The 144,179-nt window shown below is 40.9% G+C and overlaps 1 protein-coding gene across 2 annotated transcripts; it reads left to right on the forward strand.

The window, feature by feature from the left end:
• Positions 1–17,194: 17,194 nt before the first annotated feature.
• MPPED2 (metallophosphoesterase domain containing 2) lies at positions 17,195–118,623 on the forward strand. Of its 2 annotated transcripts, none has more exons than XM_058847556.1 (7): positions 17,195–17,514; positions 22,366–22,608; positions 53,435–53,616; positions 73,490–73,715; positions 112,938–113,053; positions 115,682–115,795; positions 118,419–118,623. In XM_058847556.1, exons 2-7 carry the CDS (start codon positions 22,481–22,483, stop codon positions 118,535–118,537), a joined length of 885 nt encoding a protein of 294 aa, XP_058703539.1. In that variant the 5' UTR covers positions 17,195–17,514; positions 22,366–22,480; the 3' UTR covers positions 118,538–118,623. The 2 variants fall into 2 exon arrangements, with proteins under 2 accessions (XP_058703539.1, XP_058703549.1); XM_058847566.1 differs by lacking the exon at positions 17,195–17,514 and adding an exon at positions 18,586–18,674.
• Positions 118,624–144,179: the final 25,556 nt, after the last annotated feature.

Genomic DNA, 144,179 nt, shown 5'->3' on the forward strand with positions numbered 1-144,179 from the left:
TGTTTCTGTTACTCCAAGTGGCTCTGCTGAGCTGAAAAAGAAAAACCCAAAACATTTGCAATAAGGTTTCTTTAGAAAGGACTTCATATCAAAAAGGCATTGAAGCAGCAATTGTCCTGATGTTACATTGCTTATAAACCCAGAATTTAGCCTTATTTATTTTCATGTTCAGGCACAGTGTTAAGCCATTTCTTTCTCAAGTGCAGAATGGCCTGTTAAGACATCAAATGCTTGCTACTTGTCCAGGAGAAAAAGGGCTACAGCACATACATTAATGTATGTCCTGGGATTCTCCATACTTTGATTACATTACTCCTTCAGTTTCCTAGCAGAAAGTAAGAGTCATTCTGGATATATCACCGTACTTATCTTTGCCAAAACCACCTTAAACGTTTGTTAGTGATAGAGAAAAAGTGATATTGGAAAAAAAATTCTCCCAAAAGAAAATAATTTTCCTTTCTGAAGCTGGCCATTGAAAACATTTCTAAGTCAGATTGCATTATTAACCCATATCAGGGTGGACTGACAGCAAAATGTGGAAAAAGAATATTATGTTGCTAATAGAAAAAAAACCAGCTAGGAAGTCTGAAGCAGTGAATTTCGTGTAGCTTGTGTTCCTTAGCACCACATCTCTGGCAGAAACAATATAGGGTAGAGCAAAGTGAGAGGAAATGAACATAAAAAAGTGTTGATTGTAAAATACTAGTGAGTGTATTCATGTGTGTTTGGGGAGGAGATAACTGTGCAGTTCACTCCTAACCTCATCTGACTAAATGCACCACGCAGTTATTTGAAAAACCTTACAAAAAAGATAAAATCCTAAGTGCAAGGAGCCTAAAAACACATCCATATTGAGAAACTGAAGCCAATTGATTATTCAGCTGGCAAAATGGGAATTTCAAGTTGCACAGACAGCTAATTGTGGCCTGCCTGTGGAATGACAGGTCTATAATTTTTAGTTTTGTGCACATTCAAAGCCAGTCACCTTGACACTTAACAGTCCATTATCTGCCGGCCACCGACCATATGATGATATTCAAAGAGTGACAGGTCTTTTCCATTACAGAATGATAAAATGCACTATGCTTTATTTGGATAAAGCTGTCTTCAGAGACAGCACAAACCAAATGCTTATCTGATCCTTGCATGCAACAATGACACCAAGACACCTTTTACTCCATGGGGCTAACCTGGTTTTTGTTGGGTATTTTTTTGTTGTTGTTGTTGTTCTTTTGGGATAAAGATGAGTGAAATTGGTATTCCCAGTATTGTTTTCTAGAAGAACAGAGAAACTGGCATTCATATCTATGATTTCTTTCAGTATTAAATAAGACAGATTGCAGGAAGCATAGGGACACAGGTCATGCAACTACATGATTCATAATCTAAGGAGAAATGTTTGGGGTTTTATAAAGAGATTGTTTGTTTTCAGCACGAATACGGAGCGAGGTCAAAAATCATGTCCCAGGATACTTGATATCAAATAACAAAAAAAAACAACAAACCACCACAAATCAGGCTGAGACTTGGCATTTGATTCCAGCTCAGACAAGGGGCAGGATCCAGCCAGGGGCTCTGGGTGAGGTGTCTGTGGCTCTGTCCCTGCAGAGAGAGATCAGGCTGGGGATTCTGTCAGGAGAACACAGCTGGAAGGGCAGACAGTGCTTGGAGGTTGTTCCTCAGCTCAGGGCTGCTCCAGGGAAGTTTTGCTTCTGTACAAAAGCCACAGTGGGCAGGGGGAGCCTCTTCCTCCTGTCCCACTGTGCAGGGAAAGCCATTTCTCCCAGCCCTGCAGACAATTTGGGTACAGGAGCTTGGAGTTCTCCAGAATCTAATGGGAGACACACGAGCCATGAACTTTGTTTTGGCCTCAGTTTCTGTGCCAAAACCTTCTCAGCGAATTTTATTTTTTTATTTCTAAATGTCAGTTTTTGGTTGTGAATTCTGAATGTGCCTTTTGAATAGCTGCTTTTCAACTATTTTTGGAGTTTCAACAAAGAGTCAGGATTGTTTTTCTTAGCCAGCAGGGCCTGCTTCAGGTCCCAGGGACATTAGTGAAAAGATGCTGACTGATTCATTATGTGCTGGAACAAGGTCTAGAGGAGTAACCGTGCAGAGATGAGTTTTTGCAAGACATAACTTTTATCAACACTTCATTTTGTAGTGACCTTAAAATGATAAAAATCCTGTGAATTAAAAATTTACAGAGCATTCTTCTTGAGCATTTGGAGTGAGTCAACTTTTGCCAGTGGATAAAATGATTTGTGGATTTTCCAAATGATACACAACTGTCAATTTCAGTGTTAAAACCTATTTTTTAGGTCCTTGCTTACTCAGAACTGAGTGATGATAAAACTAATTCTTATGATTTTTAATTTTTTTTTCCATCTATTTTTTTCAAAAGTAGATTTTGCATGTAAAGTTTCAGTATTTCAAGTATTTCTACACAGCTCTGGAGAAAAGGCTAATGAACAGAGCATACTCTGAAGAGAGCAGTCAGAAAGCTTCATTTGTTCCCTACATGCTGCAATAATACTAATACACCTTTTACTCTACAGAATGGCTTGTACTTGGGGAATTGTGTTTCATCCAATTTTCTTGCAAATAATGAACAAGTTCCCCCAGGTTTATTGGCACTATCCTGTGCACACTTTTTTTTTTTTTGGTGTAAATTATTTATTCTACTAATTTAACAGCAAACAGTCCTGGATGGTGAGCTTAGTGAGGCAATTTCATACGTATTGGTTGTAGGTTAATTATTTAGGGATTGAGATATCTCTGGTAATGCCAAATAAGTACAGACCTAATCAGAGAAAGCAATTGAATGTGTCTAGGTGTTCCAAATCTCAGATCATGCAACCATTATTTGATGGTCATTAAGTTTGGTGTTTTATTGCAAAAGAACACATGAATGTGTTTTGAGGTAGCCCACAAGTTAACCCTCGTAGCTCCTTTCCCAGGCAATCAACTTTTTGACCCCTTTGAGCCAGCTAACCAGGCTGTTCAAATCCACACATTCTGTTATTCTGGAAATGGAGGCTGTTAAGGATGTTTTTGGATATGTGTCTTGTGGGATAGCTTAATGGTTTGGAGGCTGTAGACATATGAATGCTGACGAGTCAACAGATAAATCACATTTAGGACTACAATAAACACCCTCTGCTGATTTTTCTCTGAGGTGATGTGCAGACACACAGTGGAGCTGGCTTCACTGCTCTGAGTGTCACTATTTTTACAGGGAGATTTGGATGCTAATCATTTGCAAAGCATTAAATATCTCCTGTCCTATAGCATCACTATCCAGCGTCAGTTTAATGGGCACCGTGTAATTTCTTTAATTCAACGAGGAAAACATTATTCTTATGAGGACTTTTCAGCTGACATGCCATAACTGGGTGATTCATTCCAGTGAGCAGAGTCTGGGAAGACAATGTAAGAAAAACAGAGTGAAGAGAAGTCTGTGAGCAGTGCTTGGTGTGGATAACAAGTTGAGGCACAGTCGTTTCTATTTTGCTGTCTTTATTTCTACAGCAGAATTAGAGCTCTGTGCCGTGCTTGGCTCCTTCAAAGGCACTCAAGAAAGCCCTGCAAAAGGGCAGGAAACCCTTGTGTTCAGGTTCTAGCATCTCTTCAGTAGCAGTTGGAGGTGTTTTATTTTTGAAGATGGGATAACCTGCTCTGTGGGCTGGTTTTTGGGAGATTTGGGGTTGTAGGGTTTTGTTATTCATTCTCTTTATGCTTGATTTGGGGTGTTCTGGTTTTCTTTGTGTTTAATACACGTGTGGATTCATTTTTAATGTTAATTTTAAAACAAGTTGCAGATGGTGGGGAAGGTTTGAGATGATCCTTTTCTTTTCCTAAGGCAGTTCATTCTGTAGTTTTAGGTCAGCCTTCACAGAAATGCTTGCTCCTTTACAGATGAGCTGAAAAGGTGCCCACAAAAATGGCTTTGTTAGGGTCTATCCAAGGTTCTAGGTGGCTATGGGGGGGAATAAAGAGATATTTCCATCCCTCAGCTAGAGATCATCCAGCAACTTCTCTTTTATGGAACCATGGAAACTAAAAATTAAAAACATGAAAGGAAAACTGTAGTAGTTGGAATAGCAGAGGAGAAGTCTTGGTAAAATTATGAAATAAAACATACACAGCTGTGCTGAGAAAAATAACTCGATTTTAAATGCCATGAGTCATTAGGATGTGTTAAAAGGCCAAGTACAGCATGGTATGTTTGTCCAGCAAAAATGAAGAAGGAAAGTTGAATCTCACTCCATTGTGGAAAGTTTTAATGGCAGGAGTACACTGCAGGTTTTCTTTGGTGCTGTCCCTGTGTGCTCGTGTGTCCATCAGCTCAGAATTGTAAAATTGCACATGGAAATTGAAACACAGATAATCAAAGGCTTCAGAGATGCACAGGGTGAATATAGAAAGGGCTGAACGGGTTATAAGGAGGATCTGGAGTGATGGGATGTGTGCAAGCTCTTGTTATTTTAGAATCTTATTTTGTTAAGGTGCCAATGACAAGTAAGAAAAATCACGTTTTTTCATAATTCAAGAATGATATGACCTGATAAACTGGAAGAAAAGATTCTCATAATACTTGGTTCCTGTGGACTGTTCACACAGTGAAGCTATTTTCTCCTACAGAGCTGAGGATGTGCAGGAAACTGAACCATGCAGTGTGATTAGAACTGAGGAATAATTTTGTGATACTGGTCCAGCAGGTGAGTGAGAACAACAAATGACTGACTCAGCTTTGTAAAACAAGTGATTTTCTGACTGTGATAAACCAGTTGTTCATTCAGTTTAAGGAATAAAAATAGATATGAACTTGGAGAGCAGTGATGGATTGGTCTTTAAAAGCCTGCTAGTTTGGGGAAAAAATTTAAATATTTATTTTACTATCAGAGGTGGAGACACTTTAGCTAGCCCAATGATTAAAGTAGTGTATCTGTATCACACATCTCAGAGTTCTGTAAAGAGCCACCTGAAACAGAGGTAAAGAAACAGTCCAGGTACTGAAAATGATCTGTTTTCTAACAGTGAGGAACCCAAAATTGATCCTGTTCAAGAAAACAATGGATTTATTTCCTGCTTACAGACAGGTGCAGGATGCAGTGAAATTAATGGGTTGCAAAGGTGTGGTTTTGTTGGTTTTGACGCTGCTTCTGGGTGAGTATTCAGTAAGAAAATCCTGGATCCCATTCTGCCACCTTCCTTGCTTTGCAGATCTGAGAGGAGCTGTGTTTGCTGTAATGTGCCATCAGATCCAGCACTGGATTTCTACTGACAGACTTCAAGTTCTCCCTTCTCTTCCTGGCACTGACTTGAAAATTTGAAGAGAGAATATTGCAGACAGCACAGCAGTAAGGATTTTAATACTTTTAGTAACAAAACTCGGTGAAAATCTTCAGGAACTCAACAGAACCTTGTCTGCTAGGCTTTGTGTGGTAATTGCTGTTGTATTTGTGCTGAGATGCAGTTCTTCAGCAGAGTGCAAACCAGTAGGAATGGCTGTGCAGAAGATGTGGTGCTCTCCTCTGAATTGCCAAGCTGTTTCCCAGTTTACTCCCTGTTATTCCTAATGGCATGGAGACAAAGCTCACAGCCTGTCTCCCTGGAAAGGAGGGCACAGGGCTGATTTGGATGCAGTCAAACTGATCAGGGAAACTTGAAATAAGGACACCTGACAGATTCAGGGGTTTCTGGGTAGAATGTAACCTTTAAAAGCCCCAAGAGGATAACACATGGTCTTTCAATGACATGTCTTTCAATGAGTTCTCTCATTTTCACATTGTTCTTCGGTATGAAATCTTTAACAGAGATTCCACCTGCCTGTTCCACAAGTAGGTCAGCATTTGGTAACTGCATTAAAATTGTACTTTCCTAAATCCTCTCTCTCACTATAATCCTGCCTGTCCCTCTCAATTTTCCTATGTTCTAATGTGCCATTATGCAGAAAATGTGGAGCCTTTTTTTGAATTATTTCCGAGTTGTCACCCACAACGAAGCTGTTTTGTTTTAGGTTCAGATCACATTTCTTCCCCAAAAGCTCCTGAAGACGGGCATCACAGATATGATGCCACATAGGAAAGGTTTTGTTATGCTTATGTGAAAACCTATGTCTTTCTGTATTGTTCTGGAAAAAAAAACAACACACAAAGTGGTTTGGCTTGTGAAAGTGTATTAAAGAATATATTTGGAATATTTAAATATATTTGAAATATTTAAATATATTTGGAGTATTTAAATATATTTGGTAGTGTAACTCTTCAGCCTAACATTCAGAGCATTTTCAGTGTGGCCTAACACTTCTGGTGTGACATTACTGAAAACCTTCTGATTAAAGCCAGCTCTCTTATGCATACTTTACCTCTGTGACCTATGAGTAGCTTGAAACCATTTGAACTCTGTCTAAATTGGATCCCCCTGGTTGTAAGTGTTACTGCATGTCAGTTCTGTGTCAGTTGGATGGAAATCTTGCTGCAGAGGATGAAAGTTCACAGCTCAGTATTAATCTACTGGGCAAACTACATCTAATGCCTTCAGTTTTCTTGAAATATAGCTTCTGATGACCTCTGACAGGTAAAATACAATACAGGATTTTCTAATATTCATTGTCAGTGTAGCTATTTAAAATAAAGCATGTATCATCCTTCTGCACCAAATAAATGCTGTGAGAGACAAAATTAAGAATAGTGACAAGGGGATTATTGGACGTGGAGACTTTTGTTAATAAAATATCTCTAGGTCTGTTACTTCCCAATTGTCTTGGAATAGGGAATGCAAATCCTGGCTTCACTAAAGGAGGCTGTGTATGGATGAAGTGCTGGCTGGGATTCACTTGGTGTCTCTTGGATGAGATTTCCAAACTGCTGTGTGAGCTTAGCAGAGAAGAAAAAAAATCCTGAAGTTGCATGGCTTCTGGAGCAGGCAGCATAAATCCCTGAGTGCTGTGGAGTCTGTCTCTAACTCACAAATAGCAACTTTGGATTTAGCACCAGCTACTGTTGAAAAGAGAATCTTTTCAGCAGCTTGGATGACACCATTTTCAACATCCTGTGTTGCACAGTGACAACAGTGCCACCTTTGCACTTGTTAGGGACAATTCCAAGTACATTACATTTGGGCTTGCTTTTGAAGGGACTTCTTGGACTCAAAATCCAAGCCTAAAAAAGGAAAGGGGTCTGATAGGTGCAGGTTTGAAAGTCTGCAACTTTCACATCTGTTTAACAGCAAAACTCGTACCTTTTTCAGAGCAGCAAGTTTGACTCCTGAATATTTATTTAGAGCCCGAAAGGAAATGGATCCAGCATTCCTTGCAAATCCCAATTTGTCTCTAAAAAGAGTGGGATTTGGTGGGAAGAAAGAAATCTAATATTGAGCTCTGGTTTGCAGGGGGATGATGCTGGTGCTGGGAGGAGGGAAGCTTTTCAGGCACTAGACAAGAATCAAATCCATCTTTCTCAAAGCCCTCCTTCAGTCCCACTGAGGAGAACTAACAAAGTGTGCTGAGCTAGGCCTGCAAGGCTCTGCCAGCAGCCTGTGCTTCAGTCCTGTGCTGGAAAGAGGAATTTTACTCTATTGAGAGTGTACCTACTCAACAGCATCTTTTGAGCCCTTCCAGCTCCTCTGGTTCTGCAGTTTGTCATTGCAAACGTTGCCATTTGGTAAGTCAGGTAAAATATCTCATCCCATGGCTCTCATCTTGTTGTTCCTCTTAGGGAAATACAAACAATAGTAATAAATCAGCACCAGTGTGGCCAGAGGTATTTTAAGACAGAGGCAGTTGGATCAGTTCTTGGACAGCTTAGCAGCACATTTTCCTGTTGTTTCCATTTTTAAACCCAGACTTCTAAAATCCTGACAGCCTGGCTCTTTTTCCTGTGAGTCACACAAAGAGATAAATTTTTGATTACAACATGTGCAAGGGCCCAGAGCCCAAAACCTTGGAGTTGTCTTCTGTCAGAGGCTGTGAGACCTGGAATTTTAGGAAATATATATCAGATGTTGGAGGAGCTCCCTGTGGGTGCAGATTTGGGGTCACACTCCTCTCTGGGAGCTCACCCAGAGACAATGCCACAGGACTTTTGTGTTTTTCCTGTACCTACACACCTTCTGAAACAAATATGGAATTACAGGGACTCTTACAACAATATAACCAGAACAAAGTATTTGAAGAAATGGAAATTAAGCAGCTTGCAGACTATGGCAGTCTGGTGGCTGATGGGCTTTAATCATGAATTTTTGCTTTGTTAATTTAGGGTATTGAACGTGGGTAACTGTGGCATTCAGACCCGACATATACCTGGAAAAGAGCACCCTAATGAAAATCCATCAGAAAATAAGGGAATGCTTCAAAGTAACAGGAGTGTGTGCAGGTGGGTTCTGGGCTGAAGGAATCAAAGCACGAACTGACAGTGGTGATCTCTTCCCTTGCTGTTCATTGGCTCCCACTCTTCTTTCTGATAGAGACCCCTTGGTATGGAGAAGGAATTTACCTCCCATGTGTGGGAAATTCTCTTCTTAAGCTTGCAGAGGGCTTTGTGACAGGCCAAACTTGAAAGAATAGAAGGAGGCCAAGAGCAGTGAATAAAATAGTATGGTGTAATGGTTTTTGCATATGGAACAGCTGGCTAAAAAATCCTGTATACTTAAATAAAAGGTTTTTTATGTCCACAGCTGATGTCTAATCTCAAAACTAGGAGTTTGATCTCAAGGCAGGGCAGAATGTGTGCTCTTTTCAATTTTATCAATTTATCTAGAAGTGAAACCAAGGATTTCAGTGGGATGAACATGATCCTGTATCTTCTGCTCCCCGACCCAACAACATAAAATATAGCCCTTAGTCTGAAGCTTGGGCAGAAACTTAAATATACATTTGTCCAGATTTATTCTAGATTTGACCTTCTTAAGGCTAACATTTTTTTCTAAATGGGAAAAAATCCCTATCAGATTATTAGCTTATCTTGCTTGTGGGTAGAGACACAAGCTGATCTGGAAAAGTTTTGTGTCTGATTTGCTTCAAAGGCTGAAGTGTTTTGTAGGCTTGGCCCCATACTGGATGTGCCACTGGGCTTGTGGAAAGAAAGGAACTGAACCCCAACTTTCCCCTTTGTCTTCTGCATTGCCATGTTTGTGTTTTTAATTTATTTTCTCCTTTCCACTTCTCCTTTCCCGAGGTGGGACATCTCAGTGTGACGAGGTTGATACAAACAGAGCCTCAGCTTCTCTCAGCCTCTCCCAGCTCCTGCCAAAGGCTCTGTGCAAGTCTGGATGCACAACAGGAATCCACAGAAACCCTCCCTGGGGGCACACAAAAGTACCCTGGTTAAATTCTAACTGGGGCTCATAACTCATTTTATGAACTGGCTTTCTTTGAGAAGGCAGTTTTTGGAGTAGGATCGCAGTAATCACATCACAAAAGATGGAATTGTGATCAGGAGGAAAAAACCACTGAAAGGAGACTCCTAAACTGCAAAGTTTGGGTTAAACAATAGAGAAAATGTCTTTTTAACCCAAAGGTTTTGAGGCCACCTCATGGGAAAAGATACCAGAACCCACACCTAGATTAGTTTAGAAACCTGAATATATTACCAGAAAGTCCTCTCAGGATTCCACTTAAAATTTTTCTACTAAGCCTCCTATCTGTAAATTCCATAATAGAAAGGAATCTTCTAGATATTTGTTAGCACAGCTTTCTAATTAGCTATTATTGATAATTAATCTGAATAAATCCATGTGCAGAAACATCTCACTATGATTCTTTCAAAACATGGCATAGGACATTCAAGAGATGTTTGTGCCAGGTCATTTTGTCTCTCATGGTTTCTGCCATGGTGAGATTGAAGGTACAGCTTAGTTAAATTTTCAAATTTCAGAAGCTCCTGCTTGGTCTCCACTGCTTGATCTTGACATTGTCTTTTGTACCTGAAAATGCTGATGACTGTAACGAGAGATAAATATTTTATTTCATTATAAATATTATGAAATAATATTATACTGTTTCTATCATTTCTGGCTGTTTTGTTTCATTTTGCTGGTTTTTTGTGTGTTTTGTGGGGATTTTTGTGTTTGGTTGCTGGGTTTGGTTTTTTTTTTTGTTACTTCCCAGTCTTTGCTCAGCTCTACAAGCACACTACGATGTGTCAGGAGGAATAACATATAGCTTGCAGTCCATCATCTGCATTCCCTTTGCATTAGGTGTAACACTGGCATGAAAATCAGAGCCCCTGCTCCAATTTTTCCAGCTGTCTCTGTCTCCCTGTGATCTTTTTGTACAAATTTTCTGGCAAGTCTATGAATGTGCACGCTTATATCCCTTTCTTGGGCATGCATACACATTTCGCTATCTCAAAACATGGATAAAACTGAAGAGAATAATTCTTTTTTTGTCAGTAATTTGGGTGTGTTTACTGATGTAGGCAAACATCAGTAAACAAAATGTACATATCTAAAAAAATTACAATATCTTCTTTCTTTGTCCTCTTGCTCTCAAATTTCTGTGTAAGTTTGTTTTGTTTTCATTCAAAATGCATGAATAAAGCAATATCAGGATCTTTTCACTGCCATCTTCAGGCCTTATTTATACTTTTACAGCTTCAGAAATTGTTAACTTTTAGGCAATAAATGTCATCCTACTTCTGAGGTTACATTTGTTTTATTTCCCTCAGTAATATTATTGCTTTAAAGCTGTAATATGTTTTCTATTTTGGTATTTTTCTGTTGCCCCAAGGGACTGGAGCTATAACTAGGATTTGCATTGGCCACGGTGCTGTTCTTATTCTGCACATGGTTATGGGTAGACAGGCAAGAGTGCCAGGGCTGAACATGATATTTTATTGGAACAGCTCGTGCCAAGATTTTGGGCTTGAACAATTTGGAGGAGACATGATGTCACTGTCTCCATCAAGTGAATTTGAACAAGAAAGTTGTACTGTATTTTGGGCATGTGTTTCAAAAGGAACAATTAAAATAATTTCTTGTAGGTTTCCTTCATATTTTTATTTTTTTGTATTTGCTCTCTGGTTTCACAGCCTTTGCACCGCATTGCTTGTGTCCTGGTGGTATTTCTGTTTCATTATTTTTCAAGCAGAGTTTGATGACACTGATTTAGCAGTTTCTCACAGTTCACTGCTCCAGTTTTCATCAAATTATACTTGTAGTTATACTAGACACTTTCATCATCAATTTCCATATGCCTCAAAGACATGCAGGGACCAGTTTGCCAACACTGAACTCAAATACCAGACAATAACTGGAATACAGGATTTCTTTTCCTAGCGTGTCTGAAACAAAGAGTGTAGAATCCTTCAGCTCTTAGCAAGTGTTTTCAGCCTGGATGCATTCAAAATCTAGACAATAACTGTTAGAATATTGATTTTTAAATGCCAAATCAAGGGATAAAAATGAACATTGACCAGACATGATACCGTCAACCATTCACTTCCAGAAACCAATCTCACATTAGAGCACTGCCTGTGAATTTAAGGTATGCTCTTCCCCCACAGAATGGGAGGATTCAGCAGCATGAGCTGTATTTTCTGTACAGCAGAGTTTGATAATGATGATAATTAACACACAGTGCAGATTTTGGCTTCGGGCTCTTAGGTTTATGTGTACCTTCAGATCAGCAGTGGACATTTAAAGTGACAAGCCTCCTGACAAAGTCGTTTCCTTCATTTAGGGAGTCTTGGTTGCTCAGATTGGAAAGATGTCCATGTAGGAACACCTGATATCTTTAAAGGCTTTCTGTTTCACTCATCCTACAATTTCCTATAAGGGCATCACAGTTTTGACCCAAAGGGAATCTGGATTCCATAAGCCAGAACTAGATGCAGATTTGCTGGAGACCACGGTTCTTTATGTCTGCCAAAAGCATAAAGTTAATTATGCAAGGCATGAAGTGAAGCTCTATTTGTTTAGATGTCAAGAGGTTAACTCTGAGTAGCTGTTGACAATAGTCATCATCATCATCAGATAAATTTGCCAGTAAATCTGTAGTCTTAAAAAAAAACCCAAAAAAACCTTCAAGATAGCACAGGAGTAATACTGTCTCCTCTGCACTACCGTGTGAAATGCTTTACTTGCACTGAGAAATAAGATCTATTTCAGTTTTGCTATTTTCTTTCCATGTAGAATTTTGACTGGTTTTGAGAATTTCATACATAACTTTCCATGCAATAGGCACCTGCTCTCAGGAATAGCGAGAAGAATTTTTCTCTGTCTGCAGGAATTTCAGTTTGCGGAGCTTGACATTTGAAAAATTCACTCAATGTGATAGAAAACCACTCCACTGAATCTTCTGTCTGAAGTCAGAGGGACATGGGTAGAGTTAGAGTGTAGACAGGAGGCCATCTGGTGTCCCTGTGACTCCTCAGATTCATGGGGACACAGTTCAGGTTACACCCAGGGACAGGAACTGTGTGTGACCAGGCTCTGCCACAGGATGAGATAATCCGTGTGAGGAAGAGGGAAGGGAGTTAAATAAGTTAAAGGTCAAGGAGAGGAGAGGTTTGTGAAACACTCTTCTGTACTCATGCCTGTTTTCTGACACACCATCAGGTTTTGGAATTGTTTGGTATAATGGGCTTTGAGTGCCTGAACTGCAGGTGAATTTAACTGAAGGTTTTCTCATGCACTGGCTTTGACTCAATGCATTATTAACTAATTAAATGATAAAACAATCACTTGGGGGAGAAAAAAAACATCCACTTTCTAAGCAGGTAAATTGTTATGCAATAAAGAGGTTGTTAAAACACCTCCCACAGTTGTGTATTCCCTGCCACAGCTCATTGTGACCCTCCCAAAACCTTTCCTTGTAGCGTGCCCTGAGCCTGCAGCACCTGGGAGTTCCTACAAGGAAATAAATCACCCATGTATGCTTCTTAATTCTGAAAAAAGAATGTTCAGTGGAATGTTCAGGGGGAAAAAAAAAAAAATTGCTTTTCCAGGTACCTTGACTATCAGTTACACTGGGAGTTTTTAGAAGGACAAAAAATTCACCTCCAGCTGGTTTTTTTGTTTTTGTTTTTGTTTTTTTTTTTGGGGGGGGGATCAGTTTATTTCTATAGAGGAAAATTCCAATCAAATATTTAATTTCATTCATTTTAATTTAAAGCGGCAAGGCAGCAGACAAGCATTATCCTGTGACAAAATTCTGGCCCATCAAATATAAAAAGACTGCCCAGAGGGCAGCTAGTGATATTTCCTGCAGTAATCTTACCTGATGCTCTATCAGCAGAATCATGATGTGCTCTTCTGTGTCTGCAGATTCTCACAGAAGGCTCAAATTTCACTTCCTTTTGGAAGTCACTGCCATTTTCCTCCAAAAGCTGGTGTGTTTCTATGGAAGGGCTGTGGGTTCTTCCTGAAGATGTTGTGTTTGCAGGAGTATTGAGCAGGTTAGTTTATGGGCCCCTGTTTGTGAGGGGAAAAAAAATAAAAATTCATAATGGGACAGATGATGAAAATCCAAAGCCATGAAGTTTGGGGTTTTTTCAGCTTTTAGGATTCAATTACCTGCTAGTTCCAGTCTGCAATTTTGTTAAGAAGCTCTACGAGCTAAAAATCCCAATTTGCACAATTGGAATCCTGTTGTTTTGCAATTTTTTTTTCTTCTGTTTGTTTGTTGTTTATAAGTAATAATCTGTTTTTCTGTTGTTTTCATGTCCTTGGCCACCATGCACACCAAATGCTCTGTGACTTATGGCCTACAAGTGAAAAAAGAGAGCAGTGGAGAACTTTATCCAACTATATTCAACAAATTTGGAATGTTGTGGGGCTCAGTGGGGCATGAAGCTTAAACTAATGCAGTTTTCTTCTGATGTCTTCTGTTCCCCAATCAGGGAAGAATTTCTGCTTTAATGAGGGGAATGAGCCTTGAAGACAGTTTTTGGCAGAACTGCACAGGTCTGTGCTGACATATGGTGAATCCAGTGACTTTTCTGAAGATTGCTACCAGTGGCCATCCAATGGACCAAACTCTACTTTCTTAAAATGTTAGGAAATTAAAATATGTATTCTCTAGTACTGCACCATCATGTCCCAGTCTCTGCAGGCCTAAACTGAATTGTCTGCAGTGCAAATGAGAACCCTTGGTGCTCTGGTCTTAAAATGGCTAAAAAAAATCCAGGAAATTGAAAGAAACAACCTAAACCCCTCTGGTACTGTGTCCAAAGGAAAAGGCAGTGTGAAACATTGTCCTGACTCTTTCAGGAGGTGTAGCACACTCTGTGCCAGCCTTGGTCCTGCACTGCAGGCTGGGACACTCCAGTGTGCCAGCACAAACACTCGTGGCTCTGCTGTGGGCTGCTCTGGGGAACTGCTCTGCCTCAAAACCCTTTCTGCCCTTCTGGAATGAGCCTTTTTGAAAGCCAAATTTGTTCTTCATGTGTGGTTCACATGTGTTTGAAAGGGTTTTTTTGTTTTGGTTTGGTTTGAATTCCTTTCTGTGTAAAAGAGCTCTCAAAAAATCTGATTATTTAAGGAATAAGTGCTCAGAGGTGGACTTTAAATTATGCTTTCTTCTACTGCTTTACAGATATTTAGGAAAAAAAAAAAATCCTGAAGAGCAAAATTAAGTAGGTGTCTGTGGTTCAGGGTGTCTGAACTACCCTGTGTGTGTCTCAGAGCTGTTAGCTCTGTCCTGCTTGGCAGAAACTGGAGGAAGTGATATGTATGAAATATATTAAAGATGACATAATAGATTGTGAAGAATGTGTGTGCTTTTCTGAATTTTCAGAATTCAGAATTTTTAACATGCATCTCCTGAATCTGTACATTTGATGATACTCACTTCGGATTTGTACAAGTGAAAAAACAAAATCCAGTGCCAACTCTGAAAATGACTAAAGTTTCCTGTATAACATACCCTTTCACTATCATTAATAGGAAGTATTAAGGCAAAGAAATACCGTTTGTTCACTGTTTTGAATTTCACCCAGCTAATAAAATCAGTCCTGTGACACTCAAAATAAACATGTAATTTACTTTTTTGGTTTCTGAATTTATTTCTTGAAATCCTCTTGTCAAGTGTGTGTTAATAAATACACATTCCAGCTATAATATAGATATTTCATTTTTGTGTATCTGCATTTCGATGCTGCTCTTGTGAATTGGAGAAGAAAGGTAGCAGGATTCAACTCCTTTCCTCAGAAAACCCTTTAATCAGTTTAATTAAAATGTTTTCTCCTTCTTTTAGCAGCTCTGGGGCCAGCACATTTCTTAAGTGAGTTTCTAAGGTTGAGAAGTATACTGAAAACAAGTAGTTTGTAAAAGGGAAAAGTTCTGCTGTGTGCCCTTAACAGAAAATGTTTCAGAGTTTGTCAAGTCATGTATTAACAAAAATGTTCCTGATGGCTGCATTACAGCTTGCTGCTTTTGCTGAGCACGTAATGTTGTGGAAAAGGTGTGACTTTAGAAGCAGAATCCCACTCTGGATTCAGAGAAGCAAAACCCAAGTACCACGAACCTTGAGGCCACAGGGCTTGCTTGTGTATAAGGAGTATGTGTATAGTGAGGCAGGTAAATTCTCATTTACCAGGGCTCTGAGACACCAGGACATGTCTGACCTCTCACAGGTACCAGAGAGAAGATCTGTGAGCTTTCTAATTGCCAATCCAGTCACCTCCCCAGTCTTCTGCCCTGTTCTAGGAGCTCCTTTTTGCAGTGCTCCAGAAGAATGAAGACACAGCTACAGGAAAAGTCCTGCTGTGACCATGGAGAAGGGATGCAGCAGGTTCAGGGTCAAACCTGCTCCCCATCACCTCTCCCTCCATGTTCCTGTACCGAAGCTGGCACCAGGGAAGTTAAGATGTTCTCTTTCTGCCCTCAGAAAGACTCCCACTCCAGAATTTCCCACTTCCTGTCCAGTCCCAGCAGAATTTGTGCAGCTGTGGATTGGATGAGGAGACTGAGCCACACCAAACCAGAAGGTTTTTCCCTGGTGCTGAATAATTTCCCAGGTGGGTTTCCCTGTTCTCACAAGAGGGCGAGTGCAGGGGCACAAGTGGGGGAAGTGGGCTGGATGCTGGATTGCTGCTTTTACAGCTGTGTCAGAGTAAAGTCAGCTAAAAATGTTTGTGCAGACTCTGTTCCAGGAAAAGTTTCCCTGGAAAAGTTGCTTTGATTGGGTTAGGAGGACGATTCATATGTGGGCCATTTTATCTGAAACGGGCATTTTCCTTTGGTGGTTCACAGTGCTCACTTCTATCAAAAGTGATAACGACAAGAGTAAAAAAAAATCAGACTGAAATGGTAACTTTGGAAAAAAAAAAAATCTTATGCCATTTCATCTTTTTCAGGTTGATTTTTCTTAGTTTGCCGTGTTTCTAAACAGGACAGTCCATCCCAGTGGATTTCTGCCTGGCAACACACAGGACCCTTCTCATGGCTTTCAACAACAAAGAAAAACTTGCCTACTCGCCATGCATATCTGAAGGTTGGCTGGACTCAAAATCACTTATTTAAAACATATAGGTTATATTAGAGGCCTGCTATTTATTTTCTGTCTGCTCGACTATTCAAAAATATTTGGTTTTTCTTTCGTTCTTTCTCCTCATTGTCATATATTTTTGGAGGTCTCCCCTTTCCATTTGCTGTCTTGAAAGTAAAAGAACAAACGCGTCTAATCTTTACTTCCTTACTCTTGTGGACTCAATTGCTGTGGTTTTGGCGGGGGTGGGAGGGGTAAGAAAAAAGGAAAATAATAATAATAATAAAAAGGCAACAGCCACATTCCTGATTCTGTTTTTCCATAGAGAAGCCCCAGTAACCCTGAGACAATGTTCGGCCTCCAAGGCGAGCCCTGGTGTTTCTGGTCGCTGAGGTGAGCTCACCTACAAAGGAGCAGGGCATTAACACCCAGCGGCGAAAGGTGCGGCGGAAGATGCGAAAACCCGTTTCGATGATTTTGGCTGTTTTAATTGTTGCTGTTATCACTTATTTATTTTGTCACAGCTGCGGGCAGCGATGCGCGGTGCGGGGCCGTGTCTGGGCGGGCGCTGCCCCTTGGCCAGGAGGGGATCCCGGGGAGCACCAGCCGTGACCCCGGCTCCAGCCGCCTCGGCTGCGCTCGGGAAATGCAGCAGCGATCGCTCCCTCCCTCCCTCCCTGCCCGGGGGGGTGAAGTGCGAGGCAGCGGGAGGAGCCGTGCGTGTGTGTGTGTGCGTGTGTGTGTGTGTGTGTGTGTGTGTGCGAGCAGCGCCGTGGCTGCCGTGTTTCCTGGTGCCTGCTCCCTGACCCCAGTGGCAGCCCCGATCACTGCACCGCGCCCGCCCTCGCCGCCGCCCCGCTCCCGCAGCCGGACCGGGAGCCGGAGCCGGAGCCGGAGCAGGAGCAGGAGCAGGAGCAGGAGCCGGAGCCGGAGCCGGAGCCAGGGCCGCCGCCGCCGGGCGCCGCCGCGGGGTCGGGCGCAGGCTCTGCCCCGGCCGCGCCCCCGCAGCCCCATGGAGCGGCCCCGCTGCCCGCGCTGAAGGCATCCCCGACCCGCCCGCAGCGGCAGCCGGCGGAGGGAAGGTGAGCGGCCCCGGGCCGGTGTCGGGAGCAGGGGGACACGGCGGGGGCAGCGCCGCACAAAGCGGCGGGTTAGAGGTGCCGTGTCATGGGCGAGAGCGGAGGAGGGGGGGCGGGCAGGAGCTCCGGCGGCGGCGGCGCCGGGTCCAACCTCCCGCGAACAATAATGAGGATAAACCCGGCCGCCCGCCGCCCCCGGCGTGACCGCCCGGGCCGGGTCGGGTCGGGTCGGGTCGTGCCGTGTCGCTGCGGCCGCAGCGCCGCTTCCCCGCAGCCCAGGCGGCGATGTCGGCGGCGCTGAGCGAGGCTGCCCTGCCCTGCTCCCCAGGCCGTGCCCCCGCTGCCCTCCGCCGCTGCCCGGCCGGGCGCAGGGGCGGCGGGGGCCGGCGGTGCCGGGGTCGGGTGCGGGGTGCGGGGTCGGGGCGGGGGGCGCGGTGGCGGGGCCGGGAGGGTAGGAGGGTAGGCCGGGGAGCTTTGTGCTGGCTGGGGCCAGCGGGCGGGCGCGGAGCCGAGCAGCCCGGCGGGCGCGGGGATGGGGCTGCGGGCGCCGAGGGAGCCGGGGATGGGGGCGAGGCGCGGGGGGGGACACGCCGCAAAAGTACGGAGGGAAAGGCGGGTTGGTTCGGCGTTCCCCGGTGGAGTTGCCCTTTCGCCGGCGGAGAAGCCGCTCTGAAACCCTGCTCCCGGAGGCCTCAGACACTTGGAACCTTCGGAGGGCTTGGGGGCGCGGTGCGGGAGTCGGCACCGCCGGAATAAAAGCAGCGGGCATCATCCCCCCTCCCGCCGCCCCCCGGCCGGCCCCGCCGCGCTCGCCCGCGGCTGTGTGGAGTTGATCGCATCCCTCCCCCGAGCATCCTCTCCCCCTCCACAGCCATTCCGGTCCGTGGCAACGGCGGGCACGGGGGCGACGTGAACTTTGTGCGGCGCGGCACGTACGGCGCAGACAGGGCAGCGATGCCCCCCGGTGCGGCGGGGCGGGGGCAGGGCAGGGCAGGGGGCGCGGGGCGGGGGCTGCGGCACACGCCGGGACGGGGCCGCGCCGGAGCCATTGGCCACCCGGAGCCATCAATCAGCGCAGGGCGAGCCCGGCGCCCCGCGGGGCCGCGGCCGGGGCGGCCCGGGAGCCGGCGGCGGGCGGAGGTGGGGAGCGGCCGGGAGCCCAGGTACCGGGGGTCGGGGTAAACGGGGCGGGGGAGTGTCGGGGTCCGGCTCCCCCCTCTCCCCGCCGGCTGCGCCGGGCTCGGTGGGTAGCCGGAGCCCGGAGTTGTCTGCAAACTGCAGCGCAGCATCTCGGGGACCGCGGGGCCGCTGGCGAATCCCCGCGGGGCCGGGAGAGCCCGGGGGGCTCCGGGGGCCGAGGCGCGGCCGTGCGGGAGCGACAGCGCCGGGATAGGGCATGGATCCACCGGAGGTGTTGACACCGGGTTAACCCTTCTCAGCTTCTGCCTTTCAGCGTCTGCTGCTACAGCCCGAGCCCGGCTAGAGGCAAATTTTTGAAATTCAGATGAGGAAGGCGTAAATATTTTATTTGGGGAAATGGGTTTTTCGCGTGCCCGTGTGAGCGGCTCTCCGTGCGGTGTAAGGATGTATTTGGGAATGACTTACCTGTGCGGATCTCGTGGCAGTTTTTGACAGGACGGCACTGTACAGGTTTACAATTAGCTGTAGCTAAGTTTGGGTCAGCCCTGTTCGGAAAAAGTGCCGGCTTGTACCTGTAACACTGAGCTGATGTGTGCAATGGCACATCTCCTGTCTTGCTGCCGCTACAGACACACGCTGGAAAAGGATAACAGCTTCTATCTGGGAAAATGCAACATGCTGAAAAAATAGCATTTAGGTTTTTAATATAGGCATTCTGACTTAAAACTGCCTCGAAAGGCGTGGAAAATATTACACTTCATTTTACTTGATAGATGGGAAAATAATCCAACTTTTTTTTTTTAGTACTCATCTGCTGTGTGTAACCTTCAAGTAGTGCTCATAGTTGGAGGAAGAAGAATGGTAATGATTCAAAGAAGTCTTTTTTAATTTCTTTTTTTTTTTTTTTTATTCTTGGGCCTAAGATGCATTTGTTTTAAAGTTTTGAAGTGTTCAGCTTCTTTCTTCTATTTTCTTCAGAGACGTTCACAGTAAAGAAGGTAATAATTAGATACTTCTGATAGTTGAGGTGTAGTACTCTATGGAGTATTAAATGGAAATTAAGAGAATTGACACAGAAGCCAGCTTCAAATTATATATATATATTTATTTTTTTTTTTACCCCAGTCTGGCATTTGTTGTTGAATTTAATTTTAAAAAGATACTTTGTTCAGCTTTGTCTCAATTTAAGTAGAGATTTATTTTTAAGATTAAAGATTAGAACAATGGGAAGCAATTGCATCTTATACACTTACAATCTCAGTGAGTCAACTTAAAAGTATTTAATACAGCTATTTAAGTGTCCTCTTGTCATTTGTTTTATGCCAGTTAGTTGTAATTTCTTTCTGTAACATGGGCTGTTACAAACATTGTAAAAAATGCCTATTATCTTTATGTATAATTCATTCTCATGAACAAATTAGATTTTTCTTCCATGAGTGAACTATAATATGAAATTTAATGTTCTGACCTTTCTTATGCTGGGTTGCTGAAAACAGGGTCATTTAGCTTTTCTGAAAGCCCAAGCATATTTTTGTTGTTGGTTTAATGCATTGTTTTATATTGTTGCTTTTAATTGCGGGAAAAGAAAAATAACATTACACATGTAATTTTCACACTACTTCTTAATATATGCAGGCTCTAAAGTTCTTGCAGTATAAAAGAAAAACTCTTTTTTTTCTCTTTTTTTTTTTTTTCCCCTGTGAGCTCTGATGGCCAGCATTCTCGTTAATGACAGTCATTTCTCTGGCAGGAAGATGTTTTCATTTGTATTTACTTTTCAGTACAGGGCAATTACGCTGCTCTGCCTTGTTGTGCACTTCTTGATAGTTTCTGTCTCAAAAGAACTGCAGTGCCTGGAACAGGACTGCAGTTTGAAGCAGGTGTTGTGTTTTACTGTTATGCAAAATAACACTAAAATATAATTGTAAAGGAAATTCAGGAAACAGCTGCAAACTTGGCCTGGCAACCACTACATTATGTGAGCAGTTGTTGCAGCATCTTAACATCGCATCTAGCACAGCAAAGATTTGTTTCAGCAACGCTCACTGTTGCTTATTTTTGCTGCTGAAGCCTTGTTCTCATGAGAGAGGTTCCATCAGGTCTGGCAGGAGAAGACCAGGCTGTAACCACAGTTACAGTGCTGTACCATCTCTAGTGACAGCTTTTAAATTGGTGCTTTAGTTTTGGTTTCATCTTCTTTTTTTTTTTTTTTTTTTTTAAATATACTTTTTTCCTTCCAGTGCTAAAGAAGGATAGAATCCAGTTACTGGAATGAAGGTTGCACAATGTCTTCAACCCAACTAACATATGGAAGCCTACATAGGCCTGAGGTGGTAAAATAGTAAAATAAATGGCCTATAGCAGGCCATCTGCCATTTGCAGAGCGTTTACATCACGCTTCATGCCAAACTGGAAATTAGTCTTTGTATTAAAAATATATTTTGAATACAAATCAAAGATTTCAGATGCCTGATGTTACACATGGCAAACACATTTCTATCTGGGAGCTAGAGAAGGCCAGGAACATTGCACTGGAAAAACATTGCTTAGTTTGATGCTCAGGGCTCAAGTCATTCTCTTCTCTTTCCCATCTCTTTGTCTTCCCAGTAAGCACTGATTTAATTTTGTAAAGTGCACTCCAGGTAGGAAAAGTCCACTCTTGCCTGTGGCAGCTAAAGGGAGGAATATCAGTGGGTTCTGAGTGCTGTGATTTTGTGTAAGTCCTTGCAGCTACCACAGCTGAGGATCTGCCTCGCTTTGAAAGAGTTGCTCATCTTGAAAGTATCCTTCGAGCAGCAGCTGATCAATTCTCACAGAGTCCCTCTGAAGGGAAGGCAGCTGAGGTGTCCTCAGTTTATTGACTGAAGAAATCGAACCTCAGGTTTTGTGCAGGAAACTTGTCTTTGGGAGGTTTCTGGCTGTTGGGTTGTGCTAATATTGCAGTACACATCCAGTCCTAACGCAAAATACGTGTAAGAGCGCTCTGAAGAAGCGAAAGACAGGGATGCATAGAAAAGGAAGAACCCATTTCTTTCATCTCATGCAGAAATATTTATGTGTAAAATCACATTTAAGTCAGATAAATCATTAGTGTCTGGTAACAGTGAATCCAAACCAGTTTCAATGCTAGCGAGCTGTAATATGGATATTTTGTTAACATTGCTCACCTTTCTCTGGACACATAAGTACTTTGATTCAAAGGTGTACCTTTTCCTATACAGTTTTGATACATTCTTTACCTCAGTTTCTTGTAAGGCTCTCACTTCGAAAGCTGCAGCAGCACCTTGAAAACAAATGTGCATGTTTGTGGAAAGTCATTTGTCCTTCAGGAAGCTGGGTCGACTTGTGAGTTTTTGTGGTTGCAATTAACACAAGATGTTATTCAAAATAAAGGATATGAAACGGGGAGTATTCAACTGAAGCTTTCAACACAGATATTTTATTCCCCCTTCCCCCACCCCCTGAAGATAAAGCCTTACTTTAAGCGTTCATCCTTTGGATGTGTCTAATGATGATGGAGTTGGATGATGAGGTAATTAAAAGAAAAAAAAAGAAAAGTGAATAGTAATGCGTAGAGAGGGGTGATGGGTACATCAGGAGTATAGAGAAAGATCTGAAATCTGAATGGAAATCAGGAGAGCAGCCAGTGATAGGTCTGTGTGTGTTTCCATCTCATGGCTTACAGCAGCGTGCGCTGCCTTTCTCTCCTGGCAGAGGTCACGGAGTTGATGAGGAGCTGCTGGGAATCGGGAGCTGCCCGGAGCACGATGCCCTACCCTGCCCCTGGCCTTGGGAAGCTGTGAGCTGCTCATGTCCATAAGGAGGAAGGATGGCTCATGGAATTCCGTCACAAGGCAAAGTTACCATAACTGTGGATGAGTACAGCTCCAACCCAACGCAGGCGTTCACGCACTACAACATCAACCAGAGCCGCTTCCAGCCTCCACACGTGCACATGTGAGTATTCCCCACCTGTGCCCGGGACCTTGACAGGGCCTTGGCACTGGGAAATGTGATTATAAAAGGTGGAATGGCGAGGTTTCTCAGCCCGGTGTGTCTGAGGGCTGAGCCTGGAGGTGGCCGTGCCCCGGGCTCCGCGCCACCACCTCGGTGCAACTCTGTTCTCAAGCTTGTCACTTCACTCATCTCGCTTTAACTCGCCTGAGGGACCCGTTGCTTTAAGATTTAAGCTCCCTTCCCCCAGCGCTTACACTCGGCTGCGAAATAGGCCTAATTGGGACTAATTGTCCCCCCTGATCAGTGAATCCTTTGTCCTCCTGGTTGCGAGTGGAATGTGGAATGCGGCACACGTTCCACCCGCAACCTGCCGCACAAAGGAGTCGGGGGCTGCCCCGGAGCTCCTCCGAGGAGCTGCAAACACTCTGTGAAACAACAGCCCTGGCCCCAACCAACAAAGCCCTGGGAAGTGGAAAAGAAACCTGGAGGAAAGAAACCTGGAGGTTCCTTCCCTCACCTTGTCATTCCTGGGTGTTGTGGCACCCTGGGCACCATGGGCTGCTCGGCTTTAGCAGAGCTGAGTACCAGCTTCAACTCTGAATTTCCTTCCCATTGTTGAGTGGGGTTTGATCTTTATCAGTTATTTATGTGAAGGTTCTTTTTCTTTTAGCATTAATGGACTGAAAAGCATGTGAAACTAAAACAAAGCCGACATCTCTTGACATCCTGCGAGGCATTGTTAGGCAGGATTTTGAACCATGTCACACTATTGAATTTGATAAGGATTTTGCATAATAAGGGGGGAAAGTTGTATGGTACTTCATTGCATTTTTGTTATGTAGAAGCCTGCCGGAAGAGTCACAATGTAGGAGTTCAGCACCTTCTAATAGGATTTCGTGTGGTTACAATGTTCCTAAAGGCAACTTTAGGAAGGATGCTGAAGAGTGTTTGTTGTGCATTCACTTTTCAAGGTGAAAAACTTTCCATTAATTGCATTTGATTTATTACTACCAGGATGATGTAACTTTGATTTTAGAAACATTTCCGTGTCTTGATTCACTTTTCAGACCTTTAGTTGGCAAATTTCTGTTGGGTATTTTGCGCTCCAGCCTCTCCTTCTGACATTAAGTACAAATCTTATTTAGAGAATGAATTCAAAGCAAACAAAAGAAAATCAGAAAGCAGTTTTGAGGAACCCCTTCCTATTGACATTGACTTCAGTGGGAGCTGAATTTAGGACTAAGTGTGGTGTTCAACACTGCAAAAATTGTTCATGCTTTGCTTAAAAAATCTCACAAACCTGCAGGCACTCCTCTAAAGGATAGTGTATCTGTTAAATTATACTAACTTGATCTTGATGTTTGGAAAAACTGTGTAGTTGAAATAAAAACTGAAACTTCAAAGTAAGGTACAGTGACAGGATTTGAAATAATTTTTAACTTAAACACTGCAACTTTCTTAAAATCAGAAATTTGGGTTCAGCAGAGGGTGTGGCACATGGAAAGGAGATCAGAATTTTGAAAAATTGGAAGTGAATTAGTCTCAGATTCACAGTGGAAGCAGAGACAGCAGTGTTCAAGTGCAGGAGGTGAGTCCAGGCATAAGTCTGGAAAGCAAATGACAGATTTTAGAAAACCTGCTAGAAATAAAAGAGGGACCCCTGCCAGGTGGGTAAGAGGGAGAGCAAGGAAATGAAGATTTGAGTGTGCTGAGGGTTTGTGTGATGTAAGAACAGTAGAATTGTTTCTGGGGAGGGGAGACTGGATTATGTGGTAGCTTCAGATGGAGTCTTAATTTGTCTTCTTAATGTATTGTAATGGAAGTTTTGTGTGCTTATCTGAAAGAGGCTGTCATCAAGTGAGAAATCTGAACAGAAAATTGGTAAAAGCAGTATTAACAACAAAAAAAACTCCATGATCTTTTTACCCTCTTACATCTCTGTTAGTGCCACATTGCTGCAGCCGCCAGGATTGATTTGATTTGGTTTTACAGTCTGCTTTTCTTTGTTGCTGTCTTTTAAAGTAATTTATGTGTGTGGTTTGTTGGTTTCTTTTTGTTTGTTTGGCTTTTTTTTTTTTTTTTTCCTAAGAGAGAGTTTGAAGAGGCTTTATTCTCTAGTGAAAAATTTATTTTAAAAATCGTGGGATGAAGAGAAATGAGTGAAGCAACATGGGAGTTTTGTGACGTGGATGTGAACAGCAGGGCAATCTATTGCTGCACGCCATAAATCAGTAGCTGGGTGCAGCTTTAGGACAGTGCTCTTTGCTAAAGGAAATACTGTTTTTGAAGTAATTTCTCTGCAGATATGCATCCTCATGTGCAAAGGTGAGAGCTGGTTTCTTTACCTGCATTGAGTCATTTACAAGGTCCCGTATCCTTTGGGCCTAACTCTGATTTCACATGGAGTAAAGAAGAGTCCGTGGAATATCACCAGCATAAATCTGGTGAGTAAGGCACTGCTGGCAATACTTTGCCTGTTCACATGTCCTGGGCTTTTCCTCACACTTTTATTTTCTGCCTTTCATGTAGTTCAATCAGCTGGGATAGAGTTCTCTTATCTTTATATGTATTTTTATACCAGCACTCCTTATTCAATTTGTTTAAGCATATTGTCAGGTAAACAACAGTGTATTTATTACAGCTGCCTGTGATTGGGCTGGCAGCAACAGCAGTTTTGTCAGTATAACTTTGGAATCCGTTTGTCCAGCCATTTCATTTTATTTCATTTCATTTCTCTACTAATTAATGTTTGAACAGGTATTCTGAAGGTAATTTTTGCTGCACAGTTGTTTTGCATAAAGGGAAGTAATTTTAAATATTATTTTGTCATCTTGAAGTGATGCTCCCACCCACAGGTTTCATTTACTTTCTGACTGTTATAAAGTGTTTGTACTTGGATGCTTTGTCCAATTAATGTTTACTTTCAGTTAGTTTTAATTAACTACATCATCTTAGTTCCCTGCTTTCAACAGCAGCTGCAAAATAATAAATAACAACTATAATATGCTTCCCATACTTCATGTTGATTATTTTTCTTCTGAAAGTTTTCATACTTCCAATTTTTTTTTGTCAAGAAATTGTGACTTAAGAAGGGAAGTGCCTCTTGCTCCTTAGGTGTATGTGTTAGAGGGTTGGTGTTTTTTTTGTTAGTTTGTTTTTTAAACCAAACTAGCTTTAAAACCTGTTTAGACTTTAGAAATATTCTGTATGAGGCTGCTAGCAGCGGTACCAACAATACCAGTGAGCAGCAGTAGGATGCAGCCTGGGGACAAATTCAAATGAAAAACTACTTCCTTAGGTTTTAACCAGACAGAAAAATCCTCCTGCTCAGGGACAATGTCCCATTTACTTGCAGGGGAAAAAAAAAAAGAGAAAAGAGTAAAATAAACCTTGTGTATTTGTTATGGAAGATGCCCCGTTGGACAGGCCTGTCTGGGGAGGATGAGGAAATTTTGTGAAGATAAAATAAATAAAATATAAATAAATAAGATAAAATAGCTGTAGCTGCTGAAGGCTGAGCCTTTTAGAGGAGTTCTTTAGGTTTCCTCCAGTCTCACCAGCATGGCTTGGTGGCTTCTTTTTAGGGTACTTTGAATGCATGTTAACACTTTGTTATGGTTTAAATTCAGTAATAGGGGAGTAAGAAAGCTGGAGGTTTCTGTGCCAGAGCAAAAGTCCTCTGAGTTTATTCATACCTGGAGATACATTTTTCAATCTGTAACTATATAATTTTACTACATTTTCTGTACTAGAGCAATCCCCCTTGTGAATAATCTTATTTTAAAGCAAAGAGCATGAGCAGAGTTTTATATTGGTAGGAATATGTCTGGTTGAATAAAGTACGTAACTGTCTGTGTGTAAATGTGTATATATAATAAAAATAAGAAAATAAAACTACATTTGATCACAGAAAAAAAAAAAAAAACACACCAAAACCTTTCAGCTGTGATGAAACTTTGCATTGTTAGAACCCAGAGATCTTTTTAGACTGCTAACCTTAACAGAGGGGATCTTGGTTTGTTTTTTTTTTTTTGGGGTGAACCATCCTGCATTTAATGGGCTTTATAAACTCCCACTGAGATTTGTGGGAAATCGTGCATTTGATTTGCAGTATTCTTGATTTTTGTTCCATGTAAGGTGTGTGATATTTAGCAGCAGGGGAAAAGAGTTGGCATTAGCAAAATATGAACTCATTTGACATTTACAGAAAAGTGGAGCTGGTACATGTAATGTTATTGGTTGAGAGAATAAGAGATTCAGTCTTACACACAGCTGTACCTTGTGACTGGGCAGGCTCTTTCAGCTGCTACTGATGTGACAGAATTGTTGCAATTTTGCTGGAAATTGTTTCTCTGGCCATTAATAATAATTAAATTAAAATAATTTTTTTTTTTTAATATATATATACAAAAGCATACTCAACTTATGACCATACAGGGTTCTTTCCACTACTTATTTTACCAGATAAACAAATAAATAAACAAATCAGTGCTGTCTGAAACAATTAAGTGGCATTTAAGCTCAGGTTGTGAAAACAGGAGCACTTTGAATGAGTGCACTTAAAACTCGAGTGTTACTCCCCAACACAGGGGTTTTTTCCTGGGGTCCTGGGCTCACAATCAGCTTACCTTGGTGCAGGTTTGGTCTCTTGTCCTTGCCTGGTTCCTCACTGATGTGCAGCAGTTCCCAGCCCATGTGTGAAGGAAAACAAAACCTGTTTTTCTTTTAGCCAGGAGCCTTTCAGCAGCTGCCCCAGGCTGCTGAGCCCTCCAGGGATTCCCTGAAGGACACAGTGGAGGTGAGAGCCCTTGAACTGTCCCAAAATCAAGTCCCCCACTGCAGAAAAGGGCTGGGAACTGATTGTGTTTTGTGCTCCTTCTGCCACAGAACAATGGGAGCCGTGTGGCAAAGATGCCAATTTTAATTGTCATTAAGAAAACTTTCTTATTACTGGTGCCTGTGCATGTCTGTCTGTGTGAGTGAAGTTCTCTACCATGTTACTGATTTTTACATTGTTCAAAGTAACTTGTGCAAAAAACGTAGGCAACGTGTAAGTTCTAAACTTAAATTTTATGTGCAAAATGAAAATAACTTCTTAAAGAAGCTACGCTTATTTGGGATGCTGGGATGTGGAGCACACTAAAAGTGTTCATACAGCGGTGATGTAAGGCTCAGGAATTACAGTTTTGTATTTAAAATTCAAATTTAGGCCCCTTGTATTGTGTTTATATGGTGCAGCCATCATATGCTAAGCACTCTTGAAAAAACAATGAAATTTCTCACCTTTCTTTTTTTCATTGAAAAAAAAAAATAATACCAATTTACCTTTAAAAAAAAAAATGGCCTGACATCCCTGGAAGGTTAATACTGTAAAAGTGCCAATATTGTTATTATTGTTATTATTATAAATGTGCGTTTAAAATATTTTTTTTGTCACCACTGCCCTGTTATTGCTGTCTTTCCACATTGCCCTGAGACAGAAGCCAGGTCTGGTTTCAATTGGTGATAAAGCCTTTCCCTCTTGTGCTAGTGGGACCAGGCTGCCAGAGCAGTCTCTGTGCCTATCAAAACCAATCCATCAGTCCCTCAGTGTGAAGCATCAGCCTTCTGCAGCTCCCACGTGCTGTGAGGATGAGGAAAGCTGTGCCTGGAGGTTTCTCCAGGGCTGCAAGGGGGGAAGATCCCTGGTAGAAGGAGAAGCTGAACCTGCTGCTCCCCAGCTGCTCCTTCCTGCCCCTGTGCCAGGAGCGCTGGCAGAGCCTTTTGGGGACTGCTGGATGGACTGTGACACCGAAACAGTCCAGGTTAGAAACGTCCAGGTAGTGGGGTGAGGTTTTTGGTTTGGTTGGATGGGGCTTTTTTTGGTGTTTTTGGTTTCAGTTTTGTTTTTTTTTTTCCCAGTGATCCCTGTCTCGGTGTAGCCTCAGCAGCAGAGGGTCACAGGGAGCTGGCACTGTGCTTATGGACCCACCAGTGGGCAGGGATAGAAGGAAGGGGATATTTGTTCACCTTTTGTGCAGAAGGAAGACTGATGAAGATTTTCATTGGTGTTTCATTGTGCTGGTTCGTTTTCATTCAAAATGTGCTGTTAAAACACTCGTGGAGTCAGTCTGGCTGCTGTTAGTAAACCCTGAGAGGGAGAAAAGGAATGGATTTTGTGTTCATGTGTGTTGGTGTTCTTCTCTGCTATGTTAATCATGCAGAGCAGCCTCCAGGTAACAAACACATTATCTGTAAGGCCCCATCTCAGTAGCTGAGGACGACAAAAGGCAATTTTCATTCCATGATCTGGCTCTATATGCTGTAGTGTTAACTGTAGGGCTCATTTAGTGGTCAGTCTGACACAGCTGACTTGCACTTCCACCTTTATGTACAGCACACAAATATGTTCTTTTGGGAGGTGTGTGATGGGATCTGGCTTTCTGCAGCAGTGGCTCCTGCCACAGTCCCTTGTGCTGGAGGGAGGCTCCTCTCCAAGGAAGCTCTTTGCTGTGGGGTGGTTTGACAAAATAGATGGATATACATGTTGCAATCAGGATGTTGTACTGTCACTGGAAGCTTGTTAATATCTTTTTTTAAAATATCAGGGCAGTGAGGATATTGCTGTGGAAGAAGCAGATTCTTGTTTTTGTTTAGTGCTTGGAGGGTGAGACACAATCTGTCCTGTGAAACAATTTCTGGGGCGTAGATTTCCAAACAGAGGGTTAATAACTACATTTGCAGGCTCCACACTGGAGAATTTTTGGCTCATGGTTTTCTCCTAGTGGCAGGGTCTTCCCTGGCAGCAGTGATGAGGGAGCCTGTTCCCTTTGCCTGTGACACAGGGATATTCCAAGGAAAGTGCTGCAGCTACCTATCACACATCTTCCTCTTTTCTTCTTTCTTGCTAAATTTTTTTTTTTTTTTTTGGATAAATAAGCAAAAGAAAAGCCCTGTAAACCATGTGAGTTTAGATACCCATCTTATATGTTAAATTATTATATGCAGCTTGCTTATGTTTGATGCAAGACTGTTTCAGAAGTGATCAAGTGTTGGTCATGGACGATGATTTTTTTGTGCTCACTGTCAGCACGGTAATTTTGAGTTTACATTTCTGATCTTGAGCTCTCAGAGTTGGCTTAATTTTGGAGCCAGTTGCCTAACATTGGTATCCATGGGAAAAATCCAGAAATGGAGGGCTAGTGTGTCTCCCTGTCAAAGGAACACTGGAACAGTTTGGTTTTGAATTCTGTAATATGCCACGATGTAACCTGAGAAAATAAATGCTTTTAAAGGCACAGCAGAAGTACAGGGCAGGGGCAGGGACTTTGAAACGTGCATTTCTGAACAGTGAGCTTGGAAAGTTCCTGCTGGGAGGGCACAGCCCAGCTTTACCTGAATTCCCTCAAGTGACAGGGAAGAGGGGGAGTGCCAGTGCTGGGTAGGAAGTCCCCCCAGTCTTGCATGGGATAATCATTCCCTTCATAATTCACACCAGCTTTTCCCAAGTCCCTAGAGGTGATTTTCCAGCAAGTTGTGAGTTTTGGTCCTTGGAGCAATGACTTCTTGTTTCCAGTGGTTTGAATCATACTTGGCACTTGCAGCTGTGGTTTTTATGGACTCCATCGAGGTTGTTCTTGCTTGCAGAAATCGTGGCTCTCAGGTCTTTCCTGCAATGTGAACATGCAGAACAAGCTGCCTGCATATGTGCATGCACCTATTTCATAGCAGGTATTTCAGAAGATACAGCTTGTTTGATGGGATGTGGAAATTCAAGTCTTACCCATTTTCTTTCAGTTTTGATGTGGGCCATTAAGGTTGCAGTTTTTAGATGGTGTATTGTAGAGGGCAAGTTTTGTGTTGCTGTGTGGTTGTTTTCAATTAGGAGGAAGCTGTGACTGAATTATGGATTTGTTTGGGCTGGATTATAAACTCCAGCCATTAATCCAGCACTGCCAGGTCCACCACAATATAAACCAATATATTAACAGCTAAAGATACTTTAAAAAAATCCAGCAAATTAAGATCACATAAAATAAAACAGCGAACACGTGTGCATTTAAAACACTCAAGTCAAACCAATTCTGTCCTGTGGTAAATGAGAGTAATCTTCATTTAATGGCTTTTATTTTGCTGCTTTTTTCAAACAAAAAGTTAAGGTTGGGTAATCTTGCACTCAGCAGCATTCCTGGAGCAGTACCAAGCGCTTGAAGCAGAAAACGTCAAGTCTGGATTCCAAACAATAAAGTTTAGGTACCTGGAGTTGCAGTCATTTTATTTATCTCCCGAAGAGTTGGCCATAAAGCTTGGTCATAACCTCGATAAAGCTGAGATTTCTCCCAGCACAGGAGCTGTCTGTATCCTGCAGGATCTGCTGCTGAGGCTTTCAGAGTGGGGCAGAGAGGATGGCTGGAGAGCAGGTCAGCTCATCATCCCCAAGTGCAGTCATCCTCTTCATAACTGGTGAATTTTATTTCTGCTGCCAGCAGAGTTCACCTGTGTACTCTCCACTGAGAGAGAGAGATGCTTGCCCTTATTTTTTTTTAATGCCCTATTTTATACTGGGTGTATTTTCTAAATTTAAATCATTATGTTGAGGGGAGCGACAAATAAAATCCCAGTTGTCTCCTGTTTTTACTGAAAGATTATTTAAATTACTGTGCTTTGTAGTGTCTTTCAAGGTTTGTTTTTGTCACAGGTTGTGGATTTCATATTCCCAGACCCTCTCCTCCCGTGCTGGCTGACATTTGGGCTACAGAGATTCTGCTGGATGTTGAGAGGGGGGAAAAAAACCAGCACCAGAGGCTTCCTTGCAGCAGAGTCTCCACTTACTGTACTGGGCATTAACTTATATCCAGCACATTAGACTTAAAAGCACAGAGCCATTAAGTGTAGCTCTCCCTTCCCAGGAGGGCAGCAGATGGAGAGAGGATGGGGGAGGGAAAAGAAGGAAGGAGTGTGATAGAGGAGCTCGATCTGATGTATTTGTAAGCCAGGAAAAACTTGCTATTTACCACGTTTACAATTTCTCTGGGATAAGGAATTGAGTGTAGTGAGTGTGAGCATGAAGGTCAGCGCATTACTCCTAAATGTTTGGCTATTGCATCAGTTTATGGGAAGGAAAAGGTGCTAGTCCAGTGTATCTCCTGTTCCTTTTATATAGGGAGCACAAAGAAAAAAGTCATTACTTTTTAATTACTCCAGGCTTCTTTGTTTCTTAAAGCACATTCACTTTTGGCCAGCAGTGAGCATGAACAATGGGTTATTTGCTTTCCTGTGGATGGTGAAGGAGTAGTTTTAGGGAAAATAATGTTCAGGATTAAAATTTCACGTCATCCAGCATATTTAATAAATAGAAGCCTTGTCCTGTACTTGTGAAATGCAGTGATTAGTGACATCATTATTGCTTCCAGTGGGACAGGACCTGCCACTTAAAAATACCAGATTAGGTGGCTCCCTCAGTTTTAAGCAACCATTCTTTCAAGGACTTGTTTTCCCTCGCTGTTAGCAATGTACATATAAGATTATGATAATTGACAGATATTAAGGAAGAGGGAAATTTTGTCTTTGTGGTGTGTTTATTTTGTAAATTTAAAGTCATCCAGGCATTCACTTTTCCTCTTGGGGGAAAGCAGCGAATAAATCAAAATTAAATAAAGACACAATTATATATGAAAAAAAATTGTATATAACCCGGGTGTAATCTTTGAATTACTTGAAAAGTTTTTATATATAATTGTTTCATTTTGATTGTATCTCTCTTGACATTGGTTTAATTTTCCCTCATCTTGGCTGTTAAATAGGGTTGTTTGCAGCTTTGACAGGAAGGCATGTTTGCAAGGAGAATTCATTTTGTTCTCAATACTATTCTGTGCCTTGAAAGTTTCCACTTATGTACCCTCTTTGGCTTTTTGAGGGAGAGTTATGATTCAGATTGTTAGGTGTTTTGGAGGTGATTTTAATTGTTTGTAATAAAGTTCTGAAGACAGAAATGCATAATGAGGCTGCACAGATCAAATGCTGTAGCGGGAGCTTCGAGCACCCTCTGAGAATTAAAATGCTGATGGTAATGCTAGGGGTGGTATATGATTTTTTTTTCCCCCCCTTTTTTTTTATCTCTGCTGTGACCTTTGGTGGTGTTCTGCTCAGCTACTCTGCATGGCTGCTTTCTGAGAGTGCTGCTGCCTTAATGGAAGGATCACACACGCTGCTCCTCTCAGAACCTGACACATCATCTTGGCAGCAAAACACAGACCTTTAACGCGTGGAGTTTTCATTTGTTGTTGGTTACCCATGAGTTCTGCGCCTTGGAGAAGACAGGTTGGGTTAAAAATGTATGTGTGCAGAATGGAGACCTCATTTTCTTTGGCTTAGGATAGGGAAGGAAATTCCTGGTCTCAAGGAGTTAAAATGGTCTGTGTTTAGGGGGGATTTTGTTCTGCCTTCTGACTCATTCATTTTAGATATCATTGTCACAGAGCATATTTTCCTGAAAAGAATCCTTGCAGCCAGTCTAGAGAGGTATTAATTGAAGCTGAAAATTAATTTTGGATCACCTGGCTTCCTTGATAGTCTGTTCATACCATCATTTCACACAGTCACTGTTTTCAGTCAGTGTTCCTCAGAAGCTTTTAAAGATGTCATTCTCAAGAATGAGAAAGACCTCTTGTGAATCATCTCATTCAGTGAAGAGTTAAAAGGTATGAACTGAAACCTGGATAGCCAGGAAGTTGGTAGAGTTTTTTTTATTCATTAGTTCAGATTAAATGGGGTCCTGCAGCAGATTTGGAATAAGACAGGCAATTTTCTGTACATCTGTCCACAAAGAGACCATTTTCTTTGGGTCCAGATACTTAAACAATAAAATGCAGGAGGAATGTAGTGGAGATGACCAATACAGAATAAATGGAAGCTGAGAAATATATAAATATATTTATAAATTTATAAATATATATTTTTATATATATAATATAAATATAAATATAAATGATCTCAAATACCCAGAAACAGAGATAAGATGTGTTGAGGTGTAGTTCTTAGCACACCTTGCACCTGCAGCCATATTTACTTTGTTACAATTTTGCTGCCTGCACATATGTGTTTAAAGACTTTCCTGCCCCTGGAAAGACAGATTTCCAGTGTTGGAATCTGTCTTTCATGTTTCATTATTTTCCTAACAAAAAGGTTTTTTAGATTTTGAACTTCCAGACTTAATGCCTTGTAGTTGTTTGCACAGAATCATGGCCATGCTGACCAAGAGGTTGTTTATAGGAATTAAAGCAGAATTCTTTCTTGTATTTTGTTGATTTTTGTGGTTTTTTGGTTGTTTTTTTTTAAAGACACCAAACAGCTGTCTGTGGGGTAGAATTTCTATTTGTTTAGCGTGTTATTAGATAATGAGCTCTAAATGAAAAATCAAGCATCCTGCTATCTGTCCTCTGAGTCATCTAATCCTAAACAACATGCTGTGCATTCATACTGCATAGACAGTGCTGACAGGTATGTTCAAAGAATTAATGGATTTATTTTTTTTCCCCCTGTTTTCTAAACATAAAAAGAATTCAAGAGTTAAAATGTTGATTCTTTAATGGTGTAACTGAAGTAATAATATGTTTTGGCTACATGGGGAGGTGCTGGAGTGGCCAGCCTTCTGATTTTAGCACCTTCCCAAAAGCTGCAGAAGGAACATTTGAATGGAACACGAAAAAGTCTCTTGAACTTGGTTTGCACTTAGTTTACTTGAATACGTCGACCTGAAGCAGTGATAATCAAGAATCCAGGTACATGGGTGGCTCTGTCTGGGAAAAGTACAGAAGAGAGAGTAAAACCTGGGCTGTCACAGGTGAGTGTAGTCTTAAAGCAGTGACTACACAGGGCACAGCAAAAACCTTTTCCTCTTTGCCTTACTTATGCTGCTGCCTGTGTTTTTTTTGAAATCCACTGCACAGCCACACTTGTATTTTCTCTGGGGAGCCTTGGGACTGTAGTTTGGATGTCTTCTGCAATGTGTGATACGGCTGCCAATTGACCTGGCAGCTCAAATCAAGTTAGGAGGTCAACTGCACGAAGGAAAAAGGAGCCATATTCATTAACCCCCATGTATTTTTTGGTACTTAGTAAAGGTGGTGTGGGTAATTACAGAAAAGACTTGAAGCTCAATTGAGACGTTTTAGCGTGTGTTTCCTCCACTGTGAGAATCTGACTCGGCAATGGCATGGGGGGAGGACACCAGTCCACATGTGCAATTTAAATAGGTCTGGATTTTACATCATAAATATGCACCGGATGCAGGGGAGAAAAACCAGCACGTTCTCTCAGGATGCTGTTGGGGCCAAGCAGAATCTCATTAGGGACAACTTCAAAGATCAGTTCCTCATGTCCATAAAAACAAGTGTAAATTATCTTCTGTGAGCCTGCTGTTAGCAGTTGCACTGTTACATTATGCATGTAGCCTAGACTGCACATGGCATCAACAAACTGCACTAGGTTTCATTAGGGTTTCATTTTTATGCCAGGCATGGCAACTTTGCTATTTATTGTTGTGGCTTTGGCTAATATGGTATTTGACTTGAAATTTTTTTTGTATTAGCTGTTAGTAGTGACACAGTGTGTGCAAAAGACTTTTAAGGTTCTGCACTGCCTGTGTTTTTATAGAGGAATGGCACACAGACAATTCCCTGTATTGACAGCTTTACTTGCTGCTTTCTCCTTCTTCTGCTTCCTGCACTTGGTGAGAAGGTGGCTGATCCCCACCCTCTTGGAATAAAACTTGAAGGAGCTTTCAGTGCTGCTGCTCTGCACTGATGTGAACTGAAAATGATGAGGAGGGTAGAACTTCAATACTGTGTGCTTTCACTGGGCCACGTGCCCCATCATATACATCTGAAAGGCCAGTTTGTAGCTGTTGCTTGCAAAGTGTTTTGAAATTGTGAAATTCAGCCCCTGTGCATGGAAGTTTTGTGGCAAGCTTCTATGGGATCAACGTTTTTGACATTGCTTTCACTGACCTTGCAGAAACAGTAAGGTGCCATGGAATATTCTCCTGAACTGAACTATATTGCTAAAAAGGATAAAATATTTAAATTTTTCTGGTCCTGCGATATTTTTGCCTTTTTTGTACGGCTTAATCACTGATGAAAGAAAGCTTTCATTATCACACCTAGTCAAGGCTTGCCACCACCTTCAGATGTGATATTAAACTGCTGACTGGGCCAGCAATCTGATTTTCACAGCGCTTTCACAAAGACCTGAAACTTGGGGCTGCTTTAGGCTGCTCAAACTGAGCTCTGTTATAACATCCAGCGCAGCTTGTGGCTGGTCCAAGCCACAGTTGTTGAATTCCTGATGCCAAGAGGAGTGTGAAGCAGTGGTTTTATGTTGTTCTGCATGTCTGGGGGTGGTGCTGCTGCCAGCTGGGGTAGCCCTCGCCGCTTTGCCCCGCATGGCTGTAGTGTACGCACAGTTTAAGTGGGAATTCGGAGTAATCCCTGGAGTTTGATGCCCAGTTCAGCTCTCCAGCCCCGCTCACCATCTGTCCCTGCACAGTTGTACTGGCACAACAGCCTGAAGCAGGAGCTGGGCACAGCAAGAGGGGCCTGGGAGCTGCAGAGGTTGGTTTAAAGGTGGTTCTGGTGTTGCCCAAAGGTGAGGTTATTGATCTGTACAGATTGGAAATGGCCCTGTGTTTAATGTGTGGCCAAGAGCAGTTTGTTTGCAAAGGTGCTTCACGAGACACAGCTCTGAAAGGGCTGTCAGATGTGGTGTCAGATGGTTTAGAGTTCACTGTGTAGGTGAAGTGCAAGGCTCGAATGAACCCACGTGAGACTTTTGTGTGATTTCCCAAAGAGGCGTGAAGAATCCCCCAACATTGTTCAAGGTTACAAGAATGAGACAATTTCTACATCATGAAGGGCCTGAGTGGCACCTGTGGGGGGGGATCAGTGAGAATTTGAGTTTGTGCAGGGCCAGAGCAGCGCTTTTGAAGCGTGAAGAGTGTTGAGCTGTGCCCTGGTGATGATGCAAGGCACAGGTTGGTGCAGGAATGCAGAAGTACCACCCCGTTCTGCACTGTGGGGCAGTGTCTGTAGAAGCCCAGAAGGACCAGTGTGTCTGTCTCGAGCAGCCACAGTCAGATGGCTGTGGAGCCAACCAAGGGCTGTTGGAAATGACAGCCAAGGACTGCTGGCAGTAATGCATTGTGAGAAGGAACGATGTGTGGCTGCAGAACGGGGCTGTGTGCAGGTAGGCAGCACTTTTCTGGGACAAATATCCTTGTTCTAGTTCCTGGAGATAAGCACAACACAAATGAGATTCAGAATGGGCATGGACTGTAGGAACACAGCTTCCAGGAACAAGACCACTGAACACCCCCAAAGTCCTCCAGCCCTTTTCCAGAAAGGTCTGCAAGAACAGACTGTGCATGGTAACTAATTAGCATAGAAAGTGAAAAACTTGTCTCCAGGATGAAGAAATCAATATAAATCTATAATCTATAAAATCTAGAAGAAGATACTTTCCCCAAGGCCTGGGAGTGTCCCACAGGGACTCAGGAGCTTGCCTGTGCTGAGACTTTGGTGGAGCTGTGGGCATGGTCCCACTGTGGGTGGAATGAATGGGGCCTTGGACAGGATCTGATGTCTTCCACCCCTGAAAACCTTAAATCTCAGTTTAGAACTTCTCCCTGAGGCTCTCTGGAAGAAGGGGCTGAGCAGAGGCCAAATGTGCACTTCAGTGTCGCTGGTGTCCTTCTAATGTTGATCATGTTAACAGATCTGCCTAAGGATGACACAGGTTGTGATGGTAAAACATAAAGTCTTGATAGGAAGTAGCCTGGTGGAGGAAATGGATGGAGGCAAAAGTCTTGCTGCTTCCTAGGTTTAGGTTTTTTGTTTTGTTTCATGTTTATTGGATTTTAAACTCTTATTAAAACATTGAAAAACTTATTTTCTCTAACAAGCATCAAATTCTAGTGCAGAGTTGTCTGAATTTTAATGGAATTAAAAAATACCAGATCCTTTGCTTTGGAAATGTTGCCTGTGTTTTAAATCCTAATGACCTAAAAAGCCTCCTTTAATTTTTTTTATTTTTTTTAAATTTTTAATTTTTTTTTTTTTTTTTTTTTTTTTTTTTAATGTTTGCATGCAGCGAGAGCTTTGTTGATTTTTGGAAGTCCGCTTCCTATTTTCATTCTCTCAACTTGGATCTTAAAAGCCTTTAAACCCCCAACAGGGTTTTTATCTTGCTGAGGAGCGATCAGTTCCATCAGAAGTTCAAGACTGTGTTGGGAGGAAGCCTTCATTTAACATCATTGTTTAGGTCTGGCTCCTTGTCTGCCCATGGCAGACAGTGTTTGAACAGGCGATAAGATAAGAAGTGGCAGTGATAGCCACGCTGCAGGGTTACTGCAAGGGCATCAAACAGCCTGGCCAGAGGACTTCAGGATTCTGATTCTTGGGTATAAAGGGTGATTGAAATGTTCTTCTCATGGGGTTGGCAGTTAATGTGGCATTCATGTCAGCGTGTCCCTCAGGAAAAAATGAAGTGGTTGTAGGAAAACAAAGGAAAAGCAGAGGCTGTGAAACCAGGCAGTGAATAATTTGGTTTTTTTGTGTATAGCATGGTCACCTGGTGCTTTTACTGTTAAAGTAACTACGTGAGAACATGTAAGGATACAGTTTTGTTCAAGGAAGATATAAAAAAAAAATAAATAAAGTAACAAAATAGCATGGATGGTTAGATAAGATACTGTGACTGGAAGGTGTGAAGAAGGTTGTGAAATACAGCCCCTTAGCTCAATTAAGACACTGCAGCCAGGGCTCTTATTATGTCAATATATTAAAAATATTTGCTTTACCTTTTTTTCTTCCTTCATTCGTTTTGTTTGCTTTTAATTTGCCTGTTTAGAAGGCTGTTTCCCATCCAAGCCTAATACCATCTCTAACAGAAGGAGTCATCTGGAAGTCAAACTTGCAGATCAAACTGTGTCTGCAGATAGAGAAAACTCTCGTTAAACCAAGGAGGTTCTTATTTTTGCCTTAATAGGAGAAAAACTACCTCAGTTAACACTTGGGATATGGCTGTGTTGATCCAGTCTGTGGCTTCTGCAGAAAGGAAGCGACCGTGCCCTGGTGCTCCTGTTGCTGCTTCACTTGTGCTCAGACTCAGCTGCCCGTCTGATGAGCTGGATCCACTTGTGGAGGGCCCACACAGCTTCCAGGACCACTCCAAGTCAGCCACAGCCTTGGAGGGAGCAGGTGAAATGCAGAACAGGGGTCTAGGCCCAGGTCTGTGTGGATGTTGTGTGAATCCTCCTTTCTGGGCTCACAGTGCTGGCTCCAGGCAGTGGCTGGAGCAGCTGCTCTGTGAATGGGGCTGGGAGGAGGTTTGGCTGAGCACATGCCTGGAAATGGGTGGGTGGGAGGATGTGATCAGCCACCTGTCTGTAGGCTCCAGATGTAGGTTCTGGGTTAGTGGGAGAGGGAGAAGGAATAGTGGCCTTTACCAGATCTGTGAATGGAATGGATGGTAAAGGCAGCTGCCTTGATAGGCTTCCTGATACATTATCTCCCTTGAGTCAGAGCTTGGTGAGACACTCATAAAGGAGAGAATAACATGCTGAGAATGATCAGGGAAAATCCAGGACACAACAGGTCTTTGTGGTTAACACTTTAGTCTGTTTGCTTAGCAGTGTGAAAAGTGACAGCATAGTTTATGAGTGCAGCAGCACTTCCCATGCTTGCTTCAAACTGAAAAAGTGGCTGTACATTGTATTAGCCTCAGATGCGGTGCTGACACCTCTTAAACCGGTGGTAGGTTGTACATAACATCCCAGGGCTGAATTCCCTCTGTTCCACACTGCACTTGGCCCTCCACATGTTCCCATCACGCTTTGACTTTGATTTTTGCCATCAGGCTGGGAACTGAAAAAGTGAGTGGCACATGCCAGGAATCAGAGACCTTGTTCAATTCCTGCGAGGTTACATTCCCTCCAGATTGCCTGAGCTGAGCACAGCAAGGCAAACCCCTGCTCTGCTTGCTGATGTCTTAGGGCTGGTGGTGCATACACCTGGCAGGCTGCCTCAAACTGAGACACAGTTCAAAGGCAGGTCTGTAATTCAGGCTATTCTCTGGGCCTGGTTACTTAGCAAAGGTCAAGGGCAGAGCAATTTACTGGATCATGTTTGTTGGGGGTGTGTGCAGAGCACGGCTTGCAAGGACAGGCATCGTGGCACGGTCAATGCCAGCAATCTAAGTGATTTTGCTGTTCTGCAAAAAAATCTGCAGCTGTGCTTGTGAAGCTGAGTTGTATTTGCTGCTCTCGTGGTGACACTCTAAAGGGTATGCAGCTATCAAGTCATAGTAACAGCAAAGTATTACTTTGGTGAGAAATGGTCTTTGGGGAGATCGTGATGTTTCAGACAAGAAAATGTCATTTGTGTGGGCGAGATGAGCACAGCTTTTTGGAACTGCATGGAATTCTCTTCATCAGTTGAAGGTGATCATTATTTAAAAGATCTATCATGTTGCTTGACAAGGAGGGGAATAGATTCTTGTTACTGTAGGTAATAGCAATGGAAAAAAGCAAGTGGTGGAGATGGTTTCTGAGGCAAACGTAGTCACTGGTGGAAAGCCTCTGAGCATGTCACCATCCATTTTCTACAGCAACATGCAGGCAAAGCCCTTCTTGAGGAAAGATTTAGAGCAGTTGATTTTCCAGAAAGTAGATAGACCAGAGTGTTTTAGTTCTAGAAAGACATGGTTTTGGCCTTTAAGGAGGATGGTTAGTCTCAAGTGTTCACAAAATGAAGAAGATGAAGGAGGTCAAGATTTCATAGGCTGGAGTAAACCAGTAGAGTAGAACTAGATGGAATAATGAATTGCAGAAGGGATTTCTGGAACAGACTGGAGTATCTTGCTGGTTTCGCCCTTAAGGGCTGCATTCATTATGAAACAGTCTCTAAGTCTGTTCTTGATTGCCAAAAACGTTTGGAGGGAGGAAGGAGGAGAAAGGTTGCAGGAAATTAGTCACTTCAGTCAAAGAACTGAGAATCTTGACTGCTAATTTTGTATAATATAGGTGACTGTAACAGTATTGATGTGAACAGAGTAGTTTCACTTAGCTCACATTCCTGTCCTATTATGGTCACTGTGAACTTTGACTTTATTGACTGCAGTGAGCACCAGCACAAGCAGCCTTGGTGCTGTGCAACTGGAAATTTCCCTGGCAATGCCAGAATGCAGAAATGTAAAGAAAAATAGCAGCCCAGTGGATCCAGATGTAAAGAAAGAAACAGTTAAGACAGCTGTTCCCAGGCTTTAGCAATTGCATGTTTTTTGAAGTGTTTTTTTTTTTTCTTTTTTGTCTCCTTAAACAACTTAATGAATTAGCTTGTTTCCTTAAAAACTACCCTAATAGTTTCTATTAATTAAAAATTATTAAATTTTTAATTTAAATTTTAATTGATTTTTAAATTTTAAATTAAAATTATTTTGTTAATAAAATGTTCAGTAGTGATTGGTTGCTGCAAACTCATTGAAACATTTCTTCTTTTTTCCTTTGAACTTCCCCATAGCCTTGCAGAGCTGTGGAATTCTGTTGTAGTCTGTCCCTGCAAGGTGTCTTTTCCTTCTCCTTAATGGATAAAGGCAAAAGAATTAGGATTTCATTTACATGCTGAGAAATATGACTGTGGATGGGTAGGTGGGTGCAATTTTACATGTATTCTTAGTCAAAGCAGAAGTGGTTTTGATTGTTAAACTAAAAGCAACACACCCAAATTAGTATAGCTGAGTGCCCTGATATTCCATCTATTTATGTATTTTGGTTTTTTTCAGTTTTGGCTTTATTGATAATTTTCAGGAAGCTAAAAACACTGAATTTTCTTATCCTTTCTTATCCTTTCTTATCCTTTTAAGTACCAAGAGGAGTATGAAGATGAAAATCAATGCTGTGTATCCATACAGGGGAACTGATTCAAGGTGGTTCCTACAGAAAAAGGCTGTTCTGCAGCTGTTACTTGAAAATTCCTCTTGGTGTGGACAGTCATATTCTCTAGGAAAAGTGCTTAAGCTAAATCAGAAAACAGGCCTGTGCCTAATAAATAGATTCCTTGGGGAGCCATTTAGGGAGAGCAATGGTACTCTTCCTTCACACTGCCTGACTTACTTCAGACTAACCTCCTGTTTTCAAGCTTTGAGAAACCAGAAGATTAATAAAAGCTGAAAAACACTCTTGTATAAAAAATAGGCGTGCAGTTTTGGGGTGGTGTTTTTGGTGATGTTTTGTTTTGTTGGGGGTGGAAGGGAAGACACCGGTTTGGGGTTTTTTTTGTTAGTTTTGTTGTTGTTTGGGGCTTTTTTTACATCATGTCATGTGAGTTCTGAGGTATCTTTTGCTGATTTATGACAGATTTGGTGGAGTTTGTGTGTGTGTCTGTGCACCATTAAAGGCTGCACAATTCAGTTTATGCCTTCCCAGCACCCACCACAACCAATGCATTTCACCCACCTTGGTTATTCCCATCTAAATGTGAAATGATGGTTTCTATTTGTTCTGCTGCAGATAGGATGTTTTGTGATTTCTGCATGTCTAATTGCACTGGCTGAAGTAATGAAATTCCCTCTTTTGTTTTGGAGCATAATCAGTGAGATTGCATTTGCATTGCTTATAAAATGAATCACGTAAGTGAAATTACATTGCCCACATCTCATTTTGTATCGTAAAATGTTATGTGGTGCAGCTTGTTTTCCTCCTTCCCAGGGCTTCTCATTGTGATGTTCTTTCTCTAAATTTCAAACTGCAACTATTTGCCTTTTGTACTTGACGCAGAAATTACTTTCTGCAGTGTGCTCCCACATCTGTCGTGCCAACTAAAATTTCGGTAGCGCGCAACATACGGCTTTGGAAGCAGTGAGTTTTCAGAGCTTTCAAGGGCAGTATTGAAAACGATATTCTGTTGAATTTTAAGCATTATTCAGCAGGTCTGTACAATTAGGAGCAATCTCCAAGTCATAGGTAGCGGTGTCTTACTACCATTCACAGATATAAGCTGTATATTGAGATGTTTCAGCTCATTTGGCTTTGGAATTGTCTTGTAGAAAACACTGAAAGCAAAATGATTCTGTTGTTCTTCCCTTCTCCCCTGCCTTTGTTGCTGGCACAGAGGCAAAAGTAAATGTGTTTTTAAATTGAGTTGTCTAAAAGTATCCCTGAGGTAAATTTCTATCTTGACTATAATTCATTTTTGGATTTATTTGATTTTTGGGGATACATCTTCGGAAATAAACAGTTTAATGCAATAAGAATAATTGCTTACTGCAGAGGCCAGTAACAGTTCTGATAAATATGAATGTCCTAGATACTCCCACTGAGGACTTTTAAGTCATTAATTTTTATTATAGAAGTATAAGCAAATCACAAATGTTCTTAGATAACCTGTAACACTGTGGTTGCCCACAAACACTCTGCCTATTAACTCCATTATTGATAAAACCTCCTGATCCTATATGCAGCTCTGCTTCTCGTAATATTTTATAAACCTGATGTGTGACAAATAAATGCCACAGTCAAGTTAAAGTGATGGTGCAATTAAAATAGTCAGTGTTGGTTTTTATCCGTGAGATATTTTGTATTTTTTATAAGAAGATGGTGGTCCTGAGTTCAGCAGCCTCTGCCATAAGAAAGTACTCATGGAAAATGAATGAGAACACCAATAATATGTGAGATTTGAGAAAAAATAAAAAGGGGAGAAAAGAAATGAGAATGAATTGTGCATTTCCAAGGAGTATCTCCAGCTGGAGTCGCCTTCCTGCAGCTTTCTGCTAGTGAAGACAGATTTTTTTCTGCCCCACCTGCTACAGCTTTATCTCCCAAGCTTTTTCTCACTTGAACTAATGTTTGTATCTTGGAATATTGTGGAATGTATACTATTTGACCTGAGGTTTTCTTGTCATAAGTTATTTAATACTGGAGGGAGAAAAGGCGGAGAGAGCTATCTGGTAGAATCTTTTTAGCTGGGAATTTATTTGGCACAGTGTTTTACAAATAAAAGAACCTTCTTACAGTATCTATGGTCCAGCCTCCTGCAGCCCCCTCCAGCCCAGCCACCAAGGAATTGCAGGGTTTTGTTGATTGAATCCAGCTCTGTCTGGGACTGGATTTCATGTTAGATGTGTGTTAGCTGTAATGAAGACAATTGCACTGGAAAGATAAGGGATAGAAAGATTAAAGTGCTAAATTCTCTCCAGCAGAATTTTAAGCCCAAAGTTGTCTCTGTGTCTCCAGCAAAGTTTCTGTGAGAGGTTAAAAGCATATCTTAAGAGCAGAAATTTGTTTTTTTGGAAATTAGGTGGGTTTTTTTTCTGGTTTGGTTTTGTTTTGTTGGGGTTTTTTTGTTTCCCCCTCTGCAACAAAGAAAATGATACAAGTATATATTTTTCTGTACACCCTGGGACTGATTCACGTCTCTCACTAGTCTAGATCTAAAGTTCAAGTTGAGCTTAAGACAACTGGCGTCAAGTTCTTTTCCAATGGAATTTCTAGGAGTACACAAATATTAGGCCAGCTGTGTGACTACAGAGCGTGAAAGCATACCTAATTCCAATTAACCATTTGAATGTGGTGTACTGAGCTTTTTGTTAACCTGGATGCTACAACACCTGTATTTTGGTGTTGGTAGAAGGCAGTCAATAATCCCCTCTGTATTCCTATTATACACTAGGACTTTAGGTGGAGAGCTAAATGGTGTCTGAATATTATCATCTTCACTGTAGAAAGCTTCTTAAACCTTAGGAGGTAGACAAATGAAAAGAAACCTCTGACAAGAGCTGAAATACTTCATATACATGAGGCTGAGTGGTAGAGGACCTTTTAAGACAGCAGGGTTATTCTGAAGGGTTTTATTTTGTAGGAGCACAGTGTTAGATGCTCGTGGTTTGATGGGAAGCATTTTATGACCAATACCTTGGAGAAGTTTGTTCGAGCTCAGATGCAGGAGACAATGCCCATCCTAACAGAGACAGATCTTTGTACTGGCTCACATACACAAATTCATATTGCAGATAACATATGATGCCTGCCAATTTACTTCTTTCAAGTAGTATGTCATGCTGCATGGCTGCTAGGAAATTTCTTTTTGAGTTATATGTTCCAGTCTGTTTGTTCGCCGAGCTCCCACTAACATCAGTGACAATTTCCCAGGCATGCTGATGGCATTCTGTGCCTTTACTGACTCAAAAATGGGAACTGGTGGTGTTTGCCCAGCATGAATTGCCTCTCCTTTGAACAGGCTTTTTTTGACTCAGTTCCATCAGCCCTGTGGAAGTGAAACCATGAGGGAGAGCAGCAGAGAGGCTGGTGATTAGCAGTGTGTTTAGGAGAGGGCTAGCCCTTTGCTTGCATGGAGATTGAATTGCATCTCATCCCTTGGAGAGGGTGATACCTGCAGGTCAGGAGGCAAAATGACTGAGAAGGCTGAGGGCAGAGTTTCTGACTTGCACTGGATACTTAAAAAAGAGCATTTGTATTTCTTGAGCTGAAAGGCAGCAAAATTTCAGGTAGCTGCTATACCTTGCACCAAATATGTATTGGGGGGAGAAGAATCAGTACCAGCCTCAAGCAGATCTTTGCAAACACTCTGGGCTTGATCCTCTGGGTATCTTAACATTATTTGTTTCTGAAACATGAAGGTAGATTTTAGATTTAATAGCAAATTGCAAAGAGAATGAGTTCTCAAAATTTTATGCAACTTCAGGTCCACTTTCCCAGTTTCCCTATTACTTAAGAGTTATTGTCTATTTGCTGAATTTATCATCTCCAAGAAAATATAATGAATTATGCTTATGTATTCTGTACATTTTATGACATTCCAGATTTGATTCTTAATATAAATGGGCATCAGAAATGGAACATATGCTGCAGTACATGCTTACAAAATTCTGTTTTGACAGAAGCTTGTGGTCTTTGTCCCTCTGATCAGAATTGTCCTAATTTCTGAGGAGGATGGCATGTCAAGTTAGAGCAAAACCAATTAAATGTAATCTGGCCTGGAGTTCTGCTTCTGCTTGTTTTGGGGTGCATTTTTCTCTATTGCATTTTGGAAAAACTGTTTTGCTGTTGAAACAAGGGCTAAAGCCTTCTCTGTGGTTCTGTCCTAGAAATAAATCCAGCCCATTTTAGGATTCCTGCATTTGAAATGATTGGAGGGACGCCACACATTAATTTAACCTCACTCCTGCTAAATATATCAAAATGTGTATTTTTCAAACCTCCTTAAATTAAAATTGTACCTAAACTTGGGATGCCAGATTGTATTTTCTGGGTGTATTTCACGGGTTGGTGTTTGGATAGCTTATAACAGGGAAATAAAAACCTTTCAGTGTAGGGAGCTTATTGACTTACCCTCCTAGTAGGTGCAGTTTTGCCAGCAGATAAGTTCTGTCAGGGTGGGAGAAAGACATAATTTACAGCAGTAAAAGAATAGGAAAAAGTGCTTCTTAATGAATTTTAATTGAAACCATACCAGCATAAGAATGGTTTACTATTTTATTTAAAGGAAACTCCTTTCTGGGTCTTAGAGTGACGCTGATACTGAAATTCGTATTGAAGCTTCTTTTCATTTCTGTTTTACTTCTCTAACCTTTGGAAAGCCACTGATAGCTAAATTTTAGAAGGTATTTTGTTGACTTCAAAGAAATTTTTTTCTGCAAAGGGATGATTAATAGGATTTTCAAAAATGCTCAAGCAATTCAGTTTCTGAATTTCCATTAGTATCAAAGGCAGAGGTTAGGTACTTCAGAAAAGGCCAGCTGACTATTTGCTCCTCAAAGAACACCATGGAAAATCTGGATTTTAGCTCTTTCTGGTTCTATTACTGACCAGAATCTGGGATTAACAGAGTTTGGACTCTTAATTAGTAAGGGTTTAAATCGAGCTGAGAAGATACATTATTATAAATTCGTTATAAAGGAGAGTTTTCTTAAATTTGCCCCAATGATGACAGTGGATAATATAGGTCTTTTCTGTTTAATCTCATAAATCTCACTGGAAGTAAAACAGCTCCAGAACCTGTAATAAAAAGATCCATCATTTCCCTGCAGCTATAATTGTTGGAAGCGTTAGCAGTAAGCTGCTGAGCAGTGCATTGAATCCTCCTGTGGGTTTGTAAATGTAATTTTTTTTTTTTTTTTTTCCACATTGCACCAAGACACAATTAATGCCATTTCTGTAATAAATATCAGACCTCTGTTTTACAGTCTCCAGAATCCTCTAAGGCTTTGGTGGGTGACACATGTGGATGGAGGTTTCCAGAAGAGATGGGGATTTCTATTTGGGGTAGTCTGTTCTTAGATATGTGTGCTTGTGCAAATAAAATCTACCAGTGAGAGTGTTGAAAGGTATTTGCATCCCTTTGTTTTTAGCCATAGAAGAAACCAGATGTTGGCTTGGTGTTAGAGCACACTGGAAGGCAGACTCAAGTTAACAAAAGCATTAATATGTATGATTTAAACAATTAATGGCTGACAGTGGCCAACTAAAGCAATACTAGATTTTGGCATTAATTTTGTTTATTGAGAGAAAATTAGTATTTGGCTTTGTGTCTTCAGCATGTGCTGTATCACAAAATCAACTCTGTGTATGGGCATGTAAATGTTTTTCTGATGGGGAAATGTAAATGACATTGCATTTGTGTTCATGTTTTGAAGATTTGTAAATTGGGATATTCAATATTTTGTTTCAAAATGTAGATACACTTGCAGTTTGATGTAGTCCTTCTCGTCTGTGGTCCTAAAAACCCGGTTGAGAATTAGGAAGTTGACCTAATAGTCTTGAGGTTTGGTTGGTTTGTTTGTTTTAAATAAGAACAATTACACATCTTTTGCTTTCCTTCCATTTTTTGGATGCTGCCAAGCATGCAGGTGCATTTAATGCTTTTTTTTCTTCAGCTGAGAGACTTATTGATAAATGTTAAGAAAATAAATTAAGCCACAAGTTTCATATTATTGCCCTGTTCCAGGACTTGGGACTGGCTCTAAGAGCAGTAACAAATATCACAGCATAACAAAGCTGTGAGACTTGGATATAGAAACAAATACATTAAGCACTGTAGCAAGCAGTTTTCACAGAAAAAAACATTTTTTTCTCCTGAATTTTCCATGCCAGAGGGAGCATGTGTAGAGACAGAGGTATGAAGTCAAAGAAATAAAAAAACTGAAGATATAGAAAATACATTGCTTTTGTTTTTCCATTTCAAAAAAATTGTCTTCCACTGTCTTAGCTGAGGAGAGGGAGCTAACAGCATTAAGAAACAAGCTTTTAAAAGTGTTTTTGCAGAAAATACTTGTATTTTAACCCTGAAATAAACATACCAAGCTAACTGGCTCTTTGAAGAAGTATTTTGTTTGCAAATTTTGAAAATGAGAGTAGCAAGAAAAGTATGAAATTTTACAAGAGGAAGCTAAACTGTGAATAAATACAATGATGACTGTTCATGGGAGGTAGGAGTAGGATGATTTTTAAAAGCTAGTTGTATAGATATATTTTAAATGTGGAGTAGTTGCTAGATAGGACATCTCCAAGTGGCTCCCAAAACACAGAGTGAGTGCAACACCACACATGGATTTTATGTGGCACGCAGACTCGAAGTCTGTGCTTAAATGGATGTATAATGAATACTTATTTAGATGTCATAAAAAATAAACCCACAAATTCAGTCACAGATATACCCAGTGGGGTAATTACTGAGATGAAAAGCCAGCAGATGAAGTGACACAGTCTAGGAAGGACATGGGCCCGTATGTCATGGGACTATTCGTGCATCTGGAGAGCCTGGGAAGAGTAAAATGACTCTTAAAAAAAAGTGGTTTTCTGAGCTGCCTGCTGACTTGTTCACCTGTAGCAGTGCCAGCAGAAGCAGCTTGCAGAGTGGTGGGTTGTAAGCAGGAAAAATGCTGATTTGAGTTGTGGGGAGTGGGGCCGGAGGAGGGATTTTCAGCATCTGTTAATGTTTTGTCCAGCATAGGTGCTGCATTCATCTGGGTGATTTACTCCATGTTGGGGACTGGAAATTTTTCCTGGCTTCATGTTTAAGATTTTTATTCCATCTTCAAGGATGAATTGGTTACTTGGGAATCCCTCTGTAAGAAGGGATTTGGAGTCTGCATATCTCAAAACCTGAGAGAGCAGGGCAGTGAACAGTCTGTGGGGTTTGGCTCTCCAACCACAGGCATTCCCAGGGGCTGGCTAACCCAACCCAAAACCTTTATTTCCAGCGTTTGAACTCACCCATGCAGAATTATCCTTTACAATCAAAATTGACTCCTTTCAGGAAAATGGTGCTTGTGTATTTTCTGAGTTGTTTTGAGGCAGGGTCCCAGAGTGGCTGTGCCTGCAGCTGTGTCTGTAGGAGGGTTGCACTGCCCTGCTTGTCTCAGAGGAGCTTTCCAATGCTGCTGATTTATAAGACATCGTTATGACTAACTGGTGTAGGCTTGGGCTGAAATACACAGTTAAAATGTCTGTTCCATAGCAAGACATCCTAAATCAAGTCCTTTGCCCCTGTGCACGTGGAAGGCCCAAGGTGCTCCTCCTTTTGTGAGCTGCTGAATTCAGCCCCCACTACCTCGCTCTTCAAACCCCCTCGATATCGTCTGTGTTGCTCATGTTTGCTTATCTAATCTCTCACTTTTACATTTTAAATTTAAATTAATTTTAAATCACGGTGAAATCTGCTGTCTGATGGGTGAGGACAGGGTACAACCCCAGGATGGAGCAGCACTGGGCTGCTGTGTGCCCTGGTAGGGCGAGGGGCAGCACTCCCCCCCGGCTGACACGGATCCAGTGCTTTGGAAGGGCTGTGGTAGCTGTGGGTTTGGGGAAGGGGCTGCTGAGTGATAACCTGAGCAAGCCAAATCAGAGCCTGGATAATGCTGTCCTTCCATTAGGAACTGCAAATTGGAGGTTCGTACCTGTGGGACTCTAAATGAGAACTGCTGGTGGTAAGGGCAGTTTAGTAAAGCCAAGTATTTATCTGATAAACAAGGTTCTTCCAGAAGTGTATGAAGGTTACATTGTCCCTTCTGATTCCTGAACCCTTGTCATAAATGCATTAAATGTGACAGATCTTACATTACTGTCATGATCTCACAAAGCAGTCATTGCTCAACTGCCTTACGGGATTTCATTCTGGGTCCTACATAAACTTTTTTAAAAACAGCCAAGTGCCTGATTTTCTAAGGTGCAACATATGTTGTTTTCTATTTCCTGATTACTGCATTAATCCTAATATATGAACATTTAAATTATTCTGAAATATCTCTTGCTGCATCTTTCCATGAGCATGCTGTTCCAAACGCAGTAGTCAAAATAATCTGTGAAATGTTTCAGTCTGCCATGTCAAGAAGACAGAAAAAAATAAAGTGTTGGTGGTGATGGAGAGTGTCAGGTTTAGCTGGTTGCACTGTGTTTGGAGCAAAGGTAAAGAATAAGTTGAATTTCTTAGGTGTGTGCTCTGATTCAGCGGGGTGGTGGTGGACAGGGGTGAAATAATTATTTTATTTACTTTTATTTTAATTTATTAATTTTAATTTATTAATTGTATTTAAAAATATTTTATTTATATTTATATATTTATATTATTATATATATTATATTCATATAATATTTTAAAATAAATAATTATTATTTATTTACTAATTATTTTATCTGCTGTTGAACTGCAGTAAGGGTCAGATACATGGCTGCCACAGAGGTTTTAGCAATGGCAGTGTGCAGCCCTGCTGGTTTGTGAGTAGATCAGAGCCCAGGAAGAAGGGGTGATGCTCAAAGCCCAGAACCTGCTGGTGTGTCACCAGGAGCTGTGAATTGCCTTCAGAGCCCAATCCTCCCGGGATGCAGCGGGGGAGGAGACTCTCATATTGCTGTTTGCCATGCTGTAGCTGTGGATGAAAGGAGAACTTGAGCCTTTAGGACTGGCAATAACACCACTTTTATTAAGTTTCTATTGAAGGACTATTTTGAGTAAGATAAATTGATGGACTGAACACAATAACCTTCAGTATCTCACTTTCAAATACTTAGTAGGCAAGCACTACTGAATAAGAGAAGAAAGCCAAGATGTAGAAAAAAGGTTACTTGGCAACATCACAGTGTTTGTAAAGAAGAGGAAGAAGGGTCAGGGACTTAATGAATTTTGATTATAGAATTTTCTGTAAGTAAGCCATTGCATGAATAGAAAAATCCTAAACCAGATTTCCGTGTCATACTCTAATAGGGGTTGCCTCAAGCAGAACAGGGTTTGTTTGGCTGCAAACTGCAGAGAATAGCAAAAGCATAGCTGCTGTGTACAAACAAAATTGGACTCCCTGGGGCAGGCAGTGCTGGTCATAGCTCAAGCAGAGATATTCTGATCAAGTTATGTGGTGATGATGAAAGCTGGTGTTCATTTTTTTGTGTTGTGTGGAGTAAACATGCTTGGAAGTAGGGAAATGTTGACTGGGGGATTCCCATATTTTGGAAGGAAGACACCATGGTGAAAAGCACTGTGTCTTCTGATTGCAGTTCTGCCCAGCTTGCCGGTGCAAATTCAATGGGTAAATTAAGTTTTTTCTGGAATAATAACATTATTAATTTCAGACCCTTGCTGAGGGAAAGAAAAAATAAAATCCATTGATTGTTGGAGTTTTGTCATGGGTTTCTGCAGTGGTAACCAGTTGCACGGCTCAGGTAATTGTACCTGGTCCTTAGGATGGAACAGGAGGTACAATACCAAACCCCAAAAAGAGTTATCTACCAAATTCTCTTCTCTCCAGTCCAGCTGGCAGTAGAATCTGTTTTTAAAGTAAGCATCATCTTGCAGAGCCTGAATTTTGCAAATTAATTCAGTGGCCCATGTCAATGAGGTATGGTGCTTTTATGGTAAATACAGCTTGATTGGAAAGGCCTAATTATGGTACCTAGGAAAACGCAGTCTGACAAATATCTCCCCCCTACTGCTTCCCCCACTAATAGTTTAGCTGTGAAAAGTCTAACAAATAGAGTAAATAATTTAAAAATTCTAACAAAATTAAATTCTGACTCAGAATCTTGTCAGTAAGTGCATTCACAGGGACAGTTTTCCCCTGGAGACCAGGATATATTCCATATGGAGTCTGATTTCTGGAACCACTCTAAAACTCCCCAGAGCAGAGAACTGATTTGCACCCTGGAGGATGTTTATGGTCTTTCACACCTATGCAGGGAGCTGAAGTTCAAGGCACTGGTAGAAGTTTTCACACTGTTCAGTGTATAGTACAAAAATGCTAATTTAGCTTAACAGTTCAGTAAACAAAAGTAATACTTCAAAAGTCAGTATTTTCTTAAGGTTTGTGCTTTTTTTGCTATTACTGATCATACATCTCATTATAAGTGTGGAGATTTAGGACAAACAAATTCACAGTGATGTCTATTGGTTTTTCTTTTCAGTGTGGAGAGCAAAACTAATAAAACCGGTTTAATTTTAGTTTTACTTTCAGACGCTGATTTTTGAATGCCTGTTGTGCCAGTTTATCCAAATAAGTCTTAGAACAGCATTATTTTGGATGCTTTAAAGTAGCTGGAGCTTGGTTTCACTAGCCTGATAATTTGAGATGTAAGTGAACTATTATTCTGACATAACTCCTAAATACCTCAAAATTTCTAGCTGAAGCTAAGCTCTAACCATGATCAAAGTGGCACATCAATGGAATAAGCTGAAGTTTTGTGGAATTGGGATGGGATTTTCTGTGGCACTAATCCAGATGCTGTGCTATTCAAGTGTTGAGCAAATCAAATTATGGTAACTCTGCAGAGAAATCATTTCTATTCCAAAGTAGGCAATGGCTTGCCTTTTGTATTTAAGTGACTCTGTTACAAATTAGAGCTTCTAACCACTAAGTATGCATAAAGCATTTATCTTACCTAATATTTTTCTCTATTCTGCTTAAAAAAAAAAAAGCCACCAAAAACCAAATGACCAGACTCCCATGATGGGTCACATGTAGTTGTTAAGATCAAATTACCAAATATAGCTTGCAAATAACCAACTGAACTAAATTTTTAGCATTGTTTGCTATAGGGGGGGAAAAAAAAGTTTTGTATGTATATTATATACATATATATGTATATATGTGTATATGTATATATATATACACAAATATAAGTATATATGTATATATATTATATAAATATATGTATATAATATATATATATAAAAATAAAAATAAAATATTTATAAATTTAAATATAATAAAAATATATGTTTTATAGCTTAGTGTGATAGCACATCAGTTCCTGGCTTTATAGATTCTGGGAAGACGAGCTCAGGATTTTGGATGAGTTTAGGAAGCTGTCACTAGGCTTGGTTCTGCAGTTTCCAGCTTCCAAAGCACTCCTGAATGTACCTTATGGTGTGTAAACAAATACTCTGTGCTGGAATCTGGAATCTTGAACAAAATCAGCTGCTAAGCTCAGGTGAGGATCTGCTCCTGGCCCACCTGTCAGACCTGTTATTTCATGTACCTGTTTGTGTATAAGGCACAGGATGTAAAACATCCAAAGCCTCCTAAATCCATTTTTTCCAATGTTTAAATACACTTTAGTACCAGAAAGTGGCTGTATCTAGTGTATATTTTAATCTTCCTTTCCCTACCAGGTAAGTTCTTGAGCAGCAGCGTGGTCCCTGCTGGGTTTTTGGCAGTGTTGTTGCAGAGCGTGGTGTCTGTCAGTGGATGCGTGGATGCTTTCGTCGAGAGAGATGTGTGCTGATATATGTGAAATAATGGATGTGAGGGTTTTAACCTTGTGACTGTTACGAGATCTTTGTGTCTGCTTTAGGGTCGACCCTATCCCATATGACACTCCAAAACCAGCGGGCCACACGCGCTTTGTCTGCGTCTCAGACACGCACTCCAGAACAGATGGCATCCAGATGCCTTATGGGGACATCCTTCTTCACACGGGCGATTTCACCGAGCTGGGACTGCCCTCAGAGGTCAAGAAGTTTAATGACTGGTTAGGTAAGGAATTACTGCGTTTTGGTGACCCCAATTAACCTCTCCTGTCCAAGTGTCACTCACTGCCTCCTAATTGAATTAGGGCACTCGAAAATCTCCCCCCACCCTTACTTCACTTGTCCTCATGTGATGTGCTGTTTCTAGCCTCAGTATAATTCTGTTAATTAAGACAAATTTAGAGACTTTGCTGTATTTCTGCGTTACCTTGGGGAAAAGGTTCTGTCATTGCACAGCAAGAGCTCTCTGGGAGTGCTGAGGAGGTGGTGGTGGCACCTCATACAAAGAGTGCAATGTCCCAGTTTGGAGGGGTTTTGTATCCGCAGCCAAAACTGCTGCTCGCTGTATTTTGGGTTTGCTATAACTTAAAGCAGCTCTGGAAGATTCCAAGATATTACAAGCTACTTGGAAATGATGAAAGTCCTTCTTCCCACGATATACAGCATGACAGAATCAATAATACTGTTTGGAAGAGGAGAATTTTTTTTGGGGGGTGATATCCACGTGCATGCCCTTTTGAGTTGGAGCACTGGCATTTTGACTTTGATCACGGGCAGTCAGCACCACTTTGGTAGAATACCTTTCATATTCTGCTGTGTTTGACAGCAGTGCCCTGGCAGCACATTGCTAGAATTGAGGGCAGTTAAATAGCAGCAGCAGCAGAAAACCAAAACAAAGGAGGGGAACTTGTGCAGGAGGCTCCTGTGGTAAATGGCAGCCTGGTTGTGCACTGCCAGGTCACCTCTCACACTGGAAATACCCAGAGCTGAAGGTGACTTGAACAGCTGATTTTCAAACAACATTAGAAAGAGTTTACAGCATTGTGTAAAAAATATTTCAAAGCATGGCTTTGTCATCGGGTTTTACTGCACTCTCTCTTGCTTGCTGTGTGATGGCAGCATCTCTACATGCCTTTAATAGAATCATTTTATTGCACTGGAGTTCCTTGGCTGACCCTTCAGGAGATATGTAAGAAACATTTGGATTTACAAAAGGAATTTTTAAATAGAAGGACTTCTACGTTGTCTGTCTTGTCATCCTTCTTTGCATTTTGTGCATACTCTTCTTTTTACCTGACCTCTTCTGATTTCCACAACCCTATTTTAATGAATGTTTTCCCTTCTGTTTTATTGCTGTGCACGTGGGAGTGGGGCTTTCTGGTCATATCACTGTAACTTAGCTTTATTGTTCTTATTTCTAGAAAGTGATACTAGATATGATAGGCTCAAAACTACCCTTTTTCTGGGCATGTAATTGCAGCTCCAGAAGAGGGTATTTGCCTTTTGGGGAAGCACAGATCTCCCTGAGTGCATTGCTAAGAGCAGTGTCTGGCCACCTGAGTTCCTCTTTGGCCCTTGGGTAATTTAAGAAATGCTGTTTCGATACAGCCAGGCCAGTGCTTGGCATTTGAAAACACTCAGTGCTGCAGAAAGCCAACCCAAATAATCTGCCAGGGTGCTTTCACCCTCCTCTGGGGAATCTTGCAGCGCTGGCAGCCACTTGGCATTCCTTATATCTAACAGGGGGTTTCAGGATGATATTTTAGCACACAGATCCTTGGCTTAACGTTCCCAACAGAAGAATTATAACCCTTTGAATAGGTTGTGTTCCAGTCTCAATAATTTACCAGGGGACTTTCTTTGCATGTATGCATGGCTCTTGTAGAAGACAGTATAGTATTTATGTGAGAAAGCAGATTTTGCAGTCAGATTCACTGAAGCTGGAAGCTTTAACTGTGTGAGGGCCTGCTGGCTTTGGCCTCAGGCTTTCATATTTCAGATACAGAGAGTTTTATTTTTTATTTTTTTTTACATTTTTAGAGTCCACTTGCATTTTCTCATTTATATATATATAATATATAAATTATGACAATAGCAGTTACTAGGTTCCTGGCACAGGGCAAGACAGTAAATTGATTCCCCTGTGGGAATGTTGGTGAATACTTGCTTCAGTGCATCCTCACCAGGACTCAGACTAAAGTCAGGCATGTCCTTTTGCCACTTTTTGCAGACTCCTATCTGCAAATTGTGTTGTGTTCTACCTGTTACTGTGTTATTATTTACTGTGTGTGTTGTGAAGATTTCATTCCTTCACAGATGTGAGGTGATGATGTGCAGTAGATAAAAAAAAATACATTTCAGTGGCAGGAAGGAGCAAGCAGGGTTCCTTTTGCCTCCCCAGTAGTATCCTTTTTCACCATAGTTGGCAGGAACCTTATTCCAAAGCTACACACTGAGAACTGCCATCAAATATATGGTGGTCCTTATAGAAAAATGTTTTCTTGTCTTTCATGGGTCTGGTTTTCTCCACTGGCAATTGTGTTGTGTTGCTGCAATGAGGACAAGGCATCTGTATCATTTATGTCATGAGGGAGAGAAAACAGATTAAAGCTGAGTTTTATTTTGCAGCTTATTTTACCTATTCTGTGGTAAAAACCAGGGGTGTGCCTCCATTAGAATTATATCATGGGATAACTAAAACACTGCCTAAATAACTGCCTGTAATTTTTCCTGTCAGTAAAGCCAAAGGGAAAGTGAAAAGGTGATTATTCTGAGCTCCTGCCTTGCTTGTAGCTCACTGGGCATTACATATACCAGAGTTATACAGGGCTGAGAGCACTGCTTAAAGCTCTGCAGTTTTATATTTTTTGGTTTTTTTTGTTTTTTTTGTTTTAATATTTTTTTTGAGCTTCGCATCCCTTTGCAACAATTTGAGTCTTTCACCTTGGCATCTTGTCTGTCCATTTCATTAACACTCATCCTCTTCGTTGTCTCCACAGCCAAGCCATGGAACTTGTCTCTTTCCCACTCTACCAAGTTGTCAGCCCTTCCAGCAACTTTTGCTAGTTAAACGCTTTTTCCCTTTGGCTGTTACATTTTCATTATTGGTTTTGCATGGGAGTCATCTGGGCTTATACATTGAATAACCTCTGTGGTCACTTAGTGATTACATACACTGGCTGAGGTAATTTATTCACTTTGTTTTGGTGAACATGTCCCTTGGGTCTTGTAACTGCTGTAATCACTTGACCTTAGGGACTGTTAAATGGTTTAAACACAGTTATTTTAAATTTATAATTGTTTTCATTAAAAATCTCTTATACTAACTTAACTAATTTTGCAGTAAACACAGCATTATGGGCTGAGGAAGAATTGAGATGTTATTCTGTGCCAAATATATATTTTTACTGAATGTTTCAACTTACTGTTATTATCTCTGTTCATATTTTTCCCATCCATTTTCATTCAGTCATATATGTGAAATGAAATAGAAGAATATCTAATTATAGCTCTGTCTTCACAGTGCAATATTTCCTTTTCTGGGTGATGGGAAATGATTGAATAACTCATAAGAACTGAAGAAAAAGCAAAGATAAATTCAGGCAGATAGATCTTTAATGAGTTGATATGTTTATTTTGCTCAGTAACTACAGGCCTGATTGTGCATATCCTTGCTTGTGTGAATAATTTGAATTCAGTTGAGAAATTTTTCTCAAATAGCCCATTTTGTATTTTTTTTTGTTTAGCGATTATATCATCACTAAACAAATCCTGTGTTCATTTTTTTGGTTCAGTTTTGTTTTTCCCCCCATGCAAGGTTTCTATTATAAAGAGTAATAATTACTGCACAATCTTGCAGCAGTAGACTGGATAAATTCAGGTGACCTTACTTGTGGTTATTGTCTGTGGGCTGAAAGTTGAATTTAGCTAGGTTTTTCCTGACTTATTCTAGGATTTAGCATCTTGACTGTTTCATTTTTTTTGTCTTGCTTTAGTTCTCAATATTTATTTCTTTTAATTTCTTTGGGATAATGACTGTAAAAACTTTGTGAATGGTGTAGTGGCCAAATATGGGTTTGTACTGGAGCAAATATTTCTTTACCTGTAATATGTGCTTGCCTCTAGTGTAAACATTCTTGCTACAGCTAAAAAAAAATCAGCTTTTTATTTCTGTGCTGTAGTTCCTTGATCATGTTGGTTGAAGTGAGAATGATCATATAATTTTAATGCAGAGGTTTTCTTATTATGCTCTGCATATGTGGATGTGGTCCTCAGCAAAGTATTGTCAATTATTTTAAAGTTGATTTTTGTGTGACTATTAGTAATTGAAAATAGCAGAATCTCCTTGGAATTGCTGGTTGTTACGTGGAATAGATGACAAAATGTAAATGTGGTGTTGCTCTCAGAACTATGGACAGACACTTAGTTCCAGTCTACACTTCAATTTATGCATTAGGGCTGTGGAAATCTGAAATTATATTCAAAACTGTTAAGCCAGACACCTGCCAGAATGTGTTGGATATTGAAGATAGTGTAATTCAATTTGAAAAAAAAAATTTAAAAAAATGAACTGTACCAGAATAGTATAATTGTAAGATCAAGCTCTTTTCTTATCACTGTTTAAAAATGCAGGGTCACATTCCACTTCTATCCTTTCTCAATCTCTCTGGTCTGGTTTAGTTATCTGGCTTCATCTCCTCTCCAGGCATGGCTCATTTAGGGTTTAGAGTAAGTGTGTTCCTTTTACAAATGTACACTGAGAACAGTTTCAGTGTGATGAAGTGTTTGTTCTTGAGGGCTTTTGCTCCGTAAAAGTATATTTCTGATGTGAATTATTTTGGCACCAGACATCACACTATTTTAGAAAAAAAACAAAAACCAGTAAGTTCTAAATTTCTCCAGCTTCAGAAGGGTATTAGCTCAAAGTATACTGGGGTAATTTAGAACCAGAAGGAAGCTTGTGAATATTTTAAAGTTAAATTATGGCAATAAAAACAAATCTCTTCCTTTTTTATAAATTGATTTATTTCTGATTTGTGTTTTTACCATCTGGAGCATATTTTGAACTCTATATTGCTCTACTTGTTATAGCTAGAATGAATAATTGACTAAACATAAAATACCATTTTTGATGAACAAAACTCTGAGCACTTGAAAAAAAAAAATTGCATTCATTGCAAGTGAAAGAAAATGCTGAGGTAGCTTTAATCCTGTGAGTATGTGTGAGTTTTGCACAGCTGTTCTGGGAGAGAGGGAAAAGGCTCCCTGGAAAATATATTAGTCCAGTTTTGGAAACAAGTCTGTCTTCTGTGATGGCCCTGGTGAGAAGCTTCCTTAGGCTTCAGACACTGGGATGGGATGGAAATATTTTGTTTAGAGGTTGAGCTGGTGCTGAGGACTTGTGGGTTTTTTACTGATTTAGTAAATTGATTTTAGTAAATTGATTCAGTTCTCGGGGTTATGTATCTCACTCTTGTCTTCACCATAAAGTTTAAAAAAACTTCTTCCTAGTTTATTTAGGGTTTATTGCCATATTACTACTTAAGAATATTTCCTTTGCTTTTGTTCTAACTCGAGCTGTGTTTAATGTCATGGTTAAATTCCCATTTGTACTTTCCAATTCCCATATCGCTTGCCTGAATTAATAATCGGTGCTCTGCTTTTATTTGCATATACCTTTTTATTATATATTATTGCTAATTTTTATCTTTGTTTTTTCTTCTCAGAGGAATACAAGAATAGTTTGAATGTTTCATTTTATTATATTTATAAAGTAATGGGAAAATACAACCACATTGATTTTTGGTAATGGCTCAATAATTTTTCTTGATGTAGCAGTCTATAGTGCAGTGTGAAAACAAAAGTAGGAAAAGGTACAAAATTCTTCTTTTGTGCCATGGATATTATTGCTGCTTCTTCGTATTTATCCCCTGCTCTGGGTCAGATATTAGATGCTTTGTGGGAAACAGAACCCCAAAAGTGTAACTTAGAAGGTAAAATAGAAGCAGTTGGATAAAATGAATGTTGAGGTAGTAAAATTTCCACTGACTAAAATGGAATTTATGCCTGAGGACCAGTGTAAGATCATTCATATCTGATCAGTTCTTTTTTGTTCTGCTTTTGTTATTCCTGGCAATTCTTCATAGAGAGCTTTCACAAAAATCTATTTTTGCTATCTCCTAATGGTCTGTAGAGAGGACGGTTTTTAAACTGTGTTTGCTACTAAAGTATAAAATTCTCTTTACGAATTGCTGTGGTCAGTCAAACCAAATATAAAGGTGTTATTTGACAGCCATTAGAAAACTTGGCTCAGGTGAAATGTGCTTTCAAAGAGAATAATGTTCTGGAGTGAGTGGCTCTTTGTAAGTTTAAACTAATATATTCATTTGGTAATTTTCAGTGAAAGAAAGGAGCCAGTGAACACTGCAAAGTATTGCACAATTCTTGAATGGATTTTCAATCACAATAATTGCTTGGTCATTTCTTAGATCTGCTTCCCTGGGCTGCTAATGTTGCCTTAGGAGGGGGGAGGGGATGATCAGGTTTCTTATAACAAGCCATAACAAAACCAAATTTATAAAAAACCCAAAATAATTCTTCCTTTCAATTCCCCCTTTCTCACAAATCCGCTTTGAAACAGAAAAGAGGTTTATGGTTGTTGTATTGACCAGGCCTAATGCCACTGAAACAGAAACTTTTATTGACATTTTCATCAGATTCTCCCTCTGCTGTACTGCTGCCACAGCCAGATACTGTAATGAGAATGATTTCAGTGGAGAGCAGCCGAAGGATGAATTCTTTGTACACTATCAGTTAATTTCTTCACTTGCAAATTTAATGGTACATCAAAAATACAAAGTGCAAAAATACTTCTCTCCTACATTTTCACACCGTGCACTCCATATTAACAATAGCTAATTAAAATAAGTCTTTCTGTTAGTAGAGCATCACATTCCAGGCTGGAGAGAACAATGGTTTTGGGGTGGAGGAAGTTGCTTTGAGCAGAGAGGGGTTGGGGCTGAGGAGAAAGCACTGCAGATTTTAGTATAATGTGTAGTGTTCAAAGAAATTTTATTTCATCATAAAGATTAGCAGGCTGTGTAATTCAATTTAAAGCTGGTTGGCAGTGTTCTGTCTATTACAAAGCCTTTTTTTTTTTTATTGCTACTATTTTTTTATGTTGTATGTGACTACAAAACCTAATAGACAGCAGGAACGATCTTTGGGTTTTGTACTTCCCACCCGCCTTTCTCTTTTCCATTCTGCATGTTAGGAAATATGTGAGATTACCTTAAACTGAGCTACAAAACAGTCTGTCAGTGAAATACCATCCTGGCTTGTATAAAATAATAATATTTTTTTTTTTTTTGTGGCCCAGCAGCCACTGAAAGTGAAAACCTGCTAAAAAATGTTTGATCAAGTGGGTTGAATCAAGCTTAGAACTCAAATGTTAGCATTTATTCACACTGATTGTGGATATTACTGCGCCATAGAAAAGCAACATGCAGCAATTTATGGTAATGCAAGACTGGCAGACCTTTATCTTACAGTAATTGCCTGTACTAGGGGGTTAATAAATGTTCCAAGAATTACTGACTTATTTTTTTTCTTAAAGAAAAACAGAGAGCTGATTATTGCTGGCTATAACCAGCCTGCGTAGATTGTTAATTAACCCGCTTCTTGCAGCGGGCTGAGGCTGAGTGTTTGGGCAAATCCTGCATCTGAACGGTGTCTTGGCACAAAAGGGCTGTGAAAGAAAGACCTGTGCAACTCCATGTCTCCCATCCACCCCTGCCAGGAGACCTTCAAACCTTAATTGCCTGTATTTAGAGAGTAGAGTGTTTTTGGAGGGTGGGTGTTTATATTTGTGGGGTACCACTGGTGGGGAGGAAAAGGAGAAGAGAACCCCTTTCCCCAGAGCTAAAGGAACTTTTGTTTTCTTTGTCCTGGGCATGGCAGGGAATGATGGCACCTGCTCTGCAGCACAGGCAGCATCCTCAGCCCTGCTGTGGGTGTGCTGCCTCACCCTGTGACACCAGGCTGGGCTCAGCCTTGGGCTGCCTTGTGGTGGCCCTTCCACAGCTTTGGGAAGGGAGTTTCTCAGGGTTTGTTGTGGCTTTGAGGCTTAGGTCACTTCAGTGCCTCTGAGCTGTTCCAGGCTCTTTTCTCATCCCCAGCTGAGAGGTGACAGCCACCAAACCCTCTCTGGCTGCTGATGGTGCCTTTAGTGGAGAAGGAGCAGAGCATCACACCAGGGGACAGCAGTGTATGGACAGAGGCTGTGAAAAGCCAGCACAGGGGAGAGCAAAAGAACATCAAACTGGGGGTGGGATGGAGACTACAAAGAGCACAGGGATATAAAGTACTGGACCTGCTCTTTTTTACCTGCTTTTTCCAGAGCTTCGTCTCTTCTCTGGTTAATAAAATTTAGAAATGAGGGCTCAGGAACACTCTGCACTTTGAATTTCCTGTAATTTTAGTAAGTGAACCATAAAGACCTCAGAATTATGTGCATCTTTCCTAATGAACCAGATGCTTTCACATTACTGGGTATCAGAGTGCAGTAGCTCCTTTTCTCCTGAATGTTGCCATTACATTTTTTTGGTGTAACCAGCCAACACAAAGGGTTCTTAGTTTAAAACAGAGCTGCAAATGATAAAAAATTACCCACATGTCCTTACTTTTCCCTGAGCTGCTCTTCCCCATATGTTACTCTGAAGGCTCCCTGCTCCCTCAGCAGCACTTGGCATTTGCCTTCGCTACTGAGAGATGAGCAGAAAAGCTGTAAGGCAGACACAAAGTTTGCTGCAGCTTTGTGCAGGAGATGTCTCCTGAGCTTGGAATTTGCTGCTCCTTCTCTCCTCTGTCCCTGCTACAAGTTTCAGTGGTCGCTGGGAGCAAAATAATGCAGCTGTAGCCATACTTGTGGTCCTGAGAGTAAAGATCCTGAACTGATGTCCCCTCATAACCCCATGTGCAGTAATCCACAGTGCACAGAAATCCACTCCCCATTTGCTGTCTCCTTGCTGTAAATGACAGTCCTGTGCCATTAGCTGGAGCAGGAAAGGCAGGAGGGGATGCCCTGCTCTGCTGGGCACCCAGGCTGCAGGGGGACAGGGGAAGGAAGAGCCTCTGCCCTGCTGTTGGAAGGGGTCTGGCACTGGGCTGAGTTAGCAGACTGTGTAGGGTTAGAGTGGAAGCAATACAGCTATTCATAAACAACTGCTTCCCCGAGACCAGCTGTCAAAACAATGATGCTTGCCTGCGAGGTGAGAGGGCAAAACCTTAGCAGAAAGGAGAATAAATAAGGAATAAATTGTTACCTTTGTCTTAAGTGACTGAAATAGCTGCTCTCTGAATGCTTTGTCCTCATGGCTGGCTCTGATGAACTGTAGTTGGCGCGTTATTCAGCAAAACTTAGTCTGCATACCATGGCTTTTTACAGCAGGTTTCTCATCCCATTTTTTGTTTTAAAGGCTAGAAAAAGTGTGTAAGTCAAGAGAGACCCTACTCTGCCGAAGGTGCACTAGGTGAAAAATTGTATGCTCCCACAATTAACCATAGCTTTGAATTACAGAGAAATATTTATTCGTGGAGCAGAATTCTCAGTGTCCTTCTCTGCATTGAAGAATCGATGCTGCATCATACAGATTTTCAAGCTTTTCACATTCATTTCAGTTTTCAGATTTTCCTTGGAAAATGTTGCTGTAAATTCGACTGCACAACGATAAGTACAGTAAATCTCACACATGTTCATTTAACTTGATTTAAAACCATTTCACTCCTAGGTTAGTGGCTTAACAATTATCCTTATTGAAGAGCAGAGATGGCAGCAGCAGAGGCCCTGTCTCCTTGTAACAGGGGCAGTAAAGATCAAGAGTTTTACCTGAATTCTGTCACAAATAAAAGCATGCAAACTCTATTGCAGAATGGAGTTTACATTACATATACACTGTTTTTCATTTTTCTGTTTTTTCCTGCCTTTGGAAGGACAATTAGGAGGTATTTCAGCACGTAACTTTCTGCAATGAAATTCAGAGATTTGGATTTTTTAAAAAAAAAAATGTCAGCATGAATTTGAACAGTCTGTTGTGAGGTCCTGGGATGCTCTAACATAAATTATAACCAATAAACTCTGGTAATTTAAATTCTGCAAATCCAGTAGAAAAGATGAAGTGGCAAGAAATAGTAGCAGGGGTGAGGCAGAGAACTCAAATCAATGGTGCCAGTGTCTATAGTTAACACTCTAAACCCTTCTCAGCCTTCAAGCTTCCTTCTCTCTCTCCTTTTAGTGTTTGTCCCTGTGCTTAAACTCACAAGGAAGGGATCTGTATCCTCCTGCTCAGGGAATTCTGTATGGCCAGGAAAAAAACCTGCATAAGAGGAATTCAGTTCCTTGTAATAACATGATACAGCTGGAGTGATTTGGTTGTGTCTCTTAGTAGCTAAGAAACCTCTCTGTGAGCTGAGTTATTAAAAGGAATTTCCTTACAGGGCTCAGGAGATTCCTGGTATCCAAGTTCATCTTGAAAGACTATAATGGAATGTTTAGCTTTATTTAGAATAATGAATTTAAACACGGGGTTCAGAAAATAATGCTGGAGGTTCCTGTAGACCTGCCTGGATATTGCAGTTGACTGTAATTTCTGTTTGAATTCTCTGTGCACTTTCTCTCTGTGTTTTTTCCTCCATAAACAGCTCAGAAAAGGATCATGGAGGTGGTTCTGGAGCACTGTACTATCCATGCTGTCACTTGGATATTGGACTCTAGAAGTGGAGTTCAGCTCTCAAGCTTTCAGTTTCTGCCCTTCCTACTTAGAAAAGGAAGAAACAATTCCCAACAAGCATCAGCATTGCCATGTGAAAATATGTTTAAAGCTACCTTTGAATATCAAACTTGCTTCTTATACTTTAATGTTTACAAATAAAAGCACAGGCCTTGATCACAGGGTAAAATCTCAAGCAGCTAATTGCTTTAGCACACTGGAGAATGTTACATTCTCAGAGTTATTAAAAAGCTGTCGTCCTGCTTTTAGGCAGTAGTTCATGCTTTTAAAGCCTTTGGGATATTTAAAAAACATTTTATCTTATTTCTTCTCTTTATTTTCCTTGTGATTATTCTTGCTAGGCCTGCTTTTATCTTTCCTCTTATCATTATGGATATTTAGCCACGTAACACTGGTACTGATAGTTGGTTAATTATGAACTCCAGTATGTTTTGTAGTTTACCAACAATATACTCAAATATCATAATTTTAAAGGGAGGATTTCAGTTCCAAGTATAAAATCAAGAAGTTATATAGAATATAATGTATCATAGAAAGAAAACAGTTTTTAGAAGCTTCTTGTTTGTGTATTTTGGGATTTTTTTCTTCATAAGAAATGCTCTGAACATCTTCTTGGGATGCAGAAAAAAGGAGATATTTGAAAGGATTTATTTTAGAAGTACTGGCTCAGCTCTACCAGGCCACAGAACAGAGGAAGGTGATTTCCTACTGCTTTGTGCATTTGTAAGTCTGAGAGACTTTCTTCTAAAGATGAGAAAACAAATAATGGGAACTAGCTCAAAGATACGGGAAACAGGAAAATGTTTTGGCAATCCTGTGTTTCCCTGGCTGGTGTATTTATTTGTTCCTATTAAGATAGGTGGGTAGATACTGGGAGGATCCTGATAGAGGGGTGTGTTGGTCAGTCCTGTGGGCAGAAAAGGAAGTTCTGCTGCTTGTTTAAAGGTCTCTGTCAATAAGGTGGAAGAATTTGGGGCAGAATCTAGATCTGGGTCCTGCACTCGTAATTCTCATTTCCTTCACTAAGTAGTGAAGCATTGATACCAAACCCTGTTATCTTTTAAACAAAGATTTCACTTCTGGAAAATCTTGTCCTTAGCTTTCTCTGGCCTTTTGCAATGTGAAAATCCATGTACATTAAAATACCAAGACATTGTCTGTGTAAATTATGACTAGCTTAATTACTTTCTGTATAATTGTTTCTCAAGATGACCTCCTTTTTGGTGGCATTTATTAATTTATTTTAAGGGGGAAAAAAAAAGACTTAATTGGAATTGTAGATTACAGAGATAAAGGGTATGTTATGGGAAATAGGTCCAGATCTGTTTCTGTCAGGCAGTGGAAGTTGGTTTTTTATATTCTTAAGATTCATGGTGTAAAAATAATTTAGATTGATACAGTATATGAGTGCACAAGGTAATATCAACAACCAATATATTATTTCAAAATCTGGTGAATTTCTTTATGGAGGATTAGGTTATATAGTGTGGGGGGCTCCAAAAAGAAAATAGAATTGTGTATTGATGCCTTTAGAAATATTATTTGAAGGCAATAAAATGTTCTCTGAAATTCCCTCCTGAGTGAAGAAAATGGAGTTTGTTTGCAGTAATTGCATTTTCTAGCATTTGCTTTCGCGCTTTCCAATATGAGTTAAGCCAATTGGAACCTGTGATTTTGTTTTGCTTATTGGCAAAAGTACCATGTAAATTGATCTGTGATGCATTTATAGAGAATGCTTTGAAAATTTTGAAAGAGAGATGCCTTTCTCTTATTAGATTTAGATAGTATTAGGGTTCATTTTTATGTTTTAGCCTAATGTAATAGTAACCAAAAATGTTTCTTTTGAATTAAGTCTAAATTAAGTCCAAGAAGGACATTTCTACTTAGCCCTACTGGCACTGTTAAGGCAGAGCTTAAGTTCCTGCTCTCAGCCTTAGTATTTGAGTTTAAGGTGGCAGCCATTTGAAACCACATGATGTGCTGAAATTGGTCTAAAATTTGTCAGCCCTGCTACATTAAGATCTTGATTGCAAGAGGAAAAATCTAAAGTTCTGTTGGACAAAACAGAATGTGTTTCTCTGTATGTACAGTACACATACACTGCAGACCCTGAACTGCAGAGCGTTGATGTGTCTGTGTTGCTCTAAATATTGGGGAATTCTATTTAGGAAGTCAGCTCTGCCAGACTTTCTCACCTGAAAATCTCTTTAATTTTCAAAGTGGGAACTGTTTCCCTTAAAGGATCTCTGAGAAGGGGCACACGGCACCAGCACAGACCTGGGAGTCCTTTGGGTATTTTGCTATGGGAAAGGGGAGGAACAGGAACTCCTATTAATGCAAGAAGCACTTGTGAAAATGAAAAGGGACAGACAAGGCTATTGTGATTTCCAGGTAGGGTGTCTCAGAATTTGCTAAAATTAAGGAGAAATTTAACAGCTGCCAGCTCCTTTGATTTTAAGTTACGTGATTTTGTAATTTATTTATTTTTCTCTTGAAAGCTCTATCTTTTAGGTTGCATAATTAAAAGCCTGAAAAGAAAGCCTTTCCAGGGACTAGCAAGCAATCTGTGCTGCTTGCGTTTCAGATTTCATGATTTTAAAGTCAATTTGGGGAGACTTTTTACACCTAAAGTTGGCAGTGCTGTGAGCTGCAAATCTGGAGGCTTTTCCTTTTTTTTTTAATTTTTGCTTTTGATGTTAGACTGAGCAAAAACTTCAGATTCTGTTTCAAAACAAAGATATGTCATATATTGATTGTTAAAACTTAAGTGCAGATTTTCATGTTTCAAAAACAATACAGGTGTTTCAATAACAGTAGCCCAGTGAAGTTCAAAACAAGCTGGAGAACAAAACCCAGGACAGGTTCTGTCAGAATAATGCTAAGGAAGCCGTGGAACACTGAAGGGAAACAAAAGCTTGTCGCTTATGTAGTGCTGCATTTTTCATTTCAGCAGACAGGAGGAAGATATTAATCACAAACACTTACATTAGAATAATGTTATGGTTGAGACATAAAAACATAAAAGCAAGGAATCATTACCAGTGCCGGAGCGCGGTTAAACCAGACCTCTAGTCGAGAAGGTTCTGTGGTACGCCCGGCCCTGTTGCAGGCCTCGTGCTGCACATGGGGATTTTTTGGCCTGGTGTTGTGCAAAATTCACTGCATTTACTCGTGGAAAAGAGGAAATAGTTGGTTTTAGGCAGCACTAATGCTGCAGCATCGGGCACCTGTGTGGCGGAGCCGTGGTCCCTGGAAAGGGCCGCGTGTCCCAGAGCGGCGCCGCTCGGCCGAGTTCCAGGCGCTGAGGCGAGATTCACTCGGTGCTTCCTTGCTTTCATGGGTTTATCGCTCAACCTCGGCATTATTGTAACGTAGTTTTTTGTGTTTAATGTTTCTTAGACTTGGTTTTCCATTGCCAGCATGGAAGAAATCCTAATGCATGAGTTTCAGAGGAGAAGGTAGCAGACTCTGAACCTGCTGTGTGGCTCGATCCGCAAGTGTGAGTATTAACGCTAGAGCTGTCAGGCCTTGTGAAAATTAATGAAGCCTGACGGTTACAGAGGGAAAGGTCAGAGGCAGAGCTTGCACTTACCTAACATTTCTGTTTTGTTGTGTCTAACAGTGTTTTCAACAAAGGGGAGCTTTAATGTACAAGCTTTGGATTTATCACAGGAATTCAAGGGTCTCAGCCTTTGCTTCTCCCTGTGCTGTGGTCTGATGTTTTCTCTGCATAAAGGCAAAACAGTTACATTTTCATTCATCCTCTCCGTGCTGTGTGTTTTGCCTTTGTTTTTTTCTTCTCCAAAACTGAGGGAAAGGAAAAAAAAAAACCAAAACAGAGGCATCTGAACTGATGGTGGAATACTTTTCATTGGGAAGATCCCGAGAGATCTTGGACTTCAGTCCTTCATACTGTTTTAGTAGCATGCTCTGGTTTTGTGCATGTTCTGTTTCTTATTTGCTGCTCATTTTGTTTTGTTTTAATTGTTTCATTGTGTAGATTTCTGCAGACACAGGGGGCTAAACTGTACAGAAGTACACGGGCTATGTTTTCAGCCAGCGTGTTGGTTGATACCAGTTTGAGCTGTTCCATTGAGCACATTTATGAAGGCTGGCTTGGTTAAAAGAGCCAAAATATTTTCATAGTTAGTTGGTCAGTCTCATCTTAGAGAAGATGTTGTTCTTAGCCACGTTTGGATCTGGTACCTGAAGTGGGTTGTTGGTGGGATAGATCCAGCTTATCCTGTGGAAGCTCGAGTCTGTGTGACTACTTATGCAGTCTGACTTACTGCCGCTGAAGGAGAAACAGCAGCCTTTGAGATATTCTGTCTTTGTTTTTAAAAAGCAGAAAGGAGCCTCTGTGTGTTGTGACTGTGCTATAAATGCCGGGAAGGGAGAGTGACCATGCCTTGTGGTGCTGAGGGCTTTCCATGAGAAATGTTTCTAGGGAGAGTTGCAGAGCTGCTGACCAGTGGTGGGCTGTGCTGGTTGCTCTCAATAGCTGCAGCTCTGGGGACTGGAAGTCTTTAGGAGCAAACCAAAATCTGCTCCTTCCATGTTGTATCCCTGGAATTGTATGGGGTTGGTTATAGGGGAATGCTCCATGACCAGTTTTGCACTTTTGGGGCATATACAATATACCATAAATTTGAGATGATTCACTTGCAGGCACATCTCTTGCACAGTTTTCCCTCTTTTAGAGGGGACTAAGATTTATACTTCAAGGCTTCTCAGCCTTTTTCTCAGCATATGGCCAGAGGGTTTATGAGGCTATGAAACAGGCATGAAAAAAAGCTTCATGTTTCATGGGAGTGTTGTGTGATTAGTTAATGCATGCGTATGCATATTCAGAGCTTCGCATCAGAAGCACTTGCATATCATTTATGTGTAAATACAGGTTTCTACCGCTATATAGACAGCTAGTATCACATTATTTCTTACTCCCCTACTTCCCTGTGAGGTTTGCAGGTAACAGTAGTCAAAAAATAATGTGATTTTCTATTTTTATAGGGACTCAGCAGTTAACATTCACTGCCAGGCACACTCCTTTTCATGTCTGGCAGTTCTACAGAACTTGGGTTGTGTGACTAAACTGCACTCATGAAGCATGCTATTAAAATGGGAATGGTTGTTCCCCAGATGAAGGCTTCCTAGGAGCCAAGTGCTTAAGGTGAACTTAAAGAAAGCCACTGAAACAACTACTTACGTAGGTTAAAAAACCCCCACAACCCCCTGGCTCCCAAGCTTCCCCCCTTGTCCCATGTGGTAGATATATTTAAAGCCAGTCTGTTGTTCAGCTGGCACTTGGAGTGGTTTAAGTGGTTGCAGCCAGCAATAGAAGTGCTGCCTTAGCAGCATTCACAGACCCCCCCACTCCTTTCTTGCTACATCAGTTTTCACCTGGATCAGCGCCCTGATCCACTCTGCTCCATGCCCACCAAACCCTTGCGTTGGCAGGAAGGTGTCATGGCATAGGGGTAAAGATGAAACACTGGGGGAAAATGGTAATTGGAGCTTGAGGGTTGACTTGTTAGACCAAAAGTCACAGAAATTGTCTGAGACTCCCAGATTAATGCATTTACTGTAAACAATTCCATTTTTACAAGTCATTCAGCGATAACCATTGTTGCCTTTATCTGAGCAAAAGCGGTGTTGACCTTTTGGCTTCCAGAACAGGACAACTTGTCTAATTGCAGTGTTTTCTTGATCAGTGATTACATTGTGCCTTTGCTTGTACTGTTGAAAGCAGATGTTGAAAAACGTGTTAACCAAAATAATAGATATATTTTAAAGATACACATATGCACACCCTGTGTTTCTGTGTGTATATTTACACATAAATGTGGGTTTCAAATACTTCAGTATAAGTGACTCTGCTTCACAGACTTAGTGCCCTGGTAGTTCTTGTTAGTTGTAATTTTAGCCTCTTGATCTCACCTGTTAAGCATTTAAGTATTTAAAATAAACTCAGTTATTATGCTGGGAGTTAATAATTGGGGTTTCTGAAGTGCTCGGCCCAGCAAGCAGATCACACTTTTTCTAGTTTGGAAAAGGATTCTTCTAATTGTTTTCCAGAATGCTGTTACTGAGGCATAATGGAAGATTTGATAGCTAGGAAATCAGACTAATAAAGGCCAAATGTGGCTAACAAAAATTTAGTGAAGGAAAATGAGGATAAGCCTTTTAACCTGTGTGTTGCACTGGTGCAGACACACACAGATTAATCTGGTCAAGATAAATCTAAATTACCATGGAGTAGGAGATTTTTGAAGATGACTGTTTATGTTTCCATATTAAACATAAGGTCTACAGATTATAGACAAGGGGCAGGTCTGCCAAAAGAAAACACATCAAAGTATTTCAGAAATGATATCAGAGAGAGTGGATGTTGCACAATGCCACAGGGCCTTTCAAGATGGAAAAACCAGAATGTGATGAATAAATAGCTGATCTGATTGCAGGTAATTATTACTGTGATTAGTGCTAGATGGTCTTTCCTCAGGGAAGAGAGAAGAACTGAATGAGACCTCCTCTTGCTGCTGGCCTGGCTTCTTATGTGTTTGCCTTCTGAGGTCTGGAGATGCTCATGGCAAGCTCCTGGGCCAGCACCAGAGAACAAGAACCAAAAGATGATGACCAGGGGCCCCTGGGTGGGGAGCAAGGCCAGGCCTTGGTGCCTTTCCTATGGCAGATATTGCGGTGAGCACAAACACAGAGTGCAGGATTTCTGGTCTGGCTGCTGGAGGAGGGGGAGCCTGGCTTGGTGGCTGTCACACCCACGGCCAGCGCTGGTTCCTCCCCAGCTCCCAGGCACTGGGGTGCAGAACCACTGAGCCAGAAATCAAGGGTGGGTGCTGATAAACTTGGATCCCTTGGGGGGGCTCTTATCCAGGGTCTGTCATGCCTCATTCTTTGAGGCAATTCCTAAATTCCTATTTATTCATCACATCCTGGTGTTGGTCCTTAGTTTTTGTTGTTCCCTGGCAGCAGTGGAGAGAGACTGTTCCCTGCCAGTACCTCCTCTCAAGAAATGAACAAGTGGAGCATCTCCTTACTCCTAAAAATACAAACAGCTGTCTTCATACCAATTGCAAAAAATACTGTCTGGGTTTCCCCTAGAAATGTCTATGTCAGGTGCCTATATAACATGTATAATGTTACTTTTATATGTTTTAACAGTTGCTGATATCACCATTAGTTTGCCTTTACACATCCTGTGTGTCTTCAAACTAAACCCTGATTTTCAAAATGTCAAGGTAAAAAAATACTGAGCAAAAATGCTCCAGGCTTAATTGGGAATAATATCAGCAAAACGTGCTGGTTCTCAAGTCTATCAAAATAAATGGAAGTGTGAGGCTTGGACACATATCAAGTAAGATGAAGAGTTTTCTGTGTTAAAACAGGCAAATGTTGATAACTTAGCAGAAACCTGAATTTAAATTCTCCATCCTACTTCTCTGAGAATATTATCACACCTAGCTTGTTTTGGGGGATTGATGGTTATGACAAGTGTATCAAATTTCATGCTGGTGGTATCTTTTATGTTTCCTGCAAGAAGAAAAAATTGCAGTTTTATCTTGTGGCCAGGAGTCACAGAGAGCGGGAATTGTAGGTACACACAGAGTTTTTAAATAAAAATGAATTGCAGAGCAGCATGCAGCAGAGATGGTGAAGGGGAGGAAAGTGGGAAAGGAGTGAGTCAAAAACTGTAGAGGAGCATTTATTGCATCTCCCCAACTTTTATCTAATGTAGCACCACAGACTTATGCATATGTACAAGCTGTAGTTTGTTCAGATGTGAGGTGTCTATGAAAAACATCGTCTGCTTGGTTTTTTCAAGGGATTTGTAGCTTTTTGGTTTTCTATCCAGAATTAACTAACTTCGCAAAGATGATGTTTGCCCACATACCTTGTGTAATTCCTGTTTCTGTGCTGTAAATATTGAGAAGCAGAAAGTTTTGACTGGTTCCCCTGTAAGTTTTACGTAGGGGAAAAGTTAATCTTGTTATATATACTTACAGCTTTACTGTGAAACTCACTTTAAAAAAAGAGCCCAAACCCAAACAGATTCAAAAGTTAAAAGACAAGTTTTAAACTATCAAAGCTGCTTCTGTTTAGAACTGTACTCACAAGAAATGTGTGACTTCTGATTCTGTCTTCCCTGGGACAGATGTTGCGAGTTCCAGAACTAGAAGACGAACCCACAGATTTCTACATACATTTTGCTGCCTCTATGAAAAAAAACAAACTGCACAAAAACCCCCAAAACAAACTCAACCATCTCTAAATAATTATTAGTAATAAACACCAAAATGAAGGATAAGATATGAGACTAAGAAATCAGGCTTATTGTGAAGGCAGTAGCAGTTAGCTTTGATGCAATCTTACGTGTGATTTTTGGCAAGTCACAGTGGGACAGATTTTGTAAAAGGGCCGAACTTCTGTGAAGACACCACAGTGTGGGACTGTATTTTTAAGGGAGCTCAGCGCCCAGTATGTTTATTTGGAAGATCTGGCACTGATTGCTGGTACCAAGTGCTTGAAAATCTGTTCTGAACTCCAAAAATCTGGCTCCCTGAGCATGATCCATGCCTCCTTCACAACAATGGTATTAGTTCCTCTGAACTGATGGGAGCAAACATGTAATTCTTTATTTCTGACTCTGATGGTAAATGAATTAACCAGATTTTCCTTTTCCCTAGTTTGTCTTATTTGGCTGAATTTCATGATTGCTTCTACTTGTGTGCTTTTTGCAAGAAGCAAGATACTGCCATAAACATAATAACAAAAATAATAATAATATAGAAGTACATTGCATACGAATTGAAGCTTTGGGGAATAGACTAGGTCTTGAATAAATGCCACTGGAATACAAATTAATTCAAATAATGCCATAATTTAGAAACCAGCAGTCTGCTTTGGTGCTCTCAGGGCGTAGCTGGCAGGCATCCTGCAGGCTCTGGTCTGCTGGGAGCCCCAAGTTCCTCACTGCAGGTCACTCCTGGCTCTGGATCAAGACCTCACTGTCACATCCAGGTGAAAAAACCAGCAGTGGGTGGTTTCATGCCACCTTTGGGAGCTGGTTTGTTTCCTGCCAGCTGGTTATTTGAGCTCTTGGCTGTGGCATCGCTCTGGGTGCCGTTCCTGTGTGTTCTGACGCCGTTCCACCAAGGAGAAGCAGCATCAGTGTCTCGTGCCCAGCGTGGGGATGCGCACAGGCCAAGGGTGTTCCACTCTGTCGCTGCTTATTGTGCTGGCATCGCTGGTGTGGGAGGAAATGTGCTAATTGAGTCCTCTTTTTTGTTATTTCAGGAAACCTACCATATGAATATAAAATAGTGATTGCTGGGAATCATGAACTGACATTTGATAAGGAATTCATGGCAGACCTTGTTAAACAAGATTACTACCGCTTTCCCTCTGTGTCCAAATTGAAACCAGAGGACTTTGACAATGTTCAGTCACTCCTGACAAATAGTATTTACTTACAAGATTCAGAGGTAACGGTTAAAGGATTCCGAATATATGGTGCCCCGTGGTAAGTCTCAATTTTAAACTTTCTTTGCTGTTTATTACTTGAACCAAAGCAGGAATCATTCCTGTTGAATGTGCATGAAGCTGCTTTGTTGCATTGCCCTGCAGAACAGTATCAGACTTAGCTGTAACCATTCTGAAAAGTTGTATTTCTTTCTTTTTTTTTTTTTTAATCTTTTCTTTTTGGGTAGATAATCTCTATTTAGCCATGTGTGTGAAATAAGACAACAGGAACTGTAACTATTTCTGTTCTGCCTGGTGAATGCACTTAAACTGTGAAGTCAATATCGACTCTGTGCTTGTGGATTAACTCTGGTGGCATTTTGGGATGTATTAGGGAAACTCCATTCCATTCTATACTGTTGAGCTATTTATATCTGCTGTGCTAATAGATTAGTGTGGTGGCATTTAACACCCACACAGCATAAGGGCACAAGGCAGCAGGTGCTTTAAGCCTTATTTTTGATCAGTTCTAGGCATTGTTTTCTTTTGCTTGTAAAGTTGTGATTACAAAATTGCAAACCAGTTTTGGTCTCATTCCACCCAAGTGTCAAGCACGTCATGCAGGAAAGATTGCTGCCCAGTTTTGTGCTAAGGAGATTCTTCCTTATTTCTTCTACATGTCATTTAATTGTGATTCCTGACATAATTCTGTGGAGCCTTGGGTAGCATTTTTTCTAAATTCTCATGCTAAGAACAGCCACAGTCCTTTCAAACTGTACCAGAGACCTGAACTTGAGTGATGGTGATAATCATTCTGTTGCTTGGCATTCCCAATTGTCAGAAGTACGGAGATGTTAATTTATGTGCACCTCTAAGAAGGGCTTATTATAAGTTTATAACTTATTTTTGATGTCAGGCTTGTTTTAAGATTGAAAGTAGGAGAAGAAGGAAGGATGACAGGGGTTGAATCAGAAAATGAGACAGACCTATATATGCATTAGAAATTTTCCCCTTCATCTCATCTTTGTTGTCTTGGCCTGCAGACCTTGGTGATAGTCCTGACAATGCTTTTTCCAGGTTATATTGTATGCATTAGTGCTGGCTAGAAAACTCTCATCTAGCTCTGTATCTCACATTCTTGACTTGAGCTACTAATCTTTTAATTTAAGTCATAGCCTTTAGCTACTAGTTTAAATCAGCCTGACATTGCATAGCTAAAAAATAAGTAATGCTCTAAATCCTGCAATATCAGCAAATTGTGAAGGATGATCTTAATTCAGATTAGGAATCATCTCCTCGAGACATCCCAAAGTAATTTTTTTGTAATAGCAGCTCAGGGGGCAGGGCACATAATGCCTTGGGTAGTTTTGGGTGGGTTTGAGGCTTTGCCTGCAGGGTGAGGAGCTGAGGAAGGTTTGCTGCTAAGGTTGAGATTGTGTTCAGCTGCTTTTGTAGGTGTGCACCAGACTTGGAGGGCCTCTGAGGCACCCAGTGATTAGGAAGTGTAGGCCTATTTCCAGATTTCTTTGGATAAGATTCACCTGAGCTCAGCTTCCTCCAGCACTACTGGAGAGACCTGAAGAACACAGAATCCAAGTCTGGAGGACAGTGAGTTTGGTATTCTGAAAGGGAGAACTCTGAGTGTGATTTATGTCCCACCCTTGCACTTTATTCTTTTAGGGGCTGAGATTCTTCTTTTTCCCTTCCCAAATCTATAATGGAAATCTGTCATCCTTTTGTCTCCAGCTGCATTTAGAAGTTCTTTCAATTTACAGGTGTACACATGGATTTAGAATGTTTGCTCTGGAATATTAAGGGACATCACAGCAAGGCCCTGAGTTGTCTTAGCTGTAAAAATTGAATGGCATATGTATCCTGACCTAGTCATGGAAGGCAAACTTGAATTAATCTTTCATATAATCCATTGATAACTGGATTTTTCCGATTAGTGGTGCATGATAAATGAAGCTAGATTGTTAGAAACTGACACTGAGCTCGAGCCAAGTGCAGACTTCTCTCTTGACTGATACTTAATTTGTGTTCAGCTGCGAAAAATTGTTGTCAAATCACGTTTTGAGCAGCTGTTGGTATGGAGTTGAGGCTACCATTTTCAATACAGCTTTTTAGATCAATCAGCCAGTCTGTGCTGAGAGCAGAAATGTGGTATTGTCTGTGCATTTTCTCTTACCCCTGCCCTCCCTTTTTTTCTTTTTTTTTTTTTTTTTTTTTAAATAATGACAGTTTCTAGAAAAGTGAAAATTTACTAATTTTTTGTGGTTTAGCCAGTCTTTCAGAGGAAGGAAAAGTCCCATCAGATATTAGAAAAATCTGCTCTAATTTTTTTCTGTGCCTGGAAACTGAGGCAAAATGATCAGACAAGCATTTTACCACTACTTAAATTTTTATACTCTCTCCCCTTGAATCACATCTTGCTCTATTTCCATAAATCTTCAAATTACCCCAAAGGAAGGGAATTTGTGGGGTTTTGTATGTATTTATGGCCTCCTTATCCCAATTAGTTCTGTCACAGAAATGGAACACTGGTCATTAGCCCAGGAGATGTGCCAACCCTAACATGAGATAAGTTGGCATGTTCAATTTATGTGCAGTTCTATAAGTATTTCCAGAGGGGGGAGGAAAAAATTTCTCATTTGCTGATAAAGCTACTGGTTTTAATTTTAAAAAGAGGGATCAAACCAAGAATAACAGATGTGATTCTGGAGGTTTCAGCCTGTCAGGGGTTTCTAAGAAGTAATTGCCAGAGTACTGGGAAGGCTGGCTATAAGTCATCTATCTAGAAAATGCAAATTGCCAACTCAGTGTAAATACAGAAAAGAAATATCAGTTCATATTCATTACATGTTATTACTCATGGTACATCTAAAAGCTTTCTAAAGACCTAAGAGAATTCGAGTCGTGCCTCCTAACTTACAATTTAGCAGAATTTGTGAGTAAAAAATAACTTACAATACATGGGAGCATTCATGTGTATTTGCAGTTGGAATGTGCGGTGGTGCATAACAACAGCCTCTAAGGAGCAGAAAATTTGAATTTAGCCTGATGGTTCTGAGAGTATTAAATGGCATTAGCTGGAGGGAAGTTGAAAAGAAGAGTCTCAGCCCCTAAAAGAGAAAAGTGCAAGGGTGGGACATAAATCACATTCAGAGCTTTGCTCATTTTCTGAGGTGAAGAATGTAAGTGACATTTTCACACCTTAAATAGGAGATTCTTTGATGTACCTTGAAGGAACAAAATGGCTGAAGATTTTCCATTTGGTCTATAGATAACAATCCACAAAAACATTCCCCTCCTTTCTCTTCCTTCTGACTTTGCCCTATGAACCTGGCTTGTTTGGTGGGAAAATAATTGATAGTTTATGCAGTAAAAAAAATTCTGTAAGATTCCAGCAAAAACGTTTTCTCCTTGGGAGATTTGAGATGGAGGTCTCTTATTAAACAGGATAGAAAATAAAACCAGTGATGGATTTATGAATTTTTAAATCTTAAAACTCCTTCTGTGAGGTAAACATAAGCATAACTCATACTGATGTATCTGTGAAAGGGTAAGGAGAGACAGTCTGTTTTTCCTGCAGCTTTGGGTGCTGAATATGCATAAGTGAATTAGCCTAAGTTTTACTTAAATTCAAATGTTATTTTAAAATACGTGTTGTTTTTTTAAATTATATTTGAAATTGTTCATCCGTGCTAAGGGCTGAATTTACCATAGTATGCTGTAGACGTTTGGATACAAATATTCTCACAATGTATGTTTTCTAATGAAGCTTTAAAAGCATTCAATCCACCAGAGAACTGCAGTTAACTGGAGCCAGAATTTGTTGAAACCACATTTTGACAGAAACAATTGTTCAGGGAGAATATTTTTTTGCTGTTTTATTTTGTTCTGCTGATCACCTCTATAGGTAACTTTTGTGGTTTTTTTTGCTTATTTGAAAATGAAAAGTAGTTGAAAAGAAAAAGTGTTGTGATGTACTTTATTTTGTGTGCATTGAAATTCGTGATTCCTAATTTTATGAATAATGAGGCAATAGGCTTATTTATGGATTTTAAATTCTGTTCTGCATAAAAATTTCACAAAAAATGTCAAAAGCTGTAAAATAATCTAACAAAACAATCCTTTATGTCATTTTTAGCTATGAAAGTGAGCAAATTCTACTCATACCTAACAGAATGAGAAGTAAAGCTGGAGATCTGGGACTTTCAGCCTATATATATATTTAGATAACTGGAGATACATGTATCTTTTTGAAGGGAGAAATATGTAGTGTAAAAGCTAATTCAGTATAAATGAATGCATGTTAATGGTTAACAGAATCAGCTTTATGGGGATAACTGAAAAGCACCACAAATGTAAAAGATGACAATCAATTATTTAAATAACGGCTGAAATCTGTGATTTACATCATTGTGATGAAAATTAATTCATCCTGAATGGAGCTGGGAATAAAGCTCTTCCCCTCCTGACAGGAACAGCAGCATTGTTCAGCAATATCCTGCACGTTTGTCAAGTTGTAGCTTGTTCGGGTCTCAAGAGCAGAAGCACAAAGCTGGCCTCCCAGTTGCTTTTAATGAATACTAGTGGGTTTTTCCTATGTCCAAGAATTTGATCTGTAGGGTGATCCAGAGGTCAAGAACAAACGGCTCACTATCACTCACGTCTGCGGAGCCAAGGCTTTCATTTGCTTTTTTTAGTAACTCTAGAGGAAGTGCCTTAACTCTTTTTCAGAAGCAAAGTTTTAATTGGCATAGATAATGCAACCTTAAGAAAGCAGAGACAGGTTCAGACATCGCCTTTAAAAATAATGTTTTGTGCAATCTTTTCTTTTTCTTTTTAGCCCAGTGTAAAATTTGGGGTTTCATCAAATGACTTTACATCAGTTTAAAATTATTTCTCTAACTCGGTTTCTTTCTCTGCTTGGTTTGCTGTGATATTTTAGTACAAGCAGCTCTAAGTTAGTACTTCTGCCTTGTTCTGATCAGTGTTTTCAGACTCTGTTTATCCTGTCAGAAAAGTGTCAGGGGTTTTTTTTCTTTCCAATTATAAGTTTTGTAATGCATCATGGATTTTGCTGACAGTCTTCAAGTTCTTGAAATAGCAAGCAAATTAACAGCAGATATTGAGCGTGAGGACTGGAAAACCAATTGGCAACTCACATGATGGGATTCAGATACACTGATGGGTTGGAATGGATCTCATTTCTTTTATTTTCATGGTCTTAGTTGGCAATTAGCTTGTGTCTAAACAAAGGAGGGGTAGAAATTGGACTATTCAGCAATAAAGTTCTTTGCTATTTAGTGGTGAGGAAAGCAGGGGAGACTGGACAAGCCTGTGTGTGTTGCACCAGTTTTTCAGGAATTCTGGTGTTTATGCAGTTGAAGTCAGCAACTGAGAAAATTATTGGCAAAGACTGAAGTCTCCTGTCTGTATGTTAAACAAACACACCAGCACTGCAGCGTGGTTGTGTTTAAAGGTGCAGGCTTCTGTTTCATTTTTCTTGGCATTTGTCCGCCAGGTCTCTCGGTTTAGAACTGAAGAATGAATTCCCCTGGTCTAGAATTGCAGCGGTTTGTTTACATTTTTTGCCTTCTTGGGAATGTAGCTGATTTTTCTTTGGTCTCCTTGATATCAGATTCACTTCCAAGTAAAAAAAAAAATTGTCCTGTTTACTTTTAAAAGCTTTCTTTTTTTTTTTTTTTTTTTTTAATGTAAAGAGTGGGATGTTTGTCATTTTAAATACACTCGCTCATAAGTAATTTTTAATACTGTGGTGCAAACCTGCCCTATTTAATTCTTTGGACAGCTCTGCATCCTGGCAGTGGGGCAGATGATGAGGTCTTGATCTCTTCTTCAGGCTTGACTTCAGCAGGAATAAGAATTTTAGAGTATTCATTACTAGTGTGAACAAATAAACTGTGCCTATTTGTGAGTGGAATTCTAGCCAGTTAAATGAGACATAAAATGATTGCACTCCTAGCTCTTTTGAATCTTTCCTGGTGTAGAAAGAGGAATTTGAATTCTGCCACAGCAGTACAAACAAATGATTCAAGAAATCTGGTCTGAGTCTCTAATTCTTGCTCCATTTTCCTGTAGTTCAGTTTTTTGCCATGCAAAGAAGCAGAGAGCCAGAATGAGAGCTGTGGGTGTTGGGGCGTTGATTATTTATGGTGGCCTCCTCATTTGTAGTTTGAAGTATGGTTTGCTCAGCAAGAAGGACATTTTAATAGACAAGCTGTGCTTATACTTGTAGTTTTGCTTTGGTTGGTGTGTTTTTATTTGCCAGAAACAAGCAGTTTGCTTTCCTTTAGCTGAACACTGAGATAACACAGTGGTCACTGTGGTGTTCCTGCGCAAGGAGCAGGCTGAAGGCATTCACAGCCAGTGAGGAGTTACCAGGAGTAGGAAAGAGAATACTGCAGAACTGCTGACATTTTTAACTCTGTAGCATCAGACTTGGGAGGCAGTTTGAGCCCCTTAAAGAGTGGAAGCTGAGAAAGAGGAGTTAAGGCAAGAGTTAACCCAAATCTGGGGATAGGCTGTTCTGCACAGGGCTGGACTCCTTTGCCATGTGTGGATGCTTGCTCAAATTCTCCTGTGCAGCTTCTGCACTTCAGGACTCCTGCTTTTCCATTTCCTTTCACCTGCACATGCACCATAGCTCTTTGTGGTGGTCTGGTGCAGAAGGGAAGAAAGAAAAAGCTGCAAATTCCATGCTGTTAAGGTTAACTGAAAAATTACCTCGCTCTAGGACAGCCACCTTCACGGTAGGAGAGGGGAGAAGGAAGAGAGGAGCTTCAGCTTTGATGAGCTGACATCAGAATGGATTTTGCATTGCTTGGTGCTCTTCAAGCCTCATTACTTCCATTGCTTCATTTCTCCTGTGCCCTAAGCAAGAAGAATTAGGGAGCAGGTGGATGCTTTGAGTGACAGGCAGAGAAGCCTGTTGGAGGATGTGTGGGTGAGCACAGTCAGGGCCTGGAGCTTGGAGCACAGGGCAGAGGAGCCAGCACTCCAGTGAGGAGCTGGGTGGGACACCAAGACTTTGCTATAGGGTGGGGAGATCAGGCATGGGCTGTACCTGTGGAAGGGTGAGTTTGTGTTGGGTCTGGCTGAGCTGGAGCTTGTTTCCTCCCAGCACCATCCCAGTGCTGCATTCTGCAGTGGCAGCTGGAAAGGTGTTGATAACACCCCTGTGTTTTGGCTACAGCATTAGCACTGCTTTTTTCCAACATCTCTCCCCTCCATCAGCAGGCTGGGCAAGATTTTGGAAGGGGACACAGCTGGGAGACCAAAGGAGTGTGCCATACCATATGACATATCTATATAAAAGCTAAGGAAAGTGGGGGGATGACGTTTGATATTTACATATTTTGCCTTCTGGAGCAACCACTCCACATGATGAAGCCCAGCTTCCTGGGAAGTGAAATGAATGAAATTAGGATGGAGGAGGTGACAGGGAAGAAGGTGGTTTGGTATGTGAAACAGATGCAATCTACAGGTGGTTTGTTTCACAGTTCATCTATTCAGGACAAACAGGAAAAAATGTGGAAGAATTTACATGGCAGGTAGAGTTGACAATAAAGCTCACATGATGTAATGGTGATAAAGTGCAATAGAAATGGAGAAGCAATTATTTTTTATTTTATTTAAATCCAAAAGTTAAGTCAAAAAGTAAGTGACTAAATTTTGTTAGCTCCCAGTGAAGGCTAAGATTTCTCGTGACTGTCTACCAGATTATTTGGGTCATATCTATCTAATACTTATTGATCAGAATGCTAACTTTACCCTGACATGTGTATAAAATACTTAAAGTAATTCACAGAAGCCATGAAATAAAGCAAAAATTGTACATGCACTTTAAATAAGAGACCACTGATTGTGAATCAGAGCATAGACATAAAGGTCAAGAGTGACAACTACATTCATCAGATTTTCATGAGAATCTGTTCAGCAGAACAGATCTGGCACCTTATTTCAGGAGTGGTCAACACTCATGGATTCAGTTGAAAATCAATGAGACCTGTGGGTATTTTTAACCACCTCTAAACTGTTTAGGTGCTGGTCTATATTATGGTTTGTGTACATGTGAAATTCGAGGATTGCTGACATTTCTAACATTACTAGCTGAAAAACTAAGCTGAATATCAAAATCTCAGTGTGGCTGAGAGCCACATTTGTGATGCACACACAGAGAAGGCTCAAGCAGTGGTTTGCAAGCAGGAAGATGCCAGCAGCTTATCCTTGTTCCTTCACAGATGTGCCTGAGCTGCACAGACCCGTAGTGAGTTCAGGAATCTCAAAGCCACAGCACCTCTGCTGTCTCCTCAGTTAATATTGCACGGCCAAGGGCATCATTTTCCAGTACCTGGGAGAAAGCCCTGGGAGCTCCTCTTCAGCATTTCAGATAAACACTAAACAGAATATTTCTTAACAGATGTGCTTGGCTGTTTGCCTTCCACACTGACCCCGTGCCCACAGCTGCTTTGACAAAGGGAATAATGCTTCCCAGGAGCGATCTCATAATGATTTGAAATCATCTGACAACTCTGCCATCGTATTTATTTTGCAAGTAACGTGGCTACTTGAGTTTTGTGTCTGCAGATTTGCCAGCCTGTCTGTCCCTCTGCTTCTGGGGAACTCTCACAAGTTTTGCTGCTTCAGCAGCATTTGTAGCATGGGTAGAACTGGCAGGAAGGTTGTGGGGTCTGGTTCTTCAGAAAGCTGGTTTATTTTTGCACATATGTGGGTCAGTGTTTCTCACTGACAAAAGCTGCTATTTGCAGCTGCTAACTGCGTTAATCTCTTGAGTCAGGTTTATTGGTTTGTACCTTGAGAATATACTTAGGGCTGTGTAATTTTATATAATTTTATATAAGTAATATGTAAAGTAAGCTTTATGTAAGAAGGAAGGCAGTCTTTCAGTCTCCTTTTCCTGGCACAGATTTTAATGCATCTTGTTTTCAAAACTGGGAATGTAATACATTTCAAGAAAGGTGTTCTCTTTAACACTTCTCTTGGTGTTCCATCTGGGCTGCTTGGGACACTTCCATGGCCTGCACTGCCAGAAAAAGGAGAAAGACAACCTGAGTTGCTAGTCTGAAAGCTGGAGTCCTGAAGTGTTCCCATTTTTAAAATGGAATTCCCTAAAACATAGTAATCTCAAGCTATTGCTACCTGAATTTGGTTTTTCAGTTTTCAGTAAGTTTGGCTCCTTCTTCTGTCTATGTATATAACATAAGTTTCTTGTTTCTTTAAAAACTTGCAAAGTGCCATTTTAAGGAAGATTGTCTTCCACTGCCTATTAAAAAGATCCTTGCAGATATTTTTTTTTTTTTTTTTTTAATAAACTCATAGATATATAGGGTTCAAGAGCTTATAATGCTGCATATATAGAGGTGGAACATTTGGGAAAGCTTAGAAAATGACAGAGTGAACCAAGTACAGATCACTCTGCACAGCTCCAGATGGGCTATGTGGCATCTCTGCTGGGCTGTAACATCTGGTCCCATATTGCAGGGTTCATGTAACAGTCAGTTCCTTCCCTGACAGTATTGTATTTCTGATCCACGTATGTATAGCTGAAAAGTATAGTTGCTACAACCTTTAGAATCACCTAATATCAACCTAGAAATTCAAGTGACCCTGGAAGAGTGAGATGAAGGTGTGATTTGTTTCAGAGAAGTATTTTGTTGTTGTTTTGTGGATTTTGGAGATAGAATATTCAGAGATACATGGACTGATGGTTCATCTGGAAACGAGCTGTTCTAGCACACAACAGTGAGTCCTCGCTGTAAGGATGTGCCTTTAGCTGATAATTACTAGCAATCAATCTGCCTAGAATGTACACCTTTTCTTATTTATATTCCAGTCCTGTAACCTTCCCTATTCTCTTGTGCCTTTGTTCTATTAATCTACAAAACAGGGCTTGACTTGTGATTAGTCCTCAGAGGTTGTTTCTATTAATCAGGCTGCAAAACAGGTCTACTTGGATGTTCTGTAGCAAGTGCTTAATGTGCTCTCCTTGTCAGCCCACAGCACAGAGCTGCTGGGGTTGTCTTAAATGGCAGTGAAATCAGTGAGGTGTCTGCTGCACTTTCTTTGTGTTTACATCTTGATTTTGTTGCTGCAGGAGGGGGAAAATAGAGGGAAATAATTGCAGCCCTATGGAAAATTGCATAAGTAAGTGACATTTGTGGCTACGTGTTGCAGGACAGCTCCTGTCACAGCAGAACCACCAATTACCTGTGTTTAAAATGTGAAGAACATGCCTGGTTATAAGTGTGAGGATTAAAAGTCAAACTCTGGTCACAGGTGGGACTAAGTTTTAAACTCTTTGTAGAATTTGAGGGATAAGTCTATCCCCATAACATTCACAGGGTTGTTTAAGAGAGTGTTTCTCTGCAATAGGTAGAAAGCCAGAGAGATTTTTTTTTGTGATATTTACATATATATATATATATATATATAATAGTCTAAGAGCTGATTTACTGAGAAAAAAACCAAACCAACAAACCCCAAACTGAACTGTTTGTAACACTTCAGTTATTAGACCTTGCCATAAAATTTGAACAAAAAACAGCACGTGTAGTGAGAAACTAATCTAGTTTCATTATAGAAGAAACTACAAACTATAAAAATGTAATGATTTATTCTTCTAATTAAATTCAGTATTTCTTGCCTGTAGGAGGAAGGTACATATTTTAAAATGTATCAAAAGAAACAAACCAGATTGCTAGTTATTTTTTTCTACGTTGTTCCTTTGGCTTTTATTTTATTTTTTTTTTTAAAGTTTTTGTTATGTTGATGACCTGTCCCTTAGCCAGCTCAATAAAGTCTGCACTGAACTAAAGAACTGCTGTCTGTCTGGAAAAAACACTGGCCCCAAGGCAGCAGGGTTAGTCTCAGCTGCTTCGCTCTCCTCTCACTGTGCCCATTTTTTCCTCTATTCCCATGGCACATGCATCAATTTCTCCAGTGCAAAAGCTGAAATCACCAGCCTTTGCAAAACTGGCCCAGTCTCGATGTCCAGTGACATCTGCACACGAATTCTTGTTGGCTGTGCTGAGAACCCATCCCTTAAGGCTTCACACCATCACTCAGCTGCTAATTTGGAAGGTTTTGTGCTGCCTGCCCCCAGCATTTCCCAGCAGGACCAGGAGAAGGGGCTGCCAAAGGAGTTTTTTCCCAGCCAGGACCAGGAGAAGGAGCTCCCAAATGAGTTGTGCCTTGTGAACTCACTATGGCCAGTCTTTACTGTGTGGATGGAGCTGGAATTTTGGGTTTTCCCTGCAGCAAACCCGAGGTGTTGAAGAGGGCTGACCACCGGAAGGGGACAGAGAGCAAAGGCATTTTTCAGAGGTTTTAGTCACCTGAATTAGTAACTTGGACAGTTTGTACCATCCAAGGTGACTTATCCCACTTCTAGCCATTGTTAGATAATGCTTTTTCAAAGCCACCACTGTGAAATTTTACATATACTGTACTTATTAGGAACAGAAAAGAAATAGGTGCTCTAATGTGGTTTTCTCTAGTCAGATTCCTTTTGGTAATTTCATTTTCACCAGCCATTTCTACCTTTTTTATTTTATTTTATTTTTTTTCCCCCTCCTTACTTCTTTTTCCTCCCTCCTTACCATTTCCCCAATTATCAGAGAAATCAGTCTTCCTGCATTGATTCATTTCGACCAGAGTCTGGAAGGCACAGGGAATCAAATTAACTAATATTTTACTTTTGCATGTGATTAATGCTAATGCTCACAGAGAAGAAAATACTTTGCTGTGATTTAATTTTCATTCTCCAGTTGAATCCCAGTGATTTAATTTTGCAGAGGGCTGTCTCTCTGCTTATTGTCTCTTAAGGAATCATAGAAGTTAGAGATGGAAAAGGCCCATTAAATCATTCTGCTGTTGCAGGATTGTCTCCTACACTATATTTTTGTATATTATGCCCAGTTTTAATGAATGAAAAAAAGCAGTTTCAGTTAATTCTTTTTGAGATTGTACCTCAATGTAGTGAAGATTTTACCAATAGGAGCTAATATTCTGCTTATATGTTTCCTATGTTTATTTTATTAAAAAAAGAATAATCCAAACTGTGCCATGTTTGATGAGATGAGCCTAAAGATTTCTTGTACCCTGCATGATGTTACTTTTCTAGCCTTGTGCCATTTATTTTATACCCTCAGTCTTTGTAATCCTTTCAGATTTTTCACTTTTCCTCTTTGTTATTTCAGGGGAGTTGTCTGATATTCCAGGGTATTGGTTTTTGGTTGGTTCATTGTCTGGGCTGGTTTTTTTTTGTTGGTTTTGTTTTTTTTTTTTTTAATTTTCACCAGAAGCTTAGAACCAAACTGCAGAATTTTGTCACTGCTGTTGATGAGGAGGGATCCTTGGCTGCCTGGGACACTGATGGAGGATGGTGACTGTGTTTCACAGCTTCTGCAAGAAGTCTAGGCTTGCATCACACTATAATGTCCTGGCACAGCCACGTGTGTAGCCCAGATCATTTTATTCTTTTCCCCATTCATGTTGCAAGCCCATGCATAATTTGCTGTCAACAGCTGCCCCTGGGTCTTTTATTTTAGCTTAACAGGTTAGGGTTTCTTCCTCTCACTGATTATTTGTGGTTTGCAATTCTCTTCAAATGTATTAGCCTGCATTTTTTTTTCAGAAGGAATCCCCTTTTCTTACTTATCTCAGTGTTTCTAACCTCCTTTGGCATAATTTCTTTCCCCACTGTCATGTTTATAACACTTCTCACTATATTGAAATCTGTGAATTTAATTAATGCACTGTTTACCCGTTCTTCCAGATCATTAATAAAGATGTTAAATAAAACTGATCTTAATACCAATCCCTGTGGCAATATGCTAGCACCTCCCTTGTGCTGCTGCAATCTATTTATTTATAGCCCTTTAGCCACTATTCAGCCGTGTGATAGTCCTCGTAAGCAAGCCAATTTTAGGCTTTTGAAAAGGTATTGTGTCACATTTTGCCAAAGTCTGGGGTGATTCAATCTACTATATTATTTTAATCTACTGACTTGGCTGAATTTAATATATGTACAAAAATTAAACGTGATGAAGTAGAGCTGTGGTTTTTGGAGCACTTTGAGATCTTGGCAGCTGAGCAGCTATAATTCGCTTTTCTTAGAGCAATTACACCTCCTCCACCCCCACCCACCCCCCACCCCAGTTACACCATAATTTTATTTTGTGCTGCATTTAGACTTACTAGGAGAGGATTCTCAGTATTGGTCCGTAATTCACAGTGTACTGATGGGTGCCATGTTCCTCACTGCTTCGCCAGGATTTGATTTTAAATACAGAACCACTCTAGATGGAATTGTTCTGTCAGTATTTGAATTGTTGACAGTTTGAATTGTCTATTGCTTGTTTGTCTGCAGTTGTCATTTTATTTTGTCATTTATATGCATATATTTATTTACATTTATATACATATATATATTATAAAGCATACACGAGTCTACTTGAAATTTTATTTGTGTTTGCAAAAGCAATAGTAAACTCTTGTCTTAATTTTAAGTGCACACTTTCATCCTTGTGAAATTTGTAAGATTTATCTGTTTGCTTAAGTTGAACGTGGGTTAAGTGCTTTCTTGCTGTGCAGCTTAGGGGTATGGATCATTTGTTTAATAGCACACTGAGTTTGTATTTCATTTAAATTCAAAGGTTTAAAGTGGAATAGGAAAAATTTTGCGCTTCACAACTTCGTGTGCGTCAGTATAAACTTGAATAAGGAGTTGTGCCATCCAGCAGTTGAATGAAATTCAATTTTGTCTTGTGAGATTTAACTTTCTCTTACTATGTTTGGCTTGATTTTACAAGCTCTGTGCAAAATCCCATTTTTACTCTACAAATTGTAGGGTGGAGAAGTTGTTTATCCCACCTTGGTTGGAATGGCATGATTTGCAAGTCACCACTGAGTCACCATATCTGGGATAAGAAAAGGTGTTAAAATCTGGGTCAGAGGCCTGATTTAGGTCTGTGCTAATCCAGAGCTCTACAGGAGCACAAAACCAGAGCACTTGTCAATGCCTCTTGCCTGCTTGGGGCTGGGCAGCTCTGCAGTCTGAGCAAAGTCACCGTGGTGCTGTGCTCAGACATCACTGACCACTTTGAGCCAGGATTTCTTCCTTTTCCCTAAGCAGCGAGGTGCTGCATTTAATTTAACTTCAAACACAGTGATTTTCATGTCACCTTAAAGCATTTTAACACCACTGAAACTGGGGAGAGGAGGGTAGGTTGTGGAACACTGCTTAATCTCAGTTCCACAGTCACACTGAGTCTGAGCTCTGCGGTGTTACCCCTTAGCACGGCTTCCTCCGCATCAGCTGGGTCTCTGTTTCATTCCCCAGACTACAATTACCAGGTGTGTGCTCCAAATTTTGAACTGGCCAAGTTTACACCGGGTAAATACTTTGCTTTTCGTTGCTGCAGTGCTCTGGTTTGGGGTGCAGGGGCTTGGTGGAGTTCTAATGTCAGCTACACCAAAATAGGCTTTACTGTCTTGCTGAATGATGACTTCAGAACAGAATTAGTACTTCAGTGAGATCTGCTAATAATCAATAGCTACTGATGGCCAGTGGAGTGTAGTGAAACATCACACAGGTTGCCCAGAGATGTGGCAGGTGCCCCATCTCTGGAAATATTCAAAGCCAGCTTGGGTGGCTTTGGGTCATCTGTTGAAGATGTCCCTGCTCATTGCAAGGGGGTTGGACTGATTTTAGTGTGTGATGTACATTAATTGGTACAGACTGTAGTAAGGGGTGGAACTGAATTTTTAGAGTTTGTTTGCAGACTGCCAGGCAGCTGCTGTGCACACTGTGACTGTGCCTTCATTTAGGAAAAACATGTGGGTGCCACAAGGGTGAAGCACCCACATGTGTGGATGAGGGAACAAGGGAAGGAGAGTCCCAGCTCCAGCACTGTCTCACTGTACAAGGTGCAGGAAATAATTGGCTTCTTTCTTTAATTTCTCCATCTACAAAATAAAGCTAGTAACAGCTACATGATTGCCATTTAGGCAGGAGTGTCAGCACACAAAACACTTTGAAAGTGCCAAGTATTGTTAACTTATTTTTAGAGAGGTGATCCAGCAAGGTCCTGAGCAAATTTCCTCCTTGAATGATTTCAAAGGAGCCAGAAGGAGTGTTTGCCCCCTTGAAGTCTGTGTGCTTGCTGGGCTACTTGGCTGGATCATTGCACTGGAAAGCTAAGTAGGTGTCTATTTTTTGCAGGATAAGAAGGGGCGTATTTGAGATACTGTTGAAGTGGAATAGATAGCTGTGTTACTTCAAGTGGGAGCTGATAACGTGTGATTTCAGGACACTTGAAGCCCTCTTCTCCAAAAGAGGAAGGTTAATAAAAACTGTGCTCTGAGTTTACTTCCTGAAATCTCTGGTTTGGGTGGTAAATGCATGGCTCATTAGGAATTAGTTTATTAAGGAAGATTGAAAGGATGCAGGCAGGCTTCAGTCTGTGCTGCAGTGAACGGAGCCAGGGCAAGCCACCGGACACAGAAATATTGTGCTCTCCTCTTGCTGTCCAACCCCAACAATTCCAGGGTCATGTCCCTTCCTGCAGAAACTCTTCCCTGGACTGCTGAAAACTTCTTCTCCCAAGGCAGAGATGAGTTGACAAAGATGTGGGCAATCCCAGCCTTCCTCTCCCCACCCCAAACTCCAATTCCAGCCCATTTTTCTCCCTCACAGCTGTTCTGATGCTGTGTATTTTTAAAATACAAATCCACCTTGGCACTGATTATCTATGGGGAAGATACTGAGACTTCAAAGGAATTTAGGGTGGGCCACACGTGAGCAGCTGTGGGAAGAAATGCACCTTTGTACCTCACAAAATAATACAAATATTCATTCCTACCTACTAATAACCACCTCCTGCTCTTTATTTAAAGTCAGACTAAGACTAGGAGATCCAATCTTCAATGAAATGCACTTGTCAGGTATTTGAGCAAAGAGTCCTGCAGTCCAGGCAGTGAAAACCGACACTGCTTGCTCCTTACCTTCTATCAAAAGCCGTGTTGAAATGCAGGGCCTGTTATTGTATATTTATCCAGGCATCAATCACAATCAAGCCTCCTGCTAGTGCATCTGTAAGGCCATTGTAATCCTATTTTTATCAGTTCCTTCCTGTACAACAGACAGTTAAAATAGCATGAGTAGGGGTCACAAATATCTTAATGGCTTCGGTTCCCAGAGATATCGGTGACCAGAGGAAGAGTTTTGCTGAAATTTCTTCCTGAGCTGATAAGGTGGATAAACAGGGCCGAGGTGCAGAGCGAGGGCACGTCGTGGGAAATGCAGCCTTGGATGGCACCACAGAGGAGCTGCACACAGATCAGGCAGCATTGCTTAGGGAAAAACCTCAAAAAAATAAAATCTGCCTTTTGGGGGAGGGTTTTGTCTTTTTAACAGGGTGGGCTGGGTCAAAGGGATTTTTATAATTATTTTTTTTAATTTATAATTAATTTAATTTAAAGTTGAACTTTAAAATTTAATTTAAAATTAAATTTATTTAATTTAAATTTATTCAAATTTAAACTTAAAATTATTAGATTTACTAAATTTTAATTAAAAAGTTTTACTTAATTTTCCTGGTTTTGCTGTTTTACTTCTTAAAAACCTACAAGCGATTATTTATGTGGAGAAAATTGATTGTCAGTAATCAGCAATGTGTCATTTTTTTAAACTGGGGACAGTTTGCCTCTGACTCATTTAAGCAGCAGCATAAAAATGTAATACATTAATATTTTTGCTCTTCTTTTTGTATATACATTTAAATATCTGCTTATTATAAAGTGATTAATTATGCTTTTTAATGTCTTTTTTTTCATGGATTCCAGCTGTCTTTTGATGCAAATTATTAGAATTAATTTATGAATGAACTCAGAGAATGTTTTAAAATGCATTCTCTTACCAGAATGAAACTACCTTAGGACTTGTAAATGCATAAGGAAAAAGTTCACTACAGCAAATTTTATAAGACAAAATATTATCTTTATCTCAGCTTTTTAAGCTAATCTATTGTTCCTGGTCAAGCCAGGCTTTCAAGATTACTGAGATAATGGTCATAGTGTTTTATACTTTATTTTTCTTCATAAATTGTAGGTGATACTTTTCCTTTTTTGATTCCCAGGTTTTTGGGGATTTTTCCTTTTCATTTTAATCAAGCATTAGTATGTACTCCTTCTATGAACTAAAATAAAAAATGTGCTATCTTCTAGAAAAGCAGAAATTAATTGTGTAAAAATTTTTCCAGCAAACTGTAATTCTAAGAGTTTATTCAGAGACTTCTTTCAGTTAAGTGGCCTGACTTTTAACTTTGGGAACGAGTAAATATTGCATTTTTTTTTTGTATATTAACGATTTTATTGTAATATTGTAAGTGTGGACTTCATGTGGGTAGTTACATCTTTAGGGTAAATGTTAAAAAACAATTAGCTGTCCAAAAGAGTAGTAATGTACTTCATACATTATACATATATAATACATTTACTTAATTTACATGTACTTATATACATATATAATACATTTACTTACATTTACATGTACTTATATAAAGTACAAATACTTTATGCAAACCAGAACTTGTTACATAAAAACTCAAAACGAAAATCCACGTGAATTAAATCAAAAATGTAAGTTTGTCTCACGCAGTTTGTCTCACCATTTGTTTTTTGAATCTTAATTTCTGCTGGAAGGCTGTGAAGAGAAGCCACATATCAAGTTATTCTACTTTTTCCCCCCATTGTAGCAGGGGTGGCAGCTGCTTGTGACACTTGGGTTTATGTTTAGCTACACAATGTCAGAAGGTCGCACCAACAACATGCTGAAGATTTTGCATGGGCCCCCACCTTATATTTTAATTTTAGCTGTTAATTATTCTAATTGCACATTCCAAAATACCCTTTTCCGTGGAAACTTATTTAAAATCATTTGTGCAAGAAATCAACCCATCAGTAAAGTCTAAAGTATTTTTGGAGACTGACTGACTTTTGCAAGCAATAAAAAGAGTAGAGGCGTCAGCATTCTTCCACCATGAGTAGTGAAAACCAGCAACAAAAAATAATGAGCCAGCCCACTCTCTGCAAACAAACCCTGCACACACAGGAAGCTAAAATTCAGTATTCCTCTGCTTCTGGAGCTCTGTGATGCTTTCTAGAACACAGCTGATGCCAACAGAGATGAACACCATGGACTTGCAGGGCTCTTGACAGTCACAGGAAGCTTCTGGTGCTGGTGAATTCAGTCCATTGGGGCTGCAGTTCAGTCTTCCCCAGGGATTTCTCAGAGATTTTCTTGTTTGCCTCTTTTATTTCTCTAATGGGAGGTCTCTGTGTTTTTCAGCTGACCTTAGGCTGCACCAGAGGAAGTTTAGGCTGGGTATTAAGGAGAATTTCTTCACAGAAAGGGTGATTGAGCACTGCCCAAGGAGAGTCAGCATCCCTGGAGCTGGAGAAAAGGCTGGATGTGGCACTCAGTGCCATGGTCTGGTTGATGAGGTGGTGTTTGGTCATGGCTTGGACTCAATGAGCTCAAAGGTCTTTTCCAGCCTGGTTAATTCTGTGATTCTGTCATAGGCACTGGCCTTTTAAACAGAAGCATCATGCTGAATTGTGCATTGAAGACCTTAGATAATCAGAATTTTGTAGCAGCTGACCTTACAACATGGGCAATTAAATCGTTCTGTCTGAGGTTAGGTCAAGAAGAAATTCTACCCATTTACAGTAATCCAAGTTTTTCTTTTAGTGTTGTTCTTAACTGTCCTTTCAAGAGGTATTAATCATTTCTGGAGGTGTGGTATGAAAGTTAATTTAAAAGTTGGTCTGACTTTTTTTTCTCTTCAGGTGACAAGAAGGTGAATATCAGCGTGAGCAAAGATGTTATTCCAGTTGGAATAAATAGTGGGGGTGGAGGGGGTTGTGACTTTCATATCACAGCCTTCACTTTGGTCCTAATAATATTGCACTTTCTTCTCACCTCGCTCTGGTGGTTATATTTCAGGTGAATGCATTTTTATTTCAGAAAAAGCTGATGAGAAAAGGCAGAGTTTGCAAGGGGCAGAAACTGCTCATTTTTATATATTCTGTCCCAGCAACTGGATTTTTTTTTTCATTAGTTTGGTGATTCCTTAAAACAGCTGCCTTCAAGGGAGCACAAGATCCGTGTTGTGCTGCTGCTCCGTGGCTCCTGGCCAGGCACACTGCACCCGGGGAGCTGTGCAGGGGGGAAAGGCTGATGCTAAAACTCAAAGTAAAGTTGCACACTGTGGTTTCTGTGCTTTGATTTCTCAAGTATGCAGTGGTGGGGCTGCTGAAAGCAGGAGGATGAGTCCGTCCTGCAAATTTTGGTGTGAAAAATTGCACTCGTTACAAGCAGCTCCCCTGAATGAGTGTCAGAGATTGTTTGAGTAATCACGGCCTTGGGTCTCCTTCTGTTCCCTTGCTGTGTTTTCTCTATTCATATCTACTCTTTTACGTTCTTTTAATGGGGATTTTACATAAATAACAGGTAACATGCCACTAATCCTTCATGTAAAATTTTACTAACTCTAAAGAAGGTGTTACTTCCTAAGCACAGTAGGGTCCAGAGCTTATTTCCATTGACTTCTGTGAGCATTTTGCCTTTCTGATTCCACCTTTATGGATTTCCAATGTTTTAGTATCACTGTCATTAATGAAATGTGTTTTGCAATAACTCTGCAGTAAATATCTTGCCGATACTCACCTCAATTAAATCTTGATCCACTTTAAATGGTTGGGCAGACCTCTCCTCATTTCTTTGGGAGATGAAGTCTCAGTCTCTGTAAATGACTGTCAGACCTGGGATGAGGAGACAGAGGAATGTTGTGTCCCCCCCAACCCAAGATAAACAGAGAGACTGTTTTGATATATTTTGCAGTCAAGCAGAAGTTAAAACCTTGTATAAACCTTGCCTTGTGTGCCTGGTGTTCTCCAGCTAAAGCAAGCCATTGTGCCTGTGGAGGTTTTGGTAAACACGTGCTTAAAGGTTAAATGGTAGATTATAAAACAGGGAGAATGGCAAAGTGTATTTACCCATGTGCACAGCACACTGACCCAGCACACAGAGCTCCTGTGAGACAGCACACTGACCCAGGAGGCTGTGGGCAAGGGGATTGACTGCAGGGGCTGTGCAATATTGATACTGCAAAGAGAAGTGTGTCTGGATCTCAGTGGGACTGCACTAACAGGCTGCAGGGATTTTCACTCTGGAAACCCTTCTGGCTATGAAGTAGTATCTGATTCTGGTGTCGTGCTATAAAACATGGCACTTGTTATAAATAAATGTACTGTTCATCATAATGAACTATCAAATAATTACCCTATGTGAACTGCTTTTCATAATTTAGTATCTTTAAGTATGCTAAAAAGTATATCTGCTCCCATGAATAGTGTGAGCAGAAGCCCCTGATAATTAAGTCATTTTCTCTTTGGGAAGAATAGAATTACCATCTAAAATATTTATAGGAAATACTTCAGTGACTGTACCAAGTTCACTTTGAAATCACCATTTCCTATAGGTTGAGTTCAACAGCAGTTAAAATATCTTTGGGTAACACTAGAAGAAGTTAAAAATGTTATTGGTCTCTATTTTATCATAAATTCTACTGTCAGTGATGAAATTCCCAAATGTACCAAATAGAGAAGAGAGGAGAAGGACAGCAGAAAAGAGACACCAGGTTTTTGAGTAAAGAAAATGTCTAATTAATAAAATTTGAGATTGAAATGGGATTTAAATGTAGAAATGAGAAATGTAGAAAAGAGATAAAAAAACTAAGATGACCAGAAGTTTTGGTGCTGAGCTACAAAATTGGCCTGGAATGCACTAGATGCATTTTTCAGCCCTAGATAACTTTCTGACTGTGGTCCTCTGAGTCTCATCCAAAGCTCATTGAAGCCAAAAGGATTTTCCCACTGATCTCAGTAGGCTTTAAATCATGTGTTTGATCCTGAAGTTCTTAGACAACAGATGAGAAAAATTTAAATACTGTGCTTGGAATTCTGCCTGAGTACTGCAGATTTACATTGTGAAATACAGCATTCAGGCTCAACCATATCTCCATCTTTCCACCAGCATGGGCATCCAAACATCCCAGAAATATATATTGGAGTCTTCAGGCCTGTAAGAATTTGAAAAAGGCCTTTTCTTTATGCCTACAAAGGGTCCTTCATTGCAACCATAGTCTGAAAAGTCATGTGAATGCTGTGCTTTCCATGTTTTATTATGTGCATTATTTAAAGAACTTCCTTACACTGAGCGGATTATCAGTTCATTATGCAGATGAAAAATAAAAGATTAAGGATGAAAGTCTGCTCCCTCTGAAATCAGTAGCATTTGCTCATCAGTTCTGTAAATAAAGGATATAATTTCAAAAGTTAGTTTGGGAGACAAGTTCTTTCCAATAAAGGCATGGGCAATAAAGTTTCATACCAGAGGACTAAATTAATAGAGTACCCTTCTAATTCTGACTGCTTTTCAGCCATACAGTTACCTGTTGGAGACATAAACACAGCTATTTCAAACAGTATGTGAAATTCCTCTGAATTGCTTAAAAACTATCAAGTCATTCAATAAATAATTTCAGTTCAAAAAGAAATTGTTTTTCAATTTCTGCTTGTGCTTGTGATGCAGCCCAATACAATCACGCTTTGGGAAGGGTAAGGGAAACATCTAATCCACACACCACCTTTATAATAAACCTATTTATAATGTGGGTTGAAGAAGAGAGCTTTTTAAGTTAAATTGTGTGGACTTGAAAGCATCAATGCTGAATATTTTATGTGAAGCTTGTCAAGGGCCCTTACTAAAATAGCTTAAAAGCAGTATCACAGTTGCCTTCTTACAAGCATTGCACACAAGAAACATGCTGAAGGGGTTTCAATATTGCCAGAAGTTGATATATATATATTTTTTAGGTGTCAGATTTTATGTGCTGTATATATAGGTGCATGCTCATGTGAACAAACACCTATCTCACCACATTTTTGCAGGAGCTTTATTTTATATAATGTATGATGTCCCTTAAGGTACAGTAAATTTGGGCTCGGAGGTTTGATATTGTTTTTTTTTTATTTAAAAGTTCCAGGGTGAAACTAAGCAAGAATTCCTCAGCTCCCTGTTTTCATAAAAGGAGACTAAAAGCAGCACCTGCAATCCATCCCAGCTGCTTTATACATTAGCCTGTGAATTAATTGTCCATAAGCAAAAAGGTTTTGTCTCTCTCCATTGCCCCATAAGGGAGCCAAGGAAACTGCCTTGCACCAAACATTTGACTTGTGAGCAGCTGAATTTAGCTGCAGCATTAATAGACTTGCATGCACTGTAGCTAATGAAAACAGGTCATATTTGGTGCTGATGCACTGTGAGAAATAAAGCTGCCTCTGTAAGGGTGTCATGAAAGTGGTTTAAGCATTGCAAAATGTGGAAAAACGACTGACAGCCATTGCTTGTGTTTTAAACACTTGGCCAGTTTATCTGGCCAAATACACATTGCCATTAAGCAACTCAGCAGAGACACCCTGAATACTGTTCTCCCTTTTATAAATTCACATTTGCAGGCAGAAGTTGAGCTGCTCTGGCAATTTGATGAGCAAAGTTTGATAGAGCTTCAAACAAAGTGTGTCAAACTCCTTCAACATGCCAAATCATCATGCTTATTTCATTGCTTGATTGCACTTGCATAGCACATAATGCAGCTTCTTGTCTATATATATTTATAGGTAGATATGAAAAAATAAATGGATTGTTGCATGTAAATATATATCTGCATTCATGATTAGAGGTACTGGCCTTGTATGTAGATGTTGAGGCTATTCCTAATTTTCTGTCTGGTTTTTAAAGAGTACTTTGTTCATACCTCCTGAATGAGAACTTCCTGAGGAAGTTTTTTTTAATGTTTTCATTTATTTTTATTTTATTTAGTTTTTTATTGTATTGTATAAACTGAAGTCACTATCCCAGCAGTCTTCCCTTTGCTCTTTTTTTTTCTCAGATGTAGCAAGGGAATGGTAAGCTAAGGAAATGGCTCTGGTTATGGGTCTCCAGGGGGCAGGTGTAATCTCCTGCATCCCTGGAAGAGGAAGGTTTCAGATGGATTCCCACTCTGCTCTGAAAATATATCCCCAAAATATGGCATAACTCATTTGTATCATCTCAGTCATGGAAAATTCTGCCCATCTGGGGGCCCTTGGTTTTGTACTTTTAAAGGAAAGAGTTGTATCGATTACCTTCTTCAGGGAAATGCAGCCAAAATATGGTGTAGGACTTGATTTTTACTTTGCCTTCTACTAAAAAGTTTGTTTCCTAATGCTTATAAAAGACATCATTGTGACCTCTGGGTTTTATTGTGCCAGTTAAAATGATTTCTTCTGATGAAAAAGGCAGGAGAAGGCTGAGTAACAGCTTGTATGAGAGAATGGGAGGCAGCAGGGTAATACATAAAGAGGGGAACACATGAAGTTTTGAAGTGGATGCTGCTAATAGAAATGCACCTTTTCATATCTTCTGTGCTCTCAGAAGCAAAGCAATATCAAAGAGCAGGACAGCAAGAGATAACTTATTGAAAAATAAATCATGGGTGAAATTTTGAGCCCTGACTTGGGTGAGAGCAGCATTTCACAGGCGCTGATCCTGGTATGGGATGTTCCTGGCTGGAGGTTGCTGTATGCCAGTGCTCCCTGCTCAGTGTCAGCAGCACACAGAAGGAGACACTGCAGGGAGTGGCAGAATGAGCAGTGACTCAAATGGGAGAGAGTAAACAATATCCAGGTGATAATATTGATAATTGATAATATAACCCTATCTATTTATCTTCTACCGTTTTTCAGCTCTACGACATGAGCAAGCCAATGTAAAGGAGTTTCCTTTTAGAGGCAGGAGATGGTTATTTCACTGCAGTAGGAAAAGGGGATTTAGCAAAGAGAAACCCTAGTTCAGTTTGGTCTTGAGGTTGTCCTTAGAACAATTCACTGTAGTTGGTAGCAGTATGTTAAGTTACAGCAGTGAGAAATGTTATTGTGGTCTCCTGTCACTGAAGGGATATCTGTAGGTTCTGAAATCCCTGAGAGCATGAGACATCATCTCTTGCAAAAATGTTTTCTGAAGGATGTTTATTTTTTTACCACTACTGTCTAGGCTACAGTCTATTAATCCGCATAAAATATGTATTATGGCCACGTGATTTGATCTCCTGTATCCCAGGGTGTTTATTGCTGTCAGTATCTGATAACCTGTGGTAATAAAGTAAAAAAATATTTGCCAGGTTTGACCCTTAGTGGTGTTTTTTAATAATGTGAGTATGTATATACAGAAGTACAAAGTTTTCTTAACTCATGCTCTATATTTCAACCTGTGTGAAGTCACATTACAGAGCTTCCCCCTGTTACCATAAGTACCTGGGAGTGAGCCAGGAGCCAGGGGCAAAAGTGGATTTTCACATTTGCCAGGCATGGTTCATTGGAGAAAGCAGCTCCGTTGCTTTCTTGTGCCTTTGCTCATCTGTCATTGTGGCAATGCATAGTGACATTTCAAACTGCTAGCATGGAAATAAGATAAAAAGTGTTTGGGACAACTGGGAAATTTCATTTAGACAGAATGTCAGACCCCAGTCTCCGGTGAAAATACTGTAGGTTTACCATGTCCAGCCTTGCGATATCATTTGATGTGAAATTAAATCAGAGGCCAGCCATGAGCAGGAAAGCATTTGAGCCTGTTCAGTTTTGGTTTGTTGTACAATTCTGGTACTCCTGATCGCTGTGCCTTGCAGGAGTAAGTTACAGCAGATAACCATTTATAGAGGTGTTTTGAAAGCGTGATTCCCACAGAAATTTCTTTTAACTCCTTGCCTTGCCTTGAAGTTTGAAAAGTTTGTTAAATCTCCAAAATCCTTATTGTGGCCCTCATTGTTCCTGTGGATGGAGGCGATTCTGGCTTTGCACAGTAACCTAACACTGATATTTCAGGACAAATAGGCACCAGCGTGGCTCCTGAATGGGTGAGTTACATGTATTCATAAGCTGTTCCATTCATTTCTCTGACATGGAAAAAAAGGGTAGGGCTGCTTTCATCCGGCTGCCAGCCCTTTTATCTCTAAAGAATCAAATTTCAGGAAACCTTTCTGCCTAGGTCAGAATTTCAAAGGTTTCTGTAATATCTTAAAAGTTGTAACATCTTAATTCTCATAATTTTAAGGAGAATGTTTCTTTTCCCACTGAGAAAACAAAGCAGCCCCCCCAAAACAAAAGAGAAACCAATGGAAAGAACTAAAGCAAAACACAGATTTGGAGGCATGGGGCTCAGTAAAAATGTGTTTAGTGGTACTTCACTTCCTACTATTCAGGACAGCACATTGTTAGAGCTGATGCAGTGTTTATACACATTGTGGTTATGGCTGTAGTCAGGGCTATTGTTGAAGGATGTTATACAGACATTTATCATGGTATGTCAGTAAACCCATTGTAAAAATGTCCTAGTAGTTAAATGAGGCTTAGATTTAATGAGGCTGTAAGAAAGGGCCATTTTTTAATCATACTGTAAATAAGGTTCCTGTAGCAATGTCATTGGGATTAACGTGCAGGTTTTCTTTTGTTTCGAAATAAGAGCAATATCTCCATGAAGTTAGGCAGACATTTTTAGGAATACACTCTTGCAAAGCCTTTGGAGCAGGAGATTTGTGGTCATACTTTGACTACACAGTGTAAATGAAGGTGTGACATTACAAAAAATTCAGACCTCCCCTCCAATAAGCTAATAATACAATATAGGTAATAAAATCTAGCCCTAACAGAATGCCGTGGTGATGGCTAAGTAATACACTGTAAATGACAGAAACCTCTCTTCTGTGCTTTTTTAAGATACTCAACATAGTACCAAATTTTTGTACTATTCCATTTGCTATTAGTGAACTGACTTTAATGTTTTTAACACCACTGCCACTGAGAAGTATAAAAATGTGGCTCATAACCATTAAGGTTTTACATATCAACATTTATTTTCCTTGTAGCTGTGAAAGCAGCCATCTAAAGCTTTAAAAGGTACTTATTTTAACTACATTTTAGCTTTCTGCAAATACTTTCAATCTAATGTGTTTTCTGTGACATATATGGGGTGTGCCTTATGTTTAAATTAGAAAGCATGAAAGTGTAAGGGAAAATATAATTTTAACTGTTCAAAAGGGCATTGTCAACAGCAGAAGATTAGGATGGGAAGAGTGTCTTTATTCTTCTTCATATGTTTGTTTTACAGCAGGAGTGCATTGTTCTCTTTCTTTAAAGCTGTAGTTTGATGGTAAAGCTGGGTTTTGCTGTAAGTTGTTTTGCTACTAGAGAAAAACACCTTTCTGCCAGCATCTCTCTGTAGCCTCTGGGGATGGAATTGTGCCTTGTGGATGGAATTGTGCCTGTCCATGTGCAGGGGACCCCATTCCCAGCTGGGCCACCCCAGGCTCCTGCCTCTCCCACAGCCTGCTCAGAGCTCTGGGATGGAGCACAGCAGCTGAGTCACCCCAGTCAGAGGCACAGAACATGGTTCTGGATCATTTCATTCCAGTTCTAGTACTGCTGGCCTTAAGAGGAAGACCCAGACAATGGAGAAAAGAAAAAGATAATTCATGATGAGGATATTTGGATCCATAGCAGCAGCCAAAACCACAGTAGCTTTCCTTTTCCACCAAGAAAAATTTTGACTCAGCTGGGGACTTTCATGCCCTGCTAGTGTCCGAGGTTTTCCTTTGGCAACATATTTCCTTTCAGCTGCTTAAACCTCTTTGGGGCATTGCTAGGGTAGTGATTCCAAGTGCTTTATCCTGCAAGAGTTGATTCCTGCAGCTCTCTATTTAGAAGGCTATTTAATGTTAGCTCTCTATTCATTTGGAAATAATGGTGTTGGAGGGAAAAAAATAATTAAAATGGCTTCAGAAAGTAGTTAATTATAAAACCTACCATGGCCTGAAGTATAAAATACATTGCAGTCTGAGAAATCATGTAGGGGAACATTACTAAAATAATTAATTAAAAAATTTTACATACATCACCCACACAGCAAATGCCTTGGCTGCTGCTAAAATGAGTCCAGTGCCCTTCAAAAACTGAGCATCTCTTAGATCTCCCACTCACTCCCTTTTAGATATCCTTGGTTTTTTCTTTCCTCTGGGCATTTTGTGTTATGAACATCAGTTTTGGAGAAAGGCTTTGGGCAAGAAATGAAATCCTTGCTGTGTTTATTTTAGCATTATCAGTGTGTTTTGTGGGGCCAGGGCTGATCATTGAGTGCCTGATCTGGCAGAGGCAGGAGGGGCACAGACCTGAGTCCTGCCAGTGCTGTGTGTCCTGCTGGTCTGGGAGCTGACGCAGCCCTGACAGCTCTCAGAGGGTGTCAGAGGTGTCTCTCCGAGGGTATCAGCTGGCCTTGCACCATCACAGCCTCCCATCAAGGCAATCCTTAAAGTTCAGTGCTCTTGCACCAAATTTAGGTTTTTTTGTGTGCCCTGTAGGCAAGCCAGGTAGGTGTTAAATATTGCAAAGCCTCACCTCTAAGTGCAGGAAAACAGCTGATGGGTTTTGACATGCATTTGAGGGCGAGGGGTAGTTTGGTTTGAGTTTGGGGTTGGGTTTGATATTTATTTTTTTTTTTTAAATTTACTTTTGAAGAAAGGAGAATGTGTCCTGCACAGGTTCTGTGCTCACACCCAAGCCCTACCTGTGCTCAGCAGCTGTCATCAGGTGATTCCTTCCACTTGTCTAATTCCTGCTTGGTGCAGGTTCTTGACATCCAGTGCTTTATCAAACATAGGCTGCTTGCTACCTATTACTACTGATCTCAGCATTGCTAATAAACAGCAACATCAAGGCCATATTTTCTGGTTCCTGTCAGACCACTGCTTTCCTGGGTGAAATAAAAGTCCCATTAACATGCTCCTCCTCATCGGCTCTGACAGTTTGATTAATTAGGCCCCCTCTTTAGATGACCTCTGCACTGACACGACAAGGAGGTGAATATAAAATGAATAGTTTGCCCACATAATGGCCTACTGCAAGTTTCAGATTTTTATCAGATCAGACTGAAGTCTGGGGCCTGTATTAAAACCCCCAGTGTACAGCAATATATGGCTGTGGGTTATGAACTGCAGGCTTTACTGCATGCTTAAGGAATTAAAACCAAACCAATCCTAGCCATCCTGATATATTGACTTCTTCTCTAAGAATTAATCTTTCCTTTACTCTCTTGGCCATACAATACAAATCTAATTCATTTACATTATCAAATAAAATGACCTTTTGTTTTCAAAGGATTTTTTATTGCCAGAAAATACAGTATGTTAACTCTGTGGTTATTCAGCCTCCCATAAAATACTAATGTAAAGCCATTATTCTAGTGCCACTCTATTTAAATGTCAGTCTGCCTTTCTATTATAAACCACCACTTCATAGGCTGGTAACTCATCAGTAAAAAATTCACTTCAGCTGAGAACTTATAATATGAGCTCACAACTTTTATTTGAATGCATCTTTTTTTAAAAAATATGAGTATGTAATATCCCAAGGGGTCACTATGTGACTGTGAGAATACAGCATGGCTGGAGCACCTCTCCTCTGGAGATGGGCTGAGAGTTGAGGCTGTTCACCCTGGAGAAGAGAAGGTTCCTGGGTGATCTTTTCAGGTTTCCAGTGCCTGAAGGAGCTACAAGAGAGGGGCTTGTGCAAGGGCATGAAGTGACAGGGCAAGGGGGAGAGCCTTTAAACTGGCAGAGGCCAGGGTTAGATTACATATCTTAAATTAGATACTAATTAGATAATCACTGGAGAAATTCTCAACTGTGCTGAGGCCCTGGCACAGTTTCCCAGAGAAGCTGTGGCTGCCCCATCCCTGGAAATGTTCAAGGCCAGGCTGGATGGAGCTCTGAGTAACCTGGGATAGTGGAAGTGTCCCTGGCCGTGGCAGAGAGTTGGAATTAGGTAGGTTGGAAGGTCCTTCCAAACCCAAACCATCCTATGGATTGCAGCACCAGAAACACCCATTGTTGCCCACTGCATGGTGCCTCTGGCTGGAGCTGCTGCTTTGTGGCTCCAGGAGGAGCAGTTTCATCAGCCTTTGGAGCTACATCACAATCCTCTAGGAGGCAAGTCAGGCTTTTAATAAAATCTGGAATTTTGACTGGTGGTCGCTGAGAAAGACATCTTCCCTGCATCATTGTTTTGCTGTTTGCTTCCACTTAATTATTTTCCATTAACACTCTTGAGAGGAATTAGGTGTGGCCTCAGAGAGATATCCTTTAGATACATACATACCTATCTATATAGATCTTTAGTGGGGGTCAAATCTTCTCTCCCTCAAGGTGAGAACTGGGACAAACATGAATAATATTTTGTTGATCAAGTGACTGACACAGATGCAGAAGTTCTGCTATGTTGATTTCTAATCATTCTAATATTAGAAATATTTTTCAATGTTTTCTCTTCAAATTAACTCTCCTTCAGTCTGAGGTAATCCTCATATCCCACAAACCTCACTGAAAGGACAACACAAAGGTGGGGGAGCTTAAAATGAAATGTTGTGTAAATGACCCAGTTGTCATCAGAGTTCCTTGTTTAATCTTGAAGGCAACAAAAACAAGTCACCCACTGCTTAAACAGATCCTTTTCAATTAAAATAATGTTCTGTTTACCTCTGTGATGCCCAATGCTCTCTCCAGTCTTTTCAGCTGATTTTTCTTTTTTTCATGACCCTTATGTTTTTCCCTCAATCTCTTCTGTCACATTTTTTCCTTTGTGTTCATGTGTTGATCAAGTAACTGCATTACTTTAATTGATTTGCTGAATTGGCTCGTCCATAAGACAGCTCCTCCAGGTAATAACCTGAAAATGTTTGCTCACATTTCTGTGGCCATGCTTGAGTGCTGCAGAGTTCTCCTTGGTTTGGGAGCGCACTGCACCATTTCTGCAAATTGTTTCTCATTTTCCCTGATACAAGCAGAACAGCAGGGAATGAATGTTTATTTATAATACACACATATATATATATATAAAAATATATCCACACAGAAGTGCATATTGTACACATCAGGTATACACCAGGTATAGGATTTTCTGTTTGTGTGAACTTCTCTTGCAATCAAGTCTCCTGAGGCTTTCTGAGCTGAGAAGGAGGTGTGATATGCATTTTGAGATCCATGATCATCCCTTTCCCCAGATGACTTTAGAGAAAAAGTTTACTGGTAGACAGAAAATAAGGTAGCAGTGGTTTTTGATGAAGACTGGACAGGAGCTGGTAACTTTCCCTTCCTGCAGACTCCAAAGCTGGATCACAGTTTTCAGCAAAGGTGATATTTCAGGTTTTCCAGATGTTAAATTTCTGCATGAAGCAAGGCCTGTAATAAATGAAGAAAATAAACCAAATCTGCATAACTTTCAAATAAATGACATTTCCTAAGTATAATTGAACAGTAACCCAGTAAATGATGGCCCAAGACCAAGCCATGATAATTTATACTGTACCTAAATACCAACTAAGCATGTATTGTGACACTGGAAACTCAATTTCATCTGGTGAGTGAGGGTAAGAGACTTCACATCAAGCCTCAAGAATAAGCTGGAACGGAAGGTAGCACAGACTTCAGACAAAGAAGAAATGCTGGGAGTATCCTGTGACCTAATTATAACTAACTGTTTCCATTCTTTTCTGTAAATATTTAGAAGATTACGTTACTACGTAACTAGTAAGTTCCTACAATTAAATGTTGTGGGCTGTGCATGTCTGGAAGTCTTAATAAATGTGAGCCTTGTTTGGTTTTCCTAGCAGGCATTCTGGAAAGTTTCAGTTTCTTATTGAGGAATGTTAGCCAGCATTTTGAGCAAAACATAAATAAAAATAGTGATGGTATTTATAGATAAACAGCACCATGTGGCAATAAGCAATCTCAGTGTCTTATTTTAAGTCATTGGAGCAGCTAAGAATAATTGATTTATTGGTAAAGACTAATGGTGAAAATCATGGGGGGGGCAGAATTCTGTTTCTACCATCTGATGGACTTTAGTCTGGCAAATTTATTCTAGGGTTAGCCAACCTAGTTCTGCACAGTACCTCTATAAACAGTGCTCTGTCTAGACTGTTGTGAGCCTAAATTATTTATTACTTGTAAGTAATAAATAAAAATAAACTTGTAAAGCACTTGAAAGAGTTTTTGAAAGCCCTCAAGTTCCTGTGATTGTGATGTAGGTTGGTTGGGTTGGTTTTGGTTTATTTGTTTTTCAGAAACATCAAACTGGTTTGATAACTCTGAAAACTAGAACAGGAAAAGCATGAGCAGCTAAGGCATCCAGAACATAAAGGCACAAAGACCCAAACCTTTTTCTTCATGATGTTATGTGCTAGAGCTCCTCAATATAAAAAGGACACACCTTTCCTGTAGGTGTCATTAAATGTTGTGTGTGTATTAGGAGCAGCACAGGCTGAAGATATTAACATATAAAAAGGAGCTGAAACACTACATAAAAATATGTGTCTGGAATTCCTCTGCTCTGTGGCATTAATTACTGAACAAGTTACCACATCTGCTGACCCTCACAGCCTTTTGGAGGAACTACTGAGACTTTATCAGTGCTAAAGATTCTGTTTTAAGGAGCATTCCAAATAATTAAATAACTAGAGGCTGTTTCTCAGGAGCAAGAACCAATTTCACTTATAGTGCAGGTTGACATAACTACTTTGGAGTGTTTCATTTGTCATACTGGCTTATATCTGGCAACATTTCTTTCATAATTCACTGAAATGTAGCTTATTTTGTTTTAAAGACTGACATGTTTCTGTTAATATTTTCCAAATGCTGCTTTTACAAATATATAAATTATTCAACAGAAACTACTGGATGTAATTAGACCAGATTTTGATTTTTTACATGTCGAACACACGGACTACCCCCGTGGATTGAAGATATGCACTATTAAGTGTGTGTTGGGAGAGAAGTCTTTACTTTTTTTTTATTTTTTTTCTCTACTTCAATGTGTGTTGTCATCACAGAAGCAGGACTGCTAGTAAAAGCCTCTCCCAGACTGACCTGGGGTGGAAGCATTGTCAATTTACATTTCCTGCAGAGATAATAAGAGATAATAAGATAAAATTAATTTAAGATGTGGTACAATAGCATATTATGATCACACTTACTGTAAGAAATCAAGCACCATTCTTAAACATGCACAGTTGTTGAGCAAAATTGAATCAAAATTTTAGGCAGCTACTCTTCTTTTCTTTTGTTTCCTCTTTCCCCTGGCATGTCCCTGAGAACAGACATTGGGTTTATGTTGTGGTGAGCTTCAGGACCAGAGAGTTCCTTCCTTTAGACAGGTATTTTAAGCTTCCATGTGTTTTTAGAAAGACCACAAAATTTTACCATAAGAACTCGACTCATTTAAGTTCTTTTCAGTACTGCAGCATCCTTTGATGCTTCAAGGGGCCATGTACCCTGCACTGGGGTGCAGGATGGGAATGAAGGAGTAAATGTGCTCACTCCAGAATGAGAAGAAGTTCTACAAGTCAGTCCAGGATGTACTCTATAGGTCTGAGCTGCTGCCACAGTGCAACACCACTGCCATGTGGGGAAATAAAACATACCTAATGTACATTAGAGTCTGGTTCTAACTTAAACCAGGTCTATCTTTCAAGCCAGCCCCAACTATGCAGAGCACAGGAATATGTAAGGACTGACACTTGCTTCTGTTCATAGGCCTTTGTAATTCTATTCCTTTTAAAAGTAGAATGAAATTAGCCCTTGAGTCAAGTTTAAATTATTTTCATTTTTTTGGGATATTAAAATATCTCCCAGATCTCATTAAGTCAAGCCCTAAATAAAATAATTGCAATACAGTTAGGGATTGGAAAGCCTCAGAAGGTTTGGAGGAAATTTCCTCTTTGATGAGCAATTCGGATACTTAAGCAAAGGTTGTCTGGATCATAAGCTTGAGAAATTCACCTACTCCCTTCCCCTCCTTTCCAGTATCCACTGGCTTCCTGGTGGTGTCCACTGCTCTGCTTTATTGTTTTTTACCTCTATGCTCTGGAAGCTCAGTGTCTTGTGATCCTCTGTGACATTACTGGGGTTTCAACCTCCTGCCTCTCTGCTCCTTTGCTCTCAAGTCTCTTAAACCTTGTTGTATTTTTATGTGTTTCTTTACTCTTCTTTTTTTTTTTTTTAATTTTCTTTTTATTAAAACTTATCTTCCTCACAGAGGAGTTTTCTTAAATAGTGTCTGTGGTGTTCTGGTAGCGTTAACACAAAACATGTGAAGTGAATGGACAATCCTCTGCCATAAAGGATCACTTACCATTCCAGACATAGGGTTGAAGATGTCAGTGGCTGCTGTGGACCATCAGAGAAGAGGAATAAGTGCAAGGTACCCACAGAGGTAGCAGGCTGTAGGTTTGGGGATCAGAGCTCAGTTTGCTGTCAATAGCAGCAAGGGCAGAGATCTGCAGGCACTGAGAGAGGGAAGATGCAGGAGGGAATTCTTGTACCATTTTCCAGCTGTATGGATGACTGAAGCTGCACTTGCTCCTGTCCTGTTCCTGTTTTATGTGATAATCTGGTCCAGATCAGCACATCCATGGAACATGATGTATGGCAGCAGTAAAGGTCCTCAGTTTTTCTTTCCTTTCGTAGCTCTCACAGATCCAGGCGTGAATCTCTGTCTGACAGGAGTTTAAACTAAACCTTGCACCGACCAGTTTGTACAGTCTGAGGTAGAAACTGAGAATTATTTGGTGCAAGGAGTATCCCAGGTCTTGCTGGCTGGTGAGCTGATCCTGCAGCCTCTCAATGGGAAGGATTATTCCCTAGGAAAAAGGCATTGCATGGGTTCTTTCCCTCCAAACACTGTGGAAGATGGGGAGTTGTGCTTCTCAAATGCTTTGTCATTTAGATAACCAGCATTCAGAGGTTATAGATTGCACATTAAGAGAGAAAAACCTGCAAAACAAAGCAAATCAAAACAAACCAGCAGGTTGTGGAGGTTTCAGATTTTTCTAACCTTGTGAAAATAGCTGAACTGTGTTAGAGACTTCCTGACTCAAGTGCAGGCTGGTAATAATAAGGAGGTACATCTAGTAACATGGCTAACATAATTGCAGTACTGATAATTCACTTTTGTGAGAGCTTCAGCTGTTTAAAGATGCAGGGTAAGCAAAATCCCAAGGAGCCAGGCTCTGTGATGCTTCTTTCTGTTCTGTGTTATTATTCTCACTTTCTAAATGGGACACTGAGGCACAGCAGGTAAGTGCTGGTGGGAATGACATTCAGCTGGAGCCCCCGGGCTGTGCCTCTCACTGGTGTCACAGCACTGCATGTAATGAGCACGTTTAGGAAACAATTTAGCCTTTACCACTTCCTGGTGGTTGGTACATTATGAAAAAGCATTTGAATCTTCACTATAAAAAGGAGCTTAACAAAAAAAAAAAAAATAAAAAAAAAATAAAAGTACTTTTGCAGCACTGAAAGCCAGTTTACAGAAGCTGTTGTAAAATGTTCTTCCTCAATCCATTGTGCACTTGGTGGGCACTCTGTGCCTGGAGCTGTCCAGGACATCCTTGTCCTGTGCCACCACCTCTGTCCTGTCTCCCTCCTCGGTGAGCCAGGTCTGTGAGCTCAGTTTGAAGGCTGATAAAAATAGAGAGCATTTTGTTGTTGTTGTTGGTCGTGTGGAAATGCTTCCCACTGGGATGCCTTTTAGACTCTCCCTCAGCTGTTATCCTGTGCAAGGAGACAGACTGAGATTTTTGCCTCCTGTGCACTTTACTCATTGGATTAAGGATAAAATTGATGCTCTCCTAAAAGACTGGGTAGCCTTAAAAATGAATACTTGATATTAAAGACCTATGAGATAATTTATTTTTTCTAATCCTGTTTAGAAGTAACTGTTGAAATAAATGGATTTACTGGTGGAGTTAAGAGGAAAACGTGAATCTAGAAGGTCTCATTGTACATTTACCTTTTGAGTTGTTGAACTCTGAGGATCAGGTAATTAAATTCGTGAGTCAGAGAAGAGATGAAAGGAGGTTGTAGGAGTTACCATCCTTTACAAAGAAGGATCCTCCTGAAAAAGGAGTCAACATTTCTGTGTTACCTGGATGAACTTGGCCGTGGCTTTGTGTCTCCTTTCCTTGTGTGACAGTGTTGCTTCTGAGGTGAATGCAGTGAGGAACAGTTATGATTTTTAGTGTCAAGAAATGATGCTCCATCGCTGTGCTCTTGTTGTGGGTTGGTTTGGGTTTGTTTTGGTTTTTTTTTTTAAATGTATTAGCAAAATAATAAAGCCATACAGTGCTTACTTGTGAAGGGAGATCTGATCACCTGCTGAAGCTGCAGCTCTCTGCTGTTAAAAGCAGATGGATTTGTGTGTCCTGTCCAGGGGTTCTCCCAATGCACCTGTAAAAGGAGGAAGAGTCTTGTTGGGAAGCTTAATATTCCCTCCTTCCTGGCATTATGTCAAGTAATGTCTGCATCTCTTGCAGCACAAGGTGTGAAGATAATTTTCAGCCTCCTGTATAAGCATTCTTTTAATTGCAGAAAACATAGCTTCCAAAACGCCAGGTGGAGGGGGATCTGTGGGGATTCCTGTGCAGAAATGAAGAACTGAGGAGAGCAAGGATGGGCCAGGTGTCTGCCTTTCATGAGGATATTCCCTGTGTCACATCTGCTGCCAGCATAGCTGCTCTCCCTAAACGATGAGGAAGCTTTGCAGTCAGGCGAGGGCTGAGCTGGCGGGTGAGCCGGGGATCAGGAATTACCGTGATGGTTTGATGGCGTGTGAGGGATGCTGTGAAGTGTGGCGTGGTTCTGATGAGCACAGCCTCAATTAGGTTCTTCTGCACGAGGCTGACACGCCAGGCTTCGGGTGTGAGGATGTGTTCTGGTCCATCAAACGTAAAATGACAAAATCATTTGTAATCTCTCATTACCAGTCCCTGTGGGCTTTCCATCTCTGCCTCCCCTGTGGCATTATTCAACAGCCAATAACTCTGCTATTGCCAGCTATACTTAAAAATGAAGTTTTAGGAATTAACTGAAATCTTTTACTTAGAGGTCCATAGGAAAAAGAATTAGGTCAGATCTGAAATATTACTACTAACGACTAAGTAGCCTTTCTAAATTACTTGTGCTTGATTGGAATTTACCAGGAGTGGGTATATGTGCTTTTACCCCTCTGATTCTGTCTCCCAGCCCATGGGAGGTAATGAGCAAAGGGCTGTGTGGTGCTTGGTTGCCAGCTGGGGTTAAACCATGACAGTGCAGCCAAGGTTCATTATCTACATTTCTTCCTAGACAGGAAGTCATTTCTCACAGTAAGTAATCAGCTTGAAAATGCGTTGCAGAAGGCACCGAACTCTGCGCACAGTTTTTTTCTTCTAAATTATTTAGACGTTGAGAATCACTCTATTTAACTCTTATGTATGCAAAAAAAGGCACTAACGGGGTAAAATATCCCTCACTGATATCCCTGACAGGACTCTACCTGCCTAAAGGGCAGGCTTTGTCTTTCCTGCATGTATTTAAAGTTTGCTGGGATAACCAGCTGTTCCCTGTCTGCTCACAGATTCACAGCACACCGACCCCATCTCGTCTTCACTGCAACACAGCAAACATCAGGTCACCTTCCTTGTGATCCCGCCTAAACCTGCTCCCGTGCCAGACAGCTCTTTGGCTTTTTGGTGGTGTTCTGAACACATGCTTGGCTTTTTGGCAAGGTCTGAACCCCCTCTGAAAGGCAGGGATCCTCAGTTTGCCAGTGCTGTCAGGAATTATTTCATGTTTTAAATGCCTGAAGCCTAAATCTGTAATCCAGGTGTTCTTCCAGTCATGCCTGCTCTTCTCTTTGATTTACCCATTTTGTATGAAAATCTTTAGTATATTAAATAAGTACTTGACCATCTTTTCTTGTGCACATGCTGCATAATGAGGAAGGTTTCTCAAAAGTTTTCTTGCAAGTGGATTCCCATGTGGCGCCTGTTAGTCACAGCTAATTACAGAGGTTGGTGAATGAGGAATATATGTGAGCTCAGGTTCCCCCTCCTCCTCTTTCCACAGTGCTTCAGAAGAAAATAAAATAAAAATCCTGCAGACAAATCCAGGTTTTTCTGTGCTCGAAGTCTCCAAAGAGCTCCAGAGAAATCACAGATGTGGTTTCATGTTTCAGGTTTAACTATGTTGTAATAACTACAGTCTTATCTGCAGGAGAAATGCAAGTGGGGAAAGAATCATTAATTGACAGTGAAAAGTTTGACCCAAGCTCTGTGTGTTTGTTTGTTTTAAGCAGCTGAATGTTTAGCCAAACGATATTTTAACTTCTGACTGCAACCTTGAAGGTTACAATAATCTTGATAGGTTAAAAGCTAGGAATGTTATAGGAAAGGAAACAGATATATGTTTCAGGAAGGCCAATCCTAGGAAAGCAGAAATTCTTGTGGTTTAGTTAAAGCCAGGACACAACCTTCAGTTTTAATTCAGCTGCACACAAACCTCCTGCCAGGTGCACCAACCTTTGCAGCACAGGAAGGTTTTTAGGTGCTTCAGTGGGTGCAGAGCAAGGCAGCTGTGAGAGGTGAAGCTTCGTGGCTGAGCACAGGAGGAACCCACAGCTCACATAAAATGTTTGACTAACGTCTAATTTTCCTATCTTTTGTTGGTGTTCATTCAGGAAGTCTGCTAGCTTGAATGAGTTCCTGTGTGTGTGTGTAGTATGAGTATTATCCAGCAGGACTACATGGGATATTGTCTATTATTTGTTACAAAGGCACCAGTGACCTTCCTGCCCCTATATTAGCAGCGCCTGCTGTTTTTCCATACTGCCGATTGTCAGGAATGCAGATCATCCATAAAGCTGGGCACAATCCTCATCGGTCAAATTATTGTCTCAGGAAAACAAAATGCTTTAATTATAAAAAAAAAAAAAAAATTAGAGATGTAATCTCAGCAGGACATTCCCACTCAAAGGCATATTTGAGGCTGGGAAAATGAATAATTTAGCGGGTAGAGGAGGCAGATTACATAATGAAATTACATAGGACTATGATGATTTCTGGTTTTAACAGGTATGGGTTTTTTCAAGGTTGGTTTGTGGCTGCTTTTTACCCCCAGCTTTTGTTTTCTGTTTTCAGAACTGCAGCACACAAAAGACTTCAGGAGTAGCTTGAACTTTCAGAAATATGACTGGGGCTAGGACAGGAGTATCCTACCTGGAAAACAAAGTCTGAACCTGTTGCCTGAGCTCTAGGAAACACACACATGGATGCAAACTCTTAAAACTAGTACAATACTAAGAGCTGCATAAGAGGTTATCAGTAACAAACATAAATATTCCTGTCTTTCATCAGAGCAATTGTTTTGTGTACTAATTTGATAGGGAAAGGCTTTATTATGATATACCTGTATCAAAATTATGTGTTACATGTTGAAAAAGTTATATGTTAAAAAAAGTACTCCTAGAAAATGTATTTGTCATTGCTGCATGCTTGGGTTGGTGGATAAACCAGTGTCTCAGAACAAGTCTGTGCTGTGCTGGAGAACATTTGAGGGTATCAGTTTCCCTTGAGAAATACTACATGAATTTTAAATGGTAAGATCTCTTCAAAAAGTCACTTAGGCTAAATGTTGTGTGGATGGAGATCTCTAGGAGGCTCAGGAGTTCCAAACCCAGTTGGGTGACAGTGTTCTGGTATTAAAAGTGCTAAAAGGAGCAAGTTTGAGTTTAGTGAAATGCTGTGGCACACGTGGTGCTTATTGCTGCCACATTGAGCCTCTTGTTGAGCTGTTACTGCTGCCCTGTGCTGGGAGAAATTCATTTTTGCCTCCAAAAAAATTTTTGGGTTGTTTTGGTAGTTAGCACAGGAAGGAGTTCTTATGTTTGAACATTCCCAAACTTTGATAAAAGGCTTGAGATTTAGACTTTGTTATTTTAGTGTTTTCTCCTTTCTCTCTAGTGAGTAAATGCCCCCAGGGCTCAATGCTTTTGAAGTACAAAAATAACATCAGACATTAATCTAAATTCAAATGTATGTTTTAACATATGTATGTATTTGAATCAGTGTGTGTTAGAGGCTCTTCAAAAAGGCTGTCTGCAGGTAATCTCTAAAGCACAGAAATTGTTTTAATTCAGAAAAATAATAATAATGGAGAAGGGAAGAGATTGTTATTTTACATTGATGCAGTTTGTCTTATTTTCCCCAAAGGACACCATGGTTTAATGGATGGGGCTTTAATCTACCCAGAGGTCAGTCTTTGCTAGACAAGTGGAACCTTATTCCTGAGGGAATTGATATCCTAATGACACATGGACCTCCCCTTGGTAAGTGAAATAAAAGTTTTGTGTGATTTTTTTGCATGAGAATTTTACTTTCAAAATAAGCAAAGTTCATAATGCTTTAAGATATACTGTAATTGCACCCAAACTTAAAACTATGGATCAAAAACCTTTCTGAAAGAAGTGGAAAATGATGATTAGGCTTAGCTGATCTGTTGAGTTTCCGTAAAATCTTGAATTTTTTTATTAAATTCAAGCTAGGGAAGATCAAATATCTGACTCCATAACCATTATAATTTGACATTTTATTTAAGAATAGTATTCATCTGACAACCCAGTTTCCAATCCCAAAAGACTTTTTAGAGATTGACTAAAACTTTTGAAACCTTTTCTCACTACAGTGTCATGTTATTTTAAGGTTTGAGAGTAGCAGTCAAGAGTTTGGAGCTATGTAGTCACATATTCCCCTTGATAATGTCCTTGTAAACTTAGGATATGTAAGAACAGTTTTAAAGGTATTAATTGGCTTATAAAAAAATTGTGAAGGAATAAAATCATGTTCTTAGAGAATTGTTCCTAACTTGATCTAATGACAGGTGAGCACCAGTCTGTGAATGCATAATTTGTTTCTTCATTAGGCAGCTAAAGTTCCTCATTTAGTTGAATTTTGCTCATCTTGTCAATATGAGTCATTCACTGATCTCTGCTTTAACTCTTAAGATCCAAACTAAGTTCTGATAGTCTCAGAACACCAGGACACTCGTTCAGCAGAGGCAGGAGCACTCAGTTTTGGCATATCTGAAGTCATTAAAGCCCACACTAAAACCATTTGGAAAGTGCCCCTATCCTTTCCCCATCACATATTATTTACTGCTTTTTTTCCAGACACATGTGGCAAGCAGCCTGGGGCTGTATTTTAGGTATCTCATGGGTTTACAACAACTGACCCTTTTATAAATATGACTTTTCAGGATGAGGAATTGTGGCAGTCTCTTCATTGCCCTTACTGCCAGAAGAGTGGTTTTGTCAGGTTTTTAGTAAGCTCCTGCAATCCAAGGGGTCAGATCACACAGTCATAGGAAGTGACCTAATCACAGTCTCTTACTAAAATCACTGGACTGAATATGTAAAATCTTCACAGAATTGCATGGTGCCATTATAAACCAGCATTTTAAGTGCTTCCAGGCTGCCTCAGTGTTCTTTTAGAGCTTCTTGGTGACCGTGGAGCCAGGAATTAATGCATGCTTATGTTTTTTACCACAATTAAGAGTCAGCAATCTAAGCCAAGCTAAGGAAAAAAAAAACAGAAAGTTTTTGACCAATGTACTTACTGCTCCTTTTATATTCTGTTTAGTTTTTTAATACTACTTAGAGAATGTTGTAAGATGATCAGCAAATTCCCTTTAACCTTCCTGGAGCTCTCAGCGTGCTGCTGTGTTAAGGCAGTGACACAGCATCCCCTGACAGCGGAGCCACCGGATATTGCAAACCATGGCCTCAAACAGCACTCTCTTAATTGCTTCACTTTCCCAAAGAAGCAAAAAAACAACCCAAAAAACCCCACAAGCATGTTCATAATGTTTCATGGTTGCTGTTTTAAATGGGTTGTTCATCCGTCTGCTCTGAATTGGGTTCATACAGAAATACTGTGATGCTGCAGACACTGTAATTGAATAAATGTGCTTAAATTTTGGGTTTGAAGGAGATAATGAAGTTCGGTTTCAAAAGGTTGGCACTGTATCTTGACTACAGACACAGATTAGATGTCAGTACTGTGCCTAAAATGAGGGGCTCTAGGTCTCAGCCTGCATGATAATATTGACAAAATACTGCTTTTTAAATAAGTGTTTACTTATTAAGTAAATATTAAGGGAGGTAGAGCTGTAACTGGACTCTTTGGTCACTCTAAAATTCAGCCAAGTTCTTGGCACAGGCTGTAATGATGCTGAAGTCAGCAGAATGATGCTACAGCTGGCTCCTGATTTCCCTTTTTTTGCTGTCTCCTTGCCCTGCTGATCCTTTTCCGTGCTAGTCCAGGCAGCAGGCTCCTGCAGGGACTGATGTCCTGTTTTGTACATTTTTCTGTGTTATCCACAAGACCAGGTGACAACGTGGTCAATTAGCAGTGGCTCGTTGGAAATTGTTTTGCAGGTTTTGCATTGCTTGAGGCTGGTGATGATGGCTCAGAAGTAACCTGGTGCTTGCAGACCACAGTCCTCCAAAAGCTGTGGGAGTGTGTATTTTAAATCTTTGGGCTGGCAGCTGAATTGAGTCGTAGCTCAGCTCATCTTCCTGAGCTGTTTCATTTCTGGAGTAACCACATAGCTGGCTTGGGAAGCTGGCTGCTGAAAGTGCCAGGGGAAAGGGAAGAAAAATCTGCAGCAGTGCCAGGAATAAATGTCCCAGGGTTTCAAGGTGGAAGATGAGTTTAAACCTGTAGTTTAAAAAAACAAATCACATCCAGAGAAATATTAATGCAGATGGAGGGAGGAAATCTTAAGGAAGACAAAGTGACAGTGAAACATTTCTTAAAAGCCATTGTGTGCTTTAATGGAGAGGTTATGACTAGAGATAATGTAATAAACCCTGTGTGAATTATGACTTCCTGAAAGACTACGTGAAACCTTACCTGAATAGGGAAAATTAATAGTATTGATTGCATTTTGCCTTCAGGTTTTCGAGACTGGGTTCCAAAGGAGCTGCAGAGAGTGGGCTGTGTGGAGCTGCTGAACACAGTGCAGAGGCGAGTAAGGCCCAAACTCCACGTCTTTGGTGGGATTCATGAAGGTAAGGAGCAGTGCAATTCCCTACTTCATCTCAGAGTTCAAGAAGCACATCTTGATGGTGTATTGCAGTGGATAATGGCATATTGGATTAAAGTAGGGAGGGAGTTCAGGGAAGTGATTGCATGCGTGGCACTTTGTAAATTTATTCCAGAATTAAAACAGACTGTTTCAGGAATGTGTGCTACATTTAGCCACCTACATCTTTCACTGTGCAAAGGTTGTTCTATACAGGTTATTTGAAAGCAATTCAAGTTTTGTCAAACTTGGTTAGAGAAATAGATGAGATTCCCCACACATGCAAGCCAAAATGAAAATTATCCCCATTACTCCAAGTACAGGAGTTAAGAAAGATGCTAGAGAAAAAAAGAAAATGTGAAGACAGCTTGCTGCCTCTGCTCACCTCCCTCAAGGTATAAGGAGAAGCAAAAAGGAGGGCATCCCGAGTCAGGCATCAGGAGGAGCCACTGCCAGAACTCACCGTGCACACATTTCTAAAAGCACCCTGTAATGCACCCTGTGCTCTCTGTGATACCCTCCAGCAGTCTCATGTTTTAGAAGAGACATTTCCCCTCTGTCATTGCCAGGACAGGCAGAGTGTGAAGCTTCAGAAGCAATGAGCTCAGTTTGTGGCAGTGGAAGAGACTGAGAGATTAAATACATTCTGGAGATACTTAAATATTTAATACGATTTTGTAGCTTTCATGTGGCTGAGAGACAAACACTAGGAGTTCTGCCTGAGAGAGAGTGTAAGTGTTCATGACCCTAGAACTCAAAATTACACATTAAATGTTTTATATTCTCCCCTCTGGAGGTTTTCCATTGTCTCTAACTAGGTTCTCCGTAGGCCTAAAGATTTTGAGGACTTCATAAAAGAAAAATAAAAAAAGGACAGCTTTCTCTGCTAGTGGTGTTGGTTTTTCTGAAGCCCCTTTGACTTCATACAATGATTTCCATGGCTGGCATCTGTAAATAAAGTGTTTATCCTGGGAATACTGACATGACCCTCTGCATAGAGGCATAAATAACAGTCCTTTAATGCAGCCAGGCAAAGATGGGGTATTTTGTACAAATATTAGTCCTTGCATATTAAAAATAAATGAATATCGCAAGACTTTTAGCTGAAATGTGTAAATTGTCTACAGCCTTTGTAGGCAGATTGGGTGGTGAAACTTGTGGTTGTGATAGGGCTGTGGGTGGGAGAGAGGAGAGTGAATGCACAGGACCATCATTATGAGAAAGCACCAAGGAATCATGTGCAGCACCCTACATTTGAATCCCCAAGGAAAGGTGGCAGCACACATTAAAAGTTAACATTCAAATAAATTCTTGTAAGAATACCAACAAAAAGTTAAAGTCATTTCTAGTACTTATACAGAAAATGTAAGAATGGCTTGTTTCAGTCCAGGAAGAAATAGCAAAGTGTTAAGAGCATTATCTTACAGTGCAATTAATTTTTATCCAGCTCCATCTGGGATGAACATGTACCACATTCCCATGAACCAGTGGAGGTTATAAACAATATTGGTGATGCAGGTTTTTTCCCCTGGTTGATAAGCAAAACAACCACAAACAAGGTTTTTCCCACCATGAGATGATCTAAATCAAAATTGCCAGTCTAAATAAATAAAGTAATACGGGTGGACAGTGCAGCAATTCTGAAGTGATTATTCTTTCTGATAGGCACTGTGGGTAGCTGTATTTATCTTAGCTTTCAGACAGCAGTGATCTGTACTGTATCATAATGGTTTGAAAGAAAAGCATTTTTCCTCTGAGGGTTTGCAGGGAAAAGTTCTCTTCCTCCTTGAAACTGTGGGGTTTTTTTTCAATTTTTTTTTTAATAAGTACATTTGGGGCCAAATACTTCCTAGATGTTTTCAAGCTTCTTTACACACACTTTTCTAATTATATATGTGTATTAAATAATGCAGTCACAGAATGGTTTGGATTGGAAGGGACTTTAAGGATCCTCTCATTCCAAACCCTCTGCCATGGGCAGGGACGTTTTCCACTAGACCAGGTTGCTCTGAGCCCTGTCCAGCCTGGCTTTGAACACTTCAGGGATGGGGCAGCTTCCCTGGGCAGCCTGAGGCTGTGCATGTGTGTGTTTTTAACCTGCTGATGAGTTCCTGAGGTCTCAGAAGCCGGGGTGAACACCAGCTCAGCACTGTAGCATGAGGAGCTGGGTGATTAGGGCTAGCAAGGAGAGATGACAGAGTTCAGGTCATCTGTTGGAGAGGGGATGTTTAGGCTAAACCAAAGTTACTTCTAAATCTTCTGCTTCTAAATGGTCTTTTTCATCTGACAGGCATGCAAATTATAGCTCACTAATTAAGTAATTAGAAAAAGAGCATGTGTGGTTTGTATTTCTGCCACACCCAGTTGCAACAGAGGATTTTCCAGGGGCGAAAAAAAGTTTGTGCACAAACCAGAAATCACCTGCTCTTCCCTCAAACGCGGTACCCTGTTTTTTTTATTTATTTTTTTTTCCTAGCCAAAATCTTTTTTCAGAGACACCAGAAGGGGCTGGTGTTGTTTTGAAGGGATTAATTTGGTTTTATCTCACAGCATGGATCCCCCATGGGGTGCTCTGTGTGTCCCTGGCAGTGAGTGTGTTGTCCCCGCAGGTTACGGCATCATGACAGACGGCTACACCACCTACATCAACGCCTCCACGTGTACAGTCAGCTTCCAGCCCACCAACCCTCCCATCATCTTCGACCTTCCAACCCCTCAAGGATCCTGAAGCACTACTGGGGAAGGTCTATAAACTGCCATTTTCTAATTAAGGAACATACATTCAGTTACATGTTTATTTCAAAACAGGGGGCTGGTGGGGGGGTGGATTTTGGGGGAGATGTGGGGTTTTGTTTTTTTTGTTTCAGGGTGGGGTTTGGGGTTTTTTTGGGTTTTTTTTTTTAATTTGTAAATTGCTGGTGCAAAAGAAACAAGAGGAAAAGTTAGAGGTTGTGCTTTTTGGAAATGCAGCATTCATTTTAAATTGATAAAGCATTGTGAATTTGTAAAATGAATTTCATTTTTCAATAAATTTGCCATTGTAAATTGTTATAGTGTTCTCAAAAGGACAGCCAAGCTTTCTTTTAATAAGTGAGAGACCTTATTTTAATATTATAATATAAGCTAAAAAATAGGCAGCATTTAAATACACCCAAATTTGCACAACTTATGTTATTGTCGGGATTTTTTTAAGTGTCTTCTTTTTCCCTAGGTTTAAATGTTGGCTTTTTATCTCCATTTATATCAATTCTTTTAGTAGCACAAACAATGTTTTGGGGTCCATTTACCTCTTGATAAGTGTGCATGTACTTAAACTTGTTTCTAGTCACAGTAGAATGCAGCAAGAGGAGAATAGACTTCTCAGTTGTTTGTCTCTACCTGCTTTATAAAGACTGATCTAGATAGCCACAGTCTGTATGTGATATCTACCTTCTGTTGTTTCTTTTTTAAATTATTTTAGCTTTAAAAGACTGGGGGTGAAAGCTGCAAAGAGCAGGTATTTCATGCAGTAAAAAAAAAAAAAGTAAATTGTAAATGCGGACTCCTTTTAAATATGAATTTATATATATATGTATTTTTTGTGCATTATAACTAAGCTAGGATTTAATATTGCCAGTATAGCATCTGCAAAACTATGCTGTACAGCACATCTAAATTATGAAGGATGTGACACATTTTTCCAAGTGCTCAAGGCCTTCAAGAGCCCGAGTTAAATCTTTGTTGTAGTTCAGGCATGTATAGAGTCAAATGGATACAATCAAGCCTAAATAAAATAAGGCTTAGTTGTCCTTTATATTTAAATATTCTTCTTGTCTTTTTTATTTCCTTTTTTCTTATTTTGCACTGTGTGTAAATGCAATCTCACTAGCACAAAATATTGTTGCAGATAGTTATTTCCGTTCCACCACTGTAAATGCTATTGAGCTTTGTTCTGTTTTATGTTATCTTGTTAATGGAATTTAGAAAAGCAGTTGTTTCTTTAAATTTATTGTGATATTATATCTAGCGGCCTTTATATGCAAATAAAATTGCAAGATTTTTAAATATGTGGTTCAAGGGAGTTTTGTGGGTTTTTTGTGGCATGAACAATTTTGGGAAGTGATGACAAGGGTAAGTAAGAAGTTCTCTATTTCTCAGTAAATTTATATTGCAGACCATTCATCAGATGTCAGTTGGGTCAATAGAGCACTCAGATTTTCCCTTCTGTTTCTCTGCCATCCATTTCTCCATTCCTTTTAGACAGAGGGGATTTTGTCTTTAGGTTCAGTGGTTCAGTGTGACCAAGTTTGTGCTGTTAAGACTTGTAGGACGCTATTCCAAATGACACGAGGAAGAATTGATTAGGCAGTAGCCTTTTCTGCTTCCTTACTTGGTCATTAGCACTGAGCTTCAGGTGTCTTATGCTCATCCACCCTGGGTTAAAAAATGAATAGTCAGGAGGTGAAGCACATCACTTTTTATGTGGGTTGGTTTTGTGGCTACAGGAGGATCCACCAGGGCAGGGGAATGGCAGGGCAGTGTGGTTCTGTGTATGCCAGGGGAATGACAAACACTGCAGGACCTGCTGCTGCTGCTGAACACAGATAACAACACAGTCTTGTTCCAAAACAGGAGCGATGGCTGCAAAAATCTGCTTTCAAACATGAGAAAATAAGGCACAGTTTTCATGAATCTTCATCTGCAGTAACATCAAGGAGACCTGGAGAGAGACAGAGTATCCCCATTTATCTTAACAGATTGTTAACTTTTGACATTATTTTGATACAAAGTTTATAAACAAAGAAATCCAAGGCTCTTGCAGCAGAGTACAACTCAGTGGGCCTAACGCTGTTTGTATTTTGATGCAATGTGTGTGACACATGGCTGTGGAGTTGGCTGAAATCTTCAGATTTATAAGGCTGCTGCACCAAAGTCTTTTTTGGGGAAGAAGCTGCAGTATCTCTTAAATCTAGTTCTTGTTCTGTATGTGGAATTTCCTGACAGGTTTCCTTATGAAATGGATAGGTACCTTCACTCTTTAATGATATCTGCCTCCCTTTGCTTGCAGTTCTGGTTATTTTATCAATTGAGCGAAAGGAAGAAAGGTCACCAAATATTAGTCCTCACTTTGGGATGTAGACGCAGGATCTGTCTTGTGGGCTTTTTTCAGCTTGCAGTGAGAAGACGAGGAAATTGGTTTTGACAACCACAGCTGTCTACTGGCAAAGAACTTCTGAGATGGCTGTCCTTGGAGAAAAGCAGTTCTTAGAGCACACAGAAATCGTGTATGTGGAACACCTTGGATTATTCTAGTTCACTGATATCTTGTTTTCACTGCATAAGGAGGAAATACCCATAGCCTCAGATGCTCTGTACTCTGTAGTGCCATGAACTTTCAGGTGAGCAGAGGATAGCCACTGTGTCTGTGTTGCCCCTCCAGCCTTCTGGAGAACCTGACTACAGCAGGTATAGTCCATGGTACCAGTCTTGTCATCTCTCTGCCTCTTAATAAAAACTGGGTTATTCCAACAGCAAAAATTCCAAGCCAACAGCTTTGTTCCAGCATTTAAACAGGACTTGTGGCAGCAGAATGAGTGGATGGCAGTGCAAAAGTTCATCCAGGAGTCTGCCTTGGGTAAGACTGGTAGTGAGAATAGACCAGAAGCAATGCTGTGAAGGAGTAAATCTGTGCAACATCTGCCATAAACTCTAAACTGGTGCCTGTAGCCATAGATGTCCCAAAGCTGTGAGTGTTGGTTTCAGCTCTTTGCCATGTGGATTTTTTGGCTCTGTGGTGCAGCAGGTGTGTTACTAAGACGTTCTGCACTGGGGTACAACGGCCTGGATTTTTAACAACAGGTTAAGACTTCCTCCTTCCATTTAGACACATCAAGGACAGTCACTGCTTTGTCATCAGTTGATGCTGGTGCTAAATGCAGCTGTTAATTTACAGAAGTCTTCAGGGGTACTTTCTAACCCTGGGTTTTCTCCTGGTATTTTTTTCTCTGTCTCTGTCAGCTTCACATTGCTGGTGGTTCAGCACTGAGCTTGTTCTCCTCCTTGTCAGGGTCTTTTAAATTTTACTCCCTCAGTTTTCTTTTGTCCTTTCAGAAATTGATCTAGTTTTCCTGTTCTGAGGAAGCTCTCATTTTGGCTAGCAGCAATTACAATTTTTGTAAAAAGGACAGGAAAATATTAGCAATTTGGCTTTTGTTTTTTTTCTTTTTGTGCTCCTTAGAGATTTTGCAATGTATAGGTGTCTGTGCTGTCACAGGCAGGTAATTTTCCTTTGCTGGATGCCAGCCATATCTGACAATCAGGGTAACTGGGACACAGTATGTTTTGTAGAAGTTTGATTTCACAGGGAGGCAAAAGTGTGTGATGAATCTGCTTCTTTTCAAGGATCTTTCACCACTAAAAGTAGCTCGATACATGCATGCAGAATAAACCTTGGGTAATAAGTCTTTCCCTGGGGTCTGGTCCAAGCCCATTGAACTCACCCAGAGTCTTTCTATTGACTTCAGCTGGCTCTGGATCAGACACCTGGCATCTCTCTGGATTGTGTTTCTGTCTATTACTCATCCTTCAAGCTGGAGGAGATGGTCCTTGGTTAAGATGCGAGAACCTCTTGGCAGGAAGAGAGACCTACCTATTTTAAGTGCTGAATCTTTCCAAGTGATTGATTAACAGCAGGGTAGTCGATTAACCTTTCTTCTTGTGAGAGCAGCTTCCATCTCGTCATCTCGATAAGGCTGAGAGCAGTCAAGGCCTTTAGCAGGGGAGGGCTGTGGAACAGGATGTTCCCCAGAGGTGATTGGTTCCCAATTCTCCCTGCATAGTGAATTTAGTGAATTCAGCAGACCTTGGGGTCAAGCATTTATTAGGCTAAGAGACTGTCAAATCAATCTGCTCTACTCCAGGCAAGTTCTACCAGGAGAATGGGTTTTGCCAAGACTCTGTCTAGGCAATAGATTGATGACTGACTCCTGGTTGAAGCTGCCTTTCTCTTTTCCATTTTCCATGAATCAGAGTTTTCCCCTCACTGACACCAATATTTTCTCCTTAGACAAATTTTATTAAGGAAACACTTGGAATCTATCTGTAATTTAAGTCACAGGGAGAGTTCCAAACTCTGTAGTCCTTCCATTCTGTGTTATGTTCACCCTAGGGCCTTCTTTGAGGCCTTGCTTTTTGGCCACGTGTATCTGAATTGCATTTCTGGAATTTTCTTTTCACCTCTTCTCTCCCTCCCCCCCTTCCCCCCTTCTGTTTTTTTAAACTTTATATTCTCTAGCAGTTATAGGCAGGCACGGATTCTGATTTTTCTCTGCCTAGCATTATAGCTTCTTAATGGAAAGAGAAATGCATTGTGAAAGGAAGTGTATTTTCTTTCCTTTATACTAATCCTAACTTCCCTGCAGATTCCTCATTGACAGTGCTGTTGGGCACTATCATCAGCTAATTTACTTGAGCTACTCAAATAAAACCATGTTGTGATCAGGCTTGGACAAGGATGTCAGCTGCCAGAGGACACCCTCTGCACCCCTGTGGGCAGGCTCCAGCTGCCAGAGCTCTGCCTGACCTGCAGAAACACAAGGGACTTGACACAAGAGTGCAGCCTAAGTGCAGCATGAAAGACTAAAGCCAGGTTTTAATATTTTCATCTTCACTTCCTGCCAGCCTAATCAAGAGAAAATGCAAGAGAAGTCTGAGTGAGCTTAGTGCTCTAAATCAGTTTTCAGTGATCCATATTGATTTGTTTCTTCCCCATCTAGTTATCACTTTCCGTGCCTCCACCTCTGGCAGGAGCCAGCCAGTGCTGTAATGATTCTATTCGGATGTGGCCATGCAGATACATCTCATTTTGTTTTACCTCTTCTTTTCCTCAGCCTCAATTTACTTTTTGTTGATTATAGAATAGAATCAGAGGAGTCCTTCATTTCTTCTGGGCAACATTTCTCAGTAATTCTTGCTACACACTTCAGTCACTTATTTTGTGAAGGTTTACATTCATGAAAGGGGGTGTGACAAAAATCTGTACCTGAGTTTAGGATAATTGACTGAACAGCCCACATTCATCTCTTCCTCCAGCAGTGGGTGAGACTTCTTTAGGTGCATGTCAGTGGTACAATAGGATTTGTCAGGTTTATGAACTGAGGAGTTGGGACTGCATAAGTCCAAGGAGTTTAGATAAACGGCAACACATTCAAAAAATTAGCCTAGAAAGCATAGACTTAAAAGTATATATAAAAAAAAAAAAAATAAATACTTTGTCGTCCCCAAATTGCATTAAGATGTATTTTTTTATTGCCATTACTGCTGAAGTGGCTCTGAGTGCCAGGGGCCCTCAGTTACTAAAGGAACAGGACCACAAATATAAGGGGTTTTACCTGCTGTGCTCAAGCAGTTTCAACATTCACTGTAAGGACTGCAGCAAAATATTTTCTTTTCTGGTGAGTTACTGCAATTGGAGGAAGAATGTCAAGGTTTTTATGAGCACATTCATGGATTCTTTAAGAGGTCTGAAGCAGGTACAGAATCTGCATTATTGTGAGATGAAACTCTGTCAGTACCACCACATTGTTATTGGATTTGCGTTAGGAGGTATCTAGAGAACTTTGGAGACAGCGTGTTTCAGCATCATATTGACATTACAAGGCTGAAGCCAGCTCTGGCTGGGAGAGGGGCAGTTCCTAAGAGGAGCTAAATTGTATTTATTAAGGTCTCCTAATCAACAGAACAACTTGCACAAAGTGCTATTGAATTTTTTGCAGACTTGAAACTACAAAATACATGGACTTACTCATAATCAATTATATTCAATGTAAAACTTTGAAATCAAAGAGCTGTATCAGTTTAAAATTAAATTCGAGTGATTTATTTTTATTTGTGATTTGTGTTTCTGTTATCAAATTGAGGCCAGATTTCCAGATATGTTTAGGTTGCCAGTAACATGTTACTCTTCAACACCCCCATCACTTGTTATATCTGGAAGTGGGTTAAAAAAATCCTGGTTTTTTGGCATGTCTTAAAAAAAAAATCTTACCTGTTGTTCTAGGTTTTTCTGGAGATACTGTAGGTACCAGTCAGACTTTAGAACAGTGGATAGTCAGAGATAAAATTTATTCTTCTTAGTATAATGCCCTGCAGTAAACTGTTGGCTATGTGAATAAAAGCTGGAGCTCTCAGCTGCACTCCAGGAACACAAGGATTTTCCTGACTTGGTGTTCCTTGTCAGTCACGGTCAGAGAGTCCCTTTGCTGTGAAGTCAAACAAGAATCAGGGAAAGCAAAAAGCCAATAACTGTGCTGTTTTTACTGTTAGAGCAGCTGTGGGAGGAAAATCAAGCTGATCAGCCACAGTTACACCAGTGGCCTGTAGCCAAACTCTGGATGGAATCCTTATTTTCTCATCTGCCTTTTTGCTGCTGTTCAGTTCCTCACAAATTTTTATTTAGAAAGATCATACAATGAGAATGAACCAGCTTTCTAATCCTAATTTGGAGAGACAAAATAATTTAAAAGCCCACAAAAGATTTCACATTAAAACTATCATTTGAACCAGTGATAACCAATAGATAACAGAAAGGGTTTATGAGTGACAAACTGGATTTTGAGGCTAAAATAGGCTATAGTATATAGTATATATAGTATATAAATATATATAAGTGTATATTTATAGTATATATTTATATAAATATATATAAATATATAAAAATATATATAAATATATATAAATAGGCTAACAGGCTATAGTTTTGGCAAAAGTTAGACAAGCAGTATTTCATTACTTGTTTACTGTAATCTTCCTTCTTAAGGGTGTGTGCCAAAATGCCAGGGCAAGAACAATTCCAAGGCCATCCCACCCCAGATTTTCCTTTTGTTTGGAGAGGGGAGGTGGAGTGTTGGAGGGATTTTTTTTTGTGTGTGTGAAGTAGTTCCCAAGGCACTATTCCTTAGTAGGAAGTGCTCTTTGTTGAAATCTTAATCCCAGTTTACTTTTGTTCAGAGCAGCCATTTGGACTCGTATGTGTCACACAGCAAATTTTTTTCTGAAACTGCATTTTGATAGATTTTGTTCCCAGCTTAAAGCCAAGGCTGAACAATGGGGGCAGGTACGTGGCATGGTTGCACTGATGATTTAGAGTTTGCTGGCTTTTATATGGAACAAGAGGAAAGCTGGTCTGGTGTCAGCAGTCATTACCTTCTGTCTGTGATGTGCTTTCCCGACACAGTGGCACTTGAGAGGCTGCTTTGTAACCATGTTACTATGAAAACAGACTTTTCCAAGGAACAAATTATCCATCCAGAGTGCAGTAACCATATGCAGACAACCCCAGCTGTAGCCCTGGCATCCACTAGTATCATTTACAGACCTGAATATTTGTATAAATGCCAGTTAAGCTGTGGTAGCACTCTTTTGTCACAGAAAGCTTGGCCATATAATAAAAATACCTCAGTTTTTGTTGCCAGACAATGTGAAGAGGGCTGCTGCTGCAGTAAATCAGCCTTGCATGGTTACAGAAATGTGGGATGAAGTTTCAGCATTTCTGGGGATCTGATTTTGTGAAGTTGGTGATGCTGCTCATGTGTGTTAGGGATGCAGGGCTGGCTGCTGTGAAACCACACATGAAACAGTGAGACCTGAGAAGCTGTAGCAAGAGCACTTCTATTGGACAGAACAATCCTAAAGCCCAAGAACAGGGCAATGGAAGGAATACTGGAAGTGTGTCTAGATAACACAAAGTTTACTCCCTCCTCCAAGCATACATTCAAACAAGAACATCTTGCCTGAAGTAAGTTTGACCCTCAGCACTGATTTTAGAAATTACTGTGAGACACAATGCATGTGCCTATGAATCATCTGAATCATCCTGCACATTGACTTGTGTGTTTAGTCACTGAAATAGCTGGGTAAACTTCCCTGGCCTCTAAAAAACAGTTTGTATCTATGCTCTGGAGTATTTGTTACTCGGTAATTTGATCCACAACTGCAGTACCCGACCTGCCATCCAGGTCAGCTGGCTCTTTTCCTTTTGAGAAAAGATAGTAGCTCTTCATGGCAAATGAAGCTTCTCTAATCTTCAACCATTGCCCATTTACACATGAGTAAATAGGTTAAACTGTTCATAAAATGATAGAATCATATGAGGACTAATACGAAGTGGCAGCAGCAAAACTGAAAAGCAGTCCATTATATTTTGCTGTGGGTTGTAGCTGCCTATGTACTGAAGACTAAGCAGAGTTTTTGATAACAATCAAGTTAATGGCTAAGGGGAAATCTGGTTGTTCAGAGAAGTTTACTCTTTTTCCTCCTGCCAGGGGACACAAGTGCTCTCAGGTTGGCTTTCCTGAGCTCAGTGCAGCCATTCACTGCTTTCCTGTAAGGACTCTGCCCCAGTGACAGCGGCCAAAAGGAGGTAAAATGTTCCCAACACATGAGAATTGTCTCTGCATATGAGGGCAGTGAGTTTCATTATGTCAGTTTCCATTTTCCTGCCTGCTGCTTTGTGCTCTGGCTAGCCCAGTATCCCTCCTATCACCCAGCACATTTCCTCCTCTGCAGGATTGCTGCTGCTGGGGAACTCCACAGGTTCCCCCTTTCAGCACCCCAAGGGATTTCCCTCCAGCAGTGAGAATGGGTCTCTGAAATGGGCAGGAAAGAGAACAAGCAGTAGAAAGCTGTTTTACAGTGTGTTCCCATGCACAGCAGCACAGCTCTCCTCTAGGATACAAATAAACACGGAATATCAGAATTACAGGAATGATTACCTGAGCTAGGCAGCTGCCCAAGTCCTTCACCATCCCTCACCCTCGAGAAAGTTGCTATGATCCTATAATGATCACTGGATGTTATTTTTTTTTTTCATTTGCATAGTTTGTCCAATATAATTCAGCCCTCATGGACTTACAGCTCATCCCTATTGTAATAGGTCACCATATGCTTCACATCTGGTCCTACAAAAGAAGCCATATTACACATATGATGACAACAGTTTTAGGGCACAGACTCCAGAGACTGAAAAGTGTGACTAGCAGTCCTGACAATTTAGCAGTTTCATTAATCAGCATTAAAATCTCATTTTACTATTACAGGCATAATTGCTACTAATCCAAATGATGACTAAAAGAAGCAATTGCATGAGTTTTGTTATTTAGCAAGCTGATATAGACAATTTTTTTCTAAAATGTAGGCATTTAATAAAAAGCCAACAGCAAGTCCGCTGCTTTGTCTCATCAAAAATTGTTGGACCAAACTGACCTCATCAGTGATGATAGAGCAAAAGTGTATTTAATCAGAAAACAAGCAAAGGATGTAGAAATATATGGTTTTCCGAATTCAAATCTTTCATTTGTCATGGGAGAAAGTGCTGCTTTAAAATTGCCTGGAATATCTGAATATTTGCTGTCAAGTGAGTATTTGTCAAGTTTACTTTTGGTATCTGACTGGCTTTTATTGGTGTGGAAAAAGAAAAAGAAGCCAGTTTCCAGACATGCATGCAGGGAAATGATGCCCCCTGTTACCTCACAAAACACATCCTGGAACCCACTGGTATTTAAAGCTTGAAACAATTATTTTCTATATGTTTGCTATAGGGGATTGAAACTTGATGCAAAGTCTTTTCTAGAAATACTTGAAGTCTTCGTAAGAGGATAAAACACAGGAGCCTGGGTCACTCACTGACTGCTGTGTGCAATTCCATGTTTGTGGTTCTTCCCCAATGTCCTGACTGCCTGTTCCTAACACAGCATCCACTAGAACATGAGCAAGGGGAGGCTATGCCAGGTGGACAGGCACATTCTAACTTTCAGTAGTTCATATTGTGAGACAGCTGCCTGCAGAAGGCCTGGGAAACTGAGAAAAATGTCTTTAAGAAGAGACAGGGAAAAATAATTTGGTTCTCTTCTTCATTACTCATCAAATCAAAATCATACTGTTTATGCCACCGCTGTGTGGGCTAGAAAAAGGAAATTGCATTCCCTTCAAATAAAACACTTTTCTTCTTTTCTATTGAAGGAAGGGTTACTTTCTACTGAATTTACTGAAATTTTGCATCCCAGATTCAGTAGCAGCAAGGTACATACATACATCTCCTTAAACTTCTGCAGGAGCAGGGCTAATTTGCAGGTGGTTTGTTGTAACAGGAAATGCTCTAAAAGTGCTCTGGAACTGCAGACATGCCTCTGCTCTGTGGATGTCCTGGGGGCACTTCTTCTAAAACAAACAATTCCTACAGCGCTTGCAGCTGAAATTTCCCCTTTTCCGACTGAGGGGCAGAGAATTGTTTCATTCTCCCACCTCAAAGGTGACTAAATGCATTTTTGATGAATGGCTTTTAGGTACTATTTATTGCCAGGTATGATAAACTCCTTTTAAATTAACTATGTTACAGCTGCAAAGCAAGGAAAGACATTTATCCCAGGCACCGCAATTAAATTTGGTTTTCTCTGAATCCAACCTTTAAATAAGGTAGCTATTGGGGTAAATGAGCAGGGATGCTGGCCTGGAGCTATCCCAAAAGGTTCCCTTAAAAGCCACCTGTTGTCTTTCCTGGCTGACTCCCTGCCAGGTTAGACACTGGAGCAGGAGGCACTGGAAATCCCTTGAAAACTCTCATTTTTTCCAGCTGCCAAGAACTGTAGCGCTCATCAAGGAAAATACACATGATGTACTGGATTCCTCACATGAGCAGGCCCCCAGAGTTGAAATTTATTTTAAGCTTTGCTTATTTTTAGAGAGGTTCTTGCTGTTGTTGTCAAACCTATGCTAAAGTAATTACTGTCTGCAAGGGTCACCTGGAGTTCAGTATCACTGAGAAACTTGGAGCAGGGCAGTGAATGGCATGAAGTGCTCAGCAGAGGGGCTGACACAGACTCTGTCCCTTAAAGAAATGGAGCAGCTCCCTTCTTGCCTCTCTGCCTCCTTGCTTTATTTTTTTTCCAAATGAGAAGCAGGTTCAAGCCCTTTTCTTTCATCTCGTGAAGCCACACTGCTGAAAAACCCCTCCCTTGCACCAAGTAGCCAACTCCCCCCCCAAAATGCAAACCCTGACATGTATTGGGGGCAGCTCCAGCCTCCTTTTGCCTGGCCCCTCAGGGGTATTGAACAAGCCAAGGCATCATTAGGTTTCAGAGCAATCCACCGAGACGAGATCTGTTTTGACACACAGTCTAAAAGGGATGAACCGAGATGTGACAAAGAGCAAATGAAAGCCAAAGCAAGAAATAAACACGGCCATCTAGGGGAACTCCTCAAATGTGCTTTTCCCCCTTGATCAGCTGCTCCTTCCCTGTCCAGCTGAAGGGATGGGCAGGGAATTCTGCTGCTGCATGAGCAAGCGCTGCCATGGGGACCCTCTGCTGCCTCCCTTCAGCTTCATTTCCATTTTCATGCTTTCTAACTTTCCTTCAGTAACTTAACTTTGGCATTTAGATGACTTAAGAGACTGATTTTTCTACTCAGTCCCTTGGCTGGAGAATCACCATGTAATGCAAGGCAGCTGTTCCTACATCTGAAAGCTCTAATAGCAAGAAGTTGCATGGAGAGAGAAACCTGCACTGGGGAGGAGTGGGATGGACACAGCAGGGATGCTGGGCTGGATGCTCAAAAGAACCACAAGGATCATTTTATGAGTCTGTGTCAGAGCCCTATCCACGTCCTCTCCACTGCAGGAGGACTCCCCAACCTGGTAAGTGCTACATTCCTGGTGGGAAATGCACATTCATTGCTTTTCTCCCTGCCATAGAAAACCAGCATTCACATGGGGCTGTCCCAAAATGTTTTCTATTTTGACTGTTATGTTGCAGAGAAAAGTAGGATGGATGTAAATGTTGTTTGAGGGAGGGGGAGAGGAAAGTTAAAAAAAAAATCAGAAAATTGCCTTCTCTTTTTTTGCCTGTTCCCTTTTTTGAGGGCTGAGGATTTAAACTGTTCCATTTATAGCAGTTGCAAGTGGAGGGCTGCTTCACCCCTGTGTATTTCTGTATGTGTGTATAAAAACAACACATCTTGTTTTCATTTTTATGTGTGTGTATACACAGCAGAAATGAAAACCTGCTGATGTTTTGTGCATTGACAAACATTCTCAGGTGTTAGGACAGCTAGTTTTGTGGGATAGCCACAAAAACACACACAGACTTTGAGGACTGTTTTCATCATACGCAGCCATGAGGGGTTTTTATAACAGAACTCAAGAAGTTGCAAGAGATTTGTGTTCAGCCTCTCTGTCACTCGTGAAAATACTTGTTCTCAGATAAACCTGTTCATTAACTCAGAGTGGGGATTATAGGCAGGACAGACCTCTTAGACATTATAAAAATGCTGCAATTTTCATCACAAATGGACTTTATAAGTCCTGTGCAACTGCAAATGAGTGGGGAGAGCCCTGATCCTCTACCCATGAGAGCCAAAAGTTCTGCTGTTAACCTCCAAACTGCAGGAGAGCCGCTGGTACTGGTCAGGAACATGGGTTTATTTTGTGAGAACAGAACCAAAATAAGAGATTTGATACCACTTTTGGTGGGAATATAATACATTTTGTTCTCTGATCATTATTCTCATATTTTAATAATGAGAAGTAAGTGTATCAGGTAAGCACAGCAGGATTAAAATAATTCCCTGATGAAGAGACAGAGGCCTTCAGGCTTCATTGTCTGTGAGGGTGCCGTCAGCATAAATAATTATCATGAACTTCAACTTCAAGCAATCAAACTTCATCATATTGAGGGAGTCCCATTAAATGCTCAGATTGTTCTTAATTTGATCTAGTGCAGTCAATTCCTGAGGGAAGGAGAGACTGCAGGAATCAATGTGGCAGGGCTAAGGAAGCTGGGGTGTCTGGGTCATGGCTGCCAGGGGAAGCGGAGTCCCCTGAGGAGGGAGCTTGTCTCATCCTGCTGGGACACCAGGGCCACCGAGTTGGTGAAAGGCTCAGGAGCCCTCAAATCTCTTGAAGCAGACAAGGACATCTGAAGGATGCTGAGGGAAAGGTGCTGAGGGAAATCAGGCTCCGAACTGTTTCTTCTAAAGCTTGGCTGTGTCGCACCGGGCCGGAGCTGATCTGGCTCTACCACTTGGGCCTGCTCCAGGAGAGGGTCACACCCCAGAGCAGGATGGCCCCACTAAAGAACTTCTCCACGGCTTTTTGTCTGTGCTCTGAGGAGGGAAGGAGGAGAGGGAGGTGTTTTGCATGGGATAATAAAGGATTGATTGCTCTGGGGAATCCTGGGGATAAAAGACAGAAAATGCGAGCGTGCAACAGCTGAAATGTGGAGGTGGTTCAAAGGGAGGGTACAAAGCATCAGATAATCAGAGATATCCTGGGGAGGGTAAAAGGCAGATGATGATAAAATCATCATTTAATGAGAGAGGTAGGGGGGGAAAGTTGTGTCACATGGACTAATCAAGTGTCAAAGTTTAGGGGATTTCTGAAGTGGAATTCCAAGCATGCGGTGGGCCCAAGACAGATTGACAGGAGACTCAGGACACAACGTGGGGTGGGAGGGTCTCGTTTGGGCCAAAGCATCAACTTAGGCAATAACAGAACATACCAATAACAAGAAGCACACTGCAACATGGCTGAGCTGCTACTCAGCTCCTCTCCTAGGTTTCCTTGTTTCCCAGCCAGGCTGATGATGGCATCTGCTGTGCCGTGAGGATGCTTTTCCAGCTCTCAGTGCAGCTGGCAGGCTGCTGGGGTGCTCACTGCTGCCTCAGCTCTGACTTCTTCTGTCTCCAGAAACACAGAAAGAGACGCAGGTTTCACTGCACCCTCTGTTCCCTCTCCGTTTATAGTTGTTCAAGTCAAAATATGCTGCTGGTTTCAGTTTACTGGTTTTTATGTCTCCACTCAAATTTTCTTCAGAGGAGAGAATGAAACGCTGGGCATCAAATAGGAAAGATCCTGGATTTGTGGGCAAAGCTAAGGACAGAAATCTAACCCTCTAGCCTCATGTTTAATATTCATAGCATTTAGACTTGGTTAATTACACTGCCTGGACCTGTCGTGTCATGGTTTAACCCCAGCCAGCAGCTGAGCCCACACAGCCTCCACATCAGAATGGGGGAGAGAATGAGAAGGGTGAAGGTGAGAAAACTTCTGGGCTGAGATAAAGATAGTTGAATAGGGAAAGCAAAAGCCATGTATGCCTGCAAGTGAAGCAAAACAAGGTGTTCATCCCCCACCTCCCCGGGGACAGGCCGGTGCTCAGCTATCCCCAGGACACCTCCATCATATGTAAGAGTTACTTGGGAAGACAAACACTATCTCCCCCCTTCCCTTTTTCTTCCCCCAGCTCTCAATGTATGATGTGACAAGGTCTGGAATATCCCTGGGGTCAGCTGGGGTCAGCTGTCCTGGCTGTGTCTTCTCCCAGCTCCTTGTGTGCCCCAATCTAATCTGAGAGACAGAAAGGGCCTTGACACTCAGCAGGAAGGAAAACATCCCAGTATTACCAACATTGTTTCCAAAACACAGCCCTGTACCAGCTACTGTGGAGAAAATTAACTCTATACACCAGCACATGTATAAACACCCACTCCCTAAATCAGCCCCTTTCACCCTGAGCTTTTGTTGCCCTTCTTGTAGTAACAGAGAGCCCAGAAAAGTTGAAACAATTGGCACAAATTTTTGTTAGAACTACTTTTATGTCTTATGATTTAAAAATCACCCTGTCACTAAGCAGTTATTCTATTAATCAGTGTATTCATATTGAAATATTTCTAAATAAAAAAAGTTTGTGATGAGCAGATAATTTTTTTCCCTCATATTTTGTTCAGAGAACTATGGAAAAAACTTTAAAAGCACCCTGAAAAATAAATAAGGGCAAGGCCATTTATAAAGTAAAATGCCTTTTCATTTGAAATCTCTCTGTTCCTCCCCATTTGCAAGTGTTGGCCTTGCACATGTACATTGAGCTTTGTGGATCCAATTGTTTCACCAAAAGGAGAATATGAGATACTTCTCTGAGTTCTGTCTCAGAAAACGAGATGTGCTTCATGTCAGAAATGCTGCAAAGGACACAGATAAAGGTTTTACAAACAGATTTCATGGGTTTTCCCTTTCTGATTGCTGGTTGAATATTGGGAAACTCGACCTAATTCAGAGTAGGAATAACATGCCCTATTCTTTCAAGTGGGCTTCAGCGGACAAAGAAGCCTTGCTCCAATCCTTGGAGGTAAAGAAAGCAGGCTTTCATATCCTGTTAGCCTTTCCCCCCCGGCAGGTTCAGAGTGCACGCTTAAATCTGCAAAGAGAGCGTGCCCAGCTTTCCCTGGCCTTTTCAAAATAAACCAACAACACTTTCCACTTGCTGGTCCCACACAGCCACCTTTTTGTGCGGCAGGAGGTGGCTCGTGACTGACTGACGTGGCAGGTGCTGCAGGAGCCAAGAGAATTCTGCATTTCAACCGATTGTTGCCACTACCAAAGCCTATTATCTAGGGTAATAAAGTTTAAGATTAGGGGATTCTGCATGTTTGTGCTATTCTCCACAAAGCTTATCTTCTAATAGACCAGCTGCTTTATTACGCCTCGCCCACCCCTTCCTATTGTGTGGGGAAGGCACTGAGGCAGGCCGTGGCCACCAGCTGGGAATATCATCTCCTGGCCCTCCAGCCCCAGCTGGGAGCATCGAGTTACCAGCAGTTGCCAGCTGGGAACGCCGCATCCTCCACCTTGCCCAGCAAAGCACATGGCATTCCTGCCAGGATTCTGCTGTGCCCAGAGCCCAGTTGTGTTCCCACTCCACCTCCTCCTGACTTGGGTGCTCCATGTGCAGCTGCTCCGGCTTTGCTGGCCCTGGTGTCCATGGGATGCAAGTGTTCAGCTGAAACCACCTCCTGCTCACTGGCCCTGGTGTGCTGGTTTTGGCTGGGGTTGACTTTCTCCCTTTGCTACTCAGGACTGGTGCTGGAAGTGGTGTCAATAATCCAGGGAAGTTTAACTCGTGCTGAGCAGGGCTTACATGGAACCAAGGCCTTTTCTCCTCTCACCCCACCGGCAAGGGGTTCAGGGGGCACAAGATGCTGGGAGGGGACAGAGCCAGGACAGCTGACCCCAACTTACCCAGGGGATATTTCATGCTCAGCATATAAAGCTGGGGAAGAAGAAGGAGAGGGGAGATTCAGCGATGGCATTTGTCTTCCCAAGATACCATTATGGGAGCTGGAGCCCAGTTTTCCTGGGGATGGCTGAACCACATGTGTGGCTTTTGCTTTCCCTATTAAACTGTCTTTACCCCAACCCAGGATCTTCCTCACTTTCACCCTTCCCATTCTCTCCCCCATCCCTCCAGGGATAATAAGTGAGTGGCTGAGTGGGGCTTAGTTGCCAGCTGGGCTTAAACCTCAACACCTTGGAAAAAATGTTAAACATCTGTAGGAGGAAGTACTCAAATGAAACTGCCAAGAGTTCATCACAGAGAATTTATGAATGTCTTCCCCTCGCATCTTAAACCTTGCATTCACTCAAGGCCACAACATTCAGATATTATTGCCACATATCTTGTACAAACAGGGACTCAACTAACCTGAGGTCAGGGGAGTGGGGGAGCATGGAGACACTGTCACCATGTCCTCCTCCCATTTTTTTTTTCCCCTCTGGATGTATCCTAGATGCATTTTAATAAGTAGGAGCTGTCAGTGTAACATCTTGCCTTCCTCACATCATATGTGGGAACATTAAAAGAACATTAGCATTTCACTTCTGATCCAAAGATCTCGGAATGTTTCGAGGGACAGGGGCAGACTGGAGGAACAGGCCAAGGGGAACCTGACAAAATTCAGCAATAACAAACACGGGGAGGGATTGTGTTGGAGTGAGCTCAGCTCCTAGAGGAGGTTGTTAGACCTCTGTCCTCAGCATTTGTCAGGCACATCACAACCGATATTGTGAGATCTAGGGTCCCTCATGTAAGGAGGGAGAAGAAACTATAAACTGCAGAAACTATTTTATCTGACTTCTGCATTACCACCCAATTCTGCAATAGAAGTGTCCTTAATGGGAGGAGTACAACAGCATGTCAACCCCAAAATCCCTGTCCTTCATGTGAGCCCCTTGGGATCAGATCTTGCCATATTTTATAGCTTCAAAATGAAGACTAGAGCCAGCAGGTTTCATCTTTGGGCATGTCATTACCTTTAATTAGCAGATAACACTACCCCTAACTGAGAAACCGAGTAGTCTTTGTGACTCACATAGCAAAGCCAGAATAAACTCTGTTAAGATTTGAGAACAGCTTCAAATATCACTTATTTCCATCCCTGATTCAGACACCTTGTCTTCAAATTGGCTCAAGAAAGCAAGCACATCAAAGATCAATATACTTCAGGGAATGTGTGGGAGGAAGGGAAGAAGAGTAATGGTGAGATGATTCCCATATTACTTTGAGGCCCATTAATATTTCTTTGGCCACAAAACACAGATCACAGGTGAGCTAAACGCCAAAATAAGATAGGTTTTGCTGCAAGATGCATAATACTGCAAGATGCTTAATAATAAGCTAGGAGCCCTGCAGGTATCTTTAATGGGCACCAAACATTTATTGAGAAAACAGGAAGAATGGCAATTTAGGGCCCAAGCAGTTGGCAGAGGCTCAGTACATAACACAGCAATGCACTGTAACAAATGTGGGCAATAACGTGCATCACTCTGCACAGTCAGAGCCATAGACTCTAAAGACCAGGTAAAAATTAATCAAATATCAGGGAAAAAAAATACCAAAGAGGATATTATCCTCCAGTATTTCATTTTTTTGGGAAAGGTCTGACTGCTGGGACTAGGGCTTGAGACCAGGGCACAGAGTGTACGCTCATTGTGGTGGCAGTGCCACAGTTCACACCTCTGTAAGCGGCTTTATTGTAAGGCAACAGCATTTAATTTTGCTCTTAATAAAAAACGTCAGGAGATTAAGACCAAGCTGAAGATTTCTACAGCCATCCTGGGATTTAGAGGTTATGCTGAAATCATTAATACAACCACTATTTGAACTCTTTTGATCACCAAGTATTAAATTCATCCGTAAGTACATAAATCCTAGGAAGCAGGAAAGCAGAGCTACCAGCATTGCTGGTCCTTTTTCATCTGCTTTTCTCATCGTTGCCAGTGGTTGTAATGTCCCTCAGCCATCTCCTGAACTGCACAAAGAACTAATACAGCAGTCCCTCCCCATAAAAAGCTCTCCTAAATTATTTTAGAAGATCTGTTCTTTTATTTCAGACTCCCAGAGCATCCATTAAAATCCCAGGTGGCTTTGTTCCCTCCCTGGGGCCCCTGTTCATGATTTGTGCTACCCCAAGGAGGAGGCTTGGCCCTGCCCCCTGCTCTTTCTAGCAAGCAGGTATTTCCCAAAGCAAAGAGCCTCGATGTATTTGCAGCACCCCCAGTTTTGGCAGCCCAGCAGAGGCAGTGCAGCGTGCTGGAAGAGGGTGAGACACATTTTGTGTGTCACAAAGGAATGTATATATTCCCTGGGGAGCTCAGGGGTGTTATACATTCTTGCACAGAACATCTGGCTGTGTGCTGAGGGGTGGGAGGCTGCCATCATCCTCCCTGAACCCACAGACAGGGGCACAGGACTGCTTCAAACATGTGACACCACAGCACGAATTTAACTCAGGATTTTGGAGAATGTCAGTCCTTTTTTTAGGCTGTTATTATTTTTTCTGCTGTTTTGTATGGCTTTTAGCCTTTTCTGCAAAGAGTTTTTCTATATTTTCAATATTTTCTATAAAATATGGTATATTTTATGTTTCATATTCTATATTTTATGATGATGTTGAGTCCATGGTTGAATACTCATCCCCTGACAGACCTGTTCTGGCTTGCACATGCCACAGTCTTACACATGCCTGGTTGTAGGTCCAGCAACCTTATCCCTGTGCTGTGGTGATAAAGAAAAAAGGTTTTAGTTTGGTGGATTTTTGGTTTTTGGTTTTGAGGGGTTTTTTTTCAGGTAAAATGAGTGCCTAATATAAAACCTGCACTCTAAAGCCAGAAGACCTCAAGCCATTTATTAAACCAAAAATCTGCATTGCAAGTAGATGAGTCAGCACAGTAGTCAGGGAACTCTAATAGCAATTTCTTGTTGTTGTTTTAGAAGTTCTTAACAAATATTTCTAAGTCAGACAAAGGATTATGCTAATGAGCCTGCTGAGCTGACACTGCCTTTCCACTACTTTTTAAGACAATGGCCACATTTTCTTCTAAAAGCAAGTCTCTCGTTAACAGGAAGGCTCCAGAACACATGGGTTCTCACAGAGAAATAATTCCTCTAATTGTATTTTCTATTTGACTTCAGGCAGTATCTGAATAAAACTGTCACTCCAAAATATTATGGCATTGTTCCATAGTCTTTCTTTTCACATCATTTTCTACCTTTAAAACAAAGATTCATATGAAACCTCTACTTGCTCATGCAGCAAACTGTTGTTTTCTTTGTTGGATTTTTTTTTAAGTGCCCCTCACCACGACACTGACAGCTCAGGTGAGATTACAGGATCTCTTAGGAGATGAAATGGTCTTAGCAAGGCTTTAGACTTTCATTACTCAGCCAGAACGTGGAGTCTATCAATTACACCTACATTGACGTGCTGGTGAATTAATTGGCGCGTTTGACAAGGACAGCTATTACCCCATGTTGTTCTGACAGCTGGGTTTGATATCAGGAATTTGTCAACCTTCCCCTTCACGTGAGCTGCTGGAGGAACAGTTGAATAGATCAGGTGAGGACATTGCAAGATTTCTCCCCCCCCATACAATCTCAACATCTGGTGATAACCTAAACCCTAAATAAAATTATGGACATTCATAACATCAATAAGCAAGCAGCAATGCCAGACCTGTGTTATAAACAATCTCCTGACTGGGCTGACAAAGCATTCAAGGAGTCAGAAAACTAATTCATTATCATCAGAAAAGTTAGCACCTTTCAGTAGTGACTTTCTATGTGTCCTTCAAGTGCCAATGATACTTATTGGGTGGGAATATTTCAAGTTTGCCTGAGTTTGGGGACTGGCATTTACAAAAGTGTTGATCACTTAAACTTCACGTCACTTAAGATCAGGAGCAAGTTTGAGTTAAAATTTACAGCATGTGAATAGTTCTGGGCATGGAACACTGTGCTGGGAACCTGTGCTGGTCTCTGGCTATCACTATCCCTTTTTGAGACAGTTTCTAGAGTCTTGTTCTTTCTTTTCCATGGTTGCTCTCAAGAGCTTTTTCTGGCCTTTTAACACCAGATTAGAAAGTGATGTAGTGTTTTATAGAAAGCAACATGTAGGCATGCTTCTCCCCAGAGCTGGCAGGGATTCACTGGCTTTACAGTCTTATAGTCCCCTTCCAGTGAGAGATTGTCCCTTTCTCCATGAAGAGTAAAAGCCAAGCTGTGGCTCTGCCCCCTCTTCTCCCCTTGATGCCTTAGGATTTTAGCTTTTCTACTTTTCAAATCCTGTACTGCATTAGTGCATAGCTCTAAACTCCCATATAGAGTGTTAGTTAACTGTCTTCACATTTTGGTCAGACAAAACAATCCCTCTGGGCTCGTGATCCAAGGACATCCTACAGCCTCAGGCCTGGAAAAGTATAAATAAAAAAAAATTGTGGGGGGAAACTAGGGAAATATGAGCTGTAATTGGAGGATTAACCCTTGATATGCAAACAGACCAAACTTACATCCTGAAAAACTTGTGGCCATCGTCCATATTGGGGGTAGCCTCAGAGGCTTCTTACTGCCCAAGGAGTACCTGTTTGAAAGCCTTTAATAAATACTCACTTTATTCTCTTAATCTTGTCTAGCCTCTGTTACAGGTCACCACTCCAAGGCATCACTCTCTGCTGGGCACAGAGAGGGAGAAATGCCCTCGCAGCCAGGAGATCCCCTCCAAGCCTGACAGGAGGGCAAGGAAAACAGACTCATCCTCACAGCCTGAAGTGGCTCAGAAGCAAATCCTGAGACACAAAACTCCATCAGGTCTGGAACTTAGCACCAGTAATGCTAAAAAGTTAATTTGTAAACAATTAGGATATGCTAAAGCTGTTAGAAAGTAAAGACTTCCAATTCTGTAAAAACGAAAACAGAAAGACTTCCCAAACTTCCTAATTCCCCAGCTCAGCAAACAAGCACCAGCTTGTAAAAGAGCACAAAGTAAATTGCACGTGTTCTGGGGAGAGATATGTTTTGGGGCAGCCCTTTAGTCACCAAAAAAAAACCACAAAAATATCAGTTGTCTTAATAAAATGAGATTATTTTTTTAAATGTGGAGGACCAGTTGTCAATATCCATGGACAAACCATCAGGAGGGCTCTGAAAGGGATTAAATCCACAGGGAGATGGGTCTGGCTGGCTGGTGGCTGTGTGAAAGCAGAGTCCAAGCCTGACATCTGGCTCCTCTGGGCAAGCAAAGCTTTGGTCTCCATGTAGGTGACTGCTGTAGTCCTTTATCCTACAGCTGTGGATCCCTGAGAAAACACAGCAAAGAGGAACTGCTGCCTTCACCCATCAACCCTGGCTTAACTGTGGGCCTTGAGACCATACTATCATTAGTTCTGGAAATTACTGGTCTTTTAAAGACATAATAATGACTTTAAAACCATATAATTTTCATTTATACCTTGCTGGTTTTGCTAGGAAGTGGTGAAAAGACACAGAGGAAACACTATTATGGTGCTTATGACTGTTGAGGGGAAATAGCTGTGACCAGCTCATTTATTTTCCTTGACCAGGCCATATGCTTGTGGCCAGCAAAACCATTTTATCCAGTTCATGGACATGTGGTTACCACCAAACTCCTCCAGCAGGTAGTCCAAGAAAGGTGTAAAGTTAAAAAGGTCTTTTACAACACATTCAAAAAACTATCAGAGAACAATCTGGTAAACTCAGAAAATTAACAGAAAATTTGGTAAGCTCAGTCCCACCGATTCTTGTAGGAAAAATTTGCCCTGTAGTAGTCAGTTGTTCTCCTTTCACAGCCAGGGGCTGCTCACCTGGACAAGGGTTTCCAGGGCTGGGAAAAACACTATGATGCCTGCCTGCCTCAGACCACAAAAAAATGGATCCTTGGACTCTTGTTCTGCCTTTCACCCTAAATAAAATTCCCTAAGCTGGGGGAAGAATGCAAGGGGAGCAGCTTTCTTATTGCTTTTGCATCTGGCTGCAAAGCTGGTAAGTGATAAATTGCAAAAAGCTGGAAATGTGCAATGGACAAAATGTATCCCAGTTTTTGCAGATCTGGTGATATCACCTCCAATTTAAATGGGTATTTTAAACAGATGATTCAATCAGCAAGCAGAAAAAGTTGCAAAAATTCGATGCAGTTTAATGGTGAAACATTTCCATTTTTGAAGCACTACCTAGAATTATGCAGCAGTGCATCAAGCTAACTTTCAAGTCAAAGTGACCTTTGGTCAAAGTCTATTGAAATAATCTTACTTTATAAAATATTGGTATGGGGAAAAACCCCCCAGCACCTGGCACACATAAATTTTGCCATTTTAGAAACCTGTCATGCCAAATGAAAAAATACAGCCTTGTAGGTGTTCATTAGCAGCAGAAGTAGCATGGGGATCCATACATACAGTTAGTGTGATCAAACTGAAGTGTTAAATTACCTAAGCAAGAACTGCACTGGTAGATTTCTCTTAGGGAAAAAAAAAAGGATGGTCAAGTAGATATAGGCAGTAAGATTACCTTTAAAATGTTTTAGTGTAGATCTAAAATAGCTACCCAGCTTTGTAAAAAAAAAAAAAAAAAAAAAAGAGAGAGAGAGAGAGAGAGAGAGAGAGAGAAGGGGAGGGGAAAAAGAGAGAGAACATAATTTCCAAACCCTTAGCTTATTTTTAATTTATAGTTCTTGGAAAAAAAATAAGTGGATAGCCCAATCATTTATATGCCTGGGCAAAAGCAATACATCTATATAAAAGTACAGTGATATATTTCTGTTGCTAGTTTAATGTGCTGCTCTGTGCCCTGTGTGTTCTGATTCATTGGAGAGCAGCAATCATGTCGACAGGAGCTGTTCTTCAGTTCCCATCAGCGACAACTAAAGGCCAATTCAAGGTTGTGGTGGGGTCATGAATCTAACACAGTCACTGATAGAACAATTTTCCTTCTGCATGACACTGCCAGTGGGACACAGAGGGAATACACAGCAAGGACTGCTGCAGGTATGTCTTGTTTCCTCATCCTTCCTCCCTCCTCCCCACCCCCTTCCTCTGGTTTTGTTTTTAATTTTTGGCAATGCTGTTAACAAGCAGCCTCTGGGGAATACAGAACCAGCGCTGTGGAAAATAAGAGGAGAGGAAACTTCCAAGCCTTTGGGAGCTCAGCATCCTCCTGGCCCCTGTGCATGGCAACTCAGCAGCATCAGCTCAGTGTGAAAGCTGGATCCACCCTGAGACAACACGGGCTGCACATCTGAGGACATGTTCATAAAGAAAAGAGGTGCTGCACCAAACTCCAGTGTTCTCACCTCTGGTCCACCAGCCTTTCAGTTAAATCAAGAGGCATTTTTATCCAGCTGTAACTGCACCTGAGTAGCTGTCCCCTTGTGCTATGAAAATAAGACCTGAAATTTGCCTGACAATGTTATTTTCCTACATTTTAGGTGATCCTTCCAGTGAACTTGGCACAAGCTTTGCCCAAGTTGAAAATAAAAAGCCAACTCCTGCTATTATTTCTTCTATGTATATCCTGAGAGAGCTGATCTTGAAGCTGGTGAGGGTTATTTTATTCTCTTACCTGTCACCACAGGGCTGCTCTGGTCTAAGGTGCTGGTCTAAAATAACCATCCAGGGCAGGGTGTATGGTTATACTCCATGCTCTGGATTTCCCATGTCTTGAAAGCCAAAATCCCAGCTTATACCTGCAGTGGAAAGAGATAGGTCCAAGCTTTTCTTACCATCAAATTTGGCTCCCCTGTGCACTAAACTCATTCACACCTGGAGCAAAGCCATGCTGCACAGGTCTCTGGAAAGGCCAGAAGTGAATCTGGGGCTCAGGTTCTTCCTGGAACTTGGGCTGAACACAGAACAGCTGGAAGAATGATGGAACAACCTTCTCCTGTTCACATGGACACTGCTCCACAGGGGCATGGGTGGCTGGGCCTTCCCTTTGTGATGCAAATGCAGCAGGCAGGACTGAGCAGAGAAGGGAGAGGGAACTGAGATGTACAAGGATGCAGGGGGAGCCCTGAGAGGAGATCAGCTCTCTTGAGGGATCTCCCCAGCCTTCTAGGGGATTTCCTTCAAAAATTAGGGGGTTCCCTAATTTTTAATTTTAATCCTTGTTTTAAGCAGCTTTGAAGCCAGGTGAGACCCAGTCTGCCATTTCCCTTTGATGTCCAAGAAAAATTTTGTGAAAATTTACATGGACCCATTTAGGTCCTAAATAGCAGGAGAGAACCTAAACAGGAGGAGAGGACCTAAACAGGAGGAGAGGACCTAAACAGGAGGAGAGGACTTAAACAGAAGGAGAGGACCTAAACAGGAGGAGAGGACCTAAACAGGAGGAGAGGACCTAAGTGTTTCTCTACTCCTGTGGCCTTTCAGACTTACCAGACCATTGGCATTTCCTGACTCAGCATTAGGGAACTGAAACCCACCTTGGCTTGCACACTGGTGTCAGGTTTTTGATGTGATGCAGAGCCTGGCTCTGAGCACTCTTAAATCCATAGGCAGAGGTGTGTGAGGAGGTCGCCTGCTCCTCTGTTGTGGCTGAGCTCATGGACATCTCCAGCACACCTGCTCACACACACACTGATACTGAAACTGCCTGGGAAAGGGATAAAAGGACCCTTTTTCTGTGTCAATGATTTTTCAACAACACACAGAGCAAATTTGGCTGGGTTTAGCTTGACTTTGTGCAGCCTCAGAGAACCTTCTCGGTTCCAGACCTGGTCTTTCTCAAGCAGGGGTCTGCTGGCAAAGCCAAGCCTGAAAAGTGGCAGTGGATCTCTGTTTGCTGGGGGAAAACATAAAGCTTCATGGACCAGCATTGTCCCCCAGTTGCCATCTGCAAATACTAAAATCACATTGAAACCAAGCTAATGAAATACTCAAATCTAAAATTAACAAGTCACTCAAATATATAAATGTACAGAATTTATAATTCTATTAAATTAAATTTTATTCCTGCACTTGCAATTGAAAATATTTATATATAGTGGGGGGAAAAAAAAAAGGAATAAGTATTGGTATTTAAGAGTAGTAAGGAAGGGCTGGAAATGGAAAGAAGAGGGTTTGTGCAGCATTCCTGCTGACATGAAGCTTGTGTCATCACCCTCTTCCATGTGTGCATGTGCCTGTCCCACCTCAGATGGAGAAAATGGAGAGTACAAAATCTTCCAAACCCCAGTCTTCAGCTCTTCTTTGGGCAGAATATTTTACTATATTTTTT

Source organism: Poecile atricapillus, chromosome 1 (genome assembly GCF_030490865.1).
Source record: "Poecile atricapillus isolate bPoeAtr1 chromosome 1, bPoeAtr1.hap1, whole genome shotgun sequence".
Taxonomy (NCBI): domain Eukaryota; kingdom Metazoa; phylum Chordata; class Aves; order Passeriformes; family Paridae; genus Poecile; species Poecile atricapillus.

Excerpts from the sequence above, each read along its gene's own strand:
- MPPED2 (XM_058847556.1), top strand. The coding sequence starts at position 22,481 with ATGGCTCATGGAATTCCGTCACAAGGCAAAGTTACCATAACTGTGGAT. Across the intron at positions 53,617-73,489 it reads GAAGTTTAATGACTGGTTAG|GAAACCTACCATATGAATAT; the intron begins GTAAGGAATTAC and ends TTGTTATTTCAG. Across the intron at positions 73,716-112,937 it reads CGAATATATGGTGCCCCGTG|GACACCATGGTTTAATGGAT; the intron begins GTAAGTCTCAAT and ends TTTTCCCCAAAG.